The sequence below is a fragment of the Lampris incognitus genome, chromosome 21 (genome assembly GCF_029633865.1).
Source record: "Lampris incognitus isolate fLamInc1 chromosome 21, fLamInc1.hap2, whole genome shotgun sequence".
NCBI classification, from domain to species: Eukaryota; Metazoa; Chordata; class Actinopteri; order Lampriformes; family Lampridae; genus Lampris; species Lampris incognitus.
In genome coordinates, this window is record NC_079231.1 from 24,827,216 (window position 1) to 24,971,394 (window position 144,179).

Below are 144,179 nucleotides of genomic sequence, written 5' to 3' on the forward strand. Positions count from 1 at the left end.
GGCAAATATTTTATAATCATTATTGAGAAGCTTGATGGAGCGCCAATTATCCAACAATAATGGGTCTTTGTTAGGTTTTGGAATTAAAGTAATGATTCCCTGAGTCATGATGGATGGGAGAGATCCTTTTCGTATACTTTCTAAAAAAAAAAAACACTAACCAAAAAAGGGGATAATTATTTAGAAAACATGTGGTAGAATCCGGCAGTAAAGCCATCATTTCCAGATGATTTGTTATTTTCAGATCTACTATCACTTTTTCAACTTCCTTAACATAAATTGTATAATCACATGGATTCCTATCATCCGTGGATAAGACTTACATTGAATGACTGAGTCAAGAAAAGCTGTAGCTGCTTCTTCAGAGTATTGGGACTTGTAGAGATTGCTGTAAAAATTGGCACAGAAAGAAACAATTCCTCTAGGGTCATTAATTACGTTATTATCTATTAGTAATTGATTATTAAAATGTATTTTTTCGAGTTTAATACTAACAGACAAGTCCCCATCAGCCAGGCGTCTAGAAATTAGCCAAAAGTCTATCCATGACTATCGCAAGAGTTCTTTATTACGCTAGGTGTATTGACGGTTTTGAGGAAAAATTTCTCTCCAAATATCTACTATGTCAAATTTCTCCATAAAACGTTTTAAATGTGCGTTAGAAGATTCAGAATTCCTAGGTGGCCATCTGTCCATCGTATGGTCCATAGTCAACATTAAAATCCCCTTCTAATATAAGTAATGCCCTAGGGTACTTTTTTAACCAATGATTAATATTCTCTTCCAGGTTTTCAAAATGTTCTTTATTTTCTCTAGATGAGTTGTACCCATATATGTTGATTATGAAGACTCTTATCTGGTTTAGAGAGATTACCATTAAGCAAAAGTGACCCAAAGTGTCATTTTCACAACCTAAAATATCTCCAGCAAATCTAGCTACCCCAGCTGAATACTCTGATCCAAAGTTAGTATCTTTATCAGTTGAGTAGCATTCTTGAAAAAAGCAAAAATCAGATCTGTGTTTTTTGCAAACAGGAACTAGGCTTTATGTTTGACATTATCTTTAAGACCCCTGGCATTGACTGATATTAGAGACAAAGACATATAAAACTAAGAAATTTAAACACTGAACAAAATCCTATACTAGACAAAATAGAAAAGTAGTTATTCTCTTAACTAGAATGAAAAGGTAAATATGGTGCATAACTCAGCAACAAGAATGCAAGTGCAAAAATAGTCTTATTAGGTCAAGATATATTTTTAACCTTTACATAACAACCATTTAAGTATTGCCCAATCTGGTATCTTTGTTATCTTGTTGACATAAATACTTTAGACTGTGAAAAAGGTCAACATTCCTTAAGCTTGACTAAAGGCGTCAAGTATACAAGCCCATCCATCCATCATCCCAACCCCTTATCCTGCTCTCAGGGTCGTGGGAATGCTGGAACCTATTCCAGCAGTCATTGGACAGAGGGCGGGGAGACACCCTGGACAGGCCGTCAGGCCATCACATAGGGCCAACACACACACACCTAGGGACAATTTAGTACGGCCGATTCACCTGACCTGCATGTCTTTGGACTGTGGGAGAAAACCAGAGCCCCTGGAGGAAACCCTCATGGCCTGCTCATTTCTTTTAATAAAACGTACAGCATATTGAAGTGTAGCGTTAGCGTATTTCTTGTGTTCACACTCTGGGCCATGCCTAGCTGTTCCTGATAAGACCCAGTTTTTAAAAACTTCTTTGGCCTCTACATGTAGTTCAGCTACATATTCCACTCTGCCACTGTGGTGGCGCAGTGGTTAGCACTGTCGCCTCATAGTAAGAAGGTCCTAGGTTCGAACCCCGGGGTTGTCCAAACCTTGGGGGGGGGGGGGGTCATCCCAGGTCCCTTCTGTGTGGGGTTTGCATGTTCTCTGTGTGGGTTTCTCCGGGTGTTCCGGTTTCCCCCACAATCAAAAAGACATGCATGTTCTGCGCCAGCTTGATGGGGGCTTTGGTCTCCGTGCCTTCACTCCTAGCTTTTCCTCATAGGAAAAGTGGGAGAAGATTCCCGTAGGATCCGGTCCACGATGTTCGCATCCATCATAATTCTTTACAAAAATTGCGAAAGACAGGACAGTAGCTAGCTAGCTAAGCTAGTTAGAACAACTAACGTTAGCCTACAGTACATGGCTACTGCACGAGCAAATTCAAAAATGCAAATATAAAGATGAACAATAAAGATCCAAAGGAGTTGAATCAAGCGCAACTGGACTTGGTATATATCAGTGAACAATAAAGATCTGAACAGATTATTATAATGTTTACAATATATATACAAGAACCACCAAAAACTACTAATCACTATTTTATCTTTGGCTAATCTGTTTTCCTTATCTTATCTTTCACCGCACTTCGAATACCAAAAAGTATGATGAAGATTGGAGAACAAGCCAGGCTTATCGGAAAGGCTGAACTGGTGTTCTCTGATTGGTTAGACGGCTGTCAATCATTTTCAGGTCGAGGAAAAATTGGGTGCAGCGCTGCTTCACTGGGTGGGGGCATTAAAACGCGTCTAAAACCATAACTGTCCAATCAGCAACGTGTAAGGTGCTACGTCAACTTAAATTCTCACATCGGGATAGTTAAGCGGAACACTCCCCTGTGTCACATGAAGAGGGCGCTGTGTTGCACAATACCCACGACACATTTTTTTTTAACTGACACTTTTTTTGATTTGATTCACAGAGGAAATAGTCATTCTAATGAAATGTTGGCATCTAAGAAAGAAGTTTTACGTGTTATGTTTTTGGTGAAGCACTGCTTCACGTGTTGTCTGATAGAAACCTCCTCTGAGTTGCACCATGGCGTCACATCACTGAAAAAGGACACTACACGCTATGTGAAACAACGATGGAAAAAGCTGGATGCTGAAATAACTGAAGACATGCGGCTGCATGCCTGGGAAACACAGGCGTCCCCTACCAATTCCCAGACCTGGAGAGACTTCTGTTGGAAAAACATGATTCACTTTTTTCTCTCTCCTAAACAGAAGTCTAAACGAAGTGGCACTCAGCTATGCTGCTGGAGGGAATGTGGAGACGTCACGGTTGATCATGCACATGTCCTCTGGTCTGGCCCCTCTACTCAGTCTTTCTGAAAGGAAGTAGCAACAATCACTTCAGAAACCCTGGGTTTCAGCATCAGTACAACATGCACATCCCTCTATCTTGGTCATATCCCTGATGGGCTAAGCAAAGATGATGCCCCCCTCCTAAAGATCTTGGGGCAGCAAGTAAAAAGGCCATTAGAAACTACTGGCTTCAGAAAAACTGCCCTACTCATGGCCTGTTTATCAAAACTGTTAAGCACCTTCTAGAACAGATGACCCACTCCATAAGGCTCCGAAAAGAACTGGGAGAAAGGCGATGGGAAAATGGTCCGTTTATTAAGCCAATGAGACAACTCTTCACTAATTATTGTATGTACCATGTGTGATATTTATTCTAAATTAGACAAACGTGCCTCGATTTATTGATCACCCCATGACCTCATGTTCGTTTTTCCTTTTTATCTTTACTGTTTTTTGTGCCTACTTGGTGTCCTTATATTGTAAAAAACAACAAACAAAAAAAAACGTTCCTAAATAAAAAGGTTCTTAGCTCTTTGGCAAGGCACTGCTTTAAACATTTTTTTTGTCTTTTCTCAATTTTTACAATAAGCAACATTATGCAGCTAACGAATAACCCAACTGATATCACAATAAACACAACACTTGCAACATCGACCAAACTGCACATAGCTCAAAACAAATACTTAGCTTGAACCACTGAAGGCGAAATGCACCTAAAGCAAATAAGGACACAAAAATACCATCACTAAACAAAGACTTACTGTTTCAAAGCAGATGTGCAACAAAATGAAAACTAAAACATTAGTAAGGTTTTAGAAGGTCCACTGGTAAAGACAGCAAGAGAACGCAACATTAATCTGAGTGGCTATTAGAAGTTGTGTGTTTTGTTGGTTTTGAATGAGACTTGCAGAACTCTGTCCCCAAGGCGGTATCCATTCAAGCTGGCAATAGCCACGGCTGCTTCGTCGTAGTTAGTCATGGTGACAAAACCGAATCCCTTGCACGTGTTTGTGTGAAAGTCACGCATGACCTTGACGTTTGTGACCGCGCCAAAGGGCCCAAACATCTGCCAGAGGATGCTGTCATATGCGTCCGGAGCCAGGTTGTAGACGAAGATGCACCAGCCACTTGCGTGCTCCGGCATGTTGATGCCAGCTACGCTGGTCACCCCATCAACGGCCATGGGGGAGAACCTGCTGCACAAACACAAAAACAGCTCAGTTCAAGAGAAGAAGGAAGAGAGGGCCCAGTGGGTTTCCTACAGACAAGAAATCACATGGACAAGCTCAACACGATCTGACAATCTCTACAGGCATCAGTGACAGAACTACTGCGTTCAGAGTCAAGTTTAAATTCTCTTGTGCATCCGTTTTTCCTGTTAATCATTGGCACTGGCGTAACATATTTATTATGGGCCCTGGTGCAAGCAACCCTCGTAGACCCCCCCCCCCCCGTCTCTCTCTCACTCGCTCACACACACACACCACCACCATAGTTGGGTTCAGTAAGTAATTTTAGTAATTTATTTGTATAGCACCTTTCACAGATATACAATCACAAAGTGCTTCACAGCATAGAATATAACAAATAAAATAGAAATATCAAAGTAAGACACAGCTGACACAGATGAGTTATTGTAAAGGTCAGTACGTCAAAGATTGGCTCCACTTCAGAACCACGGAGAGCGGACGCACCACGGACCGAGTTGGGAAACCTAAACAGACGGTCTCTAAACCACATCAGTCAGCAAGGCAATGAAACAAGTCCACAAAGCCACTAGGCTGTAATATAGCTAATAGCCTTGTCATTAGACAGTAACAGGGGAGCACACATCACACTCAAAACCTGCTAGATTGCATGGTTTGGCACGCACGCAGCACATGTTGCAGCTTTCCATTTTTTCCTTGCTCTCCTTCCTCTTTTTACATCCACTGTTATGTGTGTAACTCCTGCTTGCTTGCTTGATTTTATGTTTCTAACGTTACTTAGGTAGGCTAGATAGGTAAATGATATTGCGCGCTCTAAACAAACTATCATCACATGCTCAAAACAGACACGTAACATTGGACTAGGACAATGCATGCAGAAATATTGACGGGCCCCCCCCTAGCGACGGGCCCTGGCGCCACTGCACCGGCTGCACCACCTATATTTACGCCAGTGATCTTTGGACCACCAAGACCTCCTCTGATGAGTGATTATTTTTTCTTGGGTTAAAAGTTTATAGCTTTGTCAGCTAGGTTATACCCTAACTGTGAGGCAAACAAACAAAACAATACAGGCTCATAATCATTTTAAAGCTAAACATTTCCGAAACCTCTATCCTTCCATGTTGAAGCCTCAGTTGTTTTCAGGACCAAGTGCACTGCATGACAGACCCGGTCTAAAAACAACAGATGTAATAAAACATAACAGATGTCCTAAATGGACCATGACAAAAGTATAACTCTGTTTCTTCAAAAACATCCTTGACAGAAGGTAACAGAAAACTAAATTAGACTCTACATTAAAAAAGTAGTCTGGGGGCATCTGGTTGACATAGATAGGTCTATTCCTTTGCCTACCGACATGGGGATCGCCGGTTCGAATCCCAGTGTTACGTCTGGCTTGGTTGGGTATCCCTACAGACACAATTAGCCGTGTCTGCGGGTGGGAAGCCAGATGTATGTGTCCTGGTTGCTGCACTAGCGCCTCCTCTGGTCAGCCAGGGAACCTGTTTGGGGGGAGGGGGAACTGGGGGGAACAGCGTGATCCTCCCATGCGCTACGTCCCCCTGGCGAAACTCCTCACTGTCAGGTGAAAAGAAGTGGCTCGCGACTCCACATGTATTGGAGGAGGTACGTGGCAGTCTGCAGCCCTCCCCGGATCAGCAGAGGGGGTGGAGCAGCGACCAGGACGGCTTGGAAGGGTGGGGTCAAAAGCTAAAAATGTAGTCTGTGGCAACATTAGAACAGAAAAGGGACACAAAAGCCTAGATCTTAGGCAAATGAGGTTTTGCAGTTTGGAGGAAAAAAACTCCAAAGTTCATAGAAGGGCCATGAATGATTGTAGCAGGTGTCACATGGGATTAGCTGCTCCAGTTGGCTCTCCCAGGGAACAGCCACCATGACAGCTGTGCTCCCAGCATCAAGGGACCAGAGAGAGATTTGGCAACCAAGCTGGGTGGGGCTGAGGACAAATCACAAGCCTGTTGCAGGTAACGGGCCTTTGAGCTTTTAGGGGGGACTGCACTTCAGTCATGCTCTAGGAAGACACTCTATGAAATTTAACACCTGTCCTCGACAGTCCTGCAAGATGTCTGATGCAACAATGCTTAAAACCAGACAAGACCGTCCATATTGGATCAGGGTGAAGGAGGCAGGATCTCAAAATACAATCATAGCTGCACTTTTACGCAGCAGGGCGTAAGATGTTGTACAGTTTTGCCAACTTTTGTATTGACAAGCAGTGCAGACGCTGCTTTAGTCTTGACAGGATGCATGCCATCTGAACATCTTCCTAAAGAACTCTTCTTGTATATACTTATTATTATTGTATTGCTTCAAAAATTGTATTGTAAAATAATGTATTGGGTAAATAAAGTTAAATATCCTAAATTATTTTTAAAGAAACTGCACATTAAGAGAACAGACGACTTGTGCATCCTGCAGAGCTGCAGTTAGGACAGGTAAACAAGTCCGTCAAACTTACCATGAACAACATGTGCATATGAGACTCAACAACATCTTACCAGAGTGTACACGAGCAATACATGTACTCTATACTCTATAAATACTATATACTGGAGTCCTTGGCATGATGAAGTACACAGAGAAGATCCGCCTCCAGAAAACAGTAGAAACTTATTTGCCGAATTCAGAATTTGAAAACATTCAGATGGTTTTTTCTAGCTTTGCCTCGTCTCTGCAGGAAACAACAAATCCCTTACCGTGTGTGTACCTATGGTTTTAAATAACCCGGGGGACAAATCCCTTACCGTGTGTGTACCTATGGTTTTAAATAACCCGGGGTACAAATCCCTTACCGTGCTCAGGGGACAAATCCCTTACCGTGTGTGTACCTATGCAAAGGAGTTGAATCAAGTGCAACTGGACTTGTTATATATCCGTGAAGAATTGTGACACCAATGTAGCGAATACCAAGTCCAGTTGCACTTGATTCAACTCCTTTGGATAACCATGACCCGGATGAATGAGAACATTCACAGACGTGTGTACCTATGGTTTTAAATAACCCGGGGGACAAATCCCTTACCGTGTGTGTACCTATGGTTTTAAATAACCCGGGGGACAAATCCCTTACCGTGTGTGTACCTATGGTTTTAAATAACCCGGGGGACAAATCCCTTACCGTGTGTGTACCTATGGTTTTAAATAACCTGGGGGATAAAATTTCTTAAACAAATTCTGCAATGACAAATGTAAACCAGAATGAAGGGAGCAGGTAAGACTGGACTTCTGTACTCAGCCTCACTTGTCTGTGAGGAAGTGCCAAGTAATTAAATTTGTTTCCCTGAATTATGATAAATCACCTTATGTATTTTATTGTCTTGCTTTCTGCCAATGTGCATGACTTTGGTTTTCTTTGCATTTAACTTTAGACCAGCTACTGTTCCGACTTGGCTGACACGATCCAGCAAATTCTGCATATTTATGTGTGTGTGTTTGATGCAAGTGCCAGGTCACCCGGATAGTGAAGATTTGTGATAACCTGTCCACCTACTTTGACGCCAAGCTCTTCAATTTCAGCCACTCTCATTATCGATGACTACATCAATGAAACACCATATAAACTAGACCGACATATGGAGTTCAGTATGCATCAAGTAAATTTTTGGTGGAGGTCCCCAAAATCAACGACGTGCTCTTTCAGTTTAATTGGTCACTGCCTAATTTCACAAAAATCTGTACTATTTACGGTATTATTAGGGCGTCTATCCTCTGAATATAAAACAGCAGTGTCACTTTGCTCGAGTAGTACTTGCATTAAAAATGCTAGATATTGATGGAACCTGAAGGTAAAATTGTTCGCCCACAAGCCCAGAGGCTGGTGTTTCTAAGACATTAAGTGCTTCGGGTGTCTGGAAAAGTGCTATATAAATGTAATTATTATTATAATATAAATGTTATTATTATTACTATTATTATTATTATTATTACTGTGGCACAGTGGCGCCGTGGTTAGTGCGGTTGCCTCGCAGCAAGAAGGTCCTGGGTTCGAGCCCCGGAGTAGTCCAACCTTGGTGGGTCGTCCCGAGCCATCCTCTGTGTGGAGTTTACATGTTCTCCCCGTGTCTGTGTGGGTTTCCTCCGGGTGCTCCGGTTTCCTCCCGCAGCCCAAAGACATGTAGGTCAGGTGACTCAAAGACATGTAGGTCAGGTGACTCAAAGACATGTAGGTCAGGTGAATCGGCCGTACTACATTGTCCTTAGGTGTGAATGTGTGGGAGTGTGGGTGTGTGTGTCAGTCCTGTGATGGTCTGGCGGCCTGTCCAGGGTGTCTCCCCGCCTGCCGCCCAATGACTGCTGGGATAGGCTCTAGCATCCTCGCGACCCTGAGAGCAGCATAAGCAGTTTGGATAATGGATGGATTATTATATTGGGTGGTGCGGTGGCCCAGTGGTTAACACTGTCGCCTCACAGCATGAAGGTCCTGGGTTCGAACCCCAGGGTTGTCCAAACTTGGGGGGTCATCCCAGGTCGTCTGCTGTGTGTAGTTTGCATGTCCTCTCCGTGTCTGCGGTGGGTTTTCTCCGGGTGCTCCAGTTTCCCCCACCACCAAAAGAAACATGCATGTTAGGGTTAATACTCCTGTCTGTGCCCCTGAGCAAGGTGATGGGAAAAGAACTGGAGTTGGTCCACGGGCGCAGCATGAAGGCAGCAGCCCACTACTCCTAGCTACACAGATCACAGCTAGGATGGGTTCATTTGCAGTAACTGAATTTCCCCGAGGGGTAAATAAAGGAAACTTAATTCAATCTAAAATACCAGGTTTAACTGACAAGACAAGTCTTAACACTGATCACCCTTGCAAATCCATATTAAACTTCAAAACGTAGTACGCTAGATCTCCTCATGTTTCATCAAGAGTGGTTTAAGAGGGGAACAGCACAATATGTGGAGTAGACAAACGGAAAATGATTTTTCAGAGTGACAGGAGCAGGTAGGCAAGTTGCTGGGTGACATGTGACCTGTCACTTACCTTTCTCCTGCCAGCCTGAGTTAACCTCCGTGCCGGCACAAACTGTCCTTTCCTAAACCTCTCGTCCTCCCTTCCTCACACCCCCGTTTGTCCCCCCATCACTCTCTCTCACTCTGAACATACAAGGAGCTGTACTGTAAAGCGCTACATGCACAAGACTTGTTCCTGCCACTGAGCTGGCTCCATCAGTTTAGCCCACCAAGATGGTGCCTCCTTACCATATAAAAATCAATTGGCAATAGAAAGTTTAAGTTCTACATATTGTTTAAATGCAGTTTTAGACACATTTACATCGCACAAGGTAGAATTGTGTGTATGCTAGAAGGCTTGATAAGAATATTGTGTACAAGTATGTACTCTCACTATAACGGACTCCAGCAAGTTTCCAAGTTTGTTATATATGAAAGCAAGTTTACACTTATTCTCATCATGAGATGCTTGTAATTAACAATGTTGGAGTAATGGTAAAAAGTCAAAAGTACGAGAAAAGTTTACCTTTTCACTCCATAGGCCATGTTAAGTAGATTATCCAGCCTTTAAAAAAGAACAAAAAAAGCACGTGAGAATATAATTTAGAATATTACATTAGGTTGCTGAATTCATTTTCATCAAGTATTTCTCAATATGCCACGGAGATGACCCAATGAGTCTAAACTAAGTGACGTCAGCTGTTGCACACCTTGTATTTTACTGACTTGCTAGCTTCTGCCGTGAGTTTTAGTATTCTGCATACCCACCAGCCATTAAGGAGAACTTCTCTTCACTGAGAATAGAAGGTTGGTTGGATGTAGCAAGGCAAAAACATACCCCATTTAAAGATGGAGTGAAAGGAGATATCCTTTGGTGCAGGAAAGCTCTTACATACCACCAAGCTCACAGCAGGTGAGTCAGACAGCTCAGCGGCGAGGTGAACAAATTCATTAAGATTTTCAAGATTTATAGCCACAGAGTGGCTTTGTCTATAAAAACCACAAACCGTGTGAGACAACCACCTGTTGTCTTAATTATCCAAATTAAGTACTGTTCATCTCAGTGCCATACCTGATAAAAATCAAACCAAACAGTCAAGTAGGCCTACATCTGCAACAGCAGGAACACAGCAAAGTTAAAATATGAATATGAATTTGTAAATTAATGAATTAGTTGGTTCAGCAACTACAGATGTATAAGGTTGATCAGCCACAGCATGAAGATATGAGAAAGAGTAATAGAAGCTAGGTTAAGAGGAGAGGGGATGATCAGCAAGCAGCAGTATGGTTTCATGCCAGGAAAGAGCACCACAGATGTGATGTTTGCTTTGAGAATGTTGATGGAGAAGTATAGAGAAGGCCAGAGCGAGTTACATTGTGTCTTTATGGATTTAGAGAAAGCATATGACAGGGTGCTGAGAGAGGAGGTGTGGTATCCATAGTTTTCAGTCACGTGACTGACGCGGAGCCCTAGCGGGCAAAACAAAGTTCCAGCATGGCGGCCAACAGTGGAGACTCTGTACAGCAGCAGCACAGACCTGTCAATTTTCCAGCTGTTCCAAGCAACGACTATTTGGATCACCTTACGAAAGAAGAAAAACAAAGATATATTAACAAACTACAAGTTTTGGACAATTGCGATCCATAAACAGCACCCACTGCAGTATTTCAGTCTCTAAAAAAAGCGAAGTCCCTGCCAGAGCTCAAATTTGGCTTGTTTACATACTATATCTTGTGGAGAATCCCTCTCCTTACACTGCCACCAGGATGAAAGATTACAAAAGTACAGACACTTAATATGTATTTTCCTTCTGGATGGGTCAATAATGCGGCCGTTTGGGAAGTGTTTTGCCCGCCAGGTGGGCGTTCCAATATGAATGTGACCTCACGTGAAAACTATGGATTATATGAGGAAGTCGGAGTGGCAGAGAAGTATGTAGGATTGGTGCAGAATATATATGAGGGCAGTGTGACAGTGGTGAGGTGTGCGGTTGGAATGACAGATGGGTTGGAGGTGGGATTACATCAAGGATTGGCTCTGAGCCCTTTCTTGTTTGCAATGGTGATGGACAGGTTGATGGACGAGATCAGGCAGGAGTCTCCGTGGACTATGGTGTTTGCGGATGACATTGTGATCTATAGTGAGAGTAGGGTGCAGGTTGAGGAGAGCCTGGAGAGGTGGAGGTATGCACTGGAGAGAAGAGGAATGAAAGTCAGTTGCAGCAAGACAGAATACCTATGCGTGAATGAGAGGGGGGACAGTGGAATAATGAGGATGCAAGGAGTAGAGGTGAAGAAGGCATATGAGTTTAAATACTTAAGAGTTATCTGTCCAAAGTAATGGGGATTGCAGAAGAGAGGTGAAGAAGAGAGTGCAGGCAGGGTGGAGTGGGTGGAGAAGAGTGTCAGGAGTGATGTGTGACAGAAGGGTACCAGCAAGAGTTAAAGGGAAGGTTTACAAGATGGTTGTGAGACCAGCTATATTATATGGTTTGGAGACAGTGGCACTGATGAAAAGACAGGAGGTGGAGCTGGAGGTGGCAGAGTTGAAGATGCTAAGATTTTCATTGGGAATGATGAAGAAGGACAGGATTAGGAATGATTAGTAAGATTATTAGAGGGACAACTCAGATTGGACGGTTTGGAGACAAAGCAAGAGAGGCGAGGTTGAGATGGTTTGGACATGTGTGGAGGAGAGATGATGGGTATATTGGGAGAAGGATGCTGAATATGGAGCTGCCAGGGGAGAGGAAAAGAGGAAGGCCAAAGAGGAGGTGTATGGATGTGGTGAGGGAGGACATGCAGGTGGCTGTTGTGACAGAGGAAGATGAAGAGGACAGGAAGAGATGGAAATGGATGATCTGCTGTGGCGACCCTTAACGGGAGCAGCCAAAAGTAGTAGTAGTAGTAGTTTGTCCAGAGTGTTAATTAGTTTTTTGGGATTTTTGGTGTGCCCCTTTTACCTGAAGCGCTGTGCCTGCTGTGTGAGGGGTCCAGGGTACCTTCGATTGGGTGACTGATACAGCTGGGACAGGAGTGCCTGGCTGGTCTTCTGGCTAGGGTGTTTAGCAAACTTGACAGTGATGGGTTCAGTAGCGCCGGGTGGTTTTTGGTAGTTCAGGCCCTTAATGGCCCCCTCAGCCTCAATTCGCCGGTCAAAACGGATGAAGCCCACTCCTCTGGAGTCACCTGAGTAAAAGGCATTCCACAACCATGTTAATTATGTTAAACTCCAAACAGTGGCCACAGCAACATTCAACACAGACCCACATGGAGGAATTCTGCTGCATTTCAAGGGTTCGAAAGGAAAAATGGGCAAATGCCACTGCTCAAGTGTTATAATGGGCAACAGCCGCTTCAAGTATTCACCAAAGTCACTACTTGCATATTTTTCAAAACCTACACTTATACCTGGAAGCTGAATTTCTTTACATACAGGAAACAAGCCACAGCAACAAACATATTAAAAAAATACAGGGACAGTTACTCACTTTCCAAAACAGACCTGAAATACCACTGGCTTGGCAACAAACACCAAACAACTTTCCCCAGATCCTTGTCTGAAAGGATAATGTATACGCCTGAAGTGGGGATGGAAGCAGATGTGGGACATGGTGTGGTGAGAAATTCTGTTTATAATTGGGCCCACCTCTTAAGGACTGTGTCTCCACGTGGAGATTATAACTGTTGTAAATGCATTTTACTACTTGCCAGCATAAAGGCATTTCAGCTACCCCTCAGGGACTGCAAAGAGAATGGAAGGGCGCAGGGAAGATGAACGCAGGCCGAGGGAGAAATGGCGACAAAGAAACTACCGGGCGTCCAGTCCTGTTACTTTTACACCCATTTCATATTCTATCCATCCATGTATATTTACGAATAGCTCCAGGTGAAAATTGCCTTTAAAAAACAAAACAAAAAAAACCCAACTTTAATCATAGGGTTTTTTTCCCTTAAAAATATACACACAATTTTTAAAACATACAACCCCATCCCCTCCCCTACCCTGGACACCCCCCCCCCAAAAAAAACACAATTGAAGCAAATCTGAGAGGAAAAAAACCCCCAACAAAACAAACAAAATCATCAATTAAACATGTATTAAAAAAAAGGGGGCTTTGTTTGTTACAACTGGAACCACTCAGTAGATACCAAGTGCTAAGTACATATATGCACACAAACATGCACACAGATATATACAGTATGCACATACTTATACACAATTAAAGAGATATACATACCCACACATCTCATACAGGCTCATCGACACTAACACATGAATAGGGCACTTATTCCAGCTAAATTATCCTGAATTGTTAAAGCATCACCCATTTCTAGTCCTGATACTTAGAATAAAAATGTAGTTGCTGCAACTGGGAGGAAAGAGATCTATTCTAGTATTTCTCAGAAGAAAGAGCAAGAGTGAATTCTATGGAGACCAGACATCCATACATTTCTGACGGGACTTACATGTGTTGTATGTGAGGTTTTCCAATGGAAGTAAACATGGCACTTCTTTGATCCAACTTGTAAATGATGGAGGCTTATCAGACTTCCAGCTGCGGAGAAGAAGTCTCCAGGCTTGAAGTGAGGCAAATGCTATAGAGTTAGCTTGGGGTGTAGTGATATCTACGCCCTCACTGGGAACTCAAAAGTGGCCGTGATTGGGCTGGGTTCAATTGTTTTACAACAAATCAATGAGAAAGCTTCGAAGATACGACCCCAAAATGTAGTCAAAGACGGACATTCCCAAAACATGTGCCCAACTGTGGCTGGGTTCAGGTGGCACCTAACACAAGTCGGATCAATATCGTGATAGAATTTGGACAGTTTCTCTCTGGTGTAATGTAAACGATGTAACACTGTGAATTGAATAAGGCGATGCCTAAGGCAGAGAGAGGTGGTGTGAATGCGCTGTAAGGAATGTTTCCAGATCTCTTCAGTGGCTTGATGTTTAAATCCTGTTCCCAGGCTGATTTTGTTTTGTGCAAGGAAGGTGAGCCAATAGCTTGGATAATCTTATATATGTTAGAAACATTTCCCTTGGTATCCGGGTCCCAGTCCAATATGATGTCTAACATGCTCTGTTCCTGCAGGACAGGAAAAAAGTAGTGTTCTTTGGCATGTGTTTTCGGTATATTATGGTCCTGCTGGAGAATTTCAAATGAAGCAAAAATGCCATCTACGAAAAGGTCGCTAAAAAAGATCCAGTAAGTTAATTTAGCTATGTTTGCTGACCAGTAATAAAACATAAAACTAGGCAGTCCCAGTCCTCCCATTAACCTAGGCATCTCCAAAATGGTTCTTTTTGATTGTGACCTGGACCTATTTCAAACAAATTAAATGATGTGACCGTCAAGGTCACGAAACATAGATTTAGGTAAAAAGAAAGGAATTGTTTGGAACAGATACGGGAAACGAGGCAGCACTGTCATTTTAATTGTATTAACCCTGCCTGCCAAGGAAACTGGTAGTGATGCCCATTTCACAAGATCTAGTTCTGTACAGTCTAGTAAGTCTTTAAAGTTATGGCCAAATAAATCGTTATAAAATCACCTATCAGTGATTCCCAGATAGATGTAAATGAATGGTGTTCCAGCTTAAACGGAACGCTATTGTAGTTAAGATCTGACGCTATTTGGTTAATAGGAAAAAGCAGACTTTTGGAGAAGTTTAACTTATAGCCCGTGAGTCTTCCGAAGTGGTGAAACATAGCTATAAACCAAGGTAGGGATTCTTCTGAATCAGGTATGTAGAGAAGGAGGTCATCCGCATAAAGTGAAACTTTATGGGTAGAGCCCATGATGCCAGCTATCTTTTCTTCTGCTCCAAGGGCTATAGCCAAGGGCTCAATAGCAATACTAAATAAATATGGAGCTAGACCTAATGCTGTGATGGAGGAGAAAATAGTCTGAACATATGGAATTGGTTCACACTGACACCTTTGGGGATTGCATAAAGTAGTCTGATCCATATAATGCATACTGGGCCGAATCCAAATCTTTCTACAACAGCCAGGAGGTACTGCCATTCGATCCGATCGAAAGCTTTCTCGGCATCTAAGGAAAGTACAACTTCTGCTTGCTGGGTAGAATGAGAAGAATAGAACACATTGAACAGTCTACGCATGTTGTAGAAGTATTGCCTACTTGGTATAAAACCTGTTTGGTCAGGTGCAATGATGCTAGAAATCACTGTTTCAACACATTGGGAGAGGATCTTAGTGAGAACTTTATGGTCAGAACACAAAATGCTTATAGGCCGATAGGCACCACAGTCTAATGGATCTCTGTCTTTCTTTGATAGAACCGAAATGGTTGCCCGTGTAATTGTTTCAGATAGTTTTTGTTCCAGTAGTGTTTCTTGGTATACCGAGCATAAGCTGGGAGATACTTTTCAAGAAAAATAAAATTGCTTTTTTAGGGGGACCACATACTGTCACCTCTGATGTATTCATCAGGCCAACTGTGGAATCTTGTTGGCGGGTCAAGAAGGAGGGATGGGCTAGAAGGGGAGATGAATAAGACGGTCTACTCACCAGTCACCTGGTCAACCAGAGTGCGTGAGGTAATAATTCGTCCATACTGAGAGAAGAGCTGTTCCAGTTCTTTCTGCGTCATGGTTTTTGGCAAGCCACTGACATACAAATTTGCATCTCTGATGGAGGTTGAGCTTGGACGTGCGTAGGAAACCTGTAAAGGAGACCGAAACCATATGACCTCTGGTTAGCCTGTCCAGAACATTATAAACAATTTCATCATTACACATAGGACAAGAGTCACACAGAGTATGATTTAGCTCAGAGGGGGTGAGAGCATTCATCATGTGCTTTGGTTAAATTTGGTCACACCAACATAAGAATTGAAACCATTGCCTAATTTGGGCAACAAAAAAAAAAAAAAGAAGAATGGAAGTAGAAACCAGTCTCTCACACTAACAAGTTCAGGTCCAATTAAAAAGGATGCAGAGCTCAATAATATGCAACCCACACTTATTTGCGATTTCAAACATGTTTAATGTGCTTTATAGAGTGGTCCACTTGAATAATACATCACCACACAACTTGGAATGGCAACAAGTGACTCAAAGATACGTCCTAGGATGCCCTGGGACACATCATCAGTGATGTTTCCTTAGGTCTTTGGGTGTTTCAGGTCTTTCAACATCATACACCCTCTCTCAAGCGACCCAACCAGGGTTGATCAGGCCCTGGATTGTGTCCCAGCAGCATTGGCCCACAGATCACTCCTTCTGATCCAAAGCCATCTGGAGGCCCTCTTTGCAGCCTTCATGGTAGACTTGATGGCTTTCCTTTTAGCAGCCCTAGTGATGCCAAGTAGAATGTAGAGCTTGCACAGTGAGCGGCCAGCAAAGCCTCTACACCCCACTTCAATGGGCTCACAACGCGCCTTCTAGCCTCTCCTCCAGCACTGACCCACCAGCTCCTGGTACTTGGACCGCTCCCACTCAATTGCCTCCTCCATCCAGTCCTCCCAGGGAACCGTCAGCTCTATAAGGAGCAGCTGTTTTGAAGAGGCTGATGATAGCACTACGTCTGGCCTCAACAGTCTCAATTACACTGAAAATGACATTGTACGTTCAGTTATCTGATATAAAAAGAGCTGTGTAAAAACAGAGAATTAAAACAGCTTCTCAACCCTTCATCGACTCCTGTATTTTCACAATGTGTGTGTGGTGTGTGTCTGTGTGGGAGTCAATAAACGGCCAAACTAAAGCACTTGGGGCCTTGATTCTTTTTGGAGGTTATTGGGGATGATCAGGGGCACCTATAAAAAATAGCAGAACATTAAAAGTATGCATAATATGCGGAATATGCATAAAATATGTGGAATCCCTTCAGAATCCTGAGCAGTTCAGCAAGATGGCGGCTCTGGCTACGTCACGCCTCGGCTCTTTCCGCCGTCCGCACAAACCTCGCGTTCTTACCGGCTTGCTGGAGGGCGGGCGGGCGGAGACCGCGAGCAGCGCTGCAAATACAAAGCGTCCGTGAAATAAGCCACGACGTCACAGGGGGTCGAGCACGGGCGTATATGGCGGCTGTCACGTGAAGTGAACTCAATAAAGTTTTCTGTTTTTGAATGTACATCAGCGCGTGCGGGCGGTTCGGGTTTTGGCGGGTCTGACGAACAATACAGTTGTCCGCTGTTGCGCGCGTGGAAGTGTCCGCGTGTCTTATCCGATGAATCACATTTAAAGGCCCAAACATACTCGGGCGGAACGCACGCGGAGCGGATCCACGAGGAACGTCCGCGGTCATTTGGGCTTCCGTAGTCGAGCGCACTTCCGCGTTGTAGTTTCCTGTCAAGCCGCCCGTCAAACACTACATTACCCACAATGCTCGCGTGTTGTTTACACTCTTCTGTCATGGCGTCCGACACTGACGACGAGGAAGAGATGCTCTGCCTGCTGACTCTACAAGACAATACACTGAAGAGACGGTGGTGTGTATCCTCTCTGTGACGTGTCGTACAGGTGTGGCTACTTTCCCACCTTCCATTCACATATCTTCAGAATGTGTGTGGTGTTAGTGTAGATAGCGGGACCGAAAACTAAAGCATTTATGATCCTAATTCTTTTTGGAGGTGGTAGGTATTGTCTCAGAGAGTAAGGGAAAAATCCCAGAAAATTAAAATTATGCATAATTATGCAAAATATGAATTTTTCTAAAAATGGCTAAAAACCACTTTTCTCGGCATTTCAGGTGATTCTGAGCATTTGGGGGGAGGGAGTTGGAGTGGGGGGGGGTTAGGGGCAGGGGGAAGGCGGTTAGCTGGCAGGATGAAGAGGAGGGAGATTTAGACGGGTGGATAGCTAATAAACGTCATGATCACCGCAACTTGGTTGCGGGTCACTTACTAGTTCTGATATAAAATAAAAAAACCTACCATTGGCCATATGTGTTTTCCATCAGAATTTAATTTGTGCTCTTTGTTTTAATTTTGTATGGTTAAACTCAGTGTGGTACATCAACCCCTATATCTTGGACATGGCACAATGTGATATTTGCTGCTTTAACAGTAAATTCAACGACAACATGCGACAGGTGCACCCTAGACCTTGATAAAGCACTGTTAAAAAAAGGGCAACAGGCCTGAACTAAGTATACACACACTGGGATTTGCAAAAATAGTTTTTTCTGAGGCTCCATTTTCCAGAAAAGACACATTGTGATTTTAAAAATAACATACAGCATTTGGTAGTGTTAAATCTGTAATAGTCTCTCAACTCAGTGCCTGTGTTATAATCCGAACAGGTCCCTCTCAGTCAACTTAACCGTTTTTAACTTGAGGCCACTGGATCTTTGTAAGGGGTGTTCTCAACCCCGTATAAAAGAAAATGGCTTCAGCGCAGTCATAAATCAGCATTTGTTAATAAAAGGTATGCAAGTAACAGAAAATGGAGGGAACCAGATAGTTATCTGCAAGGTACTTTAGATCAATACATCATTACACCCATGGGTAGTCATAAATTCATTTTCCTCAGTGCACCATGCGTTCTGCAGAGCCTCAAGGAAGTTCAGAGACAAGCACGCAGACAAGGCCTACATTAGGAGTTGATGTGTGGGGATGGCTTGAGAGTGCTTTTGCTGGGAACTGATCTAGAGCAAGTGTGTGTGAGTGTGTGTCTGTGGAGACAGTGCAGCCTCTGAGTCTGCTGCATCCAGCAACTCGCTGTGCCAGGCGCCTGAAGGTTCTTGTGACAGGGCCGTCCATTATTTGGACAGCACACCCCAACCGTATTCTATTACGCTGGCTGGCCTTCTAAATGGTCCTACGGCAAGCCCCTCTGTAATCTCACCCAATGAATTGTATCAATAAAATTCTCTTGCTTTAATTAAGACTGCAAACCGGTGTGTCCGGGTACGTTGCCTACCAACACGGGGATCGTCAGTTCGAATCCCCATGTTGCCTCTGGCTTGGTCGGGCGTCCTGACAGACAAGATTGGCAGTGTCTGCGGGTGGGAAGCCGAATGTGGGTATGTGTCCTGGTCGCTGCACTAGCGCCTCCTCTGGTCAGTCTGGGCACCTGTTCGAGGGGGGGGGGACTGGGGGGAATAGTGTGATCCTCCCATGCGCTACGTCCCCCTGGTGAAACTCCTCACTGTCAGGTGAAAAGAAGCAGCTGGTGACTCCACATGTATGGGAGGAGGCACGTCGTAGTCTGCAGCCCTCCCCGGATCAGCAGAGAGGGTGGAGCAGAGACTGGGATGGCTCGGAAAATAGGGTAATTGGTCAAGTACAATTGGGGAGAAAAGAAAAAGGGGAAAAATGCAAACTGGATCTCTTTTGCTGCTCCCCAATCAATGACAACCCCCACCCACCCCCATTTGTCCACCCCTCTCTCAACTCCCCCTCCCCCCATTTGAAAGTGCACAAAGTGAAGGTGAAAGCTCAAGTTTCCCTCCAACAGTCTCCTTTGTCCTCTGCTGCTCACTCTCTCCCCCCTTTTCCCTGTCTTACTGTCACAGTGCATTTGATGCTAATACTTGCAAAGTATGTTCCTCTACCTCATTGGGGTTTATTTGTACTTCTGACGGAGCAGCTGGAGAATTTTGGTTAAGTGTGATAAAGGAAAAAAAAACCTCTCATGCTCTAGTTTCAGATGTATGAGCAGAAAAAAGGAGAGGTAGAAAGGGGGGGAAGCTGCATTTGTTTCATACAAATGAAAAGGTGCAGCTAACCACACCTTCTACCTTCAATAAGAAGTTAATGTAATCAACCTTGGAGTATACTAGTTGGTGCCAATCAAAGATAAATAAATTGCCACTAAACCCTCTATCCACAACCATTCCCACCCCCTACTCCCCATGTGCAATATCCTATAAGGTGCGTGGAAAATGGAGGGAAAAAAAAGTTAAATATCCAATAATCTTGACTCCAATATCAACAAGCTCTGCCGCTCTATAAGTGAATGGGGTTTTCCCAACAGCGGATCAAGTCTGCACTGCCTGCCCGATGACTGCTAATTGCCACCACCTCCCTTTAACATCATCACACATCCGCTATGCTGCAGCAAACGCAACCATAGAAACAGTTGCGCTCTACTTGAGGTCCTAACAAAAGCTGTCTGCACCCAAATCAACAATAGCCTGCCATTTCTCATCATCTCTGCTCCCTCATAATGCTTTGACTCTGTGCCACATATTGCCACACACACACTGTATGTATTAGATACCTCTGCAACCAGTTTTTTATGTTCACAGATTTAAACAGGCTTCGACTTCATCAGGATATTATGCCTGATTTAGGCTGATTCGGCTCTGAGACCTTTCTTGTTTGCAATGATGATGGACAGGTTGAGGGACGAGATCAGGCAGGAGTCACTGTAGACTATGATGTCTGCGAATGACATTATGATCTGTAGCAAGAGTTAGGGTGCAGGTGGAGGAGAGCCTGGAGAGGTGGAGGTATGCACTGAAGAGAAGAGGAATGAAAGTCAGTAGGAACAAGACAGAATACCTATGCATGAATAAGAGAGAGGGCAGTGGAATGGTGAGGATGCAAGGAGTAGAGGTGACGAAGGCATATGAGTTTAAATACTTAGGGTCAACTGTCCAAAGTAACGGGGAGTGCAGGAGAGGTGAAGAAGAGAGTGCAAGCAGGGTGGAGAAGAGTGTCAGGAGTGATTTGTGACAGAAGGGTACCAGCAAGAGTTAAAGGGAAGGTTTACAAGATGGTTGTGAGACCAGCTATGTTATATGGTTTGGAGACAGTGGCACTGATGAAAAGACAGGAGGGGGAGCTGGAGGTGGCAGAGATGAAGATAAGAGTTTCACTGGGAGTGATGAAGAAGGACAGGATTAGGAAGGAGTATATTAGAGGGACCGCTCAGGTTGGACGGTTTGGAGACAAAGCAAGAGAGGCAAGATTGAGATGGTTTGGACATGTGTGGAGGAGAGATGCTGGGTATATTGGGAGAAGGATGCTGAATATGGAGCTGCCAGGGAAGAGGAGAAGAGGAAGGCCACAGAGGAGGTTTATGGATGTGGTGAGGGAGGACATGCAGGTGGCTGGTGTGACAGAGGAAGATGCAGAGGACAGGAAGAGATGGAGACGGATGATCTGCTGTGGCGACCCCTAATGGGAGCAGCCAAACATAGCAGTAGTAGTAGAAGTAGTAGTAGTATTATGACTGATGTAGTAAGTCGAGAGAGAAAACAAAACCTATAAACCTCAAGAGGAAAATGAATGTGTGTGCTACCAACATCTTGGAGAACATTTACATGTAGAAACATACCTTAATGATTTTGGTCTGGAGTCTCAGGCCGTTTAAGGTACTAACGGTTTTTTGTGCATCCTTTGGGGCCACATAATTCACAAATCCATAGCCTAGACTCTGCCCTGCAATCACAAAAGAATATATGATACATGAGGGATTTGCCCTTTCTTTCTTTCTTTTTTTTTTTACTAAGTACAACCCAGAAAGTCAAAATACATTACTACTTTAACAAGCCCATGTAAAAAAACTCATGGCTGGATTCCGAAAAGGCAGAATAACAAATTGCACTTGGTGCTACCAAGACGCATACAGAAACATTCAGTCTTTATTCCTTGTCTAGGTAATGCACGCCACAATCCCCTTCCTTCAATGACGACAAAGCTCAAGAGTACAGCATCATTTTCATCACAGCACCAGGTGGCCTGTTCAAATCCCCGTGTTACCTCCGGCTTGGTCAGGTGTCCCTACAGACACAGTTGGCCGTGTCTGTGGGGGGGAAGCCGGATATGGGTATGTGTACTGGTCGCTGCACTAGCACCTCCTCTAGTGGGTCGGGGAGCCTGTTCAGGGGGGAGGGGGAACTGGGGGGAATAGTGTGATCCTCCCATGCGCTACATCCCCCTGGTGAAACGCCTCACTGTCAGGTGAAAAGAAGCGGCTGGTGACTCCACATGCATCGGAGGAGACGTGGTAGTCTGCAGCCCTCCCCGGATCGGCAGCGGGGGTGGAGCAGCGACCGGGACAGCTCGGAAGAGTGGGGTAATTGGCTGGATACAATTGGGGAGAAAAGGGGGGGGGGGAATCAACATTTCCCAGTGTGGTAAATATGTCTAGACATGTACCGATCCACTTTTCAGTTCCGATCCGATTCAAACGCCTGCATGTGGCTCTCTGCTAATACCGACAGAGCTTCTTCTTGGTCATCATCATTATTGTTGTTGGTGTTATGTGTAAGGTGACATGAGGCAGTAAGTAAACCACAGCACTTATTAAAATAGCAAAAATATACAAAAATGCATTACATTTGTTTATTCCAAAGCAATTTATTTGAACTGCAGTTTAAGGAGGCTTCACAAACAAACTGATGGAGTGCAAGCTGCACTTTTTTCCCCCATCGCCAAATTACCCAAAAATTATTCATTCAAAAAAACGTTGTGGATTTTTTCTCCCCGATTGTACTTAGCCAACTACCCCACTCTTCCGAGCCGTCTCGGTCTCTGCTCCACCCCCTCTGCTGATCCGGGGAGGGCTGCTGACTACCACGTGCCTCCTCCCATACATGTGGAGTCACCAGCCGCTTCTTTTCACCTGACAGTGAGGAGTTTCACCAGGGGGACATAGCACATGGGAGGATCAGGCTATTTTCCCCCGTTCCCCCTCCCCCCTGAACAGGCGCCCCGACTGACCAGAGGAGGCGCTGGTGCAGTGACCAGGACACATACCCACATCCGGTTCCCCACCCGCAGACACGGCCAATTGTGTCTGTAGGGATGCTCAACGAAAAATTATTCATTCAATTTTTGAATGAATACAACTACTGATGTACTATACCCAGGACACTAAAACCTCTATTAGTTCTTGACAAGGACAGCATCTTAAAACTCACTCTTGGCTTTTAATAAATAATAATAATACATGTTATCTGTAATTATATAACTATATTTTCTATTTACTATTCAGGATACTCAGACACTTCGTGTAAGTTAAAATGATCATAAAAGCAACACTCCAAAAACATAACACACATGAATCACATTAAAAGCGGTTCTGGAGAGGAGAGTTTCAGTCATGACGCGAGCGTGGACAGACCGGGGCAGTCTCACATGTGTTTGGGGAGAGAGTTCCAGAGGGAGGGAGCAGCTATGGGGAAGGTTAATTATTGAACAGGAAGCCAGAAGGTATTGTCAGTGCTATGAGCCAACATGGTGGAAACAGAAGAGGTGTTGGTATGGCTAATATAACAAAGGATATTCTTGGCAGTATTTCTTTTTTTTTTGGATTTTTCTCCCCAATTGTACCCAGCCAATTACCCCACTCTTCCGAGCTGTCCCGGTCGCTGCTCCACCCCCTCTGCTGATCCGGGGAGGGCTGCAGACTTGCATCTCCTCCGATACATGTGGAGTTGCCAGCCGCTTCTTTTCACATGACAGCGAGGAGTTTCACCAGGGGGACGTAGAGCATGGGAGGATCACGCTATTCCCCCCAGTTCCCCCTCCTTCCCGAACAGGCGCCCCGACTGACCAGAGGAGGTGCTAGTGCAGCGACCAGGACACATACCCACATCCTGCTGCCCACCCGCAGACACGCCCAATCGTGTTTGTAGGGGCACCAGACCAAGCCGGAGGTAACACGGGGACATTAACTGGCGATCCCGGTGTTGGTAGGCAGTGGAATAGACCACCACGCTACCCCGACACCCGGCAGTATATTCATTTTATTCTACATATATTCCACATATGAAGAAAAGAAACGAAAAAACTGAACCAGGCAGAACAGCAGAGAAAATGCTCTCTCAGACTGCACACTGTAAACCACATATTTATTCAAAGATCCTAACCGACAGCTGTCCTGCATTTCTCGTCAGTTTTACATATTACAGACCATTTTATTCACCACTAAAATATGCAAATAAAATGTTGCATTTGCATATATAACTGCAACACGAACAGGCATGAGAGGTTGACAGCACTGCTGCCAAGTTAGCTGTATCCTGCAAGCAGGGCTGCACAATATTAGGAAAACGTGCGATATGCCATAACGTTGTTGAATATTGCAATGACGATATGACTCAACACAAGTGAACATAAGTGTCCATTAGAACATAAGAAGATAAGTGAACAAAGAAATCACTTATTGCGTTAGCTGAACTCCTTAAAGGCCGGAAACACCACCTTACATATTTTCTACCAGTCGTTTGCTGAAAGTCTTTTAACTTTTTCCTGTGTTGGTTGGTTTAGTGGGTTGTGTGTGAAGGACAGCAACAGTCTAAACAGTATGGTTCAGGTCTGCTCCAAGATAACCGGAGTCCAGCAGAGAGACTTGTGCCCCCTCTGGGAGAACCTTGTGGCCCAGAAAGCAAAAGGAATGATTAGCCAATCTGACCACATCCTGTCCAGTGAATTCACTGTAATACCCTCAGGCCGGCGCTATAAAGCGCCCCCTAGGAAAACAAATCGCAAATCGCTATTCTAGGTCCTTCATTCCTTCTGCTATTACGCTGTTAAATGCTGAGAGTAGTCATTGTAAATAAATGCTTTATTGTGTTTTAAACCACAATAGTTGGTTTATACCTTGTGTGCGTTTCACATGGCTTGTGTACGTCTACTGACTGTAGTAGTGGAATGTAACGTGCAATGCATCTTATGATGCTTTATTTATTTATTTATTTATTTATTTATTTATTCTATTCTTTCTACTTGTGTGGGTTTTTGCCTTCGCCTGGTCCTCGTGTGAGTCTGCCTGCAGGGCCACATGAGGGTGACAGTGTGCATGTCTTGCCCATGTACTGATCTGTCTGTTGTCTCTGACATACTGCCACACTGACACACTGCTGATGGCCACTTGTGTGCGAGTTTGTGTATGTCTGGGTAGATTGTAAAAACTGAATTGCCCTTCTGGTATAAATAAAGTTGTCCGAATCTGAACGACTCACGATAAATAAACAAATACTGAAGTACACAGCATTAACGTCTTTCTGCTGTAGGTCTGCAGCTAACAGACCCCAGACACGAGCAGCCTGGTTTTATTGAAAAACAATGCACCTGGCTACAGCCGCTGTACTGACAATGAAAAAATACCACCAACTTGGTTGCATGGCAACAGTTTCTTCATCACTTTAACACAACACTTTGGCCTGTTTAAACACAGCAGCTATGAGCAGTTTATATTATACACTAGGGCGTAACAGTCTCCATTTAAAACTGATGTCCTCTGCAGAGTGAGTAACTGATGTTAGAATTTTATTTTGTACATTATATTTTGTTGTTATGGCCTAGCTGCCTGTCCAGGGTGTCTCCCTGCCTGCTGCCCAATGACTGCTGGGATAGGCTCCAACATCTCCACAACCCTGAGAGCAGGATAAGCGGTTTGGATGATGGATGGATGGACGTTATATTTTGTTGTTACTGAGGCGGAATCGGCCAAGTGACACTACCGCCTTTTTTCCAGAAGGGGACATCAAAGTCAACAGACTCCTAGTAGTATCTAAATAAATAGCAATAATGACGTTTTAATATCCACTGCTCCCCTTAAAACATTTTCTTCTACTCTAACTAAGAAATATCCCTTACTACCTAGATTGTTAAAATAAATAAATAAAAATCTGAAAACCAGTTAAATAATTACATAAATGTACACATAATTTAAATCCAACTGCAATGTCTCTCATTACTATTGTCTACCCTTTTCTCTGCCCACCGAGTAGTTGGGGTATGAGGGTGTTGCAGTATGAGGGGGAGGGAAACTGACCGCCAAATTCGGAGAAAATTATAAAATTTGAAAAAAAAAAATATCTATCTTTAAGATAAGTTCTTGGCCAGGAAAACTAGCATGAGGAACAATCTACAATGTTGTTAAACTCAACTAGAAGTGTTGGGGAACAAACATGTTGACCCACATTGTAGGAGTAATATGCAATGTAGTGTGTGTGTGTGTGTGTTGCACTTGTGTAAGCATGCTTTATTATGGCAAGATCTTGACTTGGAAAACCAGCATGTTTACTTTGTTAGGTTAGTGACATGTTACAACATTTCCCGATGAACTAAAAAGCCTCTCTGAGGGTGAACTACTTGCAGGTATACAGAGGTACTTCCTGGCTAGTTGGCTCAGCTGTGGGAAGCTGACCTGGTGGACTTTCCACCAAGCCAGAGGGTTTGCCTCACTGTCAATGGCAGGGGACAGCAAATAGCTGTTGAGTCCACAGCTTACTCCAGTTGCACGGAAGATGAGGTGGGGACTGGGGCTGTCTTAAAGAAACTGCCTGGGCATTTCTTTGCCTATTTCATGGTGGCACTGGGTAGATCCATGTTCTGGGCCTGTGGGTCAGTGGGGCGTCTCTCCTAGAACAGAGAGAAGAATGCTTAGGGAAAAATATATCATTATTTTTGCACTACATATTCAGTCATATGTCATGTTCCACTCAAGATCATGCATAACTGATTTGTGTATGTGAAATATTTTATCCCACCAGCCCTTGTGTCAAATAAACGCTATAACCTAATTAACTTCCATGCTGTTGCTTACATTTCTGACATCACCCTGGTCTTGATGTCTGGGACCTTTTCCTGCTGATGTAGCGGACTTTAAATCTGGGATCCATGAATCATGCCAAGGTCTTGGGTTGCTGGGTTGTCATACTTAGTGTTCGTGTAGTCCAGGATTTTCCCCTTAATGGACTTGGTTAAATCACTGTCTTCTTTCTCTGCAAGAACCGATGTCTTCATCAGATGGACTGGTTTCACATATTAAACACTCCCGTAACTCACCTGAAAGAGCATCTGTAAATTCTTGCAGAGGCTGTAATGCCTGGTTTACAGACTCTAGTATATCCTGGTCCTGCCAGATGGGAAATGCCTTGATTTTCTGTCTGCTGAGAGGATGTCAGATAAGGCCCGCTGCTGCTCCAGGACCCTCTCCATCAACTTCTGCCTGGAACCCCACCTGGTTGGGCATTCTGTGATGAGTGAGTGCTCTGGGAGGTTGTGCTCCTGCTGTGCTTCTTTCAGTGCCACCTTGTTTCCAGCTATGGGTGAAATGTCCCACCAACTTTTTGCAAAGCCCAGCAGCTTGAGCAATGTGGCCGTCACCTTTAACAGCATTTTCTGGGGAGTGGGGAGAAGACAAGACAAACATTTATTATTTAAAACCTACCGGTAAACACAATAACTGCAAAAAATATATACCATAGTTTTTTAACTACAACCATTAAAAACTAGTAACAATACTACAGCATTTGAGAGAGTACAATCACCTACCATTTAGTAGCCCGTGTGCGTGCATGAGCTTAAATCAATAGGTTATAAAGCAACATGCTGTACAGCACAAAGCCTCTGCTGTTCATTTTGCATGCCTCACTTTGCTCTTTATGCTACTCTATGCAATCACTTTTTAAAAATTCATCCCTCCATGTGTGTATTCTCCACTGTAACCTCTCCTCTCCCTTCTCCTCCCCTACTCTCTCCTCGTCTCCTCTCCTCTCCCTTCTGCTGTCCGCTCCTCCCTTCTCTCCTGTCTTCCTTATCCTCTCCTCTCACAAATGAATCACAAATTCATGAACTAATAACATTAGGTGACAAAATGGACATATCTTCTATCATGTCAATTAATAATTGGGCCTATTCAAGTTACAAACCAAGAACACTACAACATAGATTAACATTACAGTGACATGCAGATCAAGTTATTAGCCCAGTTATTTTAAACACTTACCGATGGCAGGATGCAGCCTGTGGCCCAAACATTGAAGAGTGACCCCGTTGTTGAGTTTGGTGGCCTTCACAACGTTGGCATCATTGTCCGTAGTGATACACACTTGCTGCTCTTCATGCAAATCCCAACTGGCCAACACCTCACATAATCCCGTAGCTATATTTTCACTGATGTGCGACTCTGGGAACTACACAGTTTCTAGACACCGGCTTTTCAATTCCAAGTTTTCAGTGAGGAAATGCAACTGTGAGGCTCATGTAGGGCTCTGTCGTTCCACTAGACCAGAGATCTGTCGTACTTGCGTTCAGACCTCACTGTATTCCGACATGTGTCATACATTTGTGGAATGGCGACTTGGGATAATTCCTTTGATGGAATCTGGGATCTTCGGTCCAATGTGTTTATCAGACTCACAAAGCCCTCTCTGCTCACTGTATTCACAGGCATCATGTCCTCAGCCAGATAACGTGTGATGGCGCCCGTTACTTCTTTGTGGCGCTTGGATATTTCTTCTTAAGGCGTTACACTTGCAAAACTCTGATGAATTAACATCTGTTGGATTGTTTTGCTGCTACTTGACATTAGTTTTTTTTTGTTGCTTTGGCTAACGCCAGATGTTTTTAACTCCTTGTGTAGTTCTTTGGGGTTGTGTAGTAGGTGGCTATGGAGATTAGTCGTGTTTCCTCCGATAGTTGCCACGTGTTGGGCATGACTTGCATAGTACCTGTGTTTGTAATTCGTCGCCTCTCTTGTAGCCAAAGTATTGCCAAATAGCAGACGTGCTGTTCTTTTTAATCGCCCACATTTTCCTCAGCGCTCATCTCTCCCTTCAGCCATCACGACGCTCACGCTCTAACTACCGCCACACGCTTAACCTCAGTTGCTTGCGTCTACATGCGGGCATCTAGGGCAGTAGGGCTCCATCTGATTGGCTAAATATATTGATATGCAGAGTGTGAATGCATGGCACACGTGCATAGACCACTTATCGCCGTTGAAGCAGTCTTTTGCAATGCATATATCGTGCATGTCGATATCGCCCTGAGGGAAATTTTTGATATATTGTGCAGCCCTACCTGCAAGTACCCATATGGTCTTCATCTGGCTTGTCACTACGAGTCACTGCTTTCATCCGTTTCTCAGCTATGTTCAAGAAGAGCTCATAACTCATTACACCTTGCATCTCAGGGATGCTACAGGCAGGAGAATAACACAGTGCCTTCGAAACACACTTGTATATTAATATCACACCTGCCTGTTTGTTTGCCTGGAGGGCAAACAAACCCTAAGTCGCAGTGCTCTTCGACATGTGAGATGTGTGTCTTCCTACCGCAACATTTGTTCTTCCTTTTGTTAAAACCAATTCCTCAAGCATATCAGGAATCAGAACACTGTACACTTGTGTACATGAAATGAAACGAAATACCGCTCCCCCAGCCCACAGCAGCGCAACACAAAAACACATCCTAAAACTACAAGAACACACATATCCGAACTAACACACATATCTAAACTAAACAAACAAAAATCACTGTCTGCATCCAGGTAGCGTAGCGGTTTAATCCGTTGTCTGCCAACACGGGGATCACTGGTTCGAATCCCCGTGTTGCCTCCGGCTTGGCCGAGCATCCCTACAGACACAATTGGCCGTGTCTGCAGGTGGGAAGCTGGATGTGGGGGTGTGTCCTGGTCTAGGCACTGCATTAGCGCCTCCTCTGGTTGGTCAGGGCACCTGCTCAGGGGGAGGGGGAACTGGGGGAACAGCATGATCCTCCCACATGCTACATCCCCCTGGCAAAGCTCCTCACTGTCAGGTGAAAAGAAGCAGCTGGCGACTCCACATGTTTTGGAGGAGACATGTGGTAGTCTGCAGCCCTCCCTGAATCGGCAGAGGGGGCGAGCAGCGACTGGGACAGCTTGGAAGAGTGGGATAATTGGCCAAGAATAATTGGGAAGAAAAAAAAAGGGGGGGGGGAAATCACTGTCGAAGGGAACGAACACCAGCCAGAATGACTGTCGGAACTGCCGGTCTGCATGGGCTAGCAGTTAGCTTAGCCCGCCCTGCTTCCGCGTCCTGTCAGACCACCCTCTGTGTTTCCTCCTCGGGCAGGGCTGTGGTCCCTGGGCCCACAGGATGCAGCAGACCAAGCTCTCCCAGCCAATCCAGCGCCAGCTCTCTCAGCCACACCCCCGACACACGTCAAAAAAACAAAAACAAAAAAAAAACAACCCACAGTCAATGCCAGGTGAGGCTGCTGCCAGACCACCCTCAGTGTTATCGGAACTGCTGGTCTGCATGGGCTAGCAGTTAGCTTAGCCTGCCCTGCTACCACGTCCTGTCAGACCGCCCTGACCAGGTAAGGCCATGGTCCCTGGGCCCACAGGATGCCACAGACCACGTTCTCCCAGCCATCAAACGAAGACAAAACAGACGCAGATGTGGACAAAGACACTGGATGGACGGTGCTGGGTGAGGCGGCCGCCAATGTGAATTGGCGCCGCCATCTTTCCACACTGGTACTGGATGAGGCCACTGCAAACGTGAATTTGCGCTGCCATCTTCCCACACCAGAAGCGGAAGATCTGAAATATCTCTTAAGAGTTTGCAGGTAGCAGAAAGAAAGAAGCCTGGTGGGATGCCCTTTGCAACACGAGACAGCACCCAGCCCAGAGTCCTGTCTGGAGCTGCTGACTGGGAGAGGAAGAAGGGTCCATTCATACAACAGCACTCATAGCCAAGCAGGAAGACATGCAGCACTCTGGGAATTACTTAACATCTGATGCAGCCCACGCAGACAAATGTGGGTTGGATTTAATAAACTGCCACAGGGCCAAGGGAGAGACAGAAAAGCAACACAGCCCATCCAGAAAGACATGAGGGTTGAGCAGTACTGAAGATAAAAATCAGTACATCATATGAGAAAGTATGTGAATTTCTATGTTTGATTTCAGCTTTTACAGGTTGGGAAAAAGTTTAACTGGTCTGATTAAACATTAAAACAGAATTACTTGCTGTCGTCCTGATGAGTTTATATTGATGTGCAAAGCAGATCTATATTGTACTCCATATGGTTGGGGAGGAGTCTTAAAGGTATTATTATGGGTGCTTATTATGGATAAGCTGACATATCTCAGCTTATCAATAGAGGCCAAAAATTATTTAAAAATGTTTTATCGGGGCGTTCGGGCAGCATAGCGGTCTATTCTGTTGCCTACCAACACGGGGATCGCCAGTTCAAATCCCCATGTTACCTCCGGCTTGGTCGGGTGTCCCTACAGATACAATTGGCCGTGTCTGCGGATGGGAAGCCGGACGTGGGTATGTGTCCTGGTCACTGCACTAGCGCCTCCTCTGGTCAGTCGGGGCGCCTGTTCGGAGGAGAGGGGGAGATGGGGGGAATAGTGTGATCCTCCCACGCACTACGTTCCCCTGGCCAAACTCCTCACTGTCAGGTGAGAAGAAGCGGCTGGTGACGCCACATGTATCGGAGGAGGCGTGGTAGTCTGCAGCCCTCCCCGGATCAGCAGAGGGGGTGGAGCAGCGACCGGGACTGCTCCACCCCCTCTGCTGATTCCAGATTGTACATTCAGTCATAAATCAAAGGGTAATTTGGTGGGAGTGTAACTGACGCTGGTAACCAGTAAAGTATATGTGTTACTATGACAACATCAGATTTCAATCAAGAGCATGACGATTGTGCTTTTAAAAATGAAATTTCGTTTGTCTTTGAGATGTTGAGTAATTGCTTTGTGAGTGAGCTTTATTATTTTGCCTTTACCGTTTATGTTGATTAAGAAAATGCTCTGTAAGTCGATCAGCACTCAAGGTACAACCGAATGTTTGATCCCATAAAGGAAGGGCAGGTAAAAACACAATGCGTGACTGCAGGCATACAAGACAAGATCCTGACATAAATACCCAATTATATTCTACAGCTGGTCTAAAGGTGCACACAGTAAATATCTATCTAAATCAGTTGTATGTTGTATAAATCTTGTTAGAGAAATTAAACAACATGTAAAATCAAGTGCAACTGGACTTGGTATATATCCGTGAAGACGTTTCACCTCTCATCCAAGAGGCTTCATCAGTTCGTGCCTTTCTGACTAGACCAAGCTAGTCTGACTGGCTGGTGATGAAACTCAGATATTTATCCTCTTTGGAGTCGTTATCAGAGCTATTGATGTCCATCGCTCTTTGTGTTCCGATGTTTAGCAACGCCCATCGTCATCTGAGGTATTGATATGCGTGGCGCTTTTGTGTTCCGATATTTAGCCACGCCCGTCGTTATCAGAACTATTGATGTGCATGGCTCTTTGTGATCTGATGTTAAGCAGCGACCATTGTTGGGGCTGTTAGTTTCGACTTCGTTAGTGCTCCATTCAGTCGTCATGAGACGTTGGAGCCGTTAGTGACCGACTGTTGTTCTTGGAGGCTAAGCTTCTTGAGTCTCCTGGGTAGAGATGAAAGGATGGCATTGTAAGTGGGAGATAGGCTGTGTCGCAGACCTCCTCCTCTGTTGAGGGATGGTTTTTCCAGTTTCGCATAGATGGTTTCCTTCACCCCTCTTTCAAACCATCCATCTTCCCTGTCCAAAATGTGTACGTTGCTGTCCTCAAAGGAGCGTGTCTTCTCTTTTAGGTGTAGATAAACTGCTGAATCTTGTCCTGAGGAGTTTGGCTTTCTGTGTTGGCCCATCTGTTTGTGTAGTGGTTGTTTGGTTTCTCCTATGTATAGGTCAGTGCAATCCTCATTGCATTGTACAGCATACACTAGATTGCTTTTTTGGGTGTGCGGTACACGGTCTTTGGGATGAACCAGTCTTTGTCGAAGTGTGTTGCTGGGTTTGAAGTATACCAGGATGCGGTGTTTGTTAAAAATTCTCCTGAGTTTCTCGGAGACCCCAGAAACATATGGGATGACTATATTATTCCTTCTGTTCCTTTTCTCCTCATCGCTCACCCGGTTGGTCTTTTTGGAACGTGTTGCAGTTTTCACAAAGGTCCAACTGGGGTAGCCGCAGGTTTTTAAAGCTCCCATCAGGTGTTTGTGTTCTTCCCATTGGGCCCGAGTGTTGCTGGGCACATTGTCAGCTCTGTGTTGCAGAGTTCTGACGATGCCCAGTTTGTGTTCCAGAGGGTGGTGTGAGTCGAAAAGTAGATATTGGTCTGTGTGTGTAGGTTTCCTGTAAACCCCATTGTGGAGGTTCCTGTCTTCCCCAATGTGGACGTCACAGTCCAAGAAGGGCAAACTGTTGTTCTTTACATCTTCCCTTGTGAACTTAATGTTCTTGTCCACTGAGTTGATGTGTTTGGTAAACGCTTGCACCTCTTGTGTTTGGATTTTGACCCATGTGTCGTCCACACATATGAACCAGTGGATTGGAGGCGTTCCTCTGAAGGAGTTCAGGGCCCTGTGTTCTACCTCTTCCATATAGAAGTTGGCCACAATGGGAGACACTGGTGAGCCCATTGCACAGCTCTGTTTCTGTCTGTAAAACTGGCCCCTGAATTGGAAATATGTAGTGTTCAGGCAAAGGTCCAGTAGTTGGCAAATCTGGTCTGGGCTGAGGTTGGTCCTATCATGGAGGGTGTCGTCCCGTAACAAACGTTGCCTCACAGTTTCCAAAGCCTCCATGTTTGGAATGCAGGCTAATAACGAGGCCACGTCATAGGATACCATGGTTTCATTTGGTTCAAGTTTTACGCTTGGACCTTGTTCACAAAGTCAATGGAGTTTTGGATATTGTGAGGTGTTTCGCCCACTAAAGGGGTCAAGATGCTGGCTATGTTTGGCAATGTTGTGCGTGACCGAGTTTATGCTGCTGACGACGGGCCTGAGGGGGGTTCCATCTTTATGGATCTTAGGGAGTCCATATATGCATGGAATGTTATCTTGTGGGTAGAGACGGTGGTATTGTATTCAATCAATGGTTCCTCCTTTCTGTAGGTATTCTATTATTCTCCTCTTGTAACCACTAGCTGGATCGCATCTCAGAGGTTCATAGGTGTCGGTGTCACTGAGTAATGACGTGATCTTGGCGTGGTAGTCTGTTGTGTTGAGGATAACCGTGCATCTCCCCTTATCTGTTGGAAGGATAGTGATGTTTTCATCCATGCTCAGGGCTATCACGGCTTTCCTTTCCTCCATGGTTACGTTGGAAGGAGGGAGTTTCGCATTGGACAGAGCTGCTGCTACCTTTAACCTAAGCTGTTCCGCCTCGGTTTCCGTTAGATTGTTTTTCCTTATAGCCGATTCTGTGGCTGTGATGAGGTCAACTATAGGTTGAGGACAGCAACGTACACATTTTGGACAGGGAAAATAGATGGTTTGAAAGAGGGGTGAAGGAAGCCATCTATGCGAAACTGGAAAAACCCTCCCTCAACAGAGGAGGTCTGTGACACCACCTATCTCCCACTTACAATGCCGTCCTTTCATCTCTACCCAGGAGACTCAAGAAGCTTAGCCTCCAAGAACAACAGTCGGTCACTAACGGCTCCAATGACTCATTACCACTGAATGGAGCACTAACCAAGTCCAAACTAACACCCCCAACGACCGTCGCTGCTTAACATCGGATCACAAAGAGCCACGCATATCAATACCTCTGATAATGACGGGCGTTGCTAAACATCGGAACACAAAGAGCCATGGACATCAATAGCTCTGATAACGACTCCAAAGAGGATAAATATCTGAGTTTCATCACCAGCCAGTCAGACTAGCTTGGTCTAGTCAGAAAGGCACGAACTGATGAAGCCTCTTGGATGAGAGGCGAAACGTCTTCACGGATATATACCAAGTCCAGTTGCACTTGATTCAATTCCTTTGGATAACCATGACCTGGATGAATGAGAACATTCACAGACAACATGTAAAACGTTTTGGCCAAACTGTATGGGAGCGTTCGATTCTTTCTGTTGCCTTGAAACGTACGTGCTGGTCGTAGCTAGCTAGCCAGCCTACTGGCGCACGTTAGTTTATAACTGACTCACTATGCTTGTGTCAATACAGTGCTGCGGGAATTCCAGTGAATAGGAGTAGCCTATTGAAATTGCATTTGAACTGGAGCTATTTTGAAAGAGTGCAATTGTTACAGTAATGTAGGCTATCTAAGTTCCAAAACTGAGTGATATGTGTTTTGTGATACTGAGCTGTGCACTGAAACAAGTTCATTTGTCCTTCTTGGTTTTCAAGTTGTTCAATGAAGAATCAACACCTGAACATCAGTATGAGGTGTGGACTTGATTAATGACCAGACAGGTACTTAAAATTGATGCCAATGATTAAGAAAAAGGTTAATTTTTCCCCAATAAATAATATCACTGGTCAAATGTTGGTGCCAAAATTTAAGTTTTTTACCAATTTTCTTGGTGTGTAACTGGAGAAAAGTTTGTACATCCCACTATCTAACCAAGAACAGCAGCCACTGAGAAAACTCAAACTACGGGCGAATCAGTTGGGCCCCATACATCATCAAGCCAAACCCATCGAGAGGTCGTATCTGTACCTTACCTGTTATTTTGTCTCGAACTAGTTTACAGGACTCAATTTCTCCGATGCTCCCAAACAAACTCTTCAGCTCCTCCTGGGTCATGTTCTGAGGCAGATAGTTGACTATCAAGTTAGTTTTACTGTCCTCTATGATCCCTGATTCTACGAGAGAGGAGCAGTTGTTTGTGATCGTTGAAGGGACGTTGCTTGTGTTGTTGCAAGTTTGTCCTTTGGATGGCTGTGTTTCCATGGCAGTGTTTACCTGCTAACGAGACACAAAAACTCAAGTTAGAGCTGCATGCCAGGTAATGGATAAGTATCCAAACTGGCTAGAGATGGACCATTTAAAAAAGGATGCTCTTTACACATGGAGACAACTCCCCCTACGGAGCAATTTAGTCAAAATGTTAATTTTGTTGGGAAAGTGATGCATGACTCAAAACATTAAAGTAGACAGAGTTTCAACCTCAACTGAAACCACGGCAAAGCCAGGATTTCAAGAAATTGCAAATAAGTGTCAGTTATGTCAGGCAAAGTCTACTCCATAATACTTTATATTGTGGTTTGTCCTGGACTACCGTATGGGTGATTTCTTTCACAACCACTTCTCACAGTCCTTTAACCGCTCATCTTTACCCACTCACAGCTTGACCTATTGACAAATACCACATGTAATCCATTTTTAAAGCATGTTTAAGGTTGAATGAGAGTCCAAGCATTTTGAAAATCAATGTTCATTTTGAAAGCTGTAGTTCAATTTTGATTTGGTTCTATCTGGCCACATATGAAAACATGAGCTTGTGTCATTATCACAGGTTAAAATTAATTAAAAAATACAAGTTATACACTGAAGTGCATCTCAGCTTAGTCAAAACTGACTGCTACAGTTTCTAGGTGTTTAAACATGAGATTTGCTACACTGAAGCGGCAGAGAAGCACCACTATTCATCTGTCAACACAACACTCGATAAAGCAGACAGCCTATAAAAGCTGATGTTCTCAGAAATATCTTCCAAGGTTAGATGTGGCAACCAAAAAAATATTTCGCTGAGCAAAATATCCTTATGTGAAGACGCAACGCCTATAGCAGAACTAACCTGCAGTCATCAGTTTACAAGCATTGGACGACAGGCCTTTAGCAATATAGTCACGTTTGCAGTTAAAACCCTACATGTTAAGGCAACGAGCAGCAAGTCGATGTATGAAGAGTCATCCTTCTGTCAACACATCCAGCAATGTGCAGTATGCAGATCAGTTTCAATCACTACCATCTTTATGACTATTCATCATAATCAGACTATTCATCATAACCCATTCATCCATCCATTAGCCAAACCGCTTATCCTGCTCTCAGGGTCGCAGGGATGCTGGAGCCTATCCCAGCAGTCATTGGTTGGCAGGCGGGGGGACACCCTGGACAGGCCGCCAGACCATCACAGCCCCCCCCCCACACACACCCACACCTAGGGACAATTTAGTATGTCCGATTCACCTGACCTACATGTCTTTGGACTGTGGGAGGAAACTGGAGCACCCAGAGGAAACCCACAGACATGGGGAGAACATGCAAACTCCACACAGAGGACGACCCCCTAGGCTGGACTACCCCAGGGCTCGAACCCAGGACCTTCTTGCTGTGAGGCGACCGCACTAACCACTGCACCACCGCACCACCGTGCTGTGAGTTCAGAAACCACAGAGCCAATTTTGAAAATTGATTCTAAGAGGCATAAACCTTCAATATCAGAAAAAGACAGTTTCAGACCATATCAACAGAATCACACATTAACTTGTGAACTTCTCATACACTAAACCAAAACAGGGGCCATGAATTCAGAATGGAACACAATCAATTAACTTGAGCATCCAAACATGACTGGGTGCCGGAGTCACTGGTATGGCCGGAGCACTGAGACAATACGCAGGCCTACTGGCTGAAATGTATTCAGAAAGGAAGTGTCGCAGAGCCCAGTCCAAGGCTCAGGTGCCCACGAACCACTTCCAAGCAGAGAAGCCACATTGCACAGTTTGACTGCCATGTTAGTTTGGTGTTGCCGTCTGCAAACGTGGACACAAAGTACTTCATGTTAGATCAACAAGAACAAAAGCATCAGTCAATAGTGATCAAATGTCATTGCTGAAGGGCAGGAAGGGATGGCTATTTTTTTGAACTGGCTGTCCATGCAGATTGGCTTAAATCTGGGAGGGGCAAAAGGAAATATTTCAAACAGTCACAATTCATCTTCAGCAAAGAGCAACAGCGGAACCAAGGGACACAGAAATATTAATTTAAAAGAGGAATCTGGCCACAAGAACTGGCACAATAAGCATGAAGAATGGCAGTTAGTAAAATGGATGGGGCGCTTCACATGGATGTGCACCAAAATTGGACATCACAAATCAATCATGCCGCTCACTTAGCACATCTCCAGCCACTGCTTGAGATATACCGACACCTCAAGCATTTTCTTTTTTTTGGGGGGCGGGGGGGGGGGATTTTCCCCCTTTTTCTCCCCAACTGAATTTGGCCAATTACCCCACTCTTCCCAGCTGTCCCGGTCTCTGCTCCACCCCCTTTGCTGATCCGGGGAGGGCTGCCGACTACTACATGCCTCCTCCCATACATGTGGAGTCACAAACTGCTTCTTTTCACCTGACAGTGAGGAGTTTCACCAGGGGGACGTAGCGCATGGGAAGATCACATGATTCCTCCCAGTCTCCCTCCCCCCGAACAGGCGCCTGACCGACCACAGGAGGCGCTAGTGCAGCGACCAGGACACATAAGCACAGGGATTCAAACCGGTGAAGTAATGCTTGCCGTGTTGGTAGGCAACAGAAGAGACAGCTAGGCTACCCGGATGCCCTTCAAGCATTTTCTAATGTTTAAACAGAACACAAAGCACCAACATTACCCAGCCAAATACACGTTAACACTAATATATCAGAACCTGGAAAAAGCCATGTATATGAATAATAATGATAATAATAAACTTTATTTGTATAGCACCTTTCATACATAAAATGCAGCTCAAAGTGCTTTACATAAAAAACAGGGGAACAATAAAACAACAACAATATACAAGTTAAAAGTAATAAAACTCAGACCTAGGCGAAAAACATAAAACAAGGCAAGAAATAAAACCACAGTACAAGATAAAAAATAAGAATAAAAAGAAATATAAAGTGGAATTAATTAAAAGCAAGAGCATAAAAAATGGGTCTTGAGCTGATTCTTAAAACTGTCTATGGACGCTGCTTCTTGTTGGTGGAGTCTATTCCAAGCCGTCGGTGCATAAAAACAAAATGCTGCTTCGCAATACTTTTTGTAGTTCATTCTAGGGACAGTGAGCCAGCCAGCACCAGAAGATCTGAGAGAGCGGCTCGGAGCATCACCAGATAAGCAGTCAAGACAGGTATGAAGGTGCTAAACCATGTAGAGCTTTAAACACGGAGTAAAATAATTTTAAAATCAATCCTCAATGCTACAGGAAGCCAGTGTAAAGATGCTCGAACTGGGGTCATGTGACCTCTCATCCTGGTTTCAGTTACGACCCTTGCTGCCGCGTTCTGTACTAGTTGCAGCCTATTGATCCTTTTGGTTTTTTCTTCTTTTTTTTGGGTAAACCAGTAAGAAGTGAATGGTGAAATTAAGAAACCAGCAGCAAGTTCTCAGGTCTCTCGAGTAGGAGCGAACCGTGAGATGAAGTGCCAAAGCTTGCCAAAACACAATTTACAGCAAAGAATAATTTACAAAACATCAGTGATCACAGAGTTCACCACCTCGAGTCACTACAATAAAGGGGGTTAAATCACCGTACAGTCCAAGTTCTGGATTTATCTGACTACCTAGACATGGGTAGAGCAGTAGCCAACCCAGGACATTTCTAATGTGCAAACCAAATGGAACCTACCAACACACTGTTCGTTAGGTAACAGCAGGGACACAGGCCAAATCAACCTGTTCTTAATGTATTAACGTTTGCAAGCCAAAATGGGTTGCCACTCACAGAACTCAACAGTGGCAAATGTCTTACAGACCATTGCCAAGCAAATGCTCAATATGCATTTAAATATCTGCTAGCAGAGCAAACTGTTTCAGGCATGAGCAGATAAATATTAGAAGGGCAACAGGAAGTGAATACACACACTGAATGGTGGCAGTCCACTCCCGTAAATACAATAGGTGTACCCCAAAGAGAACTAAATACAATAGGTGTACCCCAAAGAGACATGTTGCCAATGGCAAAAGCCTGGCATTGAAATCTAAAAGGATGTATTTGAAAACTTGCTCGTTTACTTAAAAATCAAAACGCAGGGCGACCGGGTAGCGTAGTAGTCTGTTCCATTGCCTACCAACACAGGGTTCACACACGTAACACGGTTCGAATCCCAGCGTTACCTCCGGCTTGGTTGGGCGTCCCTACAGACACAATTGGCTGTGTCTGCGGGTGGGAAGCCGGATGTGGGTGTGCGTCCCGGTCGCTGCACTAGCGCCTCCTCTGGTCGGTCAGGGCACCTGTTCGGGAGGGAGGGGGAGTATCATGATCCTCTCACGCGCTACGTCACCCTGGTGAAACTCCTCACTGTCAGGTGAAAAGAAGTGGCTCGTGACTCCACACGTATGGGAGGAGGCATGTGGTAGTCTGCAGCCCTCCCCGGATCAGCAGAGGGGGTGCAGCAGCGACCAGGACGTCTCGGAAGAGTGGGCTAACTGGCTGGGTACAATTGGGAGAAAAAGGGCGGGGGGGGGGGGGAACGAAATGCTTTCAAACTCCAACTGATATATCATTGAGCCATGCTGTACTAAATTAGCTCTGGCATTATTTGGAGCACATTCAACTCAACTGGCCGTTTTGCAAAATAATCAGACCTTTATATCATCTTCCGAGCAGCTTTGATCTGAATTTTCATTGTCTATTGAACAATTATTTGTTACCTATGTCAGAAGAAATCTTTCCTGTCAACTTCTTCCTCTGTCCACAGGTCAAACCCTTCCTCCCTCACTAAACCACACCTTGGCTGTCGTTCTCTGTACTGCAGAACAGTGTTGGTGATAGACGGACATTATGGAAAGTAAAAAAAAACTAGACAAACTGCAGAAATCCAGGTTCATTACTATTAGCCACGACATAAAGGGTTTATTTATCCATTGCTACTTGCTCAAGGCTATTCTGCAGAAATGGCCATGTGCTGCAACCTGATTTGAGCAGTCACTTTGGTCCACCATTACATTCATGATGCTCCCGATAAGAGCCTGTCCATTTGTCCTTTGCTGTGGCATCACCACATCAACATGGTCAGTATTTTAAAAAAGTAATTCTTAAACCCCAGATATTTATGGATTTTAAGTTTCGATCATGTGAGCAAATGTCTCGTTGTAGGACAATTCTTTATTGTAAAGTCCCTTATTCAGATTAACATCAACAAGACATAACGCACTAAAGCCTTCCCGACTGTGCCACAGAGTCGGCATCAACTCTAAATATGCTTCCTCAATTTGAGTTATGCAATAATGTGGAATTACATTTTATAGCCAAGGTCATCGCTTCTGCCCCTTTTTCAAGCTGCTGCTTGCTTGGAAGTCAGGTCTGAAACAAGTGAAGGGTCTGCTACACAGCAGGTCTCAGCTACTGCTTTCAATCCTCAGCCCCTCAATACAGTTTGGATGGCAGAAAGCATAAAAAGCCGAACGAAACACGAAGGTTGAAATTTCCCTTTCTGCCCTACAGACCAATTCTTTTCTCCACTAGAACCTTCCCCTGCTTGGAGAGGAGGGGAAAAAATCAGTAGCCCTTAACAGATATGGCAAAAACAACATTATCATGAAAATTACTATTTCCTCACCAATTCACACATGACACAGAGGCTGAAAACAGCCAAGATAAATGGCACAAACCATGGTAATATGTCCAAACACCTGCCTCCATTGGGGAAATTACAAAAATTAAGACCAAGGTGAAGCCAAAACCCACACCAGTCTAATCTGTTCCCAGTTTAGATGTAGGCTACACCTTTCTGCTAAAATAACTGACCATGCACTGCTGGGATTAAAAGATGGCTGTAGAGCATCAAGTCATATGCAGCTCTAATTCGATGGCAAATCTGAGCTGATTCACCATCATGAGAAGTCAACAAATCCAACGGAGAAGAATTAAGCAACGACTTCATTCTGCACTGAGACGAGCCAATTCTGCCAGGGTTTACAGAATGTACTTGATTTCATCCCCTAAAAGTGACCTTATATGATAAATGATGTGACTAGTTATGCATTTAAGTTTCCTTTATTAACGACATATCTTTGAAAAGTTAACTGGAAACCCAAACAGATCTCGAAGAGTTATTCTATTGCTAACATCGCCAGAAATGAATCCTCTTATTTTGCAAAAACTGCAATCAGTAGAGGCAGTAAATCTCCTATCAGGCAGCTGATGGTCAGCACCTGGGGGACCAGAAGCTCAAAGCAAGAGTCAAGCAGTAGAGGCAGTAAATCTTCTACCAGGCAGCTGATGGTCAGCACCTGGGGGACCAGAAGCTCAACACAAGAGTCAAGCAGTAGAGGCAGTAAATCTTCTACCAGGCAGCTGATGGTCAGCACCTGGGGGACCAGAAGCTCAAAGCAAGAGTCAAGCAGTAGAGACAGTAAATCTTCTACCAGGCAGCTGAGGTCAGCACCTGGGGGGCCAGAAGCTCAAAGCAAGAGTCAAGCAGTAGAGACAGTAAATCTTCTACCAGGCAGCTGAGGTCAGCACCTGGGGGACCAGAAGCTCAAAGCAAGAGTCAAGCAGTAGAGGCAGTAAATCTTCTACCAGGCAGCTGATGGTCAACACCTGGGGGACCAGAAGCTCAACACAAGAGCCAATAGCAGCAGAAAGATAAGCTGCTTGGCATTGGCAGAGAAGATCTTGCAAAGGTTTTGTGGGCGCAACCCACATACTCAGCTCTGCTGCTCATCCTATGCATGTTCCTTACACATGTGGCGCCATTTAAATGGGAAATACAGGCTTTCCAACGGGATCAGATTTACCGCTGTAATGACCCACTGTTCCCTCTCACGGGTGATAACACCGGTTCTAAACCAGCCGTGGTGGAACTCCGCCATGTTTACTTGGCTCCCCGCATAACGGGCACATAACCCGACCGCCCCCCGTCTCCCTCCCCGCTCCCGCGGCTGCTCTGCTTGCTATCCCATAATGCCCCGTGTCCTTAAAGGTGTATTCCCCTAATACTGAACATCACGTCTGCTGCCAAGAAGCGCTGTTACAACAAAGAAATCCTCCACCCAACACCAGCTTCCTTACCGTTTGTGCTAAGCATATAGCGACGTTCCGCAAATGGCGTCACGGCGGGAAGCACGCGCACCGAACAAAACTGACAGGCCTGTCCGCTGACACCGCGAGCCTCGCCGCGAGCTAAATGACACCGCGAGCGGTGTCAGCGGCAAGGACAACCACCGACGCGGGAGTTGGCAGTTCTTCTTCGGCTAACGCAGACCCTCTTTTAGTCGAGTCGACACAAAACCGATTTTTCACAAACTTTAACATTTGCGCTTTCCTCAGGCGACACGTAAACAATTCAACAGAAACGGCCAACTTCCGGTCAACTTTTAGGAGTAGCAAAAAGCTAACGGGACTTCGAGGCCTGCCGTTAACTCCGCCATGCCGGCTAGCTAGCTAGCCCCGCGCGTCAGCGGGCAACTCCTCCTCCACACGGGGACGGTGTTGCGGGGAGACCGCCCACACCGACGCGGCTCTCGGCGGGATGCGTTGCCCCGGCCCCGGTGAGCGCTAGCTTACCTGGCGCGGTGAACACGGGGCGACGACGCGTCTGTTGTTCTACTTTCACGGGCGGAAGTTCACACACGGCAACTTGCAGTGGCGGGAACTCGGCTACGGCGTTCTCTCTCTCTCTCTCTCGCGCGCGCTCTCTCTCACACCCGCAGCCAATTAGGCGGACGAGCGGAGGCGTCCGTCCATTGGTCCCAACAAGGGTTTGCTCGGTTCAATTTTCCACTGGTGTTCACAAAAAAACAAAAGCAAAAACAAACAAGCAAACCTGACCATGCCTACACTCATGCGCGAGAGAATACTGACGTCATCGCAAGACTTGCATGGGCAGCTCAAACTGAGCATGTCTGCACTCAGACGAGTGAATGAAAATGGCTTCTGTGTAACATCCGTTACGGGGTTGTCGAATTCCCGTTGTTGCACAGGAATTCCCGTTGTTGCACAGGAATTGGACATTCCACTTATATTGTAGCCTACATCTGCATCTGAGGACACGCCCCCCCCCATTGACGTTGTCGTTGCAATTCGCGTCTTAAGCTATGACGTAGGCACGTCCCTGTTGCGTAGGCGCGCGCGCGCGAATTTGCTTCCGGCTCCATCGACTTGTTGACAATATGCCTCACTGCTGTGTCCCCCTTTGTTTAAATCGATCAGAGAGTGAAACCGAGACCAAACTGTCTTTCTATCGCTTTCCTCCGAAAGACAAAGATAAGAAGAGGTGGCTGCAGTTAATACGGTAAGTTGCTATTGAAGAAATGCATTGAAAATCGAAGTTTGGCGCCGACTTTTGTGCTAAGTGCAGACTAGCTACCCTGCACTGCAGACTAGCTACTACCGGTAGCTACCCTCTTGTTTCCGAAATCCACGTTACATACTAGACAGGTATTTAGATTTTTAGCTAATTCAACAAGCGAGGATCAATATATGTGCTTTTCCATATGTTTTTCTGCTCAATAAGGCTTTAATCAGAGTGTAGTGGAGGGTAAACAAGCATCGGTTAGCCACTTATGTTGTTACTACTACAACCCTGTCTGTGAAGACATACAGTTACTGTAAGCAAGCATTATGTCAGCTACACACTCGGAAAACTGCATTATTCTATGCATTGTTAGCCCATGATTATCTAAAACGAGATGATGCATCTCAAGGGGATTATCATTAAAGAGACTTGGAGTAAATGCATGAATAAGCAGGGGTACATAACGTTAGATAGTCCAGGTGAATGTGCTGTTTCTGCCTGTTTTGTTACAGTAGTTTCACTTCTGACTTTTCCCATATAAATCAAACAATGAAACTCCATATCTACAAAAAATAATGTTTCTGTAGGGAGACTGACATCTAATTCTAAAGCCTTACTATGTAACCTTTCCTTTATGAAAAGGCTATGAAAAGGCTATAATATTCCCCCCCCCCCAAAAAAAAACTGTCTTGTATAGTATGTGAATACAATATAACTTGCCCAATCTGTATGGTAGACTGTTTGTATAATATCATTATACAATCTTTACAGTAGAGTATGTTAACACAATAGAAATTGTGTTTTAAATAATTGATGGTTAAAGTGGCATTCTTTAACTTTTTTTGATAAAAAAATAAAGTTGATTTTGGTCACAATTTACCACTATCTTTCACTGAAGGAGGTAACAGAGGACTGATTTAGCCTATTTCCCATTCACAAATCCTTCACCATCTGTTACAATGCCCATGTTTGTGACTGTGTCTAACCAGACACAGACACAAAAATGGGCATTGTAGCAGATGCTGAAGATTTCATGAATGGGAAATAGGCTGAATTAGTACAGTGTTACCTCCTTCAGTGAAAGATAGTGGTTAATCTTGACCAAAATCAACTTTATTTTTTATCGAAAAAAGTTAAAGAATGCTACTTTAATTGTTCAAATCCAGGGCAGACGATAAGTTACAATGCAGCTTCAAGTTTTCATTGCCAATCATTTCTAAATCTCTCATTCTTTTTTTTTTTTACAGGCGTGATGGCTTTACACCAAGCCCCTGCTCAAGGGTGTGCAGTTGGCATTTTCCAAATGGCAAAGCTGCTGGCCCATCACGTTTTGCTTGGAACGAGGGGAAGACTTTCCCAGGCCACCTCAGCCTTCCACACAAGAAGAGAAAAACAGTACCACTCCCTCCCAGTGGTGAAGAAGGGACAAATGAACTTGAATTACAAAATTCTGACATTGCAACCGCAGAGCCCCCTAGTACTTCAGACAACCCAACCGCAGAGACCCCTAGTACTTCAGACAACCCAACCGCAGACACCCCTAGTACTTCAGACAACCCAACCGCAGACACCCCTAGTACTTCGGACAACCCAACCGCAGACACCCCTAATACTTCAGACAACCCAACCGCAGACACCCCTGGTACTTCAGACAACCCAACCGCAGACACCCCTAGTACTTCAGACAACCCAACCGCAGACACCCCTCGTACTTCAGACAACCCTTTTAACAGTGTTGCGCTGCTAGAGATAGAGGTTGACATGTTGAGAAGAGAGAATGAAAAATTGAAAAGAGAATTGGAGAAACAAAAACAGACCTTTTCCTTCAGCCAAATATCTTCCAATCGTGTCAAAGTAAAATATTTCACTGGCTTACCAGATGTTGCTACCGTCCTGGTTTTGGAAGCACTCTTATCTAAGTTTGAGCTACAATATCATTCGAATTGGACAGTCCAGTCTATGCCACTAGTCGATCAGTTGCTACTGACTTTGATGAAGCTCAAACTTAATTCTGGTCATGAAGACCTTGCAACCAGGTTTAATTGCAGTACAGCCACAGTTACCAACATTTGTATCACCATTGTCAGTGCCCTGTATGACATTTTATATGTTGGTATGCTTGAGAACAACATCCCCTCCATAGAGAAGAACCAGGCATCGTTGCCAGAGTGTTTCCGTCCGTTTCCTAACTGTAGGATTGTGCTCGATTGCACAGAGTTAGCAGTCTCCAGGACAGAGAGGCTTGACAAACAGAATCATTTATGGAGCCAGTACAAAAAACGGACCACACAACACACAAAGCCTTAATAGGTGTGGCTCCTAATGGAGTGATAACATTTGTCAGTGACTTTTATGGTGGAAGTGCCTCAGACAAGGCTATTACATTAGATTCTGGAGTTCTCAATCATCTATGCCCAGGAGACATGGTGATGGCAGATAAAGGCTTCACAATCCGGGACATCTTGCCAGAAGGGGTTTCACTCAACATCCCGTCTTTCCTTGTTAATGGACAGTTCACACAAGAAGAAGTTAAGAAAAACAAACTCATATCCAGTGCTAGGATCCATGTGGAGCGCTCCATTCAGAGGTTGAAATTGTTCAACATTTTGGACAATATCCCATATCAGTTCACTAAAAACATAAACAAAATACTGAAAGTGTGCGTGTGTCTTACCAACCTACAAACACCAATTCTTCGGGAAATAGCATGAAATGACTTGAATAAATGTAAGCAGAATCAGATTCATGTATTTATACTTTTAATAAAGTAATACTGAATTAAGAACACTGCTTGATTTTTTTTAATCAAAACACATTTGTAAAAAAATGCATAGTGCAAAAACTAATGTCACTGTAAAAAGTATAAAGTGCAAAACATCAACATTGGTAACAAAATGCATAGTGCAAAAACTACTGTCAACGTGAAGAAGAGGATCACCATATGATGAATACAACATTTAGATATGCAAATTTGCATATTTAAATGAATGATGTACCGTGCATGTTCACATCATGTATACTTTACATTACTTAACCACTTATCCAACCCATATGGTTGGACAGAGTCCTTCAGGGCTCTAACTAAGTGTCTTGTGTTTTATGTTATTATGTTATGCTCTCCTCGAACCATCACCTTAACGTGGTGGAGAGGTTTGAGTGACCCCATGAATCCCGAGAGCTATGTTGTCTGTAGCCTTGCGCTACTGTAGGGTCACACATGGCAAACTGGTCTAGGAGGGAACAGACTAAGAATGGTTCAAGAGCTGTGAGGAGTTGTGCCCCACAGTCCTTAAATACGCACAAAGGTTTAAATTTGATTAATTTGATTAATTAAATTTAATTAAAACCCTTGGCAAACTCGTCTGAGGATGACTAAATGAATGCTGGGGTTCATGTGGTTAAGACCATTCTTCTAATATTACATGTTTCCAAACATTTTGGACAAAATAGAACATTTTACATCAAGGTGCCCAGAGATTTCCTGGTGCCCAGCTGACCTGTATCCAACGTGGCCTATAACGTTAATAAGAAACAGATCGTAGCACACATGGTAGCCCTAAAATGGCTGTGATCTTACATGTAAGTCTATATTTCATTAATTCCTAATATGTATTTTAAATTCATTAAACCTTTACAGCGTTACAGTATGTACGATCATAGCCATTCTGGAGCTAGACACATGAAAAGCTAGCCTTGGATCCAAGAACGTCAGAGTTATTTTAACAAGTCAAACGTCGGAAAACAATTATCTACCGACAAAATAAAGCACTGGCAGTCTTTATCCAAGGCTTATGAATCGCCAGTAAACGTGGGATATAACATCAGAAGCCAGAATACCCAACATTACCAAGCTAACGCTAGCTAACCCTGTTAGCTAACTCACCTCAACCTGATAAACTTTCTGTTTCATGGAAGCCTGTACCTTGCCTTTTATAATGCCCCCTGAAACATTTACGTTCACAACTCTATCTGAATTGAAAGCATTGAGACCCTTTTTCACCCTGAGAGGTTCGTCTTTTAAAAAAGACGTTAATGTAAATATATTTACGGGTTCAGACATATTGTTTTGAGTGGAAAATAATGCAGTGAGATTCCCCAAAGCACCGGAAGTATAACCCCGCCCACACGTGACGTCGCGTCGTGACGTCGTGCTTAAGAGCCGAATATCAATGGAGTCTGCAAGCAAGCACCAGCGTTTCTATTTTGCAATAAAAAAAAGAAAAGAAAGTTGGCTCGTAAGCAACCAGTAGTATTGGTCGTAGTGCAGGCACAGGCTGTAGTCTACCTGCCCTGTAAAGCACACGGTTTCAGTATGGTGGTGGGGTCTGCAAGCTCCAACATTTCTGAATTTTTTAACACTATATTGCAGCCTACTTCTGCACCTGAGGACATGCCCTCCATTGACAGGTGAACATTCCTTGTTGTCGCAATATCACCGAAGTCTGCAAGCACTAACATTTCTATTTTGCAAAAGAAAAAAAAGTCCTGTAATCTTTAGTCAAACAATAGTATCATTGGTAGTGCAGGCAGAGGCTAGAGTCCATCTAACCTATACAACGCACCAGTGAGGTGTGGTGAGGTCAGTAGCTGGGTAGGCAGTGAGGCGTGGTGAGGTCAGTAGCTGGGTAGGCAGTGAGGCGTGGTGAGGTCAGTAGCTGGGTAGGCAGTGGGGTGTGGTGAGGTCAGTAGCTGGGTAGGCAGTGAGGCGTGGTGAGGTCAGTAGCTGGGTAGGCAGTGAGGCGTGGTGAGGTCAGTAGCTGGGTAGGCAGTGAGGTGTGGTGAGGTCAGTAGCTGGGTAGGCAGTGGGGTGTGGTGAGGTCAGTAGCTGGGTAGGCAGTGAGGTGTGGTGAGGTCAGTAGCTGGGTAGGCAGTGAGGCGTGGTGAGGTCAGTGGCTGGGTAGGCAGTGAGGCGTGGTGAGGTCAGTAGCTGGGTAGGCAGTGAGGTGTGATGAGGTCAGTAGCTGGGTAGGCAGTGAGGTGTGGTGAGGTCAGTAGCTGGGTAGGCAGTGAGGTGTGGTGAGGTCAGTAGCTGGGTAGGCAGTGGGGTGTGGTGAGGTCAGTAGCTGGGTAGGCAGTGGGGTGTGGTGAGGTCAGTAGCTGGGTAGGCAGTGAGGTGTGGTGAGGTCAGTAGCTGGGTAGGCAGTGAGGTGTGGTGAGGTCAGTAGCTGGGTAGGCAGTGAGGTGTGGTGAGGTCAGTGGCTGGGTAGGCAGTGAGGTGTGGTGAGGTCAGTGGCTGGGTAGGCAGTGAGGTGTGGTGAGGTCAGTGGCTGGGTAGGCAGTGAGGTGTGGTGAGGTCAGTAGCTGGGGAGATAGTGAGGTGTGGTGAGGTCAGTAGCTGGGTAGGCAGTGGGGTGTGGTGAGGTCAGTAGCTGGGTAGGCAGTGGGGTGTGGTGAGGTCAGTAGCTGGGTAGGCAGTGAGGTGTGGTGAGGTCAGTAGCTGGGTAGGCAGTGGGGTGTGGTGAGGTCAGTAGCTGGGTAGGCAGTGAGGTGTGGTGAGGTCAGTAGCTGGGTAGGCAGTGGGGTGTGGTGAGGTCAGTAGCTGGGTAGGCAGTGGGCATTCACAAATCCAAATGACATCCTTTTGTGCTCTCTAATGTTTTATAACAATCTAATCCTTCATTCTTCCAACTGCCACAGAATTCTAGAATATTGCGCCCCCTGGCTGAACTACATTTCAAATGAAAACCTAAACAAAAATATTATCAAAGTATTTAAGAAGTATTTTTTCTTTATTTTATGTTGTTTTATAGCTGTGAGATAACTAAGTAACACCGCTGCCTTTCCTCCGAGCTCCCAGACCAGTGTGGATTTCACTGTGGTCACTACAAACAGCAGTTATGAGATACTATTTGTAAATATTGTTGAAACATTACCTGAAAAGAACACAAACACAACACAAAGACACAACATTTGTGGTAAAAATATGTAATTTAACATATGTAAAATCTAAAAATATATATTTAAATGATGTACCATTTCATTAATTCATGTCCAGTGTTGTGGTGTGTAATAACATGACTGGTAGCAGAACTGAGAGTGAATTCGTGCAAATAAAGTGGGTGCTGAGGTGACACAACAATGAGATCATGTGTATTGAGGTCACCTACAGATCAATTAAAAACACTCATTTTTAAGCAATACATGTGAAAATAGCAGTTAGTCACTTAGGGCAGCCGTTACCCAACACGATTTAGAAGCAAACTTATAAAATACAGAGTGTCATCAGCATATTAGGAGTCAAATGGTGAGAAGGTAAACACATAATAGCATGTATCCCATCATTAATGCTTCTCCTGTGCTGTTAGATCCCAGCCCCATTCAACTACATCATATAACATTTATTTAGCAGGGGCAGTGCACATTAATCAACAATTTCAATGTAAATGTACTGGTGTTAGCTAATGAGCTAATTTTCACCCATAATCCCTGGGCAGGCTATTACAAATTAGTGACCTAATGTCATCAATACAATGCTTCAACACGTACTACAATACAATACAATACAATACAACACAACACAATACAATACAATACAATACGATACAATACAATACAATACAATACAATACAATACAGAAGCAACAGGGATATATAATATATACATGAGGGGTACTAAATTGTCCTTAAGTGTGAATGTGTGTGTGTGTTTGTGTGTGTGTGTGTGTGTGGGCCCTGGGATGGTCTGGCGGCCTGTCCAGGGTGTCTCCCGCCTGCCACCCAATCACTACTGGGATAGGCTCCAGCATCCTGAGAGCCGGATAAGTGGCTTGGTTAATGGATTGATGGATGGATGGATGAAGAGGCGGGAGCCTGTGATGGCTCATTATCAAAGGCCATGGAGCCCCCTCACAGCTTAGGGATTTGATTCTTGGGCTCCCCGACCCCAAAGCTGATTTGACAGCTGCCCTAAATCAGCTGCAGGTGGTGCAATGGCTCATTCGCCAAATTGGTGTGATTATAACCAACTATGAGCTTCCTGCTTAAAGACCCCATTATGGGAAGAGTTTAAAAAGCTTGTCACTGGGAGTCAATGGCAACAGGACAAGAGCTAGATGCATTATGCGAGGGGGTTGAAAATGTTGTCCCAGAAAAATAGATTGCTGGTTTTGTAAACGGTCTCCTGCCCGAGATTAAAATGGAAGCACCCAAAATCCCGCAAGCTAAACGCTTTCTGACACTGCAGTTGTTGCCACACACCGCCACAGTAGTCAAGTTGAGAAATCAGCCCTATCACAAGCTCTGCTGATGTCCTTACAAAGGCAAGCGCTAACACTTGACACTGAGAGAAGAGACATGAGTAGAATGAATGAATGAAACCGTTATTGCCTCTAGGGGAATTTGCTTTGTACAAAGAGCATAAGAGAACAAAAGAATATCAGAAAACACCGGCGACGATACATGACAGCACATATCGAAAGGACATCAGGTGCATGAAGTGCCAGATTCAGAGCGTGTGATCAGAGCTTGTCAAGCAGCTGAATGCTACGTGGGAGAGGATGTGGAGCCTCTTTTAGTCCGCATCCTGGGCATGCTACACCTTCACCCTGAAGGTCAAAGTGCATATTCACACCATAGAGGGTGCAGTGGATCTGCTATGATCTTGTGAGCTACATTCATGGTATAGTGGTCTGTCATGTATGCAATGCAGTTATCTTGCCACCCAGTTTAACAACTCTGCCCAGTTTGTTCTTGTTTTGGACTGACAATGTTCCCCTCCAACGCTGAATATTTTGTATTCAGCGTTGGGTCAATATGCTCTGGATGAAGGTCTTCTCAAACAGTGTCAGCGTAGTTCTGTCCACATTAAAACTTCTATGTTCCTATGAAAAGTAGAGACGTTGTTGAGCCTTTGCTAGCCTAGCATTGGTGTTAGCATCCCATGTTAGTTTGCTATCAATAAGGTACTTGTACTCTTGTACACTTTCAGTGGTCACATTGTTCATCATTACAGGGGACAGAGTGGAGTTTCTTCTGAAGTCAATGATCATTTCTTTACTTTTCTTTGGGTTTACAATCAATCAGTTATCTGAACACCAGTTGTAGAAGTGGTTAATCTCAGCTCTGTAACGCCTCTATAACTCATCTGTGTGTGTGTGTGTGTGTGTGTGTGTGTGTGTGTGTGTGTGTGTGTGTGTGTGTGTGTGTGTGTGTGGCTGCCCACAGGATGTTCTGATGCGTCTAGTGCAGCAGTGTGTAGTTGGAGGGAAGGTGCATGTGTTCTTCCAACCTGCTTGCGTCCCTCCTGCCCTTAGCTTGCTGCCGCTGGCTAGCCTTTGTGGCGAATAGGGAAGCATCCTAGCGTGTAAGCCTTCCCTTGCCAGTACATAGCCTCTCCTTCACCAAGACTCCTGCCAGGCCTCCCTGTGGCCACACATGGTAACTGGGGTCTTGCGGCCGCAGGCTAACTTAGCAGGGGATCTTGGAGCAGCAGTGGGCCCTAGAGATTTGGTGTGCAGGCCCACCTGTTGGACATGCCCTGGCACCTATCAACCACTGCCCCGCTGCCTTGTGGGTGAGTCTGGGAAGACATAAGGCTAAGGGAGCTCACCCCAACAGAAAAGCAAGCTGTGGTGGCATGCTTTGAGGAGGTTTCCATAAAACTGGATTTCCGGCAGCCTCCTGCAGATGTGAGGAGGTGCCGGTTGTCTTGGGGTCCCCCTTGCCATCAGAACCATCTCCTCTACAATCACGTCAGTGGCATTAGGAGAAATGCAACCTCCATGCCACTTTAAAAACCATCTCTGTGCGGGTATCTTCTTCTCCTATCTGAGTCCCTGACCTCACAAAGTCTGGCGGCGATGGAGTATCCAGTGATGGGAGCAGGTCTGAATGAGCTGGGAGCTCTTAGCTGGAACTCTGCACGCCAGCGGCACAGGGCAACGGTCGTTAGCAGCTGGGATTAAGTGGCAGCTGTTTCCAGTAGACCCCTGTGTGTCTGAGCAGCCCTATTTAGAGACCACACTGCTCACCCCATTTGGAGAACGGCCTAGAAAAGGTGGGCCAAACATTTCCCACTCAACACTGTGCCTGGGCAGGAAACCGCACCTGCTGGGCCATTCCACTACGCAGTTGAAAAACACATACTATACCATTAAGAAGAGAATTCATCCTCAGTTAAAAGCCCTATCAGAGCCACATCATCTGCACATTTTATCATTGTACAATATGTTGATGACTAGCACAGTGTATGATGGTGTATGATGTGAACAGCAAAGGTGAGAGGACACCACCTTGTGGTACCCCAGTCTGAGTACTGCTGACAGATGACTGTCCTCCATGGAGGTGGACATACTGTTTGCCTCTCAGTAAGGAAGTTGTATATCCATCTTATGAGGCTATGATTTCTGTTCTAATTCGACCTGTGTGTGTGTGTGTGTGTGTGTGTGTGTGTGTGTGTGTGTGTGTGTGTGTGAGAGATCCTGTACAGAGTGATCTATCATGTCAGCAGGTGTCTGTGGGCAGAAGAGTGAGTGTTCCTCCAGGACACAGGAGGCGTCTCTACCTCCTCTATCTAACACAGGCATGCTGAGGAGTCACGTGACCAAAACCCAAACCCAACATGGAGAGGTTCAGTGAATGTGGAGGTGAAGGTGTGGAGGTGTGTCAGTATGTTAGAGGAGACTCTGTAGAAGGACAGAGTTCCAGCAGACCAGTCCAGATACACTCCTACTCTGTCAGAGGAGGAGGGGGACATACGTATCTCTATTCTTCTATCATTATGAGAGACATTGTATATATATCTATCACAGTACAGACTCCAGGACTTTTCATTTCGTCCTAGAAGAGAGTCATTATCTCCTCCTCTCCTTCTGATTCCTCTGTAAGTCACTCCTATATAAACCTCTCCTTCCCACTTTACCTCCATGTAACAGCGGTCAGTCAGACTCTCTCTACAGAGAACCTGTCTCCAGGAGTCAAATCTGTCTGGATGATCAGGATACGACTGCTCCTCTTTCACCACTGTCCCCTTTCTGTTGTCCTCAGACAGAAGGAGCTCTCTGTGTGCTGTGTTTGGGTCCAGTGTGAGTTCACAGGCATCTGATGGAGATAACAAGCCACATTACAGCAACAATTGTTGATCTAATGTTCCTCCTTTGTTTAGTTTCTGTTGACTTAGTCACAGAATATGCTCAGAATATGTTCATAAATGTGTAAGTTTCCTCGTATAGTTTTATGAATGATATGAATTATAATTATATGAAGGTATGAATTATGCTGCCACTGTATTTATCACGTGTTGTGAGGTATGACGTTTCTATCACTCTTGTGTGTATTATGATGAATACCAGTTATTGATAAACTGGAGGCACCTTCACGTGACCTTATTTACCATGAATTAAAATAACTGCTCCTTGTTCAGTCCACCTCTGAGATTATGGACTGTATTAAAATAGTCTGAATATTAGTCCAAATATTAGTCTGAATACAGTCTTAATAATAGTCTTCATGTAGTCTTAATAGACTTTAACAGCAGGGCTCTGGTGAATCAGAATCAACTCAAAAGTCTCTCGTCATTCTCAGGGGAAAAAAAAAAATCTGAAATGCGTCCTGTCCCTGAAAAGACACTCTTGTCAAATCCTCTATAACACAAGGTCGGCCCATTAACACTGGGACTCTACAGTATTTTGCCCCTTTAAATCTTCTTTTTCAGTAATTAAATGAATATTACACAGGGGACAATCACAGGAAGTCTTTCCAGTAGTCTGTTAATCATTCTAAACATTTTATCTCACTTCAATATTGTTTGAAAACATGATTTTCTCAAGTCTTTTGTTAATCTTTCTTGATATTTCCATATTAGAGGACAGAGTCTGTTCAAATCAGACTATTTAATGTATAAAAATGAAGGTTTCTGCATAAAAGTGGAGCTGTGGAGGCTCCACACATCTTAGGTGTGGTCTCAGGTTTTCATACATTTCATACATTTCTGTCAGATGTGCAAAAAAGCTGATAAATCCACTTTTCATGTAGAAACCTCAGTATGAAGGAACCACAAAAACATTCGTTTTTTTTATCTATATGTTTTATTGGTGAAAAACAAGCAAATAAAAACACAATACTGGGTTTACAGGTCACCATTTTTCACATTTTCTTTTCCCCGCCCACCCACCCTTCCAACCCACCCAACCCCTGCACCTCAACAAAAACACACAATAAAAGAAAAAAATATATATATAAAAAAGGGGAAGACACCAATACCCACCGTCTCCCCCTAATAGCTAACATCAAAAACAACAACAACAACAGCAATAATAATAATAATAATAAATGAGTGAATTAAATAAGCAAAGATAATAAAACACTTGTACAACATAAAGAAGAGAGAGAAAAAAAAAAGGTATGGACAATTGGTAATACACCAAATCACATGTCAATCACGAGGCCACAGTCCAAGATGTATGTACCCGCACATTGTTATACCTGCACGTATGCTTACTAACGCAAACACAGAGGCCATACACTCCATACACTCAAGAGGAGGATGAGTGTATGGCACATATTGCTGTGTCCCACCAATCATCAGACAGAGTGATACCAAGTTCAGTCTCCCAGCCAGTCTTGATCTTACGCAGAGCAGGGGGAGTCGCTGCTGATACAATATTGTATATAAAAGAAATATGGCCTTTTGACAAGTCAGTAACTGCAAGAAGATGGTCAATGCACGAGGCCGGCGGAGCCTGCGGAAATGCTGGGGTGCTGGATTTGACAAAGTTGCGAATTTGGAAATACCTAAACAGATCAGAATGTTCCAAGTTTGAATGTGGAACGTAATTGTGCAAAGCTAGCAAACAGGCCATCAACATAAAGATCACCCAGGCAGGATTGGCCTTATCTGCACCAGACGGCAAATCTTGAATCAATCTTGGCTGGTTGAAAGAGTTGATTGTTGCAGATAGGTGTAGCTAGGGGTAGAGAATTTCAGCTGAACTGTTGCCTAATTTGTTGCCAGATTTTCAAAGTGGTAATTACCATGGGGTTAGAGGAGTGCTGTCTAGCCTTAAATGGAAGACTGCTACACACCAGTGCTTTTGGGGATGAAGAATGACAAGTTAGTTTCTAACTGAATCCAGTTATCATCAGTGTCTGAGATCCAGAGTGCAATTTTATGCATGTAAGCGACCCAGTAATATAATTGAAAATTTGATAGACTAAGTCCCCCCTCTAACTTCCCCCTCTGGAGCAGAGATTTATGAATTCTTGGGATCCCCCCCCATATAAAATGTGAAATTATTGACTCCAATTGGCGAAAGAATTGTTTAGGTAAAAAAAAATAGGTAGGCATTGAAATAAGTATATGTATCTGGGGAGCACGTTCATTTTAATGGACTGTACTCTACCTGCTGGGGAGAGGGGTAGGCTGTTACATCTCTGCAGATCAGTTTTCACCTTTGTTGTTAGAGCTGTAAGATTTCCCTCACATACTCACATAGAGAGTGGATGGAAGTAGTAATATTTATTCCTAAGTATTTAAGCCTGGTGCTAGATAATTTGAAGGGACTGCTCGACTGGGTTATTTCCTTGGCCAATTGATTAATAGGAAAGCATTCACTTTACCCAGAGAAGTTACTGAAGGATTGGAGAGTGGCTAAAATATGTGGAATGGAACTTATTGGAATGTAAACGTAAAGGAGTGGGTCCTCTGAGTACAAGGATACTTTGTGCTCAACACCACCTCTTTTGATACCTGAAAACAACTTCTTAGTTTTAAGAGCCATTGATAGCGGTTCAATAACAATGGCAAAAAGGAGGTGGGAAACCGGGCATCCTTGACATGTCCCGCGTGAGAGGGGAAAGAATTGGTATTGCTGATTGTTGGTGCATATGCAGGCCTGTGGGGAAGTATAGAGTACTGGTGTCACATTATATTCGAATATCGAATTTAATTACGAATTTGCATAAAAACACGAGATTCGAACGTAAATGGGGAAATTCGAATTAAGTAAGTAAGTAAATAAATAAATACATTGATTGTACTTTAAAATTATTAATTAATCAATGTAAAAAATGCCGAAAGTAGGCTACGGCAAGAATTCCAGCTCTAATTACCCATAAGTCCATTACCCATAAGTCCATGGAGCGGAAACGTAGGCCTAGGCTGCAGCCAGAAACGAGAAAATGGAGGAATTTGGTGCTGCCGACAACGAGCCCGATGATCAGCATACCAGAAAGATCGTCACTCCAGAGAATCTTAGGAGTGCGATTTGGAAACACTTTGGTTTTTGGACTGTAAATGGAATGACTGAAAACAAGGACAAGGTAATATGCAAACTATGGGAGCGTGAACTAGCATGCCATAGTTCCACGACCAACCTACGGTCTCACATGCAGCTCCATCATCCGGCCGAATACAAAGAACTGCAGGACCCTGCTGGTGCGTCTGCTGCTGCTAAACAACTGATGCTGACAACGTTTTTCTCACCTTCGGCTGCTCTGTCCTCTACACGAAAAGAGGCGATCACTTCACAACTCACCAAATTCATATGTAAAGACATGCGGCCAATAAGCATCGTGGAAGGTGGTGGCTTTAAAGATTTGCTCCGTGAAATTGAGCCACGTTACACTATCTCGAGCAGAACCACAATAACTAAAAACATTATGAAACTCTACGATACTACTTGTGAAAATGTACGCCAGATACTAAGCGATAAGGAAATTGCACTCACTACAGATGGGTGGACGTCTATAGCCACAGACTCTTATGTTACAGTTACAGCACACGTAATGTGGGAGGCGTGGGAACTGAACGATTTTGTCCTACAAACGAAAGACTTGAGAAGCAGCCACACTGCAGAAAATGTCGCAGAGTGCATTTCTGGCACACTGAGGGATTTTCACATTCCCCGTGAATCGGTGATCGCAGTCACAACAGACAATGCACATAACTATGTGCATGCAGCTGTGGAGAGGTACCTTGATACCGTTAACATACCTTGCATGGCACATACAATCAATCTAGCTGTACGTAAAGGGCTAGACGTCAGAGCCACAGACACGACACTTAGCAGGCTAAAGAAAGCAGCCGCACATTTGGGCAGGTCACCTACCCACAGCTACCTATTGGAGGATAAACAGCCTTTGCTGGGCTTGAAAACGGATAAATTAATTAACGATTGCATCACGCGATGGAATAGTACATATGAAATGATCTGCAGGGCATCGGAACAACAGGCAGCTGTTGCAGCTGTAATATTGGAGAAAAAATGGTCAAATCTCGAACTAACCACAACTGAATGGTCCGTGGTCGAACAGATGCGTGAAATACTTAGACCGTTCAAGATTGCGACTGAGGCTTTGTCAACTAACAAATATCCCACAGCTTCTGCTGCACTGCCTTTACAGCATGTACTACTACTGTGTCAACTTGGCTCACCCATTCCTAATGCGATGCCCAGCTTGAGAGAAATGACCGCAAAGATCGACAGAGATTTGAGGAAGCGTTATGACAAAAATAACGAAGCAACATTCATGTTATTGAATAAAGCAGCATACCTGTATCCCCGCTTTCACAGTTTAATGCATTTATCAGAGGAACAGAAGGACCAAGTGCACGCAAACATTAAAGAAGAAATGGCCGTGAGATTTGAAAGTGGGACAGATGAGCATTCGTTAAGCTCAGACACTCACGCAGGGAAAACGGCCCTGACGGCAATGGGCGATCTGTTTGGAGAAACATAGAAGGGAAGGGGCGAGACGAGAGACGACCGAGAAAATGTACTGCACCAAGAGATGTGGTCCTACCGAAGAGAGACAACGATGCCGGCAGACAGCAATCCTCTTCTATGGTGGAAGATGCTGGGTAGCGCAAAATATCCCCACCTGGCGCAGCTTGCAAGAAAGTAGCTGAGTGTTCCCGGGACAGCAGTGAGTTCTGAGCGAGTCTTTTCCACAGCTGGGAATATTGTTAACAAGAAGCGCTCCGCTCTAGCTGAGTGTTCCCGGGACAGCAGTGCGTTCTGAGTGAGTCTTTTCCACAGCTGGGAATATTGTTAACAAGAAGCGCTCCGCTCTAGCTGAGTGTTCCCGGGACAGCAGTGGGTTCTGAGCGAGTCTTTTCCACAGCTGGGAATATTGTTAACAAGAAGCGCTCCGCTCTAGCTGAGTGTTCCCGGGACAGCAGTGGGTTCTGAGCGAGTCTTTTCCACAGCTGGGATTATTGTTAACAAGAAGCGCTCCGCTCTTGCTGAGTGTTCCCGGGACATCAGTGCATTCTGAGCGAGTCTTTTCCACAGCTGGGAATATTGTTAACAAGAAGCGCTCCGCTCTAGCTGAGTGTTCCCGGGACATCAGTGCGTTCTGAGTGAGTCTTTTCCACAGCTGGGAATATTGTTAACAAGAAGCGCTCCGCTCTAGCTGAGTGTTCCCGGGACAGCAGTGGGTTCTGAGCGAGTCTTTTCCACAGCTGGGAATATTGTTAACAAGAAGCGCTCCGCTCTTGCTGAGTGTTCCCGGGACATCAGTGCATTCTGAGCGAGTCTTTTCCACAGCTGGGAATATTGTTAACAAGAAGCGCTCCGCTCTAGCTGAGTGTTCCCGGGACATCAGTGCGTTCTGAGTGAGTCTTTTCCACAGCTGGGAATATTGTTAACAAGAAGCGCTCCGCTCTTGACACTGAACACGTTAACCAGTTGATATTCCTGGCGAATCATTTGTAGCCTCCCAGTCCAGTTAGGTCTATGTGTAGGCTATGTATAATCGTATTTACAAAGGCCAGATAACCCACTATTTTTTATTTTATTATTACTATTATTATTTATTTGAGTTATTTAGTTTGGTGGGCTTGCCTAGGCTACTTATAGGCCACGTTCTGTTAGTAGCCTACGTTACATTGCCATGGCAGCGCTGAATGCAGCCCAATTACCGTGGGGATTATTGACATTATTATTACTTTTTTGAGAAGCATACTCTGTGGTAATTGTTTTTGAAAATATGGCAACATTTGACTTCATAATTTGCCTTAAACTTCACTAATTATTTCGACCGAAATATGTTGTCTGTCTGCTTGTCGCCTCTTGTGGATACAAATGGTAAAACGCATGATGAAAATAATTACTGGTCAATAAATTACGGGTTATTTTTAGTCTTGCCATTTTAAAGACCGTTTTTTACGTGGAAATTCGAATCCAAATTCGAATATGGGTACAATTCTGCCACGAATATCGAATATGTTTTTTAGGTAACACTTTAGTATGGGGAACATAAAAAAACTTAATTACTAGTGAATTAGTAATGATCAAGATGTCACTTTAGTATGGGGAACATATTCTGAGTAACAAAAACTTAATTTAGAGTAATTTAACACTATGAACACTTGTAGTTTTGTGTGTTGTTATGTAAGAACAGACCATATTCATTAAGTGTTAGTAAGGGAGAATAACTCTTCTTGTGGTACTACCACCTTATAAAGGCCATACTAAGCAAAGCATATTGAGACGGTACTACTAATAAGCAATACTTCTGAGGTTATAGAGGGAAAACTCATAGTTAATGGCTTACTGGTTGTATAATGAGGCCATGCAGAATAAGGCATTAATGAGTACGTAGTAATGACCAATTAAGAGCCAATATGTTGCTAATTTGCATGTTAATAAGCACCTAATTAATGGTGACTACATTCCCCGTACTAAAGTGTTACCGTTTTGGTCTTAAAGTGACAGCCCTAGTATACAGTAAGCGTATCCAGGATGTAAATTTCTCTCTGAACCCAAATTGCTTTAATGTGAGGAACAGATGGCTCCACTCAACTCGATCAAAAGCTTTTTCTGCATCAAGAAATATAACCACCTCAGGATAAGACAGGGGGGCTGGGGAGTGAATAATGTTAAGAAGTCTCTGTATGTTTGTGAAGGAATGACGGTTTTTAATAAATCTTGTTTGGTCAATGGACCTTATAAAGGGCAAAATAGTCTCGATTCTACCTGCAACGACTTTAGCAAGCAGCTTTTCATCAACATTAAGAAGCGAAATAGGTCGATAAGAAGAGCATACATTGGGATCTTTATCCTAAGTGAAATAGAGGCATGAGTAAGTGTTGGTGGTAGTGTGCCTTTTCGCAGAGTCCTCAAACATTACTAAAAGCAAAGGTGCTAAATGATTGGAAAACTTCTAATAAAATTCCACAGGATAGCCGTCCAGTCCCGGGGATTTCCCACTCTGCATTAACTTGATGGCATCCATTATTTTGTTAAGATTTAGCGGTGTCTCCAAGTTTTTGTGCTGTTCCGGCGTTAATTTAGGAATACTGAGCCCATTAAAGACATTTAACATGTCAGCATCATCAGGTGAGTCAGATTTGTACAGATCAAAATAATAGGCTCTGAAAATGTCACTAATTTCAGAGGGTTTAGATGTCAGTGAACCTGAGTTATTGGCTATTTTAGAAATTTGTTGTGAGGCCATCCTGCCCTTCAACTGATGTGCGAGAAGGCGCCCTGCCTTATCCCCATGTTCGTACAATGTTCCCCAAGCTTTAAGCAGCATCTTCTCTGCATCCTTTGTGGACAAAAGATTGAATTTAGTTTGGAGAGCAAGTCTCTCCTTAAACAGTTCAGGAGATAATGAAATGGAACATCGGTGGTCTAGATCAGCTATTGCCTCTGTAAGCTCGCGTTGTTGTCTCTTTTGTGCATGTTATTGTGAGCGGTATATGAAATGATCTCACCCCTAAGGAATACCTTAAAGTGATACTGACATCAAAATCTGAAAATTCCTATTGATAGGCTATGTTCCGAGTTGGAATGTGACCACAAGAAATTCAGTGGCCAAAACAGCGCGTCTGCGGCCACTCGAGAGAGATATGATTGACTGTAGATGGTGTCCAATGAAAAACTGTGCCGGTGGATACGTAGAAACCAGTCAATTTGCCTATAGGTTTTGTTCGTGGCGAGATGTTATAAAAACACGGAAAAGCCATTCTTTCACCCCCTCCTGCTAGCTACTTGGCTCGAGTTTGTGCTATTTTGCTGAGACTTTGTTATCGATCTTGCTATGACGTATTGTTATCTATCTATCTATCTAAACATCTATCATCTATCTATCCAAGTTATTTGTATCATCGAACATATTCTTCGCCAAGTTGTATTGCACTGCCGTGCCGCATCATGCCGTGGTCGCATGCGAAATGCATGGAAAGACAGTAGCCAATAGCTTTAAATTCATAAAACCACACCTATTTTCGGTTATGATTCAAACTCCCAATGTTAAAAAATGTGTTCAGAAAGGGCATACCAGTCTCTCTTTAAGGGTTCCCCATTGTGGAGATGGACTGGTATCATCAGTTTTGTTAGTCTCCACAAAGAGGTCAATAGATTGGGGGACAAGACTACAAAATTTAGCGTCAGACAGATACATGGAATCCAATCTCCAGAAGCGACTCTCTCTATGACGGTTTCAAGGCTTAAGTCAAGTATCACAGGGGAGTGGTCAGAATTAACTATAGAGGAGTATTCAACTGAGGTTACAGTAGGAAGAAGTTTCTTATCTATAAAGAAATAATCTATACGGGAGTAAGAATTATGGACATGTGAATAAAAAGAATAGTGCCTGTCAGTTGGATGAGAGAATCTCCATGGGTCGACACAGCCGCATGGATCCATAAAGATAGCCAGCACTTGCAACATCTTGGAAGGTGTAACTGTTCTCGAGCTAGATCTGTCTAGACTGGGATCCATCACACAATTAATGTCTCCTCCAAATATTAGCTTCTGAATGTGTAAATCAGGAAGCGACGATATAAGTTTCTTTATAAAATCTACATCATCCCAATTTGGGGCATACACAGAGACAAGAACAACTAGGGTTTGATAAAGGGAGCACTTACTGTAATATATTGCCTGTTAAAGTCACAGATGATATTAGAGGGGATAAAATTTACTTTTTTATTAATCAAGATGGCTGCACCTCTCGTTTTAAGGCTAAATGTAGAGTGAAAAATATGACCTATCCATGGCCTGCTAAGTCGTTGGTGGTCTATTGTATGCAAGTGTGTTTCTTGTAAGAATGGGATGTCTTTGCTTAAGTGTTTCAGGTGAGAAAATACTCTAGCACGCTTCACAGGTCCATTCAGGCCCCCTACGTTCCACGAGATAACTTTGATGGAGCCTCTCACTCTCAGCAAACTGCTTGGGTTATTTGTCATAACAATCTCTGAAAATCAAATGATAATGGGATATAGCGATTTGGTTCAGTTGAAAAGTTGTTGTGTGAACCCAGTAAGGTACTGCAGCAAGAAGAGTGACAGACACACGCTGACCCAAATGCAAAAGCAGGTAATGGAAAGAAAAAAGCAACAACAAAAAAAAGCAAAATGAAAACACAACCCCCCATACCAGTCCCCCCCCCCCTTGTACCTGTGCTCATCTTCCTATGATGAGCTGCAGATAAAACGTTTTATTAACCTCCAGAATAACTAAATGAAAGCACTATCCTTCTTATCCCTCTATCCTTAAAACAGAGAGCACTACCGAGCTTGCATATGTACTGTAAACACACACCGACAGATTTACAACTAAAACCGGAGCAGAGCAGAATAGCACAAGAATGCCAGAAAAAAAACAACCTAGTATATGTATATGTGTGTACACACATATATACACACACACACACACACACACGTATGCATAGATACACACACACACACACACACACACACACACTCCACACCATTACATTGAAGTGTCAAAACCATTTAAGAAGCAGCTTGTGATTCTGAGATGACTGCAGATTGAAAAAAGAAAAGTCCGACGTAGTCTACTATATTCAGTGACTGACGTAGTTGTCTGAAGAGACTCCGCTTTTCATGTACTGGGCTTAAGGGAGCCGGTATTATGGCAAGCACAGCAGTGGTGAAAAAGTCCAATCGTAGTATCCGCAATTAACGTTTAGTTCAAACGTCCATATTCTGATGGTAGAGGTCCGCAATCCAAAATCAAAGGTTAGTGTTATAACGAGGAACTTTCGTCAGGTTGAAATAATCAAGTTCCAAAAAAGGGCTGAGGCGTACCGTCGCTAAATCAGCTGCCCACCGTGACGTCTGTAATTATTTAATTATTTACATAACTGATGCTTGTCCCGGACCCAACAGGAAAGCCTCAGCAGTACGTATTATTCAGATACGTTCACCAGGTGTTGATTGTAGAGCGTTTCAGCCTCTTCTGCAGCGTGAAACTTGTGCTCCACGCCCTGGTGTGTTAGTGAAAGTACAGCTGGATGGCAGAGGATGAACTTCATATCTCTTGTAGAGTTTGGACTTGATTGTGAGGAATGTAGTGCGCTTCTTGGCCAGCTCGGTGCTCATGTCTGGAAAAATAAAGATCCGTTGACCCTGATATACAAGTTGACCTCGTTTTCTCGATAGGGCGAATACCTGGGCCCTCTGTTTGTAGTGTAGAAAGCGAACGATCATGGGTCGGGGCCATTCTCCTTCCCCTGGGTTCGCTCTCAATGTGTGGTGTGCCACTTCAAGCTCTGGTGGTGAGGTGAACGATTCGTCTTGCAATGTCAGCGAAACATTTAAATCTGTGGTCGAACGTCCCTGGAAACCTTCGGGTAGTCCAACTACTCTGATGTTGTTCTGACGAAAGAGATGTTCAAGGTCTTCTGTATTGTCCGTTTTAAGTTTGGAGTTGTTTCAGCTGTATTTCAATGCCTGCAGTACCCATTGCACGAGAGCCAAAATCCTCCACCTTGATTCACATTTAAGGTCATTTGAATAGGAGACACTGAAGCTTGTATTTTGGCAGAAATCGCTGCTCTATTCTTCTCCAGTTCAGCGATGGTTAAAGTGGAGTTGGCTACTTCAGGAGCGGTAGACATTGTTAGCTTAGACTCTGGTCTGGAGGCACGGTAGGGTCCGTGGTCGTAGTTTTTCCTCTCTGGGCACCGGTCTTATTTTTGACAAACACTATGAGATTTATATTGTAGCCCGTTCCAGCAACACTGAGTACATTCGAGGTTTACTGATGATGTGAATAGTAAGGATTTAAGAAATCGCTCAGGAGCTGCTCTCTGTGCGCCTGCTTCACTCGGTCGCCATACATGGTTTTTAAGTTCCTTGATAAATGAGACCTAATGACTGTTAATTTCTCACCAGTTTGATGATGACACATCATGTCAACCATCATCTTTAGTCAATCAATCAAGTTGCATTTTGTATAGTGCTTTTCTAGATGCAACAGCCACTCAAAGCATCCCAGCAGGATGTGAATGAATGGATGTCACACACTGCTGTGTGGATGGACTTTGCATTGAAACAGTTGAATGTGATCTGCTTTGTTCTCATGAATAGACTAAACACACACTTACACTTCCTCAGGCCTGGTTTCAGCCTGCACACTCCAGCATGGTCCAGCCTAGGGGTGGAGGAGAAACACAGTCACACCAGCACATCCTCCATTTAATAAATCTCCATCCAATATCAGTCCTGTCCACTGTTACAGAAGAACCAGTCTGATCCAGCATCAGATTTGGAGGAGACATCCTTGTAGAAGACATGATGAGTGAGGGTCATCCAGCCTGTCCATACCTGAGAGAGTCCAGTTTCCAGTGTGGATCCTCCAGTCCAGCAGAGAGCAGCTTCCCTCCTAAGTCTCCTGGCTGGTTGTAGCTCAGGTCCAGCTCTCTCAGATGGGAGGGGTTGGAGCTCAGAGCTGAGAGCAGAGAAGAAACACCTTCCTCTGAGACCAGACAGCCCGACAACCTGAACACACACACACACATACAAACACACACACACACACACACACACACGTTACTTTCTTTTAGCTGTTGATGTGTAAGAGTGTCTCATGAAACATGTTCAACATAATCAGGGCTCCTGAATAAGTTTCAGCTTCACTAAACCAAACAATAATAATCATTACATTTATATAGGGCTTTATCTGGACACCCAGAGCCCCTCACAGAGAAGGGGGGACTGACATCAACCACCACCAATGTGTAGCACCACCTGGATGATACACGGCAGCCATTTTGCACCAGAACACTCACCACACACCAGCTTGAGGTGGAGAGGGAGGAATCATTGAGCCAGTCATACTGGGGGGATGATTAGGTGGCCTGATGGAGAGAGCCAGGTTGGGAAATTTGCAAGGACACTGGGGGACCCCTACTCTTTGTGATAAGTGCCATGGGATCTTTAATGACCACAGTGAGTCAGGACCTCGGTTTTAACATCTCATCAGAAGGACGGCATTTCCTACACCACTGTCCCCGTCACTGCACCAGGGGATTGGCTTTTTGTGTTGCTTTTTTTTTTGTGATCAGGACCAGAGGGAAGACTGCCCCCTGCTGGCCCAGCAACACCAAATCCAGCAGCAATTCAGTTTTCCCAGGTCTCCCATCCAAATACTAGCCAAGCCCACACCTGCTTAGCTTCTGTCATTTGGCAGAGCCAGGGTACATGTTGGTATGGCTGCCAGCAAACCAACCCAATCTGAGTTAACTGGTATCACCACGGTGGTCAACATCTTTCTCTGTCAACTCAGGTCACATGATCAGACTAGGGTGCATATTGGTATGCAAACATTTCATTGATATTCTTTACAGTAGCTGCAATCGTAGTTGTATGAAGAGATCTTGGACACAAATCAAGACTAAATATAAAACATTATCCAATGTGGTAAGTATTCCCTGTCCTTATTCTGTCAGTGTTGTGAATGTAAGCACACTGTAGAACACATCAAGAATTTATATGATGTGTAGCAAACTGAACAAACATAAAAAAGTGAACTAAACAGGGCAGGAGGGTGTCCATCTCTGCCAGAAGATCCTCCAGTGAAGAAGTTGTCCATCTCTAATAATGAGGGGTGGTCTAACATGGTTGGGGTCCAGAAAGGTGTGTGTTCTGGCCCTGCTGCTGGCAGCTCCAAGCAAACCTCTTTGATAGCAGATAGTCTCTGTAAATGAGAGTTTATGCTTCACAGCTGTGATGTGAGTATATGTGGCTGAGGGTACTGACCATCTGCAGGTTTGAGGGAAATTCTGATGTTAACGGAGCCAAAACACACAGTCATGAAGCCCCACAGAGAGGTATCAAACCCAACAGTGAACCAGAACTCCATACCTTTATAGATCATGTGATGAATATACAGCATATAGATGATGTCATTAATACACTGTCATGTTTTCTTCTGAGGGGGAGTACAGTGATGAGGACACATTGTGTGCTCAGAGAGCTGCTGAGGTAAATGCATCCTTTTGCATTTGTCATAGTAGAGATGTGAGTGTGAATACACTGCTAGAGGAAGTGATGCCTCCGCCACTCCAACAGCATGTCTGTAATAGGAATATGAATTTCCTCTTGACCCCCGAACCTGTGGCCTCTACCTCCACATTTAAAAGACAGGCAAAAACACTACAACTTGAACCTCTACACAGGCTTACCACCTCACCTCACATTCATGTGTTTATACATCTCATCTTATCATCAGCTGCTCTCTGGGGTTGGGTTGCGGTGGCAGCAAGCTAAATAGGGCACTCCAGACTTCCCGTTCCCCAGCAACACCCTCCGGTACCTCCTTTTTCTTTTTTTCCTTTTTTAAAATATTTCAAAAACCCATCAAACTCTATAAAATCAAAGAGGATAAGAATTAAAAATTAAAAAACAGGGAGACAAGACAGAACACAGCGAGGTAACCTATAGGCTCTGACATGGCTTCTAGCCTACAGACCCCCCACCAAATCAAAGAAATCAAACAAAAATTACACATATACCTTTCACACTAGACTATTTAACTCCTTCTGGGGGATCCTAAGGCGTTCCCAGGCCAGATTGGACCTGTAGTCCTCCAGTGAGTTCTGGGTCTACCCCGGGGTCTCCTCCCAGTTGGATTTACTCGGAAAACCTCCAAAGGAAGGAGCCAGGAGGCATCCTAATCAGATGCCCGAACCACCTCAACTGGCTCCTTTCGATGCGAAGGAGCAGCGGCTCTACTCCGAGCTCCCTCTGGATGTCCGAGCTCCTCACCCTGTCTCTAAGGCTGAGCCCAGACACCCTACAGAGGAAACTCATTTCAGCCACTTGTATCCACGATCTCACCCTTTCGGTCACTACCCAAAGCTCATGACCATAGGTGAGGGTTGGAAAGAAGACTGACTGGTAAATTGAGAGCTTTGCCTTCTAGCTCAGCTCCCTCCTCACCACAATGTTCCGGTACAACATCCGCATTACTGCTGATGCTGCACCAATCCGCTTGTCGATATCCTGCTCCATCCTATCCTCTCTCGTGAAAAAGACCCTGAGATATTTGAATTCCTTCACTTGAGGCAAAAACTCATCCCCAACCCAGAGGAAGCAATCTACCATTTTCCAGTAGAGAACCATGGCCTCAGACTTGAAGGTGCTGACTCACACTCAGTTGCAAACTGCCCCAGTGTGCGCTGGAGATCACGTTCTGATGAAGCCAACAAAACCACATCATCTGCGAAGAGCAGATACAATTCTGAGGTTCCCAAAATGGACACACTCCTCACCTTGGCTGCGCCTTCAGATCCTGTCCATGAATATAACAAACAGAATCGGAGACAAGGGACAACCTTGGCGGAGTCCGACACTCACCGAAAAGTGTTTGACTTTGTGCCGAGAATGCAGACACAGCTCTCACTTTGGTTATACAAGGACTGAATGGCTTGTAGCAACTGCCCCGGTACCCCGTACTCCCGCAGTACCCCCAAAAGATTGCCCTGGGGTACGGTACATGGTCATAAGCCTTCTCCATGTCAACAAAAAGCATGTAGACTGGCTGGTCAAACCCAGATGCCTCCCTCAACACTTCCGCAAGGGTAAAGACTTGGTTCATTGTTCCATGGCCAGTACAAAATTTGCATTGTGCCTCCTGGATCCGGGGTTCGACAATCAGTCGGAGCTTCCTTTCCAGCACCTTAGAGTAGACTTTCCCTGGGAGGCTGAGCAATGTGATGCCCCGATAATTGGAGCACACCCTCTGGTCCCCTTTTTTCAATATGGGAACCATCACCTTCGTCTGCCACTCCACAGGTACTGTCCCCAACCTCCATGTGACACTGAAGAGGCGTGTCAGCCAAGACAGCCCAACAACGTCCAGAGCCTTGAGCATCTCAGGGCGACTCTCATCCACACCTGGCACTCTGCCACTGAGGAGCTTCTTAACTACTTCAGAGACCTCTGCCAGGGATATGGGTGGGGCTTACCCTGAGTCTTCAGAATCTACCTCCTCCACTGAGGACGTGTTAGCCGGGTTCAGGAGCTCCTCAAACTGTTCTTTCCACCGCCCGACAACATCCCCAGTCCGGGTCAGCAGTTCCCCTCCCCGGCTGAACACAGCCTCAGTCAGGCCCTGCTTCCCCTTCCTGAGTCACCAGATGGTTTGCCAGAACTTCCTTAAGGCCAACCGAAAGTCCTCCTCCATCGCCTTGCTGAACTCCTCCCACAACTAAGTTTTTGCTTCCATGACCACCGACGCCACAGCCCTTCTGGCCTCCCGGTACCTGTCTACTGCTTCAGGAGACCCCTGGGCCAACCAAGCCTGAACGGCCACCTTCTTCAGCCTGGCGACTTCCCTCACCACCGGTGTCCACCAGCGTCTTAGGTTGCCACCTTGACAGGCACTGATGACCTTATGACCACAGCTCCTACCTGCCACATCTGCAATAAAGGCTTTGAACATGGCCCATTCAGACTCCATGTCCCCAGCCTCCCTCGGGTTACATGAGAATTTCTTCCGGAGGTGGAAGTTGAAGACCTCATGGACAGGGGCCTCCGCCAGACATTCCAGGTTCACCCTCACTACACGTTAGGGTTTGCCAGACGTGTAGTGTTTATACATGCACATTAATATTTAAGGGGTGTTTGATACACTATAATATAATCTTAACCAGTGCAGTATTTTTTCAGGTGAAAACAGTTACACTGCAAACTGAAACAAGAAAAATTATAAATATATAGTTGGAATATGGTAAGAAAGAAGGCCTTGCTATGCCTGTTAGACTATTTCATTTTTTTCTCTGAAAACAAGACTATATTGATTTGTAATGCATTGACATGACCTCTTTGCTTTCGTATGCGCTCAAGGAAAGCAGTTGAAAGGTTTGCAATTCGTCCAATGAGAGAAAAGGCCACCCAGGTTAGGATGTAGTAAAGTGGACATAAATGGGGATTGCAGTGGTCCTGTGTTGAAAAGGTTTAGGAATACTGACCTGAGAGTTTCCAGTCTACATTGTGGACTCCCCAGTCCAGCAGAGAGCAGGTTCATTCCTGAATCTTGCAGATCATTGTTACTCAGGTCCAGCTCTCTCACACTAGAGGAGTTGGAGCTGAGAACCGAGGACACAACTTCACAACTTCTCTCTGACAGATTACAGGACCTCAACCTGAATGGACGGACACACACACACACACACACACACACACACACACACAATTCTATAATGTTTTAATACTTTTGATTTTACTACTTGTCATCATTACAAGTTTGGATAATAGTACTTTATGATAACACTCATCTGAACACAGAGATTACAAATGGTACTACTACAAGAGTACTACGATTGCTGCCACTTTTATTACTTGTCCCACTACAACTGGGAATAGTACTAGCACTACTACTACTACTACTACTACTAGTAGTAGTACTAGTCAAGTCAATTTTATTTGTATAGCCCAATATCACAAATTACAAATGGGTGGGCTTAACGGCAACACAACATCCTGTCCTTAGACCCTCTCATCGGATAAGGAACAACTCCCTAAAAAAAAAAACCTTTAACAGGGAGAAAAACCAGGAAGAAACCTCAGGGAGAGCAACAGAGGAGGATCTCTCTCCCAAGACAGACAATGTGCAATGGATGTTGTGTTTACACAGTTTACACAATACAACATTGAAAGAGGATGAACAGAATTATAATGGACTTATTAAATTTATGAAGAATATGATGTGCAGGATGCCAAGCAGTGTCCAGACGCCACCGGAACAGTCCAGGACCCAATCCACGCGACCAGCATCATGTAAAAAAAATAAAATTATATGGATTTATAAGATGTATAAAAAGAAAATGTGATGAGGGGAATGCCAGGCAGTGTCCAAGTGAAGACCACCATCACCATGGAGACCTGGGAGGAGGACTGACTGCACGTGCACACAAGGGAGACTCGCATGACACCATTCACACACAAGAAGAGAAAGAAGAAGACATCATTCAGAGAGAGAGAGAGAAAAGACATGTGAGAGAAGACAACAGTTTGCAATAGTCGGTCATAATCACTCAAGTCTTCAATTAGTCATAATCTATACTCTATAATCTCGTCGGCAGAGCAGTGGTTGGTAAATTCATTGAGACAGAAAACCGACCTGCCATGCAGTACAGGCTGTGAAGTATTCAACTTAAAGGCAACTAGTAGTAGTACTATTACTGTCTCTACTACTACTACTACTACTACTACTACTGTTGCTACTTCCACTGTAACTGCTGCTACTAGTACAATGATTACTGCTGCCTACTACGACTATTACAACTACTGGTACTACTGTTACTACTTTGTGTGTGTTTTATATGAAGTGAAAGTACAGAAATAAAAAGAAGGTCACAATAAAACAGATCAATCGTTTACAAACACTAAAAATAATTTACAGGTCCGGTGGGACAGTAGAGCAGCACAAAGCCTTGAGCTGCGGACGCCCTCATGCCAACACATTAAATTCCGCCAGAACTCGAGAAGTAACCTAAGGAGGACCTAAGACCCTTGACAATGAGCGGAGTCTCAACGAAACCAAAGACCAAAAGAAACCCAGGCAACCAAGGTAAAGAAACAAAGCGCTCGGCCAACGAGAAAAGCATGCTATCGTCTGATGCTGACGATGCTACGGCGTCATTTCAAACTAGCCCGGATTACATTAGCAAGCAGATTCAAGCCTTGCGAAATGACCGAAAACAGACCTGAAATCGGTCAAGGACAAAATCACAGCCCAAATGAGAAACGAACTGAAAAATTTCAAAGAAGACATTGATCACAAATTCTCAGAAATAACTACTGAGATAGGAGAGCAGAGTGAGAAAGTGGACGCTGCCTTAACTCGCATGGAAGAAGTCGAGACGTCGAACACCGAAGCGAACTGTGCACTGCAGGAATTAATGACGGAGCAGAAAGCTGTGATGGACCAACTAGACGATTTGGAAGCAATGTCCAGAAGAGTAATGTACTGATATATGTAGGGGTTAAATTGGGCCGGATCTCTCCGGATCTGAGATCCGGCACCTAGGATCAAAATTGGAACCAAGCAGATCTCAGATCCGGCACCTTAGATCGTCATAGAAATATACTGTAACGTGCATGGATAAGTAGACACGTTGGCCGCTGGCCGACGCGCCTGACCCTTTAGTCGAGTGGTTAGCGATGTCTCCTGCGGTGCGGGCGATACGGGTTCGCGTCTCGGCCCCGGCAGTTCCTGTGGTTGCGTTGTCCCCCGAATTCGCTATATTGGTGTCAGAAATGGGATGGGGAGACCGTAAGGCCATCGGAAGTGTATGCGCCCAGAGGCGTGAAGGAGCTGATATGCTTAAGCGCGGGGACGCGCTTCCCGAAGGAGGGGGGTAGTGTAACGTGCATGGATAAGTAGACACGCTGGCCGACGGGTCGGACCCTTTAGTCGAGCGGTTAGCGATGTCTCCTGCGGTGCGGGCGATACGGGTTCGTGTCTCGGCCGCGGCAGTTCCTGTGGTTGCCCCCCCCCCCCGAATTCGCTACAATACTGTAATTGTTAATTTAAAAAGAATATTGATCACCTCATAATAAGTCTAAAGTAATGTTGTTGGTTGGGCTATACCCAGCGCCGTATAGAGAGTGCTCTGGTGTTGATGAATACGAGCCACACTGACATCTGCAGTGCAAACTCAAGCTGCTGCATCATCATTGGTTCGTTGTGTCTCGTGTCAGCGCGCGATCTGGAGACGTCAAAAAACAAGCGTGCCAGTGTGCTCAGAATCCAGAAGCGAGCAGCAGAGTAGAGCAGATGACCGTGCACTGAGTGAGGTAAATGATAGGTTATTTAACTTGCGAGCTAGATCTAGCACCCAGACAGTTCAATACTATAGCAAAAAATGTGTCTGTACACTAATAGCAAGCAAAAATAGCTGTCTTCTGGGGAGTGTAATATCGTTTTGTAATGACGAGACATACAGCTAGCTTGCAGTTCAACATGTGTCCGTTTACTGAATGCACGACAGTGTACACTTTACATCCTACGTCATAGCTACGGAAGCCCAACAGGTACATCACATGGAGCAATACATAAAGGGATTTGTGGGCAGTGTCGTGTGATGGTGTGGAGAGAAAAATATAACCTTAGCCAGGCAGCTAACATGATCTATTCTTGCTAGCGGGCACTCGACTGAGTGAGGAAAGTTAGCAAAATAAATGTATGGTAGTTAGCTGCAGCTAACTTTAGCCAGCTGTCTAGCTGATTCAAAAAGGTATATTGGGAGCAAAATGGATTTGTCTGGAGAGGAAAACAGCTAGCTAGCTAGTTAGCTACACAGAAAGCTAAGTTAGCTTTTATTTGAAACCACATTCTTTTTGTTACCGCTCTAATTTACCCGCGCAGTTCAGCGAGGGAGGAGGGGATAATAAAAACAGTTGACAGTCAGATTCACATACTAAGTAAGAGAAAACTTTAATAGTGTAAACTAGTAATAAGATACGTTAGTCCCTAGCTAACGGGTCTGACCCTTTAACCGAGCGGTTAGTGATGTCGCCTTGTGGTGCAGTACACCCCGTATCGAATCCCGCACCGGGCAAGAAAATAACCGGTTACAATAGCTTCCAGTTACAGCAGTGAAATAGAAGTTTTTTTTACTATCAGTGCGAAATCTGTTTTGATTTATATTGGCGCCGTGCCCCTCCAACTAGGGATCCCCCACCTCAGAAATCCCAATTTAACCACTGGATATATGGCATACAGGAGGACGCCGAGTCAAAGAACGACTCGGTTGCACTGTTTATGGAAAAACGGCTCCATGAGGAACTCACAATAAACACGGACCTCCAGATACGATGCACCCACAGAGCTTGCACCGAACCCTAAAGCAGGACAGCCTCCTTACTTGTCCTCGACTTTCAGCAATTTACTGTGAAGGAGATGGTATTGAAAAAAAGCATGGGAGAAGAAAACGGTTAAACTCAGTGGAAATAGGATTTACATTTACCATGATTACTCTGCAAGGACGCTGTGACAACATAAAGCGTAGACAAACATTAAGAAGATCCTTAAGGGTGAAGCCATACACTTCCAGATGCCCCTCAATAATATGCGCATACACTAGGATAACGGAGTAAAAACTTATAGTAGTGCAGAAGAGGCAGCCAGCAACATACATCAACAAGACCCCAAGATATATGAACTCCTTCACTTGAGGCAAAAACTCATCCCCAACCCGGAGGGAGCAATCCACCATTTTTGTTACGTTTCACGAATGAAGACCAGAAGCCAATGTAGCGAAACCCAAAAGGACAGACAGACAACAGAGCACCGGGATAACCCGAAGGGTGATTTACTATAGGGAAGAAAAACAAACAAAACTGCCACAGGGGAAAATTACAGGTGAGTCTCAGGTGGGCGTTGTTGAGATGATGTGCGCCTGGCTACCAAAGTCCGAGTCCGTAGAGCAAGGGGTTGTCCGAGGAAGTCCGGGTCTGAGATCCAGGTAGTCAAGTCCGAATAGGAGGGGTCCAGGTAGAGAGACACGGAGGGAAATCACTGGAGAGGTCCGGGGGGAAAACGTGAAGGTGGCTGGGGGCGAGGAGCGAGGGAGACGCGGCCAAAGTCCGAGTCCGTAGAGCAAGGGGTTGTCCAAGGAAGTCAAGTCCGAACAGGAGGGGTCCAGGTAGAGACATGGATGGAGATCGCTGGAGAGGTCCGGGGGGAAAACGTGAAGGTCGCTGGGGGCGAGGAGCGAGGGGGACGCGGGGAGCCGTGGATGTTGCGGAGGGAGAGTCCTGGGAGGGGAAAAAAGAGAGACACGAATATAGACACTGGGAATAAACGGAATAGCAAGAGGGCAAGGAACGCTGGATGGCTTGTCAGAGCTTTACCACAGGGTTCAGTACGTCGAAGCACGGAGAGACGTTCTGGCAGGCTTCTTGTAGAGAGCTGCCCGATTGCCGCAGGTGTGCCTGATGAATGATGGCAAACACCTGGTGCAGCGCAGCGCTCGTCTCCTCAGAGCGCGAGCCGAGAGCTCGGATGTTTCCGGCACGTCCGAGCTGGGGGAGTGGCTTGAACGCGCCGGGGAGGCAGCTCGGGGCGGTGTAACCGCAACAATTTTTCCGGTAAAGACCATGGTCTCAGACTTGGAGGTGCAGACTCTCATCCCGGCCATTTCACACTCAGCTGCAAACTGCCCCAGTGCACGCTGGAGGTCGCGTTCTGATGAAGCCAACAAAGCCACATCATCTGCGAAGAGCAGAGATGCAATTCTGAGGTTCCCAAAACAGACACACTCCTCACCTTGGCTACGCCTTGAGATCCTGTCCAGGAATATCACAAACAGAATTGGAGACAAGGGACAACCTTGGCGGAGTCCAACACCCACTGAAAACGTGTTTGACTTTGTGCCGAGAATGCGGACACAGCTCTCACTTTGGTTATATTGGACCGAATAGCTTGTAGCAACTGCCCCGGAGCCCCATACTCACACAGTACCCCCTACAGAGTGCCCCTGGGTACACGATCGTAAGCCATCCACAAAACACGTGTAGACTGGCTGGTCAAACTCCCATGCCCCCCTCAGCACTTTTGCAAGGGTAAAGAGTTGGTATGATGGAAATTATAAAAATGAGTTGGTCAGGAGCCTTGGTTGTCAATAAGTCATTTAGAAAAACATTTATTTAGAAAAGCAAGACAAAACAGACTTTGCGCGCAAAGGGACAGTTTACAAAGAGTAACCCGTCACGGAAGAACAGCCAGAAGAGAATGGTGAAGAAGAAAGAGAAGCGTTGGCCCTGCTAAGCATTTCTATAGGCTTAGAACAAAGGATCTATTCAACAAAGGGCATAGGTGTGAGAATGTGAGTCCCTGGGCAAATGGTCTGGGGGCTTCAGCACAATCTGAATGGCTAAGTGTAAATCTCCGGATCTTCTGGGCGCAATCTGGCCAGGGATCGATAAGACAAAAGACTTTGTTGTGTTCAAAGGGGGTTATGTTAAGACAAAGGCTTTTGTTCCGTTCAAGTGGAGTATATTGATAACTAAATTTTTCCATCACATTGGTCCATTGTTCCACGGCCAGGATGGAATCGCATTGTTCCTCCTGGATCTGAGGTTGGAGCCTCCTTTCCAGCACCCTAGAGTAGACTTTCCCAGGGAGGCTGAGCAATGTGATGCCCCGATAAATGGAGCAAACCCCCGGTCCCCCTTTTTAAATATAGGAACCACCACCCTAGTCTGCCACTCCACAGGTACTGTCCCTTACCTCCACACGACACTGAAGAGGTGTGTCAACCAAGACAGCCTGACAACGTCCAGAGCCTTCAACATCTCAGGGCGAATCTCATCCACACCCGGTGCCTCGCCATCGAGGAGCTTCTTTACTACCTCAGAGACCTCTGCCAGGGATATGGGTGGGGCTTCCCCTGAGTCTTCAGACTCCACCTCCTCCACTGAGGACGTGTTAGCCGGGTTCAGGAGCTCCTCAAAGTGTTCTTTCCACCAGTCCACAACATCCCCAGTCCAGGTCAACAGTTCCCCTCCCTGGCTGAACACAGCCTGAGTCAAGCCCTGCTTCCCCTTCCTGAGTTGCCAGATGGTTTGCCAGAACTTCCTTGAGGCCAACCAAAAGTCCTTCTCCATAGCCTCGCTGAACTCCTCCTACACCCAAGTTTTTGCTTCCTGTGACCGCCGATGCCACAGCCCTTCTGGCCTCCCGGTACCTGTCTACTGCTTCAGGAGACCCCTGGGCCAACCAAGCCCGAAAGACCTACTTCTTCAGCCTGACGGCTTCCCTCACCACCAGTGTCCACCAATGGGTTCTTAGGTTGCCGCCTTGACAGGCACCAATGACCTTATGACTACAGCTCCTGCCTGCTGCATCTGCAATAGAGGCTTTGAACATGGCCCACTCAGACTCCATGTCCCCAGCCTCCCTCAGGATACACGAGAACTTCTCACCACCAGGTGGCGGTCAGTTGACAGCTCCGCTCCTCTCTTCACCTCGAGTGTCAAAAACATACAGCCGCAGATCTGATGATACAACCGCAAAGTCTATCATCGATCTTCGGCCTACGGTGTTGTGGTACCAAGTACACTTATGAACTACCTTATGTTCGAAAATGGTGTTTGTTATGGCCAATCCATGACTTGCACAGAAGTCCAATAACAAGGCACTGCTCAGGTTCAGATCGGGGAGGCCGTTCCTCTCAATCAATCATGCCCCTCCAGGTTTCTCCATTGTTGCTCACCTGAGCGTTGAAGTCCTCCAGCAGAACTGTAGAGTCTCAAGGCGGAGCCGTATACAGGACACCACCCAGAGACTCCAAGAAGGCCGGATACTCCAAACTGCTGTTCGGTGCATAAGCACACACAACAGTCACAGCCTTCCCCCCAGCAACTCACAGTTGTATAGAGGCAACCCTGTCATTCCCCAGGGAGAACTCCAACATGGCGGCGCCCAACTGGGGACTTATGAGTATCACCACACCTGCCCAGCGCCTGTCACCTTGGCCAACTCCGGAAAAGTAATAGTGCAGCCCCTCTCCAGGAATTTGGTACCAGAGCCCATGCTATATGTGGAGGTGAACCCAACTATATCTAGTTGGTACCACCTCCCGCACCAGCTCAGGCTCCTTCCCTGTCAGAGAGGTGACATTCCATATCCCAAGGACCATTCGGTGATGCCGGAAATTGGCAGGCCCCAGTTCCTGCCTTTGCCTGCCGCCCAGCCTGCATTGCACCCTACCCCAATGCTTATCCCCGTGTTTGGTGGCTCCACGGGGTGGTGGCTTCATGTTGTTTTTGCGGGCTGGCCAAGGCCTGGCCATCAGATGCTCGCCAGTGAGCTCCCTTCCCAGGTCTGGCTCCAGGAGGGGGCCCCGGTTTCCCTTTTCCGGGCAAGGTGCTGTAACTCTGCTGGTGTAATTTCCAAATTAAAGAGATGAGAAAGAAAATTAATGATTTTCTCCAACAGGAATTAGAGATAACAGCAAGATACTTAAAACAAAATTACTATGAATCAGGCCCTAAACTCGCCAAATTACTGGCGAGATGATTACGGAAACAACAGACAGAAACCAAGATCCATAAAATGCATGACCCAAAAACAAATCAACTTAAATATGAATCAAAAGAAATTGAAAACATTTTTAAAGACTACTACAAAGAACGCTATAGCCAATCATCAGTCCCTAATCAAAATGACACTAAAGCATTCCTTGACTCCCTGGACCTACCATCTATAGGTACAGAGCAAAATGAGCACATAACAATAGAGATAACTATAGATGAAATCCAGAAAGCAATGGGAAAACTGAAAACAAACAAGGCACCGGGTAGTGATGAATATCCATTGGAGTGGTACAAGATGTTTGAAAAAGAACTGGCACCTCTACTCCACACTACTTTTAACTGGATTATGACCAAAGATACTATCCCGTCCTCATGGAAGGAAGCAATAATCACAGTACTACCCAAACCACTAAAGGATAAGGAATATCGCCAGAACTATAGGCCAATATCAATTTTAAATGTTGATTACAAACTCTACACCCCTATTATATTGGACAGGCTCAAATCATTTGTACCGGACTTAACAGACGAATATCAGACTGGCTTTGTTATGGGTAAACAAACACATGACAATATTAGAAGAACGCTACACATCATACATAGAATACATAGAAATAAGTTACCAGCAGCATTGATGAGCATAGACGCAGAAAAGGCATTTGACAGGGTCAACAGGGAATTTCTATACTTAACATTGGAAAAATTTGGCTTTAACAGAAAATCAATTAATTGCATTAATTCTATCTATAACAAACCCACAGCTAGAGTAAAAGTGAATGGATCTCTCAGATAGATTCATATAAGACAGAGGAACCAGATAAGGCTGCTGCCTTAGTCCGGTTTTATTCGCACTATACATTGAACCATTGGCCCAAATGATCAGACAGGACACTTCAATTACAGGAATAGAAATCAACAGTCGTAAACATGTAAAAAGTCTCTTCGTGGATGACGTTATGATCCACCTGAATTACCCAGTTAACATCTTTAGGCACCTAATGAAAATTTTGTAACAATTCGGTTCATATTCAGGTTCGAAATTAAATATACTTAAAACTCATGTTTAACTGCTCACCAAACCAAAAACTTAAAAGAATCTAAAATAAAGTGGGGAGCAAAATCACTTAATTGCACGGGAGTGAAAATACCAAAAAACCTAACAAAACTATATAAATGTAATTATGAACATATCGATGTCAGCATATGGAAAGATATTGACAGAGGGTCCACTTATCCATTGGCGTTAAATGACAGGATAAATCTGATGAAAATGAACATTTTACCATGTCTGTTATATTTGTTCCAATCCCTACCTGTGAATATACCACAAGTCCAATTTCTTAAAAGGGATAAGCTCATTTCAAGATTTATATGGGAAGGTAGAAGGCTTCGAGTACGTTATACCACTCTTTAGTTAACAAAAGGTAGAGGAAGGGGGGTCCTCCCTATAGTCCCCGGGTCCTATAGTCCCCGGGTCCTATGTTCCCCGCTTTGTATGAGACCGGGGAATATCGGACCTTTTTGTATACAGAGGGCCCTATATTCCCCACTTTTCCCCAAAAGGGTCCTATGTTCCCCGTTTTCTATGTGCAGGGGAACATAGGACCTTTCTTTATAAAATGGGTCCTATGTTCCCCTAGGGCACCCGGGGAACATAGGACCCTATTTATAAAGAAAGGTCCCATGTTTCCCGGTCAGCAGGTTTGACGCTGTTTGGCGCAAAAAGTGCATTTTCAATAATGCATTATTTAGGGCAGATTATTAAGAAGACAATGAATCATACGATTTCTATTTTTATATCACAAAAACGAATTCACAAAGTCCAGGTTGGCTCAAGTATGTGGAAACTTTCGACACTAAACCAATTTCAACTTATTAGGCTATAGCCTATATTTGGGCGCATAACCCACCCCGGTAGTTCTCTGATATTTATGCGTGAAATGTGTCACTTATCGAGGAAAATGCGCCTCGCCGAGTAGGTGAGCTGGCTCGTCTGTGTCTGAATGTAATATAGTAAGCCTGTGCTCCTTGGGCAATTGTACCCGGGCATAGCTCAGTCGGTAGAGCTCTCGCCTATGGATCGCAAGGTCGTGAGTTCGATCCCGGGTGCCGCCAACTCTGCGTATGAGTAGCACATTGTGCGAGAAGTGCTGGGAGCTGAGGATAGGTGTTGTGTTCCGTCCTCAGCAGTCCATCTCCCAGAGGTCTAGTGCATTGTACCAGGGATAGACTCCTGCGTAAGCTGGCTGATACCGACAATAGGCCAATTCCGACCCACTTCTTCTATGTTCCCTAGAAAGCCGTCGTTCCCATCATAACCACACCAGCTTATTGGGAAAAGCATCTGACAGATATTAGATAGAAACCATCTGCTCAGTAAGGTCCTTTAAGCATCATAATTGTAATGATAATAATAATAATAATAATAACATAATAATAATAATGATGATAATAGCCTAACAATAATAATGATGATGATGATGATGATAATAACAATATAGCCTTATATTAGTAATGCTAAAAATTGGATAATTGAAATATTTATAATTATAAAGTAGGCTAATATAGCATGGTAATAACAATAAAATAATAACAATATCTGCCTGGTCTCTTAAGATTCTAAGATGCTGTATGCTACAGAAATAACGGGACATAGGCCTAGGCTAATGAATACGCCTTTTTGACAAAATATGAATGAAAGGCTAATCAACAACGCTAAAGCTGAATCACAAAACACATATTGCTCGAAAAATAATTTATAAATAGCCAAATGCACACATGATTTCGAGTTTGGAAATGTTTAAAACTTGTCGTGGATGTGTGGTCATCTGCACGCAAGTTTCCTGGCGTTCTAAACCACATGATCAAAATTCAGCAATGTCTAAACCGCCCGCCAACTTGCAACAATTTGCAACAATCGGTTGTTATCGGTGATAACTCGTGGACTCACTGTCATGTGCTTACTAGCCTACAAGAAGACAAACAATGGCGATAGTTATGGATGGTGATCGAGGGGGCAAAGTGTTGGTACATGAGAACTTCAGATTTCAGAAGCACCGCACCAATCAAGACACCATTAGATGGAGGTGCTGGAGGTGGAACTGTAGAGTGCCACTGATCACAAATAGATTTGAAGTGGAGGACGTGGATGCTAACATTATTGTGCACGATGTTGGGGAACACGTGCATCCCCCTGACGGAGAAATGGTGCACCGTGCAGAATTCCGACAGGGGGTGGTTGCAGAAGTTGCGAGGGAGCCAACAGTCCCAGTCAGAAGGATCTATAATGCGCAAAGGGTCCTGCAGCGTCGGCAACGTCAAATCCAGGGTTTTAGCCCCTCTTTGTTGAGTAGCCTAATAGACTAGGACTACTCATTTTGCCTTTTTGAAGAAGAAAAAAGCCTTAACGTTAGGTTAGTTAGGCCTTGGAGATTTTTGTTTTAGACCATGCCTTTTCTGGGGGGCTTCTGCCATAGACCAACCCTTTTTCAGCCAAGCTTTTACTAGAAGCATTTTGTTATTAATAGCCTATTATCAGTGTTACTATTGATAGTATTATGCCTGTAATTGTTATTTGTTATCAGGCCTCTTTTATAATTAGGCTATTATTATTATTATCATTATTATTATTATTAGGCTGTTGTTATTATTATTATTATTTATTATTATTATTATTATTATTGATATTATAACTATTACTATTATTATTATTATTATTATTATTAAAGAAGAACATCAAAGGATGTAAGGTAGCACTCATCAAATGAAAAAAAAAAGACACAATTCTCTATTTTACCATTTCATTGTTTGGCATCAGTCATTAACTTGGCCGGGTGGTCTTCTTCAGAAACCTTAATGACTGATGCCAAACAATAAAATGGTGAAATAGAGGACTGCCTCTGTTATTTTTTTACCATTTGGTGAGTGTTACCTTACATCCTTTGATGTTCATCTTTGATTCATGTTTTTGGTTTAGCACCTCCACAAGCCTTTAGTTTTTTGAGAAGCACATATTATTATTATTATTAGGCAATTAGCCTATTGTGTAAGGTAGGCGGCCCCCGTTGATGGATACTTTGTGCTGGTCCTAAATTCCAAATCCTGGTCTAAGTTCTCTGCCTAAAAAGTTCATCATTAAAGTCTTTTTGAAAGACAGTCTGCCAAGTGATTTAATATGGAAAACGAACTGCAAAGTAACAAGAAGGTGGCTGAAGTGTCCAGTGCTGTGCAAATTGAACTTTGAGCGAAGGTGGAAATGGCTACTGGTTATACTGGTAGGCGGGCCTACTGCAAGACAAGCTTGCGTTGATTGCCGACTGTCCATGCTGAGCCGGAGAGCCAACTAACTAGGCCTACTGCAGTAAATATTGGTAAGAAATAAAAATAAAGCAAATTACAGCCTCCTCTAGGCCGAATTTGGATACGCACTCAAGGTGGCCTGCGATATACAACAGCCAACAATGGTAATACGGCCTAATTTAATCAGCGGAGGAATAGATTGTCGTAGCCTACAACTCAGCCATGACCCCAGTTTTTATTATTTTGGACCCATTAAGGAAATAATTTGCAAAAAGGGTTCTAAGTTCCCCGGTTTGTTCCTCGATTGGCAATAGCGGGGAATATAGGACCCTTTATTTGGAAAAAGGTCCTATGTTCCCCTGGAAACAGCGGGGAATATAGGACCCTTTTTCCAAAAGAGGGTTCTATATTCCCCGGTGTCTATTGCAACCGGGATTATAGGACCTATTTAGGGGAAAACGGGGAATATGGGACCCTTTTTTTTTCGAAAGGGTCCTATAGGACCCGGGGACTATAGGCACGGCCCCGAGGAAGGGCCCTGCCAAACCTGATGGAATACTTCCACGCAGCGCAATTGCCCCCACTTATTCACTGGTGCAGTGCAGATTACGTAGCCCGATGGAAAGACATTGAAATGAAAGACATACATATAATTTTTACAATCATAAACCATCTTGACTTGCTGAAAGTGAAATCAAACATCAATCCTATATTCTAAAAATAGGAAAACTATTAAAACCATGAATTTATGTACCCTTTTTAACATTTTTGTGAGCTGATTTAAGATTTCTGATAGTGTTCTGATCCCCTGGCATTATCTGTTTATGTATTTACCTTTTGTTTACAAGCTGTTTGTTAATTATTAGATAAATAAAGATGGTGGAACGGAAGAGGAAGGGGGAAAAACATGTCCTGTAATCTTTTTCTACCACAGTGAGTCAGGACCTCATTTATCGTCTCATATGAAGAATGTCATCTATTGTATTTACAAAAATACTGTACTTATAAAAACTTCTACAACTGCTGGAACATCTACTACTGGTTTGGAAATTAGGATGTAGTGACTGTCATTAAAGTGGATGTAAATGAGGATTGAAGTGGTCCTGTGTTGAAGAGGTTTAGTAATACTGACCTGAGAGTTTCCAGTCTACATTGTGGACTCCCCAGTCCAGCAGAGAGCAGCTTCACTCCTGAATCCTGCAGATCATTGTTACTCAAGTCCAGCTCTCTCACACTAGAGGAGCTGGAGATAAGAACTGAGGACACAACTTCACAGCTTCTTTCTGACAGATTACAGGACCTCAAACTGAATGGACACACACACACACACACACACACACACACACACACACACACACACACACACATCATAGTCTAATGGCTTTAATACTTTTGATTTTACGACTTGTTTTCATCATTACAACAGTTTGGATAATAGTACTTTATTAATCCAGTGAGTCAAGTAAATTCTTTATGAGACAGTACAAGCCTGTTTCATGTCATAAACAACCATCAGCTGTCAATAAAGCTACTCGGGAAAGAACGTACCATTTACTGCCTCGTCATACACATCACGTGTACAACGTCCAATGGGGAAGGGAGAGGAGTGACAATCAAAAATAAAAAAAAACGTGATCGCTAACAGTCCAATGGGGGGGGGGGTTTGCTGGTATTTGTCCATTGTCATCATTTATTTATAATTACAGAATAGGTGCTTATATCTGTGTGCAACTGCTGGCCAATTCATTGCTGTTATTCAGTGTGGACGTTTCTGGTTTGCAGGTGATAAAATATTTGTCAGTTAGACATAGATTGCACATTTTACTACTGGTTGAATATGCTTTGTTCTTTGAGAGGATTTTCCAGGTGGTTGAATAATTAATGTTTATGTCCACTAATGACCAAATATAATGACTCATGCCCCCTCAAAAGAAAATGCCAGATGAAGAGAGTTATCTACCAAGCTACGGCAATGAGAGAGGACAACGGCAAAATAGAGACATACACTCACCGGCCACTTTATTAGGCACACCTGTCCAACTGCTCGTTAACGCAAATTTCTAATCAGCCAATCACATGGCAGCAACTCAATGCATTTAGGCATGTAGACATGGTCAAGACGATCTGCTGCAGTTCAAACCGAGCATCAGAATGGGGAAGAAAGGTGATTTAAGTGACTTTGAACGTGGCATGGTTGTTGGTGCCAGACGAGCTGGTCTGAGTATTTCAGAAACTGCTGATCTACTGGGATTTTCACGCACAACCATCTCTAGGGTTTACAGAGAATGGTCCGAAAAAGAGAAAATATCCAGTGAGCGGCAGTTCTGTGGGCGAAAATGCCTTGCTGATGCCAGAGGTCAGAGGAGAATGGCCAGACTGGTTTGAGCTGATAGAAAGGCAACAGTAACTCAAATAACCACTCATTACAACCGAGGTATGCAGAAGAGCATCTCTGAACGCACAACACGTCGAACCTTGAGGCAGATGGGCTACAGCAGCAGAAGACCACACCGGGTGCCACTCCTGTCAGCTAAGAACAGGAAACTGAGGCTACAATTCGCACAGGCTCACCAAAATTGGACAATAGAAGATTGGAAAAACGTTGCCTGGTCTGATGAGTCTCGATTTCTGCTGCGACATTCGGATGGTAGGGTCAGAATTTGGCGTCAACAACATGAAAGCATGGATCCATCCTGCCTTGTATCAACGGTTCAGGCTGGTGGTGGTGGTGTAATGGTGTGGGGGATATTTTCTTGGCACACTTTGGGCCCCTTAGTACCAATTGAGCATCGTGTCAACGCCACAGCCTACCTGAGTATTGTTGCTGACCATGTCCATCCCTTTATGACCACAGTGTTCCCATCTTCTGATGGCTACTTCGAGCAGGATAACGCGCCATGTCATAAAGCTCGAATCATCTCAGACTGGTTTCTTGAACATGACAATGAGTTCACTGTACTCAAATGGCCTCCACCGTCACCAGATCTCAATCCAATAGAGCACCTTTGGGATGTGGTGGACCGGGAGATTCGCATCATGGATGTGCAGCCGACAAATCTGCAGCAACTGCGTGATGCTATCATGTCAATATGGACCAAACTCTCTGAGGAATGTTTCCAGTACCTTGTTGAATCTATGCCACGAAGGATTAAGGCAGTTCTGAAGGCAAAAGGGGGTCCAACCCGGTACTAGCAAGGTGTACCTAATAAAGTGGCCAGTGAGTGTATGTGGGTCTAACAGAGGAAACATTCAAAAAGAGGTTTAATGCACACGTGTAGCTTTACAAACAACTGTTTAAAAAATGTAACAGCTTTAAGCCCTTATATTTGGTCATTGGCGGACAGAAACATTAATTATTCAACCACCTGAAAAATCCTCTCAAAGAGCAAAACATATTCAACCAGTAGTAAAATGTGTAATCTGTCTAACTGAACAATATTTTATCATTTGCAAACCAGAAATGTCCACATTGAATAACAGCAATGAATTGGCCAGCAGTTGCACACATAGATATAAGGACCTGTTTTGTAATTACAAATAAATCATGACAATAGACAAATACCCCCCCCCCCCAATTGGACCGTTAGCGATCACGTTTTTGAAATTTTGAATGTCGCACCTCCATTAGCGAACACAATTTTTTGAATGTCGCACCTCTCCCTTCCCCATTGGTTGGTGTACATGTGATGTGTATGATGAGGCAGTAAATGGTATGTCCTTTCCCAAGTAGCTTTATTGATAGCTGATGATTGCTTATGGCATGAATCAGGCTTGTACTGTCTCATAGAGAATGTACTTGACCTACTGGATTATTTTGCTTCTTATTTGTTGAGCACTTTCCCTACCGTTAAGTGTTTCTTTTAACAAAGTTAGCACTTTATTATAGCACTCAGGGAAACATGGAAATAACAAACTATTACTACTATGAGAGTACTATTACTGCTGCTTGTTATAATACGATTTGTACTACTACTACTACTGTGACTATTAATACTATTGCTACTACTAGACTAGTACTGCTGCTACTACTACTATTACTGCTTTTACTACTGCTGCTAATTTCACCATTATTCCATCATTTTAATGTCTTCAATACGTTTGATTTTAGAACCTGTAACCTTAATAACAGTTTCAATAATCACTATAATGAAACAATATTTTCACACTAATGGAAAAAAAAATAACATGATAGATTTAATCCTTTAAAAGGCCTAACCCATATACTTACAGAGCTGTATTGGAGGCTTTGACCACTGGCAGCAGTCTCAGAAGACCCTCCTCTGAAGCAGAGTATTTCTTCAGGTCAAACACATCCAGCTCCTTTGCTGAAGACAGTAAGATGAAGACCAGAGCTGACCACTGAGCAGGAGACAGTCGGTCTGTGGAGAGTCTTCCTGATGTCAGGTACTGTTGGATCTCCTTCACTAGAGAATGGTCCTTCAGTTCATTCAAACAGTGGAACAGATTGATGCTTCTCTCTGGAGAGAGATCCCCCCTGATCTTCTTCTTGATGTACAGGACTGTTTTCTGATTGGTCTGTGACTTACTTCCTGACTTTCCCAGCAGGTCTCGTAGGAGGTTCTGATTGGGTTCCAGTGAGAGGCCCAGGAGGAAGCGCAGGAACAAGTCCAGATGTCCGTTTGGACTCTCTAAGGCCTTGTCCACTGCTGTCTGGTACAGACCTTGCTTTTTACGTTTGTCTCCAAGTGGTTTAGAACTGCAGGAGGTTGACTGTGTTTCTGACAGCAGATTGACTTTAGTTTTGATGAATGAGAGAAAGACATAAAGAGCAGCCAGAAACTCCTGAATGCTTAGATGGACAAAGCAGAAGACCTTGTTCTGGTAGAGCACACACTCCTCTTTAAAGATCTGTGTGAACACTCCTGAGGACACTGAGGCTGCTCTGATGTCAACGCCACACTCTGTCAGGTCTGCTTCAGAGAAGATCAGGTTACCTTTCTCCAGCTGCTTAAAGGCCAGCCTTCCCAGAGACATAATCATCTCCCTGCTCTCTGTATTCCAGTGTGGCTCTGTCTCAGATCTCCCATGATACTTCACATTCCTCTGGATGGACTGAACCACCAGGAAGTGGATGTACATCTCAGTCAGGGTCTTGGGCATCTCCCCTCTCTCATTTGTTCTCAACACATGATCCAGAACTGTAGCAGTGATCCAACAGAAGACAGGGATGTGACACATGATGTGGAGGCTTCGTGATGTCTTGATGTGTGAGATGATTCTTCTGGCCTGCTCCTCATCTCTGAATCTCTTGCTGAAGTACTCCTCCTTCTGTGGATCAGTGAACCCTCTCACCTCTGTCACCATGTCAACCCACTCAGGAGGGATCTGATTGGCTGCTGCAGGCCGTGTGGTTACCCAGAGGCGAGCAGAGGGAAGCAGTTCGCCCTTGATGAGGTTTGTCAGCAGCACATCCACTGAGGTGGGCTTTGTGACATCAGTCCAGATCTCATTGTTTTGGAAGTCCAGAGGAAGTCGACACTCATCCAGACCATCAAAGATGAACACAACTTGGAACTCGTCAAAGCTGCAGATTCCTGCTTCTTTGGTTTCAATAAAGAAGTGATGAAGAAGTCCCACCAAGCTGAACTTTTTATCTTTCATCACATTCAGCTCTCTGAAAGTGAATGGAAACGTGAAGTGCATATTGTGGTTGGTTTTGTCTTCAGCCCAGTCCAGAGTAAACTTCTGTGTTAAGACTGTTTTCCCGATGCCAGCCACTCCCTTTGTCATCAATGTTCTGATTGGTTTATCTTGTCCAGGTATGGGTTTAAATATGTCTTCACATGTGATTGTTGTTTCTGATCTCGCTGGTTTCCTGGATGCTGTTTCAAGCTGTCTGACCTCATGTTCATTATTGACCTCTCCACTGCCTCCCTCTGTGATGTAGAGCTCTGTGTAGATCTGATTCAGAAGTGATGACTCTCCTGGTTTAGCGATGCCCTCAAACAAACACTGAAACTTCTCCTTCAGAGCTGTTTTGAGTTTCCTCCGGCACACGGGAACATGGATTTCTGAATAAACAAATAAACCAGGTAATCAATGAGTGGATGTTACTGTAAATATGAGAAACAGAAACTTTACCAAACTCCATAGTATTAGTTCAGCTCATCGCTGGTGGATGGACAAGCAGGTCTGATTTAAGACGAACAACAAAGACATGTATATAATTTATATAAAGGCTAGATTTATCCAAGTACATTTCCACAAACAATATGCTTCATTTCTACTGTAATGATGTTTTGATGGTTACTGTTCCACCTCTTGTAGTAACCATGTATTAGTTAGGAGCGCTTTACTGGGATTATGGGGGCAGCAATGATGTGTTAAAGAGGTTCTCTCTGGTATTATTGTTCTGATGTGAACCTATGTCATCAGCATTTTACACCCACATTAACCAATCAATAGTTTAACCAGATTATCCACTAGATTTCTTTTGTTTACCATTCAAATGGAAACTGTCTGAACCCCTTTGATAAATCTGCATTTTCAGCAGGGTTTTAAAATAGTTCCACCTCCCACTTTGTCTCTCTTGACCCTTCACATGGTGTTGAGGCTTTTGAATAAAGAGTCTCTTACTGCTCTCCAGAGAGTCAGACAGCTCCTCCTGCTTCATACTCCTCAGGAAGTGCAGTGTGATCTTCAGAAGTGCCTCTCTGGCACTCCTTCTCTGCTCCTCCTCCTCCTCCCTCTGTCTCTCCAAGCACTCTGGGTAATCTGAACTCAGAACCTTCTGGAACCTCTTCAGCTCCTTCTTCACGAAAGTGACAACATTCTCCTCAAGCAGCTGGAAATGAATCAGTATATGAATTAAACATTCATGTTAAAGTCATTGAACAAAACATCAAGCCCATCTGTCACTGATTAAAAACCACTGGTGTAAAGAGTGGAGCATGGAGACCATTATGAGCAGAAAGGTTGTTTTTAATTTCATTTGTAGGTGAAGTAAAAGGTGTTGATGTACGTATATTTACACACCATAAATATGGAGTCCAGGTCTGTTTGATGCTCCTGGACACACTGACCATGGTGGTGTCTGTGGAGAACACATGACATGTTACGTCTCTAGATATCAACACACACACACACTTGCTTGCTGGTTGTCCATCGTGCCCGATGATGACCATCTTCTTCTATTTGTGGGTCCTTTGAGGACTCAGATAGCAGAAGATCCCTGCGCAGAGATGGTTTTTAAAGTGGCATGGGGGGTGCGCTTCTCCCAACGCCACATGACTTGATTGTAGAGGAGATGGATCCGATGGCAAGGGGGATCCCTAGACGACCGGCACCTCCACACAACTGCAGGGGGCTGCCGGAAATCCAGTTTTTCGGAAACCGCCTCGAAGCGTGCCGCCACAGCTTGCTTTTCTGTTGGGGTGAGCTCCCTTAGCCTTATGTCTTCCAGACTCACCCACAAGGCAGCGGGGCAGTGGTTGATAGGTGCCAGGGCGTGTCCACCAGGGTGGGCCTGCACACCATATCTCTGGGGCCCACTGCTGCTCCGAGATCCCCTGCCAAGTTAGCCTGGGGCCGCAAGACCCCAGTTACCACGTGTGGCCACGGGGAGGCCTGGCAGGAGTCTTGGTGAAGGAGAGGCTATGTACTGGCAAGGGAAGGCTTACATGCTAGGATACTTCCCTATTCGCCACAAAGGCTAGCCAGCGGCAGCAAGCTAAGGGCAGGAAGGACACAAGCGGGTTGGAAGAACACATGTACCTTCCCTCCAACTACACATTGTAGTGCCACAATGGTCCATTTCTTGATGAAAATGTCAAAAATTTGGTGTTGAGTCCGTCCATCTCTTATGAATGTGGAATTTTCCCAATAATAAAATTAACTGTGTAAAGAAAACAATATCTTTTTCCATCTCATTATCTTCAAGACAAATACAAATGTCTTTATCCTGAAAAAAGGATTGTTTGTCCAGTTTTCCTTCTTATATAATGCTGAATATCCACCCAAAATATTCTGGTGTACATACAGTGATAAAATAAATCACAGATTGTTTCTTCTTCTAGTTGACAAAAATTACAATATTTAATATCAATTTTAAATCTCTCTAATGTCTTCTTTGCTGAATATATATAATGCATAATTTTAAATGAGACCTCCTTAACTTTATTATTAAGACAAAATTTGTCCCCAACTAGCCAAATCTTCTGCCAATTAAATTCTCTATAAAGGGAGTCCCAAAACAATCTTCCTGGGCGTAGAGCTACAGCTTGTATGTGATCCCTGATGTATTTATTCGAGCATTCATTTTTATTAATATCAACCTCTCCAAGAAATACACCACTACCTGAATGGATCAATCATTGAGCTCTCATTAACTGAACCTCTAAGAAGCTGCAGCACACCCCTTGGCACAGCATTAAAAACTACTGCAAACTCTTTTGGCGTAACTGGTAACCTGAATTTAGAGAGAAATTCACTATATGTTAATAATTGTCCATCAGCATTGAGAAGTTGTTTAACCAATACAAGTCCATTGTCAAGTCATTTGTTACAATAGAGTGATCTATTTTTATATTGAATATTCTTGTTATTCCAGATGTAGTAACTACTAGATGGTGAAAATTTGTAAATTAGTTTCCAGGCCAGCAGAGCATGTTTATGAAAATTTGATAACTTATTGATAACTTGTCAATTTTATAATCATATTTAAGAAGAAATTTAAGTCCACCGATTACATTAAACACATATTTAGGGAAGGTGTTCCAAATGTTGTCTTTTTCTTTTATCAAATTAGTCAAACATTTCACTTCAACAGTATTATTTAATGTCTCAAAATTTAGCACCTCCAGACCAACATTTCTTTTTGAGTTGCACAAGATATATTTTCTTAAGTAAGGACATTTGTTCCTCCAAATGAAATTACATAAAATCTTATCCAATTTTTTGTATATTCCAGTAGGCATTTCCAGTGATAAGGACACATAAACGGATCTGGATATTTCTTCAGCTTTGGACAACAAAACTCTACCATTCAATGAAGATCTCTCGTCAACCACATATTATTATTTTTTTGTGTTATTTGTTCAACTATAGGGCTGAAGTTTAAGTTACTTCGAAGTTTTTCACAACACCTACACATGTAACCATGTTCTTTACAGGGATACCATTCACTTCTGATAGGTCACATTTTAGTGTTCTCTTGAGGGCGTAAGAACAGCAGACTAAACACGAAGCTAAACTCCATTCAAGATGAAGAGAAGAGTCGTTGTAATAGTTGAGGAAAGGTTTACTGGTAACCCCTTCACAATGACATGGAGTGAAAACTGCAGGATAATAAAAATACAGAAAAGCAAACTAAGTCTTGTGTTGTTTTTTTTTACAAACTTAGAACTGTACTGAATTAGCCTACCAAAGGCATGAGCTAGCTTGTCCATACTTGTAGCGTGTTGACGACATACCCAACAGAACATTGTCTGGCTCGTCTCCTCGTAAACTAACCAATCACGGGACTCTCTGTCTCCGTCGTCAGTTATTCTCCACTTCTCGTTAAAAACACGTTTTCGTGTCGTCTTCGCCTCTTTAACCCGTGTCTCCTCCTGGGATGTTTTCTCTGCACACCTCTTCACCCCAGCCATGTGACGCCACCTTGTGTTTTCTGGCTCTCTCCTCGTCCTCCAAAGTGTCTGTGTGAATTAGCAGACTCGCAAGACAAGCGTCCCTATACTCTGCCTCTGATTGGCTAACCAACGATGGCAACAAGTACTAGCCAATCAGAGGCAGAGTAGGGCGGGTCATAGGGGGGGGGGAATAAGGCAGATTCGCGATTCAGTACGTCAAAAATTGCTACTTTTCTTTACCCGCCACCGTGGCTGGTAGGTTGAGCAAATTCACCCGCCAATACGCAAATCCATTTGGCTTGTAGCGGGTGCTCATTTCCACCCCTGCTACCGACCCATAGCACTCACCCCCAATGCCATGAAGGGCTTCGAGAGACTGGTTCTGGCTCACATCAAAAACATTATCCCCCCCACATTCGACCCACATCAGTTCGCCTACCGTCCCAAAAGGTCTACTGAGGATGCCATTGCCACTGCGCGTTGCTCTGACCCACCTTTGACTTAACAACACATACATCCGGATGCTGTTTATAGATTACAGCTCTGCCTTCAACACTATCATCCCCGGCAAACTAACCACCAAACTCCTCTCCCTTGGCCTCAACCCCTCCCTCTGTAACTGGACCCTGGACTTCCTGACCAACAGACCTCAGTCTGTTAGGTTAGGTGACCACACCTCCTCCACCCTGACCCTCAGCATAGGTGCCCCTCAAGGTTGTGTTCTGAGCCCCCTCCGTTTCTCCCTCTTTACCCACGACTGCCTGCCAACTCACCCTTCAAATGTTATAGTTAAGTTTGCAGATGACGCCACAGTCATTGGCCGTATCACCAACAATGACGAGACGGCCTACAGGGACGAGATTGAGCACCTCACATCATGGTGTACTACCAACAATCTTGTCCTTAATGTGCAGAAGACAAGGAGCTGACTGTGGACTTCAGCAGGTCTAGAAGCTGCAGCCACTCCCCCATACACATCAATGGGGTGGAAGTGGAGCGTGTTTCCAGCTTTAAATTCCTTGGAGTCCACATCAGCGAGGAACTTTCCTGGACATTAAACACCCAGGCCCTTGTGAAAAAGGCCCAACAACGCCTGCATTTCCTGAGGAGGCTGAGAAGCGCCCGTCTACCCCCCAAAACTCTCACCAACTTCTACCACTGCACCATAGAGAGCATCCTGACCAGCTGCATCTCAGTGTGGTACGGCAACTGCACCTCAGTAGACCAGAAAGCTCTGCAGCGGGTCATCAAGGCGGCCCAGCGTATCACCGGTACCCAGCTCCCAGCCATAAAAGACATTTATCACAAACGCTGCCTTCGAAGGGGTCTGAGCATCAGCAGAGACCCCACCCACCCCAACCATGGACTGTTCTCCCCCCTGCCCTCTGGGAGGCGCTACAGGAGCCTCAGAGCCCGTACTACCAGGCTCAAAAACAGCTTCTTTCCACAAGCTGTTGCCCACCTGAACCTGGCTACCCACTGAAAGTCTGTAGATATTTTTAAATATTTTGTACTTCAGCTCTTTTTTTAACTTATTTTAGCTTTTGGTCTTCATGTGTGTATATCTTATACTGTGTTTGCTGTGTCTGTCTTGCACTGTTTGGTGAAGCCACAGCCCTTGTTTCATTTTTAACAAGTGCCTGCACATTGTTTTTAATGACAATAAATTGAATTGAATTGAACTGAATTATAGTAAATCCATCCATCCATCCATTATCCAAACTGCTTTTCCTGCTCTCAAGGTTGCGGGACGCTGCAGCCTATCCCAGGAGTCATTGGGCGGCAGGCAGGGAGACACCCTGGACAGGCCACCAGGCCATCACAGGGCCTTGTCAAAATGGTGTATGACATGATAAAATAAGAAAATGAAAACATTTGTTATTTAAGTGCAACTTCAAAAGGCACACCATGACATCGACCTGTCTACACCGACGTCTGCAATTGACAAAATTCATTCCAATGTACAGGCATTAGCATTTTAGCTAATCAAAAGTGCTTCACTCTTTGATATAATAAATCATGTCCTATATTAATCGTATCTTATTAGATATATTTCTTCCTGACATAAATCTAGATTGTTCTTCATCAATAATATCCAATCCTAATTTTAATCTTTTAGCAAAGACCAATACAAATAACTTGGCGTCATTATTTAAAAGACTAATTGGTCTCCAATTGTTCATACTTAGTTTATCTTCTTTTTTTTGGTTTAGGGATCAATTTAATATGACCTTATCAAAGAGTTCGCAGTAATTCTTCTTTTACTATGGCTTCTTCAAACATAGCAACTAAAAATGGGGCTAATGTTCAAATAAAGACTTTATAAAATTCACTTATCAACCCATCATTTCCAGATTTGTTGTAAGAGAGTCAATACATTTTTGTACTTCTGATAAACTAACTTTCTGATCACAAACTGATTTAAAACTGTCATCAGTGCCTTCATGACATTTTCTATATGTCTTAAGAAACGTCCATATAATCTTCATTTTCATAATCAGTAGCACATAACTTCTGATAAAAATGAGTTACATATTGTGAAATGACTTTCTCATCTTCATACCAGATTATTAATTTTAAGTTTACATAGGGAAGATAGCTCATGGTTCATTTTTTCCAAGTTAAAGAAGTACTTGGTGCATTTTTCACCTTGTTCTAGCCACTTCCTCCTAGACCTGACAAAGGCACCTCTGGCCTTACCCTCGTAACTTTTGTCCAAATCGAACTGTAAAGATGACAGTTCTCTCAGTTCTTCTCCAGATAAACTTACTTTCTCTCATAGTCTTACTATTTTAGTGATTATTTGGGATTCTTTCCCCCGTTTTCTTTAACAATCCTTTTCCCAGCTGATGGAGCTAAATTTCTAATGTCATATTTTATTAATTCTCAACATTTTCCAAAATTGTTAGTTAAATTTGCCTGTCTTCAATATTTGTCCATTATTTTTTGGGTTTCATTGTTTAGTTGGCTATTTTGTAATAATGTTTTATTTAGTTTTCAGTGATCTCTATTAGAATTATGCCTGATCGATGGCCTGGCAGCCTGTCCAGGGTGTCTCCACGCCTGCCGCCCAATGGCTGCTGGGATAGGCTCCAGCATCCCCACGACCCTGACAGCAGGATAAGCGGTTTGGATAATGGATGGATCCCATATTGATCTTAATTGTAACAGCCTTATGATCTGTAAAAACTGTGGGTTCTATTAGCACTGAATCCACCTTATCCTCTATGTCTCAGGAGACCAACCAGAAATCAACATGGGACTGCTGAGATCTGTTCTTATTACTCCAAGTGTATATTCTTTGGTTTAAATGTCTATGTCTCCAGATGTCGATGAGGTCCATCCTACCACATATATTCTCTAATTCATTTGTTATTCTGTCCTTGGGAGGCCATCTATCCATGTTGCCATCCATATGAAAGTTTCATCCCCTTAAAACTTTGGCTGAAGGGAATGTTAATAACAACTGGTTAATGTTACTTTCTACTGTTAAAAATGTATGCATTATTTTGCTTATCATTGGAGGCATAGATGTTTATAATAATAAGCTGAGAGTGGTCAATATCTACAAGAAGAATTATCCATCTAACATTTGTATCTGCTAGGTGATTGATAATATGAACTGTAGTATAGCGACCCCTGCTGACCTGTTACTACCGAAGGAAAACCAAATCCACCCCCCCCCCGACTCCTCCAAAATGACACATCTGTTTCTGAAGCATGAGTTTCTTGGACAAAATAAAAATCAGCACCCTTGTTTTGGCAATATAAAAATAAACTTTTTCCTTTTAACTAGTTTCTAATACCCCTGGCATTTACAGACAGAAAAGAAATTGACATTAAAGAACACGAAAAGACAAAAAAAGATAACCTAGTTAAGTTTTATACAACTCGGGGTTTACTATTCCATTCTGTATTTAGCTGAAAGACTAACTTTAGTCACTAACATGCTAAAATATAACGGTTACTCCTGAAAAAGGGAGCTCGAGGGAGCTTACTATTACTGATGAAAAGGGAGATGAACAACATTACTTCAAAACAAGAAACTGATGGAAATAATACAAATAAAATATCACCTCAAATGTCCTTACGTCAACTTCACTCAAGTCTATGTCTCCAGATTCGGTCAGAATATTCCCCGGCTGATGATCATCACCTTCACACTCGCCAAGAAAGCCACCTTTCCCTCCTTCCCAGCAGCTCCCACCACTGGCCATAGGTTGCTGCGAGTGTCACATCAGCTTTGGTCGGGTCTTCCTTGAATCTCACTTTGTGGGTTTTCAAGTACTCACAGTCCTTCACCTGTTTCCATATGAGGTCCCGTGTGGTTCTGTTGGTGAACTGGACAATTGTCACTCTGGGTCCTTTGTTCTGCTCCTTCAATCCCAAACAGCGAGTGATGTCGACGTCGTTTGATACCTTTGCTCTGAACTCGGGAATGACAGCGCCACAGATTCCAATGACCCGCTGCTTGATATTGTCATCTGCCTGTTTGGGAATTCCAGCGATGCGTAGGTTCCATCTATGTATCTCTCAGCCTCGTTCAGCTTCTCTTGTCTGTGAATGTTCTCATTCATCCAGGCCATGGTTATCCAAAGGAACTGAATCGAATGCAACTGGACTTGGTATACCAAGTCCAGCTCTTTGATAAGCTCACTTGATTCAACTCCTTTGGATAACCGTGACCTGGATGAATGAGAACATTCACAGACAAGTTGTTTGTCCTTGTTTTTTTTAGTCATTTACCTTGTCTAGTGCTGCTGATCTGAGTCACCGAATGAAATTTTGTTGTGCGCGCACAATTACAATAAAGTATCTTATCTTATCTTATCTTATCTTATCTTATCTTATCTTATCTAAAGCCAGTTGCCGTTTGGCCGATTTTTTTGGTCTGGAGGAATTCCGCTTCATAGCAGCGCCACTGGCAGACATTCCTTTAATAACGGTTAGCTAGCAACCGAGTCAGTTGACAAGCAGAAGTTAGCAGCAGACTAAACTTCGTCCTGAACGGGGGGCTATGAACATAAACTGGCCTTGTACGCTGATGACCTTTATCTCTGATCTGGACAGATCTATCTCCCCAGTGTTTGCTTTGTTGAAGGAGTTTGGGCACATTACAGGTTATAAGCTAAATCTTCATAAAAGTGAACTCATGCCCATTAATGCCGCAGCTACAGCGTACCCCCTTTCAAAATTGCCTTTTTTTTAAAATAAATTTATTTCTGATTTTTCCCCCAATTTAGTGGCCAATCGATCCCTATTTTAATTCAAACACCCACCCTCGCACTGTATGCGTTCGCCAACTGCATCTCTCCGGCCGGCAGTCTCGAAGGAGACCGCCTCGCCACTTTCGTGACAAGGCGACTCCAGGCCGAACCACTGTTTCTTCCGACACACACAGAGACGTATTCACGTGACGAACACAAGCCGACTCCGCCCCCTCCCGAAGACAGCGTTGCCAATGATCGCTGCTTCGTCGAGTCCGGCCATAGTCGGATCTGACGAGACCGGGGCGCGAACCCCAGTCCCCAGTGGGCAACTGTATCGACACAAAGCCGATGCTTAGACCGCTACACCACCGCGGACCTTTCAAAATTGCCATTTAAGACATCTCTGGAAAGCTTTAGATATCTAGGTATCTGTGTAACTAGGAACTATTCGGATTTGTTTAAATGTAATTTCTCCTCTCTACTTTTTCGACTGACTCAAGACTTCCACCGCTGGTCTCTATTACCTCTGTCTCTTGCTGGCCAGATAAATTGTATAAAAACGAATGTGCTTCCCAAATTCCTATATCTCTGTCAGTGCGTACCTGTTTTAATCCCAAAGCATTTTTCCACTCACTTGATACTTTGATTTTTCAGTTCATATGGAACAAAAATCCTTGGATTCGTAAAGATGTCCTACAAAAGGCAAAAGAATCGGGTGGTCTTGCATTACCCAGCTTTTTATTTTACTATTGGGCTGCAAATATTCTCAGTATTTTGCACTGGTGTGATACTAACAGTCAACCCCCACCGTGGTTGCAGATTGAGGGTGCCTCGTGCAGTTCCTCCTCCCTGGTCTCCCTCTTGTGCCTCCCCCTGGCATTACCGTCTCAATCATGCTCTAGTAATATAATAGTTAAAAAACTGTCTCAAGATTTGGACTCAATTCAGACGTCATTTCGGATTCCAGGCAAGACCTCTTTCATCCCCTGTACACTCCAACTCTGTTTCCTCCCTCTGCCACTGATAGGGCTTCTGCAACCTGGGCAGACCATGGGATTCCTTCTGTGAGGAATCTTTATATTGATGACATATTTGCATCCTTTGATCAGCTAACCATGGTATTTAACCTGCAGAGGACCCACTTCTTCAGATACTTGCAAATCCGAGACTTTATTTGCAATCACTTCCCTGCTATCCCTCCTTCCACCTTGATCGACACCATTCTTAATATTAATCCTTACCTCAAAGGTACTATTTCAAAGATATACAACACTCTCCTCACATGCCAACCCTTGTCCTCTGATCATTTATGCAGGACTTGGTCTGAGGATCTCAGTACTGAAACAGAGCCTGAGTCTGGCAGTCAGTTTTGAGACAGGTCCACATATTGTCTAATTGTGCCCGTCATGGGGTTTTACAGTGTAAGGTGGTTCATAGAGTGCACTTGTCTAAAAGCAAACTAGCCTGCATCTACCCCGGAACTCATCCAAACTGTGATAAATGTCACTCAGGACCAGCTAATCTCATCCACATGTTCTGGGCATGTCCCGCACTGTCCTTGTTTTGGAAGTCGGTTTTTGATTCTCTTTCAGCTATCACATCTACTTATATCCACCCCTCTCCCTTAGTTGCCCTGTTTGGTGTCCTACCCACTGGCCACTCATTGCCATCCTATTTTGTGGAACTTGTAGCTTTTCTCACATTATTAGCGAGGCGCGTTATTCTGATGCACTGGAAGAGCCCACATCCCCCCTCTCATACCCGCTGGATAAAGGATGCCCTGCCCTTTGTGAAGTTGGAGAAAATTAAACACTCCCTTCATGGCTCTAATGGACAATTTTATAAAATCTGTCAATCCTTCCTGGGACATGTCAGGTCCCTCCAACTGGATTCTGTCCCCATTGACTAGGTACCCCCCCCCCCGCACTGTACCAACATCTTGCACTTCCTGGCTGAGTCTTGTTTTCCCCATATAAAAAGCACACATTATGTATACTATGTTACTGTCACCAAATTGTCTTGTTTTGCCTTGAATTTTATTTTGTTGCTTTCTTTTAAAAATGATGTGTAAGTGTTTTATGTTATGCTATGTTATGTTGTTGTATGTGCTGAAAATCTTATAAATAAATCATATTTTAAAAACTTCATTCTGAGGTAATTACTTTGCGAAAACAAATAATGTAACTTAACAACAGTGTGTTTATTATGTTAGAACAATTTCCGGGACCAAAGCTATACATAAAACAAACTTTTGGGTATGGTAACCCCTAAATGACGCTCAGGTGCAATAAAACACGACTGCTCTGGTCACCATCTTGTGCCCCCCCCCCCAAAGGAAGTATTGTAAATGCCCATAGGTATCAGGTAAACACATTTCTTACCATAAAGAAGACAATTTAATATTGAAACAAAGACAAAAGTCATTGTGAAATATTTTGGATCAACTTGGATCAACTTAAACTGGATGCTGCTCACATCCAGTTTAAGACTCTGGTGCTAGCCTACAGGGCAGTGAAAGGAACAGCTCCTTCCTATCTCCAGGCCATGGTCAAGCCCTACCCCCCCCCCCCCCGCCCAACCACTTCACTCTGCTGCCTCAGGATGCCTGGTTGCCCCGTCGCTCAGAAGCCCTTGCTACCGATCGACCCGGTCTCGGCTCTGTTCTGTTCTGGTCCCACAGTGGTGGAATGAACTCCCCACTGATGTCAGGACAGCGGAGTCGCTGCCCATCTTTCGGCGCAGGTTGAAAACTCACCTCTTTAAGAACTACTACCCTGTTACTTGTTCTTAGCACTTATTGTATTCACTCATTTAAAAAAAAAATCTCTTTCTTGCACTTTTACTTTAGCACTGGTTTTACTCTTAGACGCACTTATGACCTCTGATGACTAGTAATTCTACTGATTCCCTACGTTAAATGATGCACTTATTGTAAGTCGCTTTGGATAAAAGCGCCGGCTAAATGACTGTAATGTCATGTAACTTGCCTTCACCAATTCACCACATCAGCACAATAAATATTGTCAATAATCCACATGCAGCGATAAATGGGAGCACACACCCAAAGAGAACATCTCAGTTGGACATTATTATTGGACAAGTGAAAAGAACAGTACTATCCCTCCAATGCAAGAGAGTAATAAGAACTTTGGTTTAAACTGATAGTCACTATAGATGTGACCATAGACCTCACCTTTGTTCAGTAGAGTGGTGTCCATCTTTGAATGTAATAGGTATTCCCATAGACTGGTCACACTGGATGGACACACAGCTGGGTACAGGGGAGGCTGGTCTCTCGTGATGGACTGGGCTTCAACACAACACAGACCTTTGACTCTGACTGATGATGTCATGATAACATCACTGCTGAGCTCTGAGATGGAGACTAGTCATGGACAGTTAGAGATCCTCAACTTACCTCTTAGCTTTGGTCTGGCTGTCATATTCCCCAGACAGAGTGGTTTTAGAGGTAGGCCCTCCCTCCTCTCTCTCCTTACCCACATTCATAGCTGAGTGTAGACCTTCACACACACACACACACACACACACACACACACACACACACACACACACACACACACACACACACACACACACACACACACACACACACACACACACAACATGCTGTGTCAGTTGGACACACTCATTATCGTAAGATTTTCACTAGAGGATCAGTTATTTGTAGACTGTCTGCATCTAACAGACTGACCAGGAACATCCGGAAAGAAGGATTTGAGGCCTTGTGGACCATCGAGACCTGGACTGTTTAACAGGTGGTTGTGTAAAAGGCAGCAGATCTCAGTGTTGGAAGGCGGTAGTGTTTTTACACTCAGTACATGAACAGTAGATAAAATGTACTTCATCAAACTTATCCAAGCTGTCAGAGCGTTTGTGAGACTTCCTGCTTAACTCACCAGCAGAATGAGGAGAGACAACACACTATAACCTGTTGGCTGCTGTTGGTTCTGTCTGGATACCACTGAAAGGAAAACACATAAAACAATCTCATGAAATGTTCACCTCAACTCCAAAGCCAGACAGAAATGCTGGAAATCACGACACAATGAATTCCCATGAATATTCAGATCTGAAAGCAACAAATTAAACATTTTGAAAGATTTGACCACCGCCATCTGTTACAGCTCCACTATACAGTTATACAATACGTAGATGTTGGTATGAACAATGACGGTGAGGCTGGGGGTGTTACAGATAATGATACAGATGTCACTGAGGGTAACAATCACAAGGATAATCAACAGACAGGCATAAGGGTAGGAGCCTCCCTAGGGCTGAAAACAGGTCAAACAATCAGCTTTGTGGATAACGTAACAGGTGCGTCTCACAGAGCTAAAGTGATGGGACGAGCAGGAAAGGCTACAGGAAATAACAGAAACTGGTACAGCCTACAGTACTTAGAACTATCTGACATCGCTGGTACTATGGGGTCAGCTGATCTTACTAAGGTAGACAATCTTCAGGTTAATCCACTGGGTAGTGTAGAACTATGCTCTGATATGCAGGAAAATGATGTATTAGTCACAGGTGGTGTTTCATTTGATAAGGCTGAACTAGAGGAAATCAGTAGCTGGAAGAATGGTGGGGTGTTTGAGGAGGTAAGAGATATGGGTCAAAGAAAGGCATGTGTCCACTAGACGGGTGTGTACACTGAAAGAAACCCCTGATGGTATAACACCCAAAGCGCGTCTTGTGGCTAGAGGTTTTGAAGAATTCAACACTAAAGCTCTACAGAAGGACTCCCCTACATGCTCATCAGAGTCCCTCAGACTACTCATGTCAGCTCTATGTCAGAATAAGTGGCACCAAATAGCTTATCCAGAACACTAGTTTACAGACGGTATCAGTGGCTGCATTACTTACAGGTGCTGTGAAGGAACTCTTCGCTTTGAACACAGGCTCACGTGTCAGGTCTACATCATCAGCCAGTTCTGTCCTTATGAACAACGTACTTCAATTTGATAGTCCGAAAACACTTGAAAAGTTCAACCTGACTTTGTAAGGGGTTAGCAGGAGGGGTTGGGATGAAGGAACGTCCTTTGTTGAGAAGGCTGGTCTCATCACCACTGAAATCTACATCTGTGAGGTTAACCAGGAGATCGCTCTCTACTTTTTGTGGCTTAGACTCCTCGATCGGTCATAGGTTTCTCTTGTTTTAATGATTAACCATTATTATCCTGTACTTTGATCCTTACGTGATACATGAAGACGCATCCTTATTCCAACGATAACACAAGACATAAAACAATAAGTCGAAGGTCACGTTCCTCAGAGATGCTCCAAGCCAACAGATTGCTTTAAAAGACATGTACTGGGCTGAACCAGTCAACACATGTACCAGAGGACACACCCGCTGGGGTAAAAGGAACCAGTTCTGGCCTTCAAGTCTATGACATGAAGACAAAATGACCCTCAAGATGCAAACCAGTTCAGCCAATCAGGTGAGACGTTTATCTCACAGGAAGTCACATGACAAGACCTTTTTCCTGGAATCCATGTTATTGATAGTTTACATGGTCTGTTGTGATGCCTCGGTGCAAGTCGTCATGACAACATTAAATCTTTCTATGGCCGTAAAAAAGCACATTTTATTTGAATATACGTTGGTGTTTAAGCAGCGCTTGTATGCGTGTGGTGTGTAATTGTTATTCAGCTGGACTCCATGACCTGAAATCAGTAACAGACTTTAGAAGAGACTCTTCTGTATGTTTTATTCCATGTTCAGTGTATAAGCCTGTGTGACACAGAGTCAAGTCCAAACTCGTATCGCTGGGACTGTAAAGAGAGCGCTGTGACCAGCGGCAGAGAGAGAAAAAAGACTTCTCTGTAGTGAAAGCAGTCTGCAAGATGTCTCCCCTGACCTCCATCATAATCCTCTGCTCTCAGGTACAAAGAGCTCCACTTTCTTTAATTTGACCTCCAAAGTCCCACATAGTACCAGCTAGGACCAGTTTCCCTGCCTTTTCCACTGCTTTAAGCTACTTTGACAATTTGAGATGATCTCACCAGTGTTTTTCCTCTCGTGTAACTGGATATATATTGAAGGCCACAGGCAAACTGGTTTTATTAGAAATATCTGGACAGCAACATAACTGATAACAAAAATGTGTATAATAAAAGTAAATGTACTTTCTTCTCAGCAGTATGTTTACATCAAGGTTGATTTGCTCAAAGTACCGTGCCGTATTCTTCATAGATTAGAATAAGGTATCGTGTCAGTAATGACGTCACAGCTGAGACCACATTCAAATAAAATGCTGGTCAAAATGTGACTGTGTAATCCCAGCACATACGCTGCAGTACAACACAGAATATGCAGCTGATTTGTTTGGCTGTACTAAAAAACAGACAGGACCTTTCACTAGTAGGACAGAGGCAGCTGTTACTGGTACACAAATAAATAACATGAGCCTTAAAGACAACTTGTTGCCACCAATGGTTCTTAATCCTGTGTTATGAACTTGCTGTGGTTATGCTTATTTATTTGTCTGACATCCGATAAGAAAACACAGCAGGTGAGGAGGTTTTGTTGCCATTCAGAAGACACACCAACATGTGGTTAGACTGTCTCGCTGAAGGTGCAGCCGGTACACAAAGTAAAAATGAACCCTGAGCTTCACATTATGAAAGACTATCTCCTCTCCTAACCACTATTCACGCACACACACACGCACACACACACACACACACACACACACACACACACACACACACACACACACACACACACACACACACACACACACACACATACACACCAGCCATTAAACCCTACCTTAATCAATTTGAAAAACAGAAAATCCCAATGTCTGGCATAGCTTAGATAAAAACGTCATCAAGGTAATGATCTCCATGTCGGCAAGTAAGAAGACTGATGGTTCACCCATACAGTATCATGAGCAAGTCATGGCACTGATAGAGGCGATGATGCGGCCAAAACAAATAGCAATTATAAAATGCAAAGCGGGCAAAAAAGACAAATCTAAAGAAACAGTTGGAAACACTGCTGCAGACGAGGCCGCCAAAAGGGATGCAACCTCATCAGTCACAGCACAATTAGCATTAACAGCAGAAATGACAACAGAAATCACAGAAAAGGATCTTGCTGATATCCAAGCGGCGGCATCAGATGCGGAGCGGTTGCTATGGCAACAAAGGCGGGCTTCCCAAGACTCACAGGGTATATGGAGAAATCATGAAGGTCTCCTGGTTGCAACAGTTGACCTACTCTTCCTAGTGATAATGGTATTGACCATTGCGCAAGGGGGGAGGCACTACGAAAAATAGCACAAATGGGATTCTGGTCACCAAAATGACAACACAGGTAGATGCAGTACGAGGACGATGGGAAATCTGCATGACAAACAATGTTAGAAAAGCCATAACTACCCCAACTGCACACATCCCTATTCCGGAGGGACCATTCAAACACATCACAATGGATTTTGTAGACGTGATAAAGCCGATTCAGGGAAAAAGATGCATGCTGGTAGTGGAAGATCGGTTCAGTAGATGGGTAGAAGCCACTCCAGCCAAACATCAGAGTGCTGACATGGTCATCAAATTTCTATGTAGAGAAGTAATCCCTAGATTTGGGATAGCATTTCTGATAAGCTCAGACAACGGTAAGGCCTTTGTAGAGAAAAATATTAGGGAATGTGTCAGAAGTTAGGGATAAAGCAAAGGCTAGGATGTAGTTACCACCCTCCATCACAAGGGGCGGTAGAAAGGGTGACTGGGACAATAAAAGCCAAGCTAAATAAGATATGTGCTGATACTAAGCTGAACTGGGTAGATGCATTACCGCTTGCTTTAATGGTATATAGGTCCCAGACTAACCGCAAAATGCAACTAACCCCGCATGAAATGCTAACGGGCCGGCCCATGCCTACACCGGTATGCCTACGGTATGCCTACACCGGTATGCCTATGGTATGCCTACGGTATGCCTACACCGGTATGCCTACGGTATGCCTACACCGGTATGCCTATGGTATGCCTACACCGGTATGCCTATGGTATGCCTACACCGGTATGCCTATGGTATGCCTACGGTATGCCTACACCGGTATGCCTACACCGGTATGCCTATACCGGTATGCCTACACCGGTAAGCCTACGGTATGCCTACACCGCTGTACAGATGTATGCAAAAGGGACCTAACTTGGGGGTGTTGGAAAATTATATGAAATTGTGTGTGAAGCGACTGTCTAATGCCCATCGAGTTATCTATCAATAGGAAAAGAGTAAGGAGAAGGAGTGGTGTACAGACCAGGTCCCAAACCAGACCCAGCCAGGCGACTATGTCTATGTGAGGGTCCTCAGGAGGAAGTGGAACACCCAGAGACGAGAAGGACGATACTGAGTGGACAACTGTACAATAAGACAACTGTAGAATATGACTCAGTTTCTCAAAACACGTGTCAGTGACAGGGTGAAAGACCCGGCTGACCAGCATCATGGAGAATATACCGCTCAACACCGGGATTGGACCTGTTAAACGGCAACTCCCACAAACTAGCTATTGTGAAGATGAAATGTTGTGTTATTGTGCAGACCTCTCCCCTTGCTTTCTGACATCCACAAGCAGGTTAAAGCAGTCTTTCCCCAGCCAGCATCCAGACCACTACATGACTGGAGGCCAGGGGACTGGATAGTGGTGAAGGACCTAAGAAGCAGGGATAGATGACAGCACGACAACGCCCGACACACAGGAAGGGAACTGATCCGTCCCCCGTTCTGTAACTGGTGCTCAGGGAAGGGTGGGAAACTAGGCGCTCTCGTTTCCCTGAGCTCCAGAAACCGGACAAAAATTAGGGTGACAGTGACGTTACCCTACTGTAAGTGAGAATGGCGCCCCCAGTAGACTGGATTCTGCCCTGTCATAGCAAGGATGAGTGTTTATGAAAAATTAAATGAAAAATAAAACTAGTTAGTGTATGATATCCTGTATGAAAGAAAGATGATCATGGCTGGTCGTAGGTAGAGATGCTAGCAGTAAGGAACAATAAGAACAAAGGTGAGAGGGTTGAGAGTCAAGCTGGAAGAGAAGGAAAATGTAAGTGAAGGAAGGACAAAGAGAGGTTTTAAAGCAAGGTTGAGGCCTCGTAGGCCTCAAAGGGGGGAAATATATGGCATTACGTAAGGGCAAATGTGGGTCTCTGTCATTTCATGTGACTAGAGTGACAAACAAGTGTGGCAAGTAGCACACGGCCATAAACCCGGACAGAACGACAGTAGAAGATAAACTTGTTCATGCCAAAAAGTAGGACGAGTGACACTCCATCATGTAAGGGTCACCATTATTATGCAGAAAACAGTCGCAGCAGCAGTAGCAGCATATCAAGACAACCACCAGACTGTCAAGGGGGGAGGACTGAAGACATCCTAACGTCATCCTCGCGTCGACAGAGAGGCTCCTGCTCCACCAGCAAGTCCTGATCAACAAGGTCCCTGATTAACAGCAGGACACTAACTGATGCCAGTAGATTGTGCACTAGATTTGTAACTGGTATAAAGACAGGGAGGCTGTTGTCTGATTTTCAGTCACTCTGCAGACCTGACTCAGACTTTGTTGATACGTCACTGAAAGTCTTATTTTGAAGGATCCTCGTCTCATTTCCTTTTTTTGTTGCAATGTCTCTGTATCACTGGCCACCACAGAGAATAATTGGCGTCATGAACAGGACTGGATAAAGCAAGCGGCCTCGACGCAGGGTGGGCCCCGGCTCTGGACCCCTCACAGAAAAGTGGCCACTAAGAGGTAAGCAATATTTTGGTTTATTATAAATATTTCTGTGAGAAGATTGGTGCTGAGACGCCCATTATCTGTGCTGGTAAGAGCTGCTTAGAAAAGCTTACCACATTTAACGAACAACTTAAAGAGACAAGGGTCCTTCTGCATGGGGGTTAACACGGGCATCTATCTTAGAAAAGATAGGGGCGAGGCACGGCACAGCATTTTGTCTAACAGTATATAGGGATATACGGTATCATTTGCAAAATACATTGTCTCAGGGCACGGTACAGTGTCAAGAACAGTAAGAAACGTTTGATACCGTGTCCACCAAGACCTAGCTCAGGTGAGATAGGCGCCTGTTTAGGTCAGGGGTCCCCAATTACTTTTCATAGCGGGCCACTTTTAGGGCCACTTTTAAAACCACGGGCCACTCAACCTCCAGCAGCATGTTGTTCGTTAGTTTGTTTTGGTGTCGATACGTTGCAGGTATTATAATTTAAACAGAGATTTTTCATCTATTTTTCGATATATTACTAGTCTTACTTTTACTAAGAAATTAATTATCATTTTTTATTTTTTGGTAGGGAAATAAAAAAAATTCTTCCCTCTGGCATTTCTCCAAAAATTCTCACGGACCATAAATCAACCCGTCACGGGCCGGACGTGGCCCGCGGGCCGCCTATTGGGGACCCCTGGTTTAGGTAAACAGGGACAGGTACGGTGTAGTATCAGGGCGTAATAGTACATCCGGATACAGTATCTAAATCCTCCAGCCTGAAGGATAATAAGCTTGTAGATAAAAGCCTGGGCCTGGTTGAGTCCTAAACCGGTCTGCAGTCTTGTGAAACCAATGGAGGGGCCGAGCCACACTGCAGGTTGACTCTCACTGAGGGTCGTGTGACCCACGACACCCAATAGGGGAGAGCGCCTGTGGACGTCCCTTCTGAAGGCTGGAGAGGGGCAGGGGGAAGGCGACACGGTTATCCGAGCCGGCCTGATGAGCCTGTGTGACCCACAGAAACTGCGGGATGGAGCCGGCGCCTGACCGCTAAAAAAAACCCAACAAAAAACCAACCACAAGACTGTAGGACCTATGAGCCAAGCCCCTTATAGATAACACACTAGTAGAAACGATAACACACTAGTATACATGATAACACACTAGTATACATGATAACAGGAGAGGAGGGAACAAAAATAAACAAACAGACAAGATGAGGAGTAGAAACTCTTTGGAGTCTTTGTGATGTTGTGTGAAATAATATGGAGAAGGGTGCAAGTTAAGATGGAAGAGTAAAACAGACAAAAGGCATTACAGGAGAATAGACAGCTGAGGGATTAATTGAAAGAAATAATAGAAAAAACTGTTGATAAAAACAAAGGGATTTACAGACCATTTCTGGAAAGAGCAGTTTTATTCTGATGTGGGATCCCAAGTGAGGGAAATAAGAGATCACTCTTATAGAATCTTACTATATTAAGAGGGACTAGAAGAACCAAACCACTACAATGTAGCAGCTTGGTTCTCCACCCGTCTAAACCTCCCTCCTCTTCATCCTGCCAGCTAACCGCCTTCCCCCTGCCCTTAAACCCCCCCCGCCCCCCACTCCAACTCCCTCCCCCCAAATGCTCAGAATCACCTGAAATGCCGAGAAAAGTGGGTTTTAGCCATTTTTAGAAAATGCATATTTTGCATAATTGTGCATAATTATTATAATTATTTTAATTTTCTGCTATTTTTCTGGTCCTCTCTGGAACAATACCTACCACCTCCAAAAAAAAATTAGGATCATAAGTGCATTTTTGCAAAAATGCATATATTTTGCACAATGCCAAAACATTTCTGTCCCAGAAATGTTTTTTTATATAGGAGAAAAAAAATCAAAGATGCTCAGAATCATCTGAAATGCCGAGAAAAGTGGTTTTCAGCCATTTTTAGAAAAATGCATATTTTGCATATTTACGCATATTATGCATAATTTTACTTTTCTGGGATTTTCCCCTTACTCTCTGAGACAATACCTACCACCTCCAAAAAGAATCAGGGTCATAAATGCTTTAGTTTTCGGTCCCGCTATCTACACTAGCACACACACACACACACACACACTAACTAACACACACACACACATTACGAAAATACGGGAGTTGACAGCTCAATTTGAACAAGAGTGGCCAAAATTCCTGTGGCATGCATTATTAAATTATTTGTGGAAGCCTCATGAGGACAGGAGCTGTATTAGAGAAAGTAATACCAGCAGGGTGATGGGAGATTTAACTGGAGGAGTCTTCTCCTTCCTAAAACAAGCAGAAGTTGGCTATGAAGCATAAATAGGGGTGACTGGAGCATTATGGGTAAATCTAGTTGTGACAATTACAGAAGAAACACGAACAGTTAATTGACTAAGATCTGATGGCAGGATTTGCATATTAAGAAGAAGTGCTTGCTGGAACAGTGAAACGAATAAGAGCTTTATTCAAGATAGAAAACAGAGGAGACGATACAGTGAGACGTGAGAGCCCCGAACACGGGACCATGGCAACCCCTCCAACAGCAGAAAGCATGCTGATGACGCAACGCCCGCTGCTGCTGCAGGATAAGATGAAAGCTGTAAACAAGAGACGGCGTCGGAGAACAGGCGGCTCTGCCACTCCGTGGCCGGAGGAAGGCACTTTTGATCTAAGCATGTGGGAGGAGATGGAGACGCTGATAAAAAACCATAAACCAAAAGAAAAATCTCAGAAGAGAAAACAGAAAAGACAAGAAGAACTAGAAATAATAAAGATGTGTAGGGAACTAGGGGAGAATGCATGTAACAAATACAGGGGATTGCAGAGAAGAAAGAAGGTCAGGTGTCTCCACCACCATACAGTTCCCAGATGATGTTAAACGGGGCACAAACTAAGACATTTACATTTAGAGGAGAGGCCATTGAGGAAGGGAACAAGGAGGAGCCGTTCCTTTGGTCAGGACAAAGCACAGAATACAGAATACACTTTATTTGTCCTTTGTACATACATACAATGAAATCCCCTCCCTGCCTTTAGCCCATCCTAGCTGTGTAGCTAGCAGCAGAGAGCAGCCGCCATGCAGTCCTGGGGAAGGGTTGACCCTTTCCGGGTACTGACAGCTGGGTAGACTGTGCCCGGGGATCTGAATTCAGAGTTACCTCCTTCCAGCCTTTGCCTAGACAGGTATCAACCTACAAGGCAGCAGGTGGTTTTGTTATCAGAGGGTTCCCTTCTCCTATCCCAATGTGTTGGCTGGACTGGGCACCATGGGAAGCACCATACAGGCATGCAGGAGGACCAGATCTACCAGTAGGGACGTCGTCCTTAGCCAAAGGGCCCTTGCTGAGGTAAGGTGCTACCCCTCTACAGCCTGCAGGTGCAGTTGAGCATCTTACCCAGGACCCAAAAGGGGGGGTATGCTGAAGTAAGAGAGGACTTGAAAAGAGCAGGGAGGAAATAGAGGGAGAGAGACGAGAGCAGTGAGGCAGCTGAACGCTGTCTAGATATGGAGGAGAGTTACCGACAGGAAATAACAAAGCTGGAGGAGTTACAAATGCAACAGGAGTATTGAAAACTATCTCCTAAACCACTATGCGTGTGCACACACACACACACACACACACACACACACACACACACACACACACACACACACACACCAGCCATTAAACCCCACCTTAATCAATTTGATCTTGCAGTGAAGCGGGTGTGTCAAATCCACCAGACCATAATCACACCTAGTGGTCAAAAGCTGAGTAAGCAGTTCAGCTGAGCAGGTGTGTCTGTACTGTTCAACACACCAAGTCCTGCCACTTCACGCACACATCACAAGACAAGGGGACAGTGGATTACATCATCCCAAGGCAGTGTGTGACTCTAGACTAGGACAACATTTGTGTTCCCTGAAACCCCCCAAGCAGACAGCACACCAGTTATTACTGATACACAACAGTGTGACTGACTAGGACTAGGTGTACAACAACGCCATCCGAAGGTGATCACACAGCACAGCTGAGTGTGTAAGCCGCTCGTTCTGGCTCGACCTTGTAGAAACCACATCAGTCTTCTGAATCCAGGGTGGCTGCTGCAGGCCCATTTATTTCTGGCACAACTCAGTTCTGGCAAGAACGAAATAAACACGTAGATGTTGGGGTCGTTTATTGTCAACTCAACTCCAGCCCAACTCCGCCGTCGCCATGTGAAGAAGGGCGTCTTCTACTGCTAAATAAATACATACATGCATAATAAACACACAATAGAATACAATAACAACTGGTTCAACCAAAATAAAACTTGATCGTATAGTTTACAACAGTATTAATTTTCACTATTTAGTATCGCAGCAAATTCAGGAGGCAGTCTGGGACCTCCACAGCCGGGACGCGAACCCGTGTCTCCTGCATCGCAGGCGACTATTTAAACCAGTCGACCAAAGGGTCCGACCCGTTAGCCAAGGGCTAACATGTCTAATTAGCCATGCACGTTACACCACCCCCCCTCTTTCGGGAAGCGTGTCCCCGCGCTTCAGCATATCAGCGCCCTATGCCCTCACGCTTCTGGCGCACGAACTTCCGATGGCCTCGCGGTCGCACCATCCCACTTCTGACACCAATGCAGCGAACTCAGGGGGGGCAGTCGAGAACCGCCACAGTCGGGACGCGAACCCGTGTCTCCTGCACCACAGGCGACTGGGATTCATGACTGATGATCCACGCCGGGGGAAAGAAGCCTTTTGACCCGACCGGAAGTAGCTCTGGAGGCGCGAGACCAAAGGTACCGTTACAACGGGAGATCCGGGAGGAGGATAGCGAAGACAATAACAGAGCGCTCCTAGCCGACCTGGAGATGGAGCAGACAGGTGCAACTGCCAGACCCCCCACCCGTCAGAGCGCTCCTGCTGCCGCAGCCGCTGAGCAGCGAGCCCACCCCAGAACGGAGTGGGGGGGGGGCACAGGGAAAGTTTTTGCCTTCGCAAACAGCCCCCTACCTTCGACGGAAAGTCCAGTTGGGAGATCTTCAGAACGCAGTTCGAGATCGTAAGTGAACTCAATAGATGGAGCTGTGAAGATAAAAGCGCTTATTTGGCTGTAAGTTTAGCAGGGGATGCTATGTCAGTGTTAGCTAGCCTACCGACACTGAAGCGATGCGATTATGTCATGCTATAGTCTGGTTCATTATGTCATTTCGTAGGATTTTTTTGGGGATTAGGTAAACTATATATTTTTGGAAACCTTATAGTGTAACAAATCAGAAAATATTTGATGGCATTTGAATAAATGTCAGTATGGCAGCCATCTTGGATCTTTAAAAATGGCTACTTTCAACAATGAATTTCTCAATCTCTCGCCTCCTAGATCACCTAAAATTAGGTTTGCAGTGGTCAAATCTTCATTTTTTGGGACGAGGAATCCAATGGAGTGCATTACATTATCAATGAGACATGTATGGGTGGCTATTTTATATTTTTTAACATATTTTACGTTGTCTTACATTATCATGTATGGAACTATTATCATCAATGGGACTTTTCTGGTAATCTTGATATGTAGGCCTAAAGTATAACTTCCAAAACATACAAGATATTTCACAAAAACTTTAAAACAACTCTCAAGCGAACAGGAGACAACTTTCTTAACAAGTGAGGGCCCTTTAAACCTCAGAACGGATTACTCACTTCCCTCCACCATCACGGACAACTCCCCCATCCATATTATCCGCTCACCGGCCTCGCAGTGGAAACGCTGCCCCCTGTCGGCAGTGTAAACAGAAGAGGGGGAAACGAGGCGGGCTACATGCTAAGCTAAGTAGCGCTCCCTCCCCAGCATCTTCATGGCTAATGTCCGATTGTTAGCTAACAAAATGGACGAGATAAGACTCAGGCTGTCCTCTCAGAAAAGGCTGCAGAACTGCTGTCTGCTGATGTTTATGGAGACTTGGCTCAACAGCAACATGGCGACTCGGCAGTCGAGCTAGCGGGCCGCACAGCCTTCCGTGCCGACAGGACAGCGGACTCCGGCAAGACCCGCGGAGAAGGTTTGAGTATTTATGTCAGTAACTCCTGGTGCAACAATATAAAGATGGTTGAAAGGCATTGCTCTGCTGATCTCGAGCTCCTTATGATTCAGTGCAGGCCTTTCTACCTGCCCAGGGAGCTAACGGCCATTACCATCGCCGCTGTATACATCACCCCCCCCACATGCTAATGCTAAGGTAGCACTTCAGCAGCTACAATGTGTCATCAGCAGACAACAGACCCAACACCTGGACAACGCCAACCGTCACCTGCGGTCGGGAGGAGCGGAGCCGGATAAGGCGCGTGTGTGCAGTGAGCACTTCATCAATGTGGTATTCTGACTACCTGTTCATATTATACTTACATGCAGTACCACCCCACACCCTAAGGAGGTGCAGTTGACCCCTAGGGTTATCAAGTTGATGAGTTGATGTATACAGAGAGTAAGTAGTGATAACGGAAATGACAACATGTGAATCTGTACGCTGTTCCATGAGACTGAGTAAAATCGGTAAACCCGAATCCGGTGAAACTACATCTTTTCATAAAGAACACGTTATCACATATTGGAGACGAGGATACTGGATGGATGGGGGAAGTGCCTGATTGAAGGCGGATGCGACTGGATGAGTTCAGGTGGCGGACGGTAGGAAGACGTGCTAAGTACGGAGAACTAGCCAGGGCTAAATTGGACCGGAGGATTAACGAGCAGAAACGTAAAGATGAATGCAATGATAGGCACCCTGTCGCACCATTTGATGCAAAGGAGCAGACATGGGAAGAGTACTGTGAGATTCTCGATCAGTTTTTTTGAAGCAAATGAAATTGATGGTGGAGAGAAGCAGAGAGTTATCCTCATCAGCGTGGTGGGACCAGCCACATACAAGCTCATAAGAAACCTGGTGAGTCCAGCAAAGCCTAGCTCGAAAACGTACAACGAGTGTAATGGCTTGAATTACTTGGGACAAAAAACAATAAACCTACAGGCCACGAGGAGGCTGAAACCGGCTAGAACTTACTAATTGACGCGTCCGTGTTGAAGTAGGCCACTTGTCAGATCAATGATTGAATTTCCACAAGGTCCGTTGCAATAATACTCCACAAGTGTATTTATTTACACCACAAAACTATCCGATGCACAATTGCATGAAAGATCTAAAGCAAACTGTACTACCTTGACAAGTGCACAACAAACGACATGACGTTCAAAAACTTGTTTGCCCTCGCCGGTAACAAACACACCTGAATGTCATCAGTACCATACACATTATATAGACACAGGTAGCTGCGACAACCCCGGTGTCAGCCCAGCTTCTGCACCATGGCCAGTGACCCAGAAACACACCTGTACCCACTTCCCCCCTCAACGAGAGGGAGACTGAGCGACACACCTGGCCTCAACCAGAGGCTGATGAGGAGCGCAAGGATAAAAGGGAGCCAGAGACAGCCGCCAGGGGACGAGAGAGAAAGCTATAGTTTTGTTGGCTGCCCAGCGTAGGAGCCAAGGAAGACGGGAGCCAGCAGGGACGTGCGGTCAGGGGAGGCAGGTGCAGAGGAAGAGGAGTCTGGCACCCCAGCTCCTCCCACTGCACTTTCAGTCCCGGCTTGGTCGCTGTGCCGGCTTACTAAGTAAGGTGCGAGGCGATCTTGGTGAAGGATGACTATCCGAGGGCGGCTGTGGAGCTTCACTCTATACGCCCATTTCACGCCGCGGCCATCTTGGATTTCAAAAAAACCAAGTGGTGGGAACTTAGCCACGCCCCCTCCTTACTCAATCGGAAATCAATGCAGCCGGGGCCAGCAGCAAACATGGTTTGGACTACCAACCTCGAGCACCTACCGTCATTTACCACAAATGACATCGAAAAATGGGCAGAGAAGGGGCGTCGGATCCCAAGGGATGTACTGCTAAAAGGATATAGCAATTGGATAGAGGGCTACATCTTTGATATTGAAGGTAAGTCAGCTAGCTAGCCTAGCTAGCGTTTGTTATGGTTGTGTTGACAACGTTATCAGGATAGCCGATGTGACACCTTCCGATCCAACACTTTCAGCTGTAGCTTGTTAAGTTACTAAGTTAAGGTACACTGTATTTGTTGATAAACTTGCTAACCTTTTGTGCTGTCATACGATTTTACAGTCAGGCCGAGTGAGACAGGCATTGCTGTCAGGGCGAGGGCATATCGCTCAATGAGGAAGAATGAGCCGCCTTACCATGTGCAGGTAGTTGGTTAGTAGCCAGGCAAAGTTCAGACATACCTTCAGGAGAACACTTCCATGATGTTTGGTAACACTAGGATCTAGTGCTTCCTAAATGCACACTATTTTTTTCCCAAGTCCTTGTTAACCCAACAACATTATGTCAACATTCAACATGCTTTTAGTTTGAGGATAATAATTAAAGCCTATTCATGACTTCATCCATGATTCTTTCTCTGTTACCAGGTCGATTTTCCATCAAAAGGCGCATTCTTCGGGCAGTCGACATGCAGTTGCTAAGCAGGAAAGGGCCACTGCAACCATCAGATAGGGTTGTTGTACGTACTTGCACATTACATCAAAAAAGGTTACAAAGCTGTGCCACCCACAGTCAGCAAGACCTCGCTGCCACAGACATGGCATATTTCATCTCGGGCCTTGGGCTTTACACCACAACCTGTGAATACACTCAAAGTATGCAAATTGAAGCCACCCACAGATAAGATGCCCCCAAATAAGTACAAAAGAAGTAGTGATGCCATAAGGCCCAATGTATATTGCCCCGTTCCACTCCCCCTACCAAGCGACCAATTTGCACTTGACCTCCAAAAGAACCTTGCTGCCATTGGAAGTAACAGCCAGATGTTAAAGGTACTGCAGGCATCGAGCAGACACCCAGCAAAAAAGGTTGAAACTAAATATGGAGACCTGCCCCTTGGCTCAGTATTGACCTACCAAACACTTAACCTGCCCACCACTTGTGATGACCCCCACTCTCCATTTCCACTGCCACCACAACCATCAAACTATGCCACAGCTCTCAACAGGAATGAGAGCATCTATTACGGTGGCATGGCTGTCACCCACCCTGATGCTGAGGCACTGGAGGTCGAGACAAGGGGGCAGAGCACAAGTAAGACCTGGCACCGTGTCCGCGCCCAGCGTCTGACATCATCAGACTTCAAGAGTATAGTCTCAAGGTAAGACTGGACCAATGGCTATTTATTTCACAACAAATTTCAGTACCCTGTAGTGAATAAAACATCTTTCTAATACTACATATGTTGTGATGTATACATTCTGAAGTTGCTTTACCCCTCTGCCCCCAATATCTCAAGGGTGGCAGACTTCGAGACTCTGGCAGCCAGAATGCAGAGACCGAAGAGGACTGTGCAGACACAGGCCATGATAAGAGGAATTGAGTTGGAGCCCGTTGCAGCTATACAGTATGAGGAAGTAACTGGACACTCGGTCTCCCCTTGCGGTTTCACCATCAACCCCAACGCCCCACATTTGGGTGCCTCCCCTGACCGAAAGGTGGTGGATGACTTCGGTCAGCTTCAGGGACTGCTGGAAATCAAGTGTCCTGATGTGGACAGCTTTGTGGAGTGCAAGTACCTTTCTCTAAGACCAGATGGATCTTTTGCTCTCAAACACTACCATGGCTACTACAATCAGATGATGGGACAAATGGGAATCACAGGGATGATGTGGTGTGACTTTTTTGTGAAGTGCCGAGATGACTACCACCTGGAGCGAATCTACTTTGATGCGGAGGAATGGGAGAATATGAAAACTAAGCTGGTTCTTTTCTTTTTCGAGTACTTTCTGCCTCTCCTGTGCCAGTGAGGAAAGGCACACACACAGGGCTGTATTCAACGAAGCTGTTTAATCACAATAAAACAAATAAGATACATTTCATTTTTATACTGTACATTCAATATTTATACATTAGATTGTCCCATCTACAATATTTTCATTCTTTGTCCTTTAACTTTAACAAAACTGTTGGTTCATTTTAAACTAAAATATGTTCGGTCAACTGTCATTCTGTTGTAGCAATAAACTGGAACTTGCTACCAACTCAAATCATCAATTGTTTACTAAACTAAGATTGTGATTGCTCATCTCAAGGTGTGGGCTAAAAAAATGGGACTGTACTGAAAGGAAGTTAAATATGTTTCAATCTAGTTAAGGTTTGTGTGCACTATTTTCTTGTCAGCTGAATTTAACAAAGGTTTAAAACAGTGGTCCCTAAAAATGATCTTTCCCTTCTTTGATAGGAGTTGCAGGATGGTACACAGCAGTACGACATGTTGCTTCCAGCAGGGTTTTCTACGAAGTAAGGGGGCGTGGCTAAGTTCCCACCACTTGGTTTTTTTAATCCAAGATGGCCGCGGCGTGAAATGGGCGTATAGGTGACCTCTGAGATCCTCTTCAGGATGAGGCAGGGCCCCTCCCAGTTGCTGTCCAGCTTTGGGGACCGTCCCTTCTTTCGCCGTGGGTTATACACCCATACGTTGTCCCCCTGCTGGTACTCTTTGCGGTGGCAATGTACATCATAGGCTCTCTTCTGCCTCTCACCTGCAGAAGCCATATTCTCTGGAGCCAGCTGATGAGGAGCCTCCATCCGGTCCTGTAGTGCGTCTACATAGTCCTGGCCCGGCGGCCCTCGTACTGCTGGGTTTGGCGGCTTGCCAAAGACCAGATCCACAGGCGTCCGTAGCTCCCGAGCAAACAGTTCAGCTGGTGTTATGCTCACGCACCAGAACCCGACCCGTGTGGCGAAACCCAAGGCAGACAGACAGGATGACAGTTCAAAATCCAAAAGGCGGTTTTATTGGGGGAGGGGAATAACAAGGAAGGGCGATAACAAATACTGCCACTAAATAATAAATGGAATAGAGTGGGGGGAATGTACGGTGCCAAAACGTTCTGTTAGTGGGATGTGTGAATACACTGTGTGTGGTGTCCAGTGGTTTGCGTGTATGTGTGATAGAACACACACGCTATGTGTGTGTTTTTAGCCTATGTGTGGTGCGGTATGTAAATGACAAGGTGTTGAATAATATGCGTGCACCTGGCAAGCGAGTTCAGTCCGTGATCCAAAATGGGTTGTCCGAGGAAGTCCGGGTCCGAGATCCAGGAGGTCAAGTCCGAAAGGAGGGGTCCAGGTAGAGAGACACGGGGGAGATCGCTGGAGAGGTCCGGGGAAAAACGTGAAGGTCGCTGGGGACGAGGGAGACGCGGGGAGCGGTGCTAAGTCGCGGAGGGAGAGTCTTGGGAGGAAAAAGAGAGACACAAATATTAGACACTGGGGAATAAACGGAATGGCAAGAGGGCAAGGAACGCCGGAGGGCTTGTCAGAGCTTTACCGCAGGGTTCAGTACGCCGAAGCCCGGAGTGGTGTTCTGGGAGAGGGCTGCCTGATTGCCGCAGGTGTGCCTGATGGATGATGGCAAACACCTGGTGCAGTGCAGCGCCGAGCGTTCGGATGTTTCCGGCACGTCCGAGCTGGGGGAGTGGCTTGAACGTGCCGGGGAGGCAGCTCGGGGCGGTGTAACCACAACATGGACTATGCTATTGAATTCAGGACACTAGCGGCAGGTAGTGGTTGGAATCAACCTGCTTTGGTTGATGCGTTTTTAATGGCCTTTCTGAGCGTGTTAAAGACTTTTTGACTCCTCTAGACCTGCCCTCTGAGCTTGATGCTCTAGTCTCCCTTGCTTCCAAGATTGACAAGAGATTGCTGGAGCGTGATCAGACAAGAAGTTCCCCTCCTGGTCTGCAACCTGGCTCCTAGACCTTCTCCTGCTCCAGCTCCCACACCTACGACCAACACCAGGAGTGACTCTGAGGAACCCAATGCAGATCGGACGCACTCGGCTCTCTCCCGAGGAACGCCTTCGAAGACGCCATGAGGGACGATGCATCTACTGCGCTCAACTGGGTCATTTCCTGGAGAACTGTCCTATACGCCGCAGCGGTTCTGCCCGTCAGGCATCTTTGCTGGTATGTACCTCCCCCAGTAAGAACAGATCTTGCCGGCAGTTTTCTCATGTGACACTCTCCTCAGAATCTCTGTCTATCCCTCACACTGCTCTCATTGACTCTGGTGCTGATGCTAGTCTCATGGACATTAACGTAGGCAAGGGACTTAACCTCTCTTTTGTCCGTATAGACTCCCCCGTGCCTGCCACCGCCCTAGACGGCCATGTGATGTATCTGGTTACCCACTGCACATCTCCAGTGACTCTGACTTTTCCCGACTCTCACACTGAACAGATAACTTGACACCTTTTTGATGCACCCCAACACTCACTCGTCTTAGGCTATCCCTGGTTAACTCTGCATAATCCTCATATAGACTGGTCCTCCGGCAAGGTTCTGTCATGGGGGAGCAACTGTAAGACGCTGTGCTTTTTGAGTCAACCTGTTTCCAGCTTGGAGGGGGTTTCCACCTCGCCCGAGGAGGTCGACGAGCAGGAGTTTCCAGATCTGTCCTCAGTTCCACCCTGCTACCAGGACCTTAAGCAGGTATTTAACAAGGCTAAAGCTACTTCACTCCCTCCTCACCGTCCTTATGATTGTTCCATGGATTTACTTCCTGGTACCTCGCCCCCTCGTGGCCGTCTGTACTCTCTGTCGGAACCCGAGCATCAAGCCATGGAGGAGTACATTGGTGCTGCTCTTAAGGCTGGGATCACCCGGCCTTCTTCATCACCTGCTGGAGCTGGTTTCTTCTTTGTGGGGAAGAAAGACAAAACCCTTCGACCCTGCATTGATTTTCGTGGACTCAATGAGATTACTGTAAAGAACAGGTATCCTCTTCCACTCATTTCCTCTGGGTTTGAGCTCCTCCAGGGGGCCAAGGTATTTACTAAACTAGACTTCAGCAATGCTTATCATCTGGTCCGCATCAGAGAAGGGGATGAGTGGAAGACGGCTTTTAACACTCCCACAGGACATTATGAGTATCTGGTTATGCCTTTTGAACTCACTAATGCCCCTGCTGTGTTTCAGTCACTGGTAAATGACGTTTTTCGTGAGTATTTGAACAAGTTTGTTTTTGTTTATTTAGATGACATTCTGATCTTCTCTTCTGATATTGAGACTCACAAGACACATGTCAGGCAGGTTCAGGAGCAGTTACTGCTTAATCAACTGTTTGTCAAGGCTGAGAAATGTGAATTTCATGCGTCTACAGTGTCTTTCTTGGGGTTTGTGGGGTCTGAGGGGAGGGTCAGCATGGATCCGGAGAAGGTTCGGGCAGTGCAAGAGTGGCTCACACCCACGTCCAGAAGAGAAGTCCAACGGTTTCTGGAGTTTGTGAACTTTTATAGGAAGTTTATTCGTAACTTCAGTCACATTGCTTCCCCTTTGCATGATCTAACCTCCTCCAAGGTGCAGTTTCTCTGGCCCCCCCAGGCAGAGTCCGCCTTTCAAAGGCTCAAGAGCAGCTTTGTCGCCGCCCCTGTGTTGATTCTTCCTGACCCCAAACAGCAGTTCGTGGTGGAGGTGGACGCCTCTGATTTGGGTGCAGGGGTGGTACTCTCTCAGCGTTCTGAAAAGGACGACAAGCTCCACCCATGTGCCTTCTCTTCTCGCAGGTTTTCTTCTTCAGAGAGGAACTATGATGTTGGGGACCGCAAACTGCTGGCCATTAAGCTGGCCTTGGAGGAGTGGAGGCATTGGCTGGAGGGGGCTGAACAACCTTTCCTGGTCTGGACGGACCATAAAAACATTGAGTACATCAGGACAGCTAAAAGACTGAACCCTCGACAAGCCAGGTGCGCCCTTTTCTTCTCCCGATTCAATTTCACGATATCCTATCGTCCTGGCTCCAAGAACATTAAACCCGATGCCCTGTCTAGACTGTTTAATGGTGAATGCATTCCTAAGGAAACTGAGACAATAATCCCTGAGACTTGTGTTGTGGGCTGTGTCACCTGGGAAATTGAAGAGCGGGTCAAGAGAGCTAATCAAGGGATTCAGATTCCTCCCGAGGTACCACCAAACAAGTTATTTGTCACCCCTGACCTTCGGGGCTCTGTGTTTACTTGGGCACTTGCTTCTCTGATCTATTGTCATCCTGGTTTCCGCAGAACTCTGACCCGGGTCCGTGAGAGGTTTTGGTGGCCTGGTATGAGGAATGATGTCAGTGAGTATGTGGCGGCCTGCAAAACCTGTGAGCAGAACAAGAGCAAGAACGTCCCCAGTGCTGGACTTCTCCAGCCCCTTCCTGTGCCACAGCGGCCCGGGTCTGACACCCCACTCGACTTTGATCGGTTTACCACCCTCAGAGGGTAACACTGCTGTACTTACAGTAGTAGACAGTTTCTCCAAGATGGTACGGTTCATACCATTACCAAAAATTCCCTCCGCCAAAGAAACGGCGGAGGTGCTCATGTCTCATCTTTGTCGAGTTTTTGGATTTCCCAGGAATGTCCTGTCCGGCCGGTGTCCGCAGTTTGTGGCTCAGTTTTGGAGGGCTTTCTGCCAACTCATGGGTGCTACTGTTAGTCTGACCTCAAGCCACCATCCTCAAACCAATGGGCAGACGGAGCGGTTAAACCAGGAGCTGGAGAAGGGGCTCCGCTGCCTGGCTTCCCGGAATCCTGCCTCGTGGAGCAAGTACGTCATGTGGGTGGAGTATGCTCACAACACGCTCCCCTGCACTTCTGTTGGCATGTCTCCGTTCCAGTGTGTTTTTGGGTACCAGCCACCTCTGTTTACTGCGCTGGAGAGGGAGGTCAGCATCCCGTCTGCTGTCGCCATGGTCCGCCTTTGCCGACGGATGTGGGCTCGGGCCCGTCATAACCTCTTCAGGTCTTCCCAGAGCTACAAGAAGTTTGCTGACAGGAGGAGGAGAGCTGCGCCAGTGTATCAAGCTGGACAACGGTTGTGGTTGTCGAGCAAGCACTTACCTGTCAAGGTGGAGTCCTGTAAGTTGGCCCCTCGTTTTGTTGGACCATTCCCTGTGTCAAGGGTTATTAACCCTGTGTCTGTGAGACTCAACCTTCCCAGGTCCCTTCGGGTGAACCCCACCTTTCATGTCAGTGAGGTTCAGCCTGTCAGGACCAGCCCTTTGGTCCCGCCTGCCAGGCCCCCTCCTCCCACCCGGATCATCGATGGGGGTCTGGTCTACACGGTCCGGAAGCTGTCGGCTGTTCACCGCCGGGGGAGGGGTTTTCAGTAGCTCGTGGACTGGGAGGGTTACGGACTGGAGGAGAGGTCTTGGGTCTCCTCCCGGAACATCGTGGACCCTGACCTCATATGGGATTTCCATCGTGACCACCCCCACGATCCTGGGCCCTCAGGGGTCGGCCATAGGGTGGGGGGGGGTACTGTCAGGCCCTATACAGTTTAGTTTGTTTGGTTTTTGACTTCCTGTTTTATTTTGTTGGATTCCCTCACTTCCGGATTGTGTTCATTCTTGACTCCCTGTGTGTGTCATTGTGCATTGTCTTCACCTGTGCTTCATTATCTCCTCCCCTCATGTGTATAAATGCCTGTTTCCCCAGTGTGTCTTTGTCAGATTGTCTGCATCACTTGTGAGTAGCTTTCCGGCAGTTTTCTTGTGTATGTTTTTTCGTGTTCCGACCCAGTTTTTTGGACCTGCCTTTCTGCCTCGTGTTTTTGTACTTCTGCCTGAGCTGACTGCCTTTTGTGTACCTACCCTGGACTGTTAGTAAACTGCCTCTCCACACCTGTCTGTCTCTGGTCTGCTCTGTGGGTCCCAGTTTGTCTGTCTGAACCTGACAGTTCCCTTGAATCCAGCCAGAGGAAACAACAAATTGACATTTAGGTTTTTTTTTTTGCTTTTCCAAAGTTTGCTAAAATGCAATAAAAATATAAATTATGAGGCTAATAGCCAATTTTGTACTTAATTCAGTTCGTTAACTATGTAATTATGAGTAGAAAATAAGTTTATCGAACACAAAGCGCTGCATGGACACCCAAACCTCAGGGGGGCAAGTGCTGGATTTTGGTTTTTTTTTGTCATGAAGACAAGTAGATATCTGCACACTGCAATGAAATATTGATTTATCAAGCAGCATTTTGAACACAAAGGTGTTTGTCAAGGAAACCAGTGAGGAAGCTTTAATTCCAGTGTGCAAATGTTTGTTTTTCTGTCTAAAGAAAATAAGCTTAAACAGGCAGGACTGGAATATGTTAATGACAGTTTTATTGTGTACACTGTTTAGTAAAGACGTATCAGTAGTGAGCAGTAAGCAGTACAAGGCTAATCCTACAGGACAGGAAAAGTGCAGGGACAGGAAATAAATGGGTTTGGAAGAGTCGGTACAACATTTGCAGCTGCTAGATTTGGATGAGCCCACTGGTAAAATTCAAAATAAAGACACAAGACACTGACTGCTAAACTTAGCCCTACCTGTCTCCAGAGGCGCACATCTGCTCTTAATGATCAGTGTCCGCTTCCTGGAGTGTGAAGCTTGGGTTAGATCATGTGGTCAATTCATCCTTACAGATTGTTTGGTTTCATGCCAATGCCCTAATCACTTTGACTTATCCATCTGAATGCAGATGATCCTAACAACGATATTAATAATGCTTTAATAATGTGCTAAGAACCATCTAAGGAAAAATGAGAAACATTCTGACTCTAAGAGGAGATCGTTGAACTCTAAGGATGAAGGCACTAGGGCAAGGAGAGGTGAGGGAGTGGAGGATGGAGACTGAGGTATGTGAACCATAATCCGCTCCCAGGCCTATTGTCGCCGAGGCCCTTCGCACAACCGCTATGGCCCCTAGCAGTCTAGGAAGAGGCTGCGGCGTTGGGTTTATCATCACGGGTGACAGGGATGCTGCGCTCGCTGTGGCCAGAGTCTCCTCCGCCTATGAACTTTGGGCCACTCAGGTTCAAGAGGCCATCAGCAGACAGAGTGCAGGTGATTGCTGATTGGTCAACACTGGAGGGGAGACGGTAGCGGCGATGAAACTCTCGAGAGATGTAACCGTGATCATCCTATAAGAGAGACGACAGGAAGATGAATGTGATGGGGCTCTGGAAATATTTCCTTGTATTAATGCTGAATACTGATCTTAACTCAGTACTCTAGAACACCGTCAACTCAGCATAAACCCTCCCATGACCCCAGACCCTCCTTTTCTGCTATTTCTTCCCTTTTGCAATATTTTCTAAAGACATAGTAATGACATTATAGTACTTTAAATCTTTGTAGGATTGTACACACACACACACACACACACACACACACACACACACACACACATATATATGTGTGTGTGTGTGTGTGTGTGTGTTTGGGTATGGCTTTGTATGTTTTAGCAGGTGTATGTTTGCATGTATGTGGGTGTGTCTTGAGATATGTGTGTGTGTGTGTGTACTTGTAGTGTAGAGACTCTACCTGTCTCTCGCCATGCTTGCCCTGGATCTCCACATAGTCTTCAGTGACTTTAACACTGAGCTCATCAGGAGAAAAGTGCTTGACATCCAGGTAGACTGTGAACTTCTCCCTGTCAGACCTCACCTGGTAGAGAGAAGAAGAAGAGCACAGAGCAGTGATAATGTGGTAGACCTCACCTGGTACAGAGGAGAAGAAGAGCACAGAGCAGTGATACTGTAGTAAGAACTGACAGCTGAAGGCAAACTAACTGGGGGAATGTAGGATAAGACTGGCTTATTAGGGACAAATAGTGTGTGACATTGACTTTTTCTTTGATAGAGATCTCTCTAGGAGAGTAGACGATGCAGGGGGCTTTATGTTTAATAGCTGCCTGCCCTGTTCAGAACGGGTGTAGGCAAGTCACTATTTAGAACAAACCACTTTAAAAGCTTGAGATGACATTTTAAGTCAAATGATGGGGTTGGAGGGAAAGCTTAAGGCACCAGACAGTATACAGAAACCCAGAGTTTAGCTATAGTTAGCCATGCTACTGCAGCCTTGCTAGTGATTCCCCGAGAAACACTCTATCAGGTGGTGGGTTTCTATCAGTGTTCTATCAGGTTGTATCACGTGGTGGGGTTATATCAGTGTTCTGTCAGGTGGTGGAGTTCTGTAAGTGTTCTATCAGGTGGTGGGGTTCTATCAGTGTTCTATCAGGTTGTATCACGTGGTGGGGTTATATCAGTGTTCTGTCAGGTGGTGGAGTTCTGTAAGTGTTCTATCGGGTGGTGGGGTTCTATCAGTGTTCTATAAGGTTGTATCAGGTGGTGAAGTTATATCAGTGTTCTGTCAGGTGGTGGAGTTCTGTCAGTGTTCTATCAGGTGGTGGGGTTCTATCAGTTTCCTATCAGGTGGTGGGATTCGATCAGGTTCTATCACGTGGTGGGGTTATATCAGTGCTCTATCAGGCGGTGGAGTTCTATCAGTGTTCTATCAGGTTGTATCAGGTGGTGAAGTTATATCAGTGTTCTGTCAGGTGGTGGAGTTCTGTCAGTGTTCTATCAGGTGGTGGGGTTCTATCAGTTTCCTATCAGGTGGTGGGGTTCTATCAGTGTTCTGTCAGGTGGTGGCGTTCTGTCAGTGTTCTATCAGGTGGTGGGGTACTATCAGTTTCCTATCAGGTGGTGGGGTTCTATCAGTGTTCTATCAGGTTCTATCACATGGTGGGGTAATATCATTGTTCTATCAGGTGGTGGGGTTCTGTCAGTGTTCTACCAGGTGGTGGGATTCGATCAGGTTCTATCACGTGGTGGGGTTATATCAGTGTTCTATCGGGTGGTGGAGTTCTGTCAGTGTTCTACCAGGTGGTGGGGTTCTGTCAGTGTTCTACCAGGTGGTGGGGTTCTATCAGTTTCCTATCAGGTGGTGGGATTCGATCAGGTTCTATCACGTGGTGGGGTTATATCAGTGTTCTATCAGGTGGTGGAGTTTTGTCAATGTTCGATCAGGTGGTGGGGTTCTATCAGTTTCCTATCAGGTGGTGGGGTTCTATCAGTTTCCTATCAGGTGGTGGGGTTCTATCAGTTTCCTATCAGGTGGTGGGTATCTACAGTGCATCCGGAAAGTATTCACACCCCTTCACTTTCCCCACATGTTGTTATGTTACAGCCTTATTCCAAAATGGATTAAATTCCTTTTTTCCCTCACCAATCTACACACAATACCCCATAATGACAAAGCGAAAAAGGTTTTGTAGAAATTTTTGCAAATTTATTAAAAATAAAAAACTGAAATATTGCATGTACATAAGTATTCACACCCTTTACTCAGTACTTGGTTGAGGCACCCTTGGCAAGGATTACAGCCTCAAGTCTTCTTGGGTATGAAGCTACAAGCTTGGCACACCTATATTTGGGGTATTTCTCCCATTCTTCTCCGCAGATCCTCTCGAGCTCTGTAAGGTTAGATGGGGAGTGTCGCTGAACAGCTATTTTCAGGTCTTTCCAGATATGTTCAATGGGGTTCAAGTCTGGGCTCTGGCTGGGCCACTCAAGGACATTCACAGACTTGTCCCGAAGCCACTCCTTCGTTGTCTTGGCTGTGTGCTTAGGGTCGTTGTCGTGTTGAAAGGTAAACCTTCGCCCCAGTCTGAGGTCCTGAGCGCTCTGGAGCAGGTTTACATCAAGGATCTCTCTGTACTTTGCTCCATTCATCTTTCCCTCGATCCTGACTACTCTCCCAGTTCCTGCCACTGAAGAACATCCCCACAGCATGATGCTGCCACCACCATGCTTCACTGTAGGGATGGTATTAGCAAGGTGATGAGAGGTGCCTGGTTTCCTCCAGATGTGACGTTTGGCATTCAGGCCAAAGAGTTCAATCTTGGTTTCATCAGACCAGAGAATCTTGTTTCTCATGGTCTGAGAGTCCTTTAGGTGCTTTCTGGCAAACTCCAAGCGGACTGTCATGTGCCTTTTACTGAGCAGAGGCTTCCGTCTGGCCACTCTACCATAAAGGCCTGATTGGTACAGTGCTGCAGAGATGGTTGTCCTTCTGGAAGGTTCTCCCATCTCCACAGAGGAACGCTGGAGCTGTCAGAGTGATCATTGGGTTCTTGGTCACCTCCCTGACCAAGGCCCTTCTCCCCCGATTGCTCAGTTTGGCTGGGCGGCCAGCTCTTGGAAGAGTCCTGGTGGATCCAAACTTCTTCCATTTACGAATGATGGAGACCACTCTGGTCTTTGGGACCTTCAAAGCTGTAGAAATTTTTTGTACCCTTCCCCAGATCTGTGCCTCAATACAATCCTTTCTCAGAGGTCCACAGACAATTCCTTTGACTTCATGGCTTGGTTTCTGCTCTGACATGCACTGTCAACAGTGGGACCTTATATAGACAGGTGTGCGCCTTTCCAAATAATGTCCAATCAATTGAATTTACTAGAGGTGGACTCCAATCAAGATGTAGAAACATCTCAAGGATGATCAGATGAAACAGGATGAACCTGAGCTCAATTTGAGTGTCATGGCAGAGGGTGTGAATACCTATGTACATGCAATATTTCAGTTTTTTATTTTTAATAAATTTGCAAAAATTTCTACAAAACCTTTTTCGCTTTGTCATTATGGGGTATTGTGTGTAGATTGATGAAAAAAAAGGAATTTATTCCATTTTGGAATAAGGCTGTAACATAACAAAATGTGGGGAAAGTGAAGGGGTGTGAATACTTTCCGGATGCACTGTAGGTATTCTGTCTTGCTCCTACTGACTTTCATTCCTCTTCTCTCCAGTGCATACCTCCACCTCTCCAGGCTCAGTGGAGAGGTGGAGGTGGAGGAATTGTGTGTTCTATCAGGTGGTGGGATTCTATCAGGTTCTATCAGGTGGTGGGGTTATACCAGTGTTCTATCAGGTGGTGGAGTTCTATCTGGTTCTATCAGGTGGTGGGATTCTATCGCGTTTTATCAGGTGGTGGAGTTCAGTCAGTGTTCTATAAGGGGGTGGAGTTTTGTCAGCGTTCTATCAGGTGGTGGAGTTCTGTCAGTGTTCTATCAGGTGGTGGAGTTCTGTCAACGTTCTGTCAGGTGGTGGAGTTCTGTCAGTGTTCTATCAGGTGGTGGGGTTCTGTCATGTTTTATCAGGTGGTGGGGTTCTGTCAGCGATCTATCAGGTGGTGGAGTTCTGTCAGTGTTCTGTCAGGTGGTGGAGTTCTGTCAGTGTTCTATCAGGTGGTGGGGGTCTGTCAGTGTTCTATCAGGTGGTGGGGTTTTATCAGGTTCTATCAGGTGGTGGAGTTCTGTCAGCGTTCCATAGGTTGGTGGAGTTCTGTCAGTTTTCTATCAGGTGGTGGAGTTCTGTCAGCGTTCTCTCAGGTGGTGGGGTTCTGTCAGTGTTCTATCAGCTGGTGGGGTTCTATGAGGGTTCTATAATGCTTTATGAGGTGGTGGGGTTCTATCAGGGTTCTACCATGCTTTATGAGGTGGTGGGGTTCTATCAGGGTTCTACCATGCTTTACGAGGTGGTGGGGTGGTGAGATGCACGTATGTGGTCAACAGGGGGGAACTGTGTTGGAATTCTTTTCCTTACTGTTTCCTCTAGTTCATTTTGTCCTCATACCTTGGCCACCATTAAACACACAGCCTTCCAATATATGGCGCTTGCAAAGTGTCACTCCGGTAAATGTTGTCGCTGCCAGACAAAGTTGCAAAGAAGCCAATTTTACAGGAAGTGGAAAGTGAAAAAAAATCTATTTCACCATTTTGTAACCAAACATTACATTTTCGTAGGCTTTGCAAAACACTTTTCATGTCTAGGAATATTATGGCGTCCACAAAGCTTAAAGGGGTACATATATGCGATTTGTGTAGTAACATGAACATCACCAAATTAGCAGATACTTGACTGTTACCTGATGACATTATCATTTTTAAGAAACATGCGGTATAAAAACACAGGTTATCTCATCTGATGATGAGTCATGTTTGAACTCATTGGAGCCTTGACGTGTGGATGTGCAGCAATCTTTAGTGAAATCAAACAGCGAGTTTGATACGTTAAATGTTATGTTTCCTGAAACACAAGTATCCACATATCTTGTCATCCATCCAGGTCATGGATGAGTTCAATTCCTTTGGATAAGTGTCCACACAGCTCCGTGGACATCACAGTGCCAGACAGTAAGACACGTGTCCACAGTCCTGCAGCTCTTCTGCGTGAATGTATGATAAGAATTCGCATTTCGCGGACAAAACGAATAGATTACCCCCCCTCTTTTCCCCCCAACTGTACTTGGCCAATTACCCCGCTCTCCCGAGCCGTCCCGGTCTCTGCTCCACCCCCTCCGCCGATCCGGGGAGGGCTGCAGACTACCACATGCCTCCTCCCATACATGTGGAGTCACCAGCCGCTTCTTTTCACCTGACAGTGAGGAGTTTCACCAGGAGGACGTAGCACGTGGGGGGGGATCACGCTACCCCCCCGATCAGGCGCCCCGACCGACCAGAGGAGGCGCTAGTGCAGCGAGCACGACACATACCCGCATCTGGCTTCCTACCCGCAGACACGGCCAACTGTGTCTGTAGGGACGCCCGACCAAGCCGGAGGCAACACGGGGATTCGAACCGGCGATCCCCGTGTTGGTAGGCAACGCAACTGACCGCTACGCTGCCCGGATGCGCAGTAGATGACTTTTTTGAAAATCAGTAAGTCTGTTGTACACAAAATGATTTTTTTTGTTGTTGTACTTTTTCCATTTTGCTAAAATAAAAACACTCGTTCTTATTTTAGTGTTGACGGGGATTGGTGTGCTAACGGCTACGGTAGGCAGGGGAAACACTGCCTGCTAAGCAGCCCACCACCGCTATATTGCTGTGCTTACTGCGGTCCTGCAAGGCTCAGTGAGCGTTGCTTTATGCTTAGACGTTGGCAATGCGCCTTAATCAAAGTGACTTTGCAGGCAGCTGGCTCGGCCTTCAGTCGGGCAGAGCCACAAATGTCATGACGCGCTGGTCCGCTAGCTAACACCCCTGCACCTAGCAAGGGGATCGGCGTAGGCCGTTGTTAGCTCTATACACTATTCTTTGCTGTTCTTGTCTTTGATCAAACGGATCTCATAGCAGCATTGATGCTAACCTGTCTCGGTGCACAGTAATTACTGCTTTTGTTTTCAAGATACAGAGCTTTTAGTTGTTGTCATCTAAATCACTCTCCGCTGACTGGCCCATCTTCCAGCGGCTGACCTCAGTAGGTTTCCAATGGATGCTGCCCAGGCTGTATGTGGCATAGTGAACACCAAACTCGCAAGATGTCAGATGGCTTCAGGAGGCTACTCTGTCATGTGCAATGGCAAACTATTTGTCTTTGCTGTTGAGTCAAGAACAGAACTAAGTGCAACTGGCCAAGAATCTTGTCTCTGCGGCTTACGGTTGAGAAGTTACGGACCAAAACATGAAAGACACTATTATAGCACCACCTTTGGGTTGATAAATGTGTATTTTATTGTATTTTTATGTTTTATTTTTTTCAAAATGTTTGTCTAAATAGTGAGGGATTAATCTATCTGTCAAGTTTTGTGATTGTAGCTCTAACAGTTTCTGACCTACAGATCCTTTAAGGGACACAATAATAATAATAACAATAATAATAACAACCCGAAAAGAATCAACATGTGCTGGGGTCCCTAATATTGATAATAAAATGATGATAATAACAGAGGCAGCTACAAACACCAAGCAGCTAGTGGGGTCCAAGCACCTAAGAGCTCTGAAGCATCCGGGTGCTGTGGACCAATGTGCAAGTGTGATAAATTTTGTATCTTTCATAAATCTTGATACTTTTAAATGTGAATACAATTGGTGACAAAATTCCACCATTTTTTATAGCACATCAAGGCTCATGTGTACCAAATTTGGCTGAGACGGCACTCATGAGTTATGTAAATTTTGTCACAATAGGCCTCACCTAGTGTAAAAGGACGCTATAGCGCCCCTCTTTGGTGAAATGTTTTTTGGTGGTAGAGTCTAAATTTCAACCAGCATTCCAAGTAAAACACTGTTCAAGTGTTATGACACTTTTTAAAATTACATACTGCCCATAGCATCTGATCCAAATTTGAAAGCCAATTATAGCAAAATCAAATAAATAAATAAATAAATATAAACGAAATGCAACTTTTGTGCACAATGTTGCAATGAGGCGGTGGGCAACATTTGGTCAAGATTAGAATAAATATGAAGGAGTAGTGAAAAAACAGTTTTCAGATCTTGAAAATGTTCAAAATGACGGCTAATGGAGCAATACAGAAATGTGCCTGGCTTAACTTTATCTTCACGAAAATGAGCAAGGCGCTCACTCTCACTGTTTGGGCTTTTCAAACTTTTAATTCGTTTGTGAAAAAAAAAGATACAGACCTGCCGCTCCCTGAATGCCCCTAGAATTGTCTATATTTGCATTACGATTTGCATCTGCACATTATTTTTCATCTGCAGATTATTTTTTTTTAGTAATTTGCAGATGCAAAAATTAATTTTGCATCTGCAAATTATTTTTTTTAGTAATTTGCAGATGCAAAAATTAATTTTGCATCTGCAAATTAGCTGCCGGCTAACTCTGGCGCAGTTGTAAAGTTGTGTGTTGTCCCTGTCAAATAAACAACAAAACAAAACTAAACTAAAACGAGTTTTAGATCAATTGCACGAAAAAAAAGATAAGCTTTACCTAAAATGACCGCGCGTATTTGCACGTCATCGTGCGCGTCATGTGACCAGTTATGACGCGTGCTGGTTGCGTCATTTCCTTCGTGGAGTTCGTCGCTGTGTCCTGGAAACACCCAGCGCCCTCCAGTGGAGAGAACTGGTCTCAACTTGATTTGTGACGACGTCCAACGTGTCCGGTTACAGACGCACCATGACTACCACCGACGCCTCGCGGTGTTTACTGGCGTCGGCGTCTCCCCGCCTGCCGCGCAGTGGCTGCTGGGATAGGCAGCATAATGGACGGACGGACGGCGGCCATTTTAGATGGTTTGGAAACTTGTATTAAAGTTGTTCATGTTAGTGTGTCGGTTAGTTTCATAAGAGACACACTAACAGGTGTAATGCACGCCTATGTCACCCGGGCATTGATACGGAGTTGAAACACCGTGGCGGTCGTTCCAGTAGTTTTGAAGTTCCGGTCGGTGTTTGGGACCGTTTCAAGATTTATCGTCAGTTCTTTTCTACATGTCTCACGTTTTATAGGCCTTGCTACGTTTGTTAGATTAGCAATATGTGTTTTCCGTCTTGTTTTTCGGGTAATATTTTCACTTTTGCTATCTAAGTTCGACCACGTGTCTCTGGAGTTTAAGTTGTTTAAAAACAGCATCGTAGCGAATTCGGGGAACCGTCGCCACAGCCGGGACGCGAACCCGGGTCTCCCGCTCCGCAAGCGACAACGTTAACCAGTCCACTAAAGAGACCAACGTGTCTACTTCACCGTGCACGTTACACTATCATAGTTGTTGAAATGTTAATTTTGGTGTCAGTTAGTTTCATAACAGAAATACTAACATGTGTAATGCATGGGTATCTCAACTGGGTATTTATCTTGACACAATACAGAGTTTTAAAATCCATGGTCGTCTCAGGTAGGAGTGAAACCCCGGTGGCTCTAGCCAAGGAATCCAGGGTAGTAAAAGTATAAAGAAAATAAAGTTTTTGTTTCTACAACGAAAGGTTTCAAAGATATTAGCCAAAACATTAAATGGGTTATTATCGCACCGCCTACACATACATTGTTTTTGTTTGGTCAGTGTACAGTACAGAGCATTGTTGAATTTGGTAAAAATGGCGTTTTTACTGTATTTACTACCACTAAGACGCAAACACAATGGATGTCTATGGCGATTTAAAGTGATGACGTTGTTAAAACACCACTTACTTTTGCACAGTGTCTTAGAGTTGATGTCTAGATAATTGCACCACATGTCGTTGGAATTACACAGTTTCTTACTTAGACATGGCAATTATTGTACAATAGGCCTCACCAACAGTACTTGAAAGCCTCGTCAACCAACATGGAATCAAAAACAAAACACAAAAAACCAAACGTGGATGTCTTAAGGTTGTGTGCCAGAGTTGGGGAAGTTTGGATCACATTTGTAAGAAGAAGAGCAAAAGATAGATCTTAGCACACGTGGGAATGGCAGCAGTCCCTTTTGTTTGGCATGGCGGCGTGTGGCAGCAAGAGGGGAGTACACCGATGAAGCGGGCTTGTTTTGGGGATTTGCAGGGACCAGATTGTCGGCATTTAAACGTTTGAAGGCGAAATGGCACCATAGCCAATAGTCCACATTTATACTTTTATACGAAAAAGTACAAAAATATATATAAATACATTAAAAGTTTGGTCGAGCTAGCATTATGTATTGATGAGTTATGGTAGTTTTTGTATAGTAGGCCCCGCCCACAGCATGCCGTGCACATTTGGAAGCCAATTATAGCAAAAGAGTATTGAACATAAAAAAAACACCGACAAGTTTTTTATGCAACGTCTGTGTGAAAATTCGACTAAATTTGTAGAAGCAGCAAAAAAAAAGGGGGAAATGAAAAAGGTGTAAAATCTAGTCGACAGAAATGGTCCATACAGGGAGGTCCGCTTTAAGACAAGGAATGCAAGGGGGGACAGAATTTTGATTCTATGTAAACGTGGCAGTTGTCTATACATACATATATATACACATATACACATATATACACACACACATATATGTATATATATATATATATACATACATACATACATACATACATATACACACACACACACATATATATATATATGTGTGTGTGTGTATATATGTGTATATATGTGTATGTATGGAAAAGTTTTCTACATATGTTCAGAAACACAACAAATGTCATTTTCCTAGCAGGAAAAAGCAAGCAAACAGGAAGTCTTGTTTACCTCAGAGATGCCAGAGTTGTTGGAATCCAGGAAGCCGCGGAACATCGACTGTCTGTAATAGGGGCTGATGGTGGAGGCAGTGTAGGGGAACAGGTCATAATCAAACATGCCCTCCCCAAAAAACTGGTCAAAGAGCCGGGCAGGGTAGATGGAGCCTAGGGCACGTCTGAACCAGGGATGCTGGATTGCAATATCCATTTTGTCTGGGCACACTGCTGAATATGGCTAGCTTGGCTGTGGCTCAACTCAGGTCTGGAGTTACAGATGCCCGGTCAGCTGTTCTGTCTGTGGCGCTTTTGAGGATGCTTGTAGGGATGAGAAGAAAAATAGGTGAGTCAAAGACAAATGGATGCAAAGCAGCAAGAGGAAGTTAGGGTTCCTCGGTTGCGTATGTTCTGTCCCATGCAGCAGCTTTCTCTTTATATACCTTTGAGGTAGAATGGGGGGCTTACATCAGGATCTTTGTGGAATGACATTATGTCATGCTGGGATGGGCCCAGTCAGCAGAATCAGCATTCAATGGGTTAGTCAAACCCGCTGTTGGGAAGGCCAACGTTGGGACCAAGTGCCAACAGTCAACCAGACAGCCAGCCAGCCAAAACAAACCCCGGCTAAAAGAAAGAAAAGGAAAGAAACAAAAAGAGGAAGGCAGTGGGGATGCGAGACGGAGAGAGATAAGGTCAGACACGTATGAAAAGGAAGCGACAGAGGGGTTTTACCTGGCTCTGCGTAGGACAGGGCCTCACTACACCAGAACAAAGCTGGCTCACCGTGTGACCTTGGCACTAGACAAATCCTCTCTGTCTCTCTCAGCCTCTCAGACAGACACCGCTGGTGACATCATGCCGCTGCATTGTTCGGGTCCTCTGCTTGGATGAAGGGCAGATTTGGGGACATTATCGGCCAAGGGATGGTAAGGGATAGGTTCATGAAGCAACAATCCACTCCCAACAGATAAACTTGAGAGGAGAGGCGATGTCGGGTACAACTTAAAATCAATGATGCTGAAAAAACGTAGGTCAGACATGTCCTTCTTACTGACAGTATCACTTCTGTACTGTCTGTCCCGAGGAAACATTCATGATTTTACATTAACGTATATGAACTTCACCCATCACCAAATGATCCATGAGCTGGAAAATCATGTTTTGCTCCTGTGATGAGTACTGATGACATCCTCATGCAGATGTCAGTGGTGCTGCATGTTGGTGTCACCACAATGTCCCAGGACTGCTAGAAGGGATGTTGTTCTGACACACTCTCCCTGGACCGCTTTCCCCCCTCCCTCCTGTTGTCATCATTAGCCGTGGCTCGGGGGCTTAGCAGCTTGGCATTTGTCGTGGTTATACCAGTGGTGCTCACATGGCTCTTCGAGCCAACAGCAAAACATTAGTCACGTGGCGGTCACATATTTGTCCAGCGTGTTACAAAGACATGACAGCAAACTGGGCCCCTTGTGCCACAGTCATGTAAATGTGTACATGAAGGCTGTCAAAGAACTTAGATATTTCATCGCTGTTGTAGCTGACTTTGTGAAGTCTATTTTAGGGTGATCTCACAATGATTCAGAAAGGTAAACACAGATTGTTTTAACTACTGGATTGACTTGTCCTGTTTCTATCGAGGCATAACACTGCCACGCAGGACAGACATCCAACCTCAGGTTACTGGCTACAGACTATTGAATGTCTTTACCTGTGTTGAGAACATCTTAAACTTCTGTATGAGCTTTTGTTGATTACTGATAAAGCTCTGGGATGAAATCTGTCATGTTTATGTAACACATTACTACTACCATCTATCCACAACACGATACGATAAAATACCATACAATACAATGTACTTTAGTTTCCCCATAGGGAAAGTTGTTCTGGACTCCACTGCTGCACATCATATAGTTACCGTCATAGCAGTACTACTACCACTACTACTACTACTACTACTACTACCACTACTACTACTACTACTACTACCACTACTACTTTTGGCTGCTCCCATTAGGGGTCACCACAGCGGATCATCCGTTTCCATCTCTTCCTGTCCTCTGCATCTTCCTCTGTCACACCAGCCACCTGCATGTCCTCCCTCCCCACATCCATAAACCTCCTCTTTGGCCTTCCTCTTCTCCTCTTCCCTGGCAGCTCCATATTCAGCATCCTCCTCCCAATATACTCAGCATCTCTCCTCCACACATGTCCACACCATCTCAATCTTGCCTCTCTTGCTTTGTCTCCAAACCGTCCAACCTGAGCTGTCCCTCTAATATACTCCTTCCTAATCCTGTCCTTCTTCATCACTCCCAATGAAAATCTTATCATCTTCAACTCTGCCACCTCCAGCTCCTCCTCCTGTCTTTTCATCAGTGCCACTGTCTCCAAACCATACAGCATAGCTGGTCTCACCACCATCTTGTAAACCTTCCCTTTAACTCTTGCTGGTACCCTTCTGTCGCAAATCACTGCTGACACACTTCTCCACCCACTCCACCCTGCCTGCACTCTCTTCTTCACCTCTCTTCTACACCCCCCGTTACTTTGGACAGTTGACCCCAAGTATTTAAACTCAAATGCCTTCGTCACCTCCACTCCTTGCATCCTGACCATTCCACTGTCCTCCCTCTCATCCACACATAGGTATTCTGTCTTGCTCCTACTGACTTCCATTCCTCTTCTCTCCAGTGCATACCTCCACCCCTCCAGGCTCTCCTCCACCTGCACCCTACTCTCACTACAGATCAGTGTCATCTGCGAACATCATATCTACCTTCATAGCAGTTCTAATGATAAAATATATACATGTCTAATTTCCTACACCTCTCTCAGTCTTATGTTATGAAAGAGGACTGCTGGAATACCCATTCCTGTTTACTGCTCTATATCACAATCTTGTCTTTCAAATTTTATGACCGGATTAAAAGCAGGCTGCACAGGTAGGTCTGTCACCATATGCACATTTTAATGCACACACACACACACTCACACAGACAGTGTGTCGAACTAGGAGATTTATTTAGAGCTCAATATTAGTTTACAGTAACACGTATTTTATTACAATAACTTCTGTTTTTATTAATTATCTAAAGAATCACAGTTTTATCAGATAATCAGTTTTAATAAAATTACAAATGGCATTTCCCACTCAAATAATGGTGTCTTTAGCAAACATATCTCAGGTGTCATGTTTAAAGTTTCAGTAACACTTTAGTATGGGGAACATAGTCACCATTAATTAGGTGCTTATTAGCATGCAAATTAGCAACATATTGGCTCTTAATTGGTCATTATTACGTACTCATTAATGCCTTATTCTGCATGGCCTTGTTATACAACCAGTAAGCCATTAACTATGAGTTTTCCCTCTATAACCTCAGAAGTATTGCTTATTAGTAGTACCATCTCAATATGCTTTGCTTAGTACGGCCTTTATAAGGTGGTAGTACCACAAGAAGAGTTATTCTCCCTTACCAACACTTAATGAATATGGTCTGTTCTTACATAACAACACACAAAACGACAAGTGTTCATAGTGTTACATTACTGTAAATTAAGTTTTTGTTACTTAGAATATGTTCCCCATACTAAAGTGACATCTTGATCATTACTAATTCACTAGTAATTAAGTTTTTTTATGTTCCCCATACTAAAGTGTTACCAAAGTTTCTTATGCACAAAACCTTTACATGCAATTTCCCACCCACCCCTAGGATTTTAACTGAACTGGGTTGAGAATGAGCATGATGCCACTTCATATTTGACCCAAGCGTTTGCACATTTTAGAGTCAGTTGGGAATCGCATCCCTATGGCACGGTAAATTAAATTAAGAACAATGGCCCTTTTGCCCTGTGCATCTCACTTTGTCAAAGCACAATTGTAAAAGTACAGGGGCAATAGCTCCTGGTCGGGTCTCCCAAGGCAAAGTGATCTCAGGGGAGGGGCCAGACTAAAAGTGATTCCCAAAAAACCCAATGAATTTATGACAGTAGAGTCACAGCACCTCATCCGGAAAAGGGAAACCAGGACCCCCTCGTGGAGCCAGACTTGGAAGGGAGCTTGCCAGCGAGCATCTGGTGGCCGGGCCTTAGCCCATGGGGCCCAGTCGGGCCCAGCCCCAAAAAACAACATGGAGCCACCATTCCATGGACCCACCAGCCGCAGGGATGAGCATTGGGGTAGGGTGCAATGCAGGTCATGCGGCAGGCAAAGGCAGGGACTGGGGCGCGCTGACTTCCGGCATCGCAAACTGGTCCTTGGGACTTGGAATGTCCCCTCTCTGGCAGGGTAGGAGCTTGAACTGGTGCAGAAGGTGGAGTGGTACCAACTAGATACATAGTTGGGTTTACTTCCACACATATATGTGGGATCCACAGTAATGTTGGACACATGGACACTGGACCGCCCCCCTTCGCATGTAGTATTTTTATTTTTGTTCATTTCCAACAATATCTGTAATATTTTAGTTGAATTATAGTTACAGTGAGTAAAGCTCACACAGGCACTTTGGGCAGCTTAGGGGTCCTTTGGGGAAGGCGCCGGAGGGTGTGTCCAAAAAGAGAGTAGAGGGACACAGCCGGGAGTGCAGCTGCGTTAGCTGATGTGATTGTGTCTCTGTATTGCCAGAAAGAGAAATAAAAGATTATTTTCAATTTATGCACACCTGAAAGTTCCTTATGTGTCAAGTGTGCAACAAATATTGGAGGCACCGCTGGGATGATTAGCGTCGCGCTCAATGTGGCAGGAAGAAAAAAAACGGGACAGAGACTGCCTTCGATTGACAACGGGAGCGTGCGTCTTCGGTGGCGTGGCAACATCAAACACAAAGGATGTGGAGCAGTTGGCAGAGACCGTGTCTGAGAGATTATGGCGTCTGCAACTGGATCAACTCAAAGAGGTGTGTGTTGAAGCGGAAGTCCCAGTGGAAATGTCATAACAAGGCGAGTGTTAATCAGACTATCACTGAATCCTTGAGCAATGTGATTAATGATGAAGAGAAGGTTATGGCAATGTATTACTCAAGGACAATGCTGAAATTAGTTGAGCAAATAAAAGAAAATGCCGGAAACACTGATAGTGAGGAAAAGAGAGAGCACAGCACAAACCAGCCAGAAAACAGCTAAAGAAATGAGCTTAGCAGAAAAATACCCACAGCTCCCGCTAAACAGTCAGGCTGCTGAGAGGAAATGGCTGAAATAAGGAAAAACATAACTAACATTCAAGGGTCCACCTGCCAAGGAAGACTGAGTATTAGGAAAGGATGTAAGGCATGTCAGGAGCAAGGTGACCAGTGTGAACACTGTTTCAAGTGTGGACAGTTGGGGCACTTCTCAAGAGGCTGTAGCGGACAAAGGAGGCTGGTAAGGACATCTGATGGCATGAAAGTGACGATCCAGATTGTCACACCCCCAAAATCATTAACTCCAAGCCAAGCTGAGCCAGATGACAAGGTGCATGAGTTGCTGTGCAATAGAATCAGGCAGCTGGGGGCGGAGTTAGAGAACAGTGTGAAGGATGAACGGACTGTTGGCACTATTTATGCCATTCATCTCTCTTTACATCGCCGAGCCAAGCTGAAGGCCCTCATCAGGAAGAAGTGCATGGTGGATTGTTTCTTCGAAGGAGTAGCAACACAAGCACTGTGGGATACAGGTTCACAGGTCACAGTTATCAATGAAAACTGGAGAGAGGCATGCCTGGATGAACTCCTGAGTGAGGACGAAACCCTGGTTGGCAAAGCAGCAAAGCAGACACCCATACCCTTTGTGGACTGGGTTGAGCTGAAGTTCAAGCTTGGATCAAAGGGGGCATCCAGGTAATGTGGCGATCTAGTCCGTTGCTGACCAACACGGGGATCGCTGGATTGAGTCCACGTGTCACCTCCAGCTTGGTTGGGCGTCCCTACAGACACAATTGGCCATGTCTGTGGGTGGGAAGCCGGATGTGGGTGTGTGTCCTGGTCGCTGCACTAGCGCCTCCTCTGGTTGGTCGGGGCGCCTGTTTGGGGGGGGGAGAGGGGAACAGCGTGATCCTCCCACGCACTACGTCCCCCTGGTGAAACTCCTCACTGTCAGGTGAGAAGAGGCAGCAGGCGACTCCACATGTATCGGAGGAGGCATGTGGTGGTCTGCAGCCCTCCCCGGATTGGCAGAGGGGGTGGAGCAGCGACCAGACAGCTCGGAAGAGTGGGGTAATTGGCCAGATACAATTGGAGAGAAAAAGGGGGGAAAAAGAAGCCTGGATCAAAGAGGGGTCCACAGCCAGAACTGCTTGTGCCAGTGCTTGTTTCTAATGAGCCCAGGAGTAGCAGAGCCCCCGATCATTGGCTACAATGTGATTGAGTATCTGGTGATGAATGGAATGGGGCAACATCCATAAGTTACAGGTGTTGTGGTAAGAGAAGCTTTCTCCATTGACTGTAAAAAAGCAAATTTGTTGATCCACATAGTGCAGAGTTGTGACCAGAATGACAAGGAGGGTGTGGTGAGACAAGACAGTGATTCTGGCAGGCCAGACCATGGAGGTTAAGTGCAGTGTGAGGACAGGTCCCCTTTCCACAAAACAGTAAGTCATTTTTGAACAGGAGGAGGTGAACGTTACTGAAACCATCATCTGCCTGCAGAAGGGGAATTGGTCTAGGGTGGCTATCCCTGTCATAAATGTCAGCAACCATGATATTACCCTCATCCCTAGCACAGTGCTGGGAAAGCTATAGGAAGTCAAGACTATTTACCCAGTGGATGTATGATCAGCCAGCACTAGTGAACACATAGCCAAAACTGCCAGTGCTAGTGAAAACACAGCCAACACAGACAGTGTTCCTGAAAAGCACAAAGGGGAACACAGGCAGCTAGACACAGACAAACATGATTCATGAGACCCTCCAGTTTCAGTTGATCACCTAACTCCAGATCAGCAGGAAAAGGTGAGACAGATGCTCTGAGAAGATGAGATGATGTGGGATACATTCTATCCTTGCAGTTAAATATCAGGCTTGAGTGACACAACCCGGTAAGGTGCACCTACACCTCAGTACCCAAACCGCTCCACAAGGAGGTGGAGCATTTGGAGGACCTATTGAATAGAGGATGGACTCAGAAATCTCGGTCCCCATAGTCATCACGAATAGTCTGTGTGCGTAAGAAGGATTGGAGTTTGCGTCTGTGCATGGATTACCATGAGCTAAATCAGAAACCCATTCCTGACCGTCACCCTATCCCTCTAGTGCAGGACCTACTGAACAGTCTGAGTGGGATTGCGTGGTTCTCGGTGCTGGACTAGGGCAAGGCATACCATCAGGGTTTTCTTGAGGAGAGTAGCAGACCACTTACAGCCTTTATAACAACGTTGGGGTTATACGAGTGGGAAAGGATCTCCTTCGGCCTGTCCTCAGCTCCAACAGAGTTCCAGTGCAGTATGGAGGAGTGCTTCGTGGGTTTGAGGGATGAAACATCTCAGCCATATTTGGATGACAATCTTGTCCACAGCGTCTTTTGAGAACCATCTGTGTGATATGAGAGAGGTGTTACATCGCTATCAAGCACATGGGGTAAATCTGACAGCTAAAAAGTATGAAGTGTTTAAAGACAAGGTGAAATTCCTAGGAAAGACTGCATCCAAAGAAGGCTACTGCATGGGTCCTGCTGAGATAGCACCAGTACAAGCGCCCAAAGACCGTAAACCCGTGACTGTGGGAGAACTGAGGAAAATGTTGGGGTTCCTATTGTATATATATCGCCCATATATCCCGAACTTCTCACACATTGCCAAGCCACTGTACAGTCTTATCCACTGAAATTACTCCAGATAATAGGGATCAAGTGCAAGTAGGAGTAGCAGGAAATGCAACAAGTCAGACCAGCTACCCTCAAGCCAGTTGACCACCTGGACAGAACACCAGGAAGTGCTCTGCCAGCTTATAGAATACCTGCTGCATCCACCACTCCTAGGTTACCCCGACTTTGAGAAGCCTTTTGTGTTGCATCTCAGGAGCGCTCGGTGCAATACTGTACCAGAGACAACAAAGCAAGCTGGTGGTCATCAGTTATGGGTCGAGAACACTAACTGCTCTAGAAAAGAATTACCACCGCCATTCTGGAAAGTTAGTTTATAGCAGTGAAGTGGGCAATTTGTGAAATATTTCAGGAGTACCTGTATTATGTGCCCCCATTCATTGTGTACACTGACAATAATCCTAAGTTTTGACCACAGCAAAGCTGAACGCCACAACATAGTGGTGGATTGCTGAGTTAGCACACTTTAAGTTCTCAATTAAGTACCGGCCTGGGAAAGTAAATGGAGATGCCGATGGCTTGTCGTGAATGCCACTGGACATGGAGCTGTCACACAGGCACTCCAACTTGACTCCCATGAACATGAGCCGTAGATGTTTTCAGCCACCATCACTGCAGCATGTACTGAGGTAGAGCATGAACGAGTAACAGCCACAGTGGCCAAAATCTCCACAGAGAACCTAAAGAAAACACAAGAGGATGATCCCATCATTGGCAAGAGTATGTCATGACAGGGAAGTGGCCTCATCTCAGAGGAAGAGACCGGCATGATGACACATCTGTTCTACTAAGGCAGAGAAACAAGCTGTATGTCAACAAAGATGATATCCTCTACAGAAAGTCAGCGGCTCATGATCAACTAGTGTTGCTCGAAATATTCCATCCGCTGATCTACATGGAGCTGCATTACGAAATGGGGCATCTCGGAGTGGAGTGGACACAGCTTGATCCGTGATCGATTCTATTGGCCTCATACGCAAAGAGATGTGGACCATTATGTGACCAAGGTGTGTAGCTGCCTGAAACGGAAGCATCCGACGAAGCCAACAGGAGCACTGCTGGTTAATTTAGTTACCACATACCCCTTTGAGATGGTTTCAATAGACAATCTGCATCTGGAAAGCTGTAAAGGAGGATATGAATATATCCTAGTTGTCATATTTCATTTCACACGCTTTGGCCAGGCATACACATGTACCAACAAGTCAGCAAAAACTGCTGCTGAAAAGATCTTTGAAAGTTTGGACGGAGGAATGGCCTCCCCGAGTGGAACCTGAGCGGTGCCTTGTTATCGGACTTATGTGAGAGTAATGGATTGGCCATAGCAAACACCATGTTCGAACATAAGGTCATTCATAAGTGTACTTGGTACCAGAACATCTTAGGCTGAAGATCGATGATAGACTTTGTGGTCGTATCATCAGATCTGTGGCCGTATGCTTTGGACACTTGGGTGAAGGAGCCGAGCTGTCAACTGATCACCACCTGGTGGTGAGTTGGATCAGATGGTGGAAATAGACCTGGCAAACCCAAACATGTAGTGAGGGTGAACTGGGTACGTCTGGCGGAGGCTCTTGTCCGTGAGGTCTTCAACTCCCACCTCCAGAAGAAGTTATCGTGTATCCCAAAGGAGGCTGGGGACATGGAGTCTGAGTGGGCCATGTTCAAAGTCTCTATTGCAGATGCGGCAGGCAGGAGCTGTGGTCATTAGGTCATTGGTGCCTGTCGAGGTGGCAACCTAAGAGCCCGCTGGTGGACACCGGCGGTGAGGGAAGCCATGGTTGGCCCAGGGATCTCCTGAAGCAGCAGACATGTACCAGGAGGCCAGAAAGGCTGCAGCTTTGGCGGTCATGGAAGCAAAAACTTGAGTGTGAGTTTGGCGAGGCTATCAGCTTTCAATTGGCCTCAAGAAAGTTTTGGCAAACCATCTGGTGATTCAGGAAGGGGAAGCAAGACTTGACTCAGGTTGTGTTGAGCCGGGGAGGGAAACTGATGACCCGGACTGGGGTTGTTGTCGGGCGGTGAAAGAACACTTCGAGGAACTCCTGAACCTGACTAACACGTCCTCAGTGGAAGAGGTAGAGACTGAAGACTCAGAGGAAGCCCCACCTATATCCCTAACAGAGGTCTGAGGTAGTAAAGAAGCTGCTCGATGGCAAGGCACAGGGTGTGGATGGAATTCACCCTGAGAAGCTGAAGGTGCTGGAAATAGTTGGGCTGTTTTGACTGACATGCCTCTTCAGTGTCGCGTGGAGGTCGGGACAGTACCTGTGGAGTGGCAGACTGGGGTGGTGGTTCCCATATTTAAATAAGGGGACCGGAGGGTGTGATCCAGTTATTGGGGCATTACACTGCTCAGCCTCCCTGGGAAAGTCTACTCTAGGGTGCTGGAAAGGAGGCTCCGACCGATTGTTGAACCTCGGATCCAGGAGGAATAATGCAGATTCCGTCCTGGCCATGGAACAACGGATCAACTCTTTACCCTTGCGGAAGTGCTGAGGGAG

At 44.9% G+C, this 144,179-nt stretch overlaps 3 protein-coding genes across 3 annotated transcripts; all 3 read right to left on the minus strand.

The window, feature by feature from the left end:
- Positions 1–3,987: 3,987 nt before the first annotated feature.
- LOC130131443 (ELAV-like protein 2) lies at positions 3,988–37,489 on the minus strand. The gene is made up of 7 exons (XM_056301120.1): positions 37,411–37,489; positions 35,472–35,705; positions 21,548–21,651; positions 15,828–15,981; positions 12,253–12,478; positions 9,816–9,854; positions 3,988–4,312 (listed from the first exon to the last, which is right to left on the minus strand). The coding sequence occupies exons 1-7, from the start codon at positions 37,487–37,489 to the stop codon at positions 3,988–3,990; spliced, it is 1,161 nt and encodes a 386-aa protein (XP_056157095.1).
- Positions 37,490–53,484: 15,995 nt separating this feature from the next.
- On the minus strand, positions 53,485–89,149 carry LOC130131690 (protein NLRC3-like). The gene is made up of 7 exons (XM_056301473.1): positions 89,116–89,149; positions 86,744–88,547; positions 83,648–83,821; positions 70,143–70,316; positions 65,494–65,667; positions 65,274–65,320; positions 53,485–54,011 (listed from the first exon to the last, which is right to left on the minus strand). The coding sequence occupies exons 1-7, from the start codon at positions 89,147–89,149 to the stop codon at positions 53,485–53,487; spliced, it is 2,934 nt and encodes a 977-aa protein (XP_056157448.1).
- Positions 89,150–123,860: 34,711 nt separating this feature from the next.
- Positions 123,861–134,089, minus strand: cryaa (crystallin, alpha A). Its single transcript, XM_056301463.1, has 3 exons — positions 133,892–134,089; positions 124,474–124,596; positions 123,861–124,070 (listed from the first exon to the last, which is right to left on the minus strand). The coding sequence occupies exons 1-3, from the start codon at positions 134,087–134,089 to the stop codon at positions 123,861–123,863; spliced, it is 531 nt and encodes a 176-aa protein (XP_056157438.1).
- Between the last annotated feature and the right edge of the window lie 10,090 nt (positions 134,090–144,179).

Bases quoted from the DNA above. Each gene is read 5' to 3' on its own strand.
- LOC130131443 (XM_056301120.1), bottom strand. From the start codon at position 37,489: ATGGCAGTCAAACTGTGCAATGTGGCTTCTCTGCTTGGAAGTGGTTCG. The intron at 15,982-21,547 runs GTATGTTTCTAC...TCTCCTTTACAG, and splicing joins TCCAGACCAAAATCATTAAG to GTTTCCTACGCACGTCCAAG. The intron at 9,855-12,252 runs GTAAAAGGGGCA...TCTTTTTTAAAG, and splicing joins CAGCAGGCACAGCGCTTCAG to GCTGGATAATCTACTTAACA.
- LOC130131690 (XM_056301473.1), bottom strand. From the start codon at position 89,149: ATGAAGCAGGAGGAGCTGTCTGACTCTCTGGAGA. The intron at 65,668-70,142 runs GTCAGTATTCCT...GTGTGTGTTCAG, and splicing joins TGTAGACTGGAAACTCTCAG to GTTGTCGGGCTGTCTGGTCT. The intron at 65,321-65,493 runs GTATGGACAGGC...CTCCACCCCTAG, and splicing joins TGGAAACTGGACTCTCTCAG to GCTGGACCATGCTGGAGTGT.
- cryaa (XM_056301463.1), bottom strand. From the start codon at position 134,089: ATGGATATTGCAATCCAGCATCCCTGGTTCAGACGTGCCCTAGGCTCC. The intron at 124,597-133,891 runs GTAAACAAGACT...TCTCTCTACCAG, and splicing joins ACAACTCTGGCATCTCTGAG to GTGAGGTCTGACAGGGAGAA. The intron at 124,071-124,473 runs GTAGAGTCTCTA...TCTCTCTTATAG, and splicing joins GCAAGCATGGCGAGAGACAG to GATGATCACGGTTACATCTC.